We start from the raw sequence: 138,595 nt of genomic DNA, 5'->3' as shown, positions 1-138,595 counted from the left end.
TTAACCCCTCTTACCCACAGAGACAAGGTGGCAGCTCAGTATTAATCCAAATAACATCTGTGTCTGCCACAAGTACCTTCTGGACACATCATTTAAAGGCTTACAGTTACAGAGAGTGAAGGCAGCTCAGGCCACCTGCCCATGTGAAGGTTTGATCACCAGAAATAATCAGCTCACTATGTGTGTGCTTTGCTGCAAACCTGTAAAGAAAGTAGTCCTAAGCTATACTTTACATCCCTTGAATGGGCTTTATTTGCTTGCGTGACAGCAAAAGCATTAATCATTTACCTCACCTGAAAAAACAAACTGTTGACCTGCGCTGTGGTTTATGAGGTTGCGGGGCAACATGATACCCTCCACCTTCCACCTCAGCGCTCTCCTGCTGAGCTCATATCAAATCATATTACAGAAACGTGTAAAACTTTCAAGACACACACGTTCATATTTGTTTAAAAATAACCCGAAGGTCGTCTAAATTCTTAATTTAATTAGATATTGTCTGACTGAGCTCGACGGGAAGGCAAATTATTTTACTTACAATGAATCAGACCCTTTGATGTGTATGAATGTATTAAAGTTCTATTAAATTCATTATTTTTTGTCCATTTGTGATGAAAATCTATGGTTGGCACAAAGTCCCGCACCATTTGGGACCCACTGATCTAGATCTTCTGTTGTGTAACTACAAAGCAGACATAAACGTCAACGTGTACAAAGGGCCACTTACACACAACTGATTAACAGCTCTCAGGAATGTGTTATGGGGCAATATACGAAACTTTATGTTTGTCCAGTCTTTGTTTTATCTAATCATACATGACATTTGAACACGAGGCTGATAGCACATTTGCATCAGCTTCACAGAGAACATAAATTTATCTTTAACAAAGTCAAATTCAGCAGTCAAATAGTCACCCACCTGCAGTATTTGCATCTGATATGGCTGTTCCTAGTTAAAAAAGCAGCCTAGGAACTTTCACCTCGGCGTACTGTAACGACTGCAGGGTACTGACAGATTAGTTAATGACACAGTTATCAGTGACATGTCTGTAAGGATACAAGAGGAGGAGGAATGTGCCTGATGTAGCACAGAGAGGCCTTCAACAGCTCATTTGTTAAGTATGTTTTCGGGAACTGGGATCATGTGATAAAAATAAAATAGAAGGAACAAGGAGCACTGACTCTGAAACAAAGAGTGCTCTAAGGTTAGTACTAGTGACCAGAAATCCCAGGGTTTTTTAATCTATTGTTTGAAACTGTAGTGCTTTCTCTTTCCTGCACAGCAGGATTTATCAAGGTATTATTTTCAGCTCAGGCGATGTTTAGAAGTGATGTCACAATTGCATGTTGTTGAACACATTCCCAGCGTCTCTTCTCATCATCAGTCATCTTAGTCAGGAGAGTCTGACATCACCAGCTGGGAATGGGCCAGACATGACTTATTGGCACATTTGTGTTGAGACACGATTGCAATATGCCCGCAAACATCTTTTTTACCTGCCACACAGACCAGAAAAATGACTGATTATTGGGATTCTAGTGTCCTCTGTCACTGTGAACTCTGATCCTGGACTGCTTGTTTATCATCACCTGTTCAGGTTCTCACATGATGGCATTTCACGCAACAATCAGCTCCTCTGTCCTCTTTAAAATGGACTTAACCTAATTTAACCCATTAATTGGCGCAGCCTGCTGAGTCAGTGGGACAGTGACACCTTTTCACTGCCGCAGGAGCTACAGATGCATAAACTAGGGCTCAGCACTATAATTATCAGCTAATTGTCCAGTAATGGTCTAAGATTAAATGATTAATTGAATAACAATCATCATAGCTTCTCAGCACAGTCCAAAATCCAAAAGTGGGTGTTTAATTTATTCTCTTATGTGACAAAGAAAAGCAGCCTCTCTGGAGGTTTGCAAGCACCAGGTTAGTCACATGAAGAAACCCTGAAATGATAAATAAGTTACCAGTTTAACTGTGCATCAGTCCTATTTTGATTAACTTTGATTCATCTCTGTGGTTTTGTGTAAAACTCCCCGTGCTTGCCAAAGCTGGGTGGAGCAGAATATAAAGGTGGTCATAAAATCCAGTTTCTATTACCGATAAGTTGGTGTTGAATCTTTGAGTCGTAGTTTTGTTTACCTAATCTTTGATCACATAGTTCCCTGTGTTAGTGTTTGCTGTTCAGCCAATCAGTTGTGTCAAGAGAGCACATGATGCAGTAAGAGGTTTATTGGGTTACACCTATTGAAATAAAGGTTTTCTATACAAATGTGTTTATATTCCTGTTTCCTTTATGCAAGCAAGACACTGAAACTCAATAACAGTGTGAACATTGTTACTAAACTACCTGAAATCACACAGGAAGTGCTCGGATTGCACCTGTCGTTTTAAAGGCCGAGGTTTACGATGCAGTTGGACAAAAGATAAAGTGACACCTGTGCAGCGTGTGGGAAAGCAGTGCAAGAGAGGAGGAATGTCATTTAATTCAAAGACGTTTGTTCAAACACACACACATTAGAGGATGTTTCTTTTTGGGGAATGCAGGAAGTACACTTGTAGAGACAAGGGGATGCTTTACCATTAAAGGGCGCGATACCTGCTCCTACCTCCGTTCGGAAATATAAACTCTTTCCTCTTTAAGTGGGATCGATTTCTAAGGGACAAATCCAGAAACTCTGCATGTTTAACAGCAACATTCCTAAACTGCTAGTCAACCCTCAGTTACAGCCTCCTGATGCCAAGGTCTGAGATGAAAAGCATCCTCGTATCCTTTCAGCCTTTCTGCCTGCAGGTACCCCGTGATCTTTTGTGACCATTGTCGTGCACCCAGCTGTGTGGACTCTGTGCGTAAAGCTCAGTGTCATGTTTCTGCCATTATAAAGGCAGTGTGCACTTAACCTCGTATGTGTGTTTTGCTGCGTGTCAGTGGCCATGCGTGGGTAACTGTCTATAAGCTCATCCAACTGGTCCTTTTGTCCGTGTTCCCGGGAAGTGTAGTATTACAGGTTGTTGCTGAAGGTGGAAAGGACCGCATTTTTGTGTGTCCGCGGACATAAAAGAGCAAACCAGCAGAGAGACTGAATAGCTCAGAGCTGGGATTAGTGGAGTCTTTGTTTGGCTGTCTGTGGAAGTCCGGAAAAGTCGTGTAATGATGGATTCCTTCTTAACAACTATCCCACTGTTCCCCTTTCGTCCTCCCCCAGTCGTGCACCCTGTTAGAGCTTACAGACATTTGCAATCTGAGAGGAGAGCATGAAGAAAGAAAGGTGTTTTTTTTTTTTTGTTGTTTTTTTTTGCTTTCATTTCTCTGAGTTTTCTTCATTGTGGTTGGACCTCCATCAAGACTATTACTCTATTTCCTTTTTTACATTCATTTTCTATTATTATGTCTCTTGAATATCAGTCCCACACATCTCGCTGTCTGCCTTTTCCCTTTCACTGCATCCTGAAAAGATAACCAGCTAATCTAGCCCTAGACCTTCTCTAAACACAAAGCTTTTCTTTTACAGCAGCTTTTTATGGTGGCGTTACGCAACACGAGCGAGTTCATTTCCCCTCGTCTGGTCAGAATCGAGACGCACTCTGCACATCAGACAGAGTCTCTGGACAGAAGCTGAGATTAGAAAGATTAGAATTGGTTATTTGTTTGTTTTTATTATCCATCATTGATACATTTTTTTAATTAGTTGCTTGGTAAGTGGCATTTCATCTACATTCAAAAATCACTTGAAGACAGGTGATTTTGCATTTCATTTATCTACACTTCCTTATAATTACGGGGGGAGAACAGGGAAGGTTTTGGCTGAAACTACCAAGCTGAAGATTATGAAGCTTGTTGGGAGGGAAAGACCCATTAAAGTGTCAATCCAGACAAAATGCCTTAAAAAGTGGAGGCTGGGCTCACTGGGTTCTCTTCTAGTTGTTGACCAAAACAGAAGCAGCTGTTGATAAAGGCAATCACACACGAATGTTCATTCTAGCCGCACTTTCACCGAGTTGTATTAAAGGCTCAGAGAACAACATGCATCTATAACTGTCTGACAGCAGGGCGTACTCCATCCGCAGATGAAGATCGTGCGACTTGATCGGTGTTCTGTAACGCCAATTAAACTGACATTTAGGCGAGATTGCTGTGACACCGCCTAAAGCAGTGTCTATGAAAGGAAAAGCAAGGTAACAAAATGTAGGTAGGGCTGTTGTGGTGCATGATGAGCACCAAAAGAACACAAAGGAATAAACTATTAACGTACAAGTGGCTAAACATGACCAGACACTCCCACTCAAACGCACCAGAGAGCAGGCACACACAGATATGTTCATTTTGTTTACGATTTAACCAATCACCAATTAATCTGATTGGAAGTATTACTCGTTCATACATTAGTTTCTGTTTAGAGTTGTTTGGCGGTGACTTGAGGAGGACACAGTGAATACCCACGGGAAAATGAACAGAACAAGTTGTGTTGGCTGGAACGAGTTATATAATGTCTTCGACCTCCTCCCAAACATCCGCATACTTGCATTAGCACAGACGCTGACTGGTCACTGTTTATTAGAGGCCACCGTGTACTGGAAGACACACACGGAGTCCCGTCCTTGGGACTTTTATCCTGTGACTGAAAGAAAATATCTGTGCGTTTTACTCGTTGATTCTGTGCATTGTTTTGCCTCCATATTACTCCGCCCTCTTGTATTGTTAGTGTGCCAGACAGTTTATGGCTACTGTGAGGTTATGTTGCCATGGAAATATTCCGTCTTGCTTGACATTACATTTGCTGAGTACTTTCCCAGAAATCCAGCCACTGTCTCCAGTTGGCTGCGAGCATCTGGAGGGTTTCCGCCTAAGTCCCTCTGACGTCTGTAGCACTTAGTTTAAATCAAACAATCTGTCCCTGTGCAGCAGGGAGAAAACTTTTTCTTTCGTTCTGATGCTCCTATAACACACTTTCTTACTGGATACTCCCCCACCCCTCTGTCCCTCCTTCTCTGTTTCACTCTGTGAGTATGACTCAGTCTCTCCTCCTCTTTTTTCCCCCTCTCCTCCTCAAAATAGTCCCCAATCAGCCTCTCCATCACATAACCGTCTCTTTGTGGCTTCACTTCATCAACCTCTTACTTTCGCTGCCTTTTTCAGGAGGGGTGTAGGCGGCTGCGGCTCACACTTCACGACCAGAACCAGGCGGCGGCTCGGAGCACAGAGCAGCACAGGGACAAGGTAAGCACGTCCTGTACCTGATAACTTCTGACCACCAGAAGGGAGAACAGAGCAGATCCTGGGCATTAGATCAGCAGCAGATGGAGCGTGTTTGGAGTTTAGAGTTTTAAAATGCGAGTCTTTGATATTTGAATAGATTTGTCACCTATTAGACTAGACTGAGAGAATTGATTTTAAAATGTTATCGGATGAGAAAAGAAGTGCTGAAGGTTTGTTCACCCCATTTTTTGGATCTGAAGGTTCAGACAGTTGCTGACAGTTGCTTAATCTTCTCTACGATCCTCAGTAATTAGCTCAGAACAGCTGCGCTTTCAAAAAAGGAAAAAGAAAAGATACCAGCCTCGTATGAAGATGCCATCAGCTTTTCATTAGTGGGGTTCCCACACTCAGAGTGTCTCAAGACAACCATTGTTATACCAATACCAGTGGGACCACCAGAGCAGCACAGTTGCATAACGTGTCTCCACCTTTATCTGCGTGCCCCTGCCCCCCTCGCTCTCTCACTCCCTCTCTGCGTATTGTGGTTTTGGCCAGATGTTTATGGGTTAGTCTCCATAGCGATTAGTGCTCAAAGTCTCTGGCTCCTGATTACAGAGGCTCTCGGTCTTTCACACCCACGCAGAAAGAAATTTTTCATTTTTGCCTGTTAACAGTTTAATTTGACCAAGCACGCAGACGGTCCTGGCAAAAAGTTTTGTATTAATTATCAGTCAGATTCATTCCTGCCAGTTCTCACGAATCCTGTATTGCAGCATTGATTGTAAATATGACCAAACCCTTTCTGGATCATCTGCAATTAGTTTGACATTTTATTTAGAAATTTATCACACCCATCTATTCACGCAAAACCCAATTGTGAACTCCTCTTATGTCTGCTAATCTCCAGCCAATCGGACGAGCTTTTGCACTGGTGCAGCCAGGCAACGAGAGGACTGCTTTGACCTCTGAACCAGTCAAATCCACAGAGGAGCAAGTAGAAATCATCAAGGTAGGCTTCTTCGTATTTTCTTTGTTTGTTTTTTTTTCTTCTGTTGGTTTTAAACCAGTATATACATTCATGTATGTCCTTGTTTCAGGTGTATCTAGAGGCCCGCAAAAAAGAGCAGCAGAAACACCAAGAGAGCCTGAAGATGCTGTCAGATGAAGTTTCACAGATACAGGAGGTCAGTGTCTGGACAGCATCTAACTGGCTGTTTCACTAACACACAAATGCACACAGTAATTCTACAGTCTGTCGTCCCTGTTTTATAGCTTATGTAAGAATTTGCATCTTGTAAAATCATCCTCACTCATACGCCTCTTTTCTCTCGTGATTCCCTTCATCTCCCGACTTTCCTGTGTTGGTTATTTGCTCAAGTAGAAAACATACATGTTCAGATAATATCTTAATTTATAACAATATCTTTTTTGTGTGTTTGTGTCACACAGGTGAGATACTGCCTGAAGACTCTGAGGGAGCAGATGGCAGCCAAAAACAAGGTAAGCCATTGTTAGCCTTGCATCCTGAGCTCTTGATGGCATTTCCTTTAACTCTCCCCTCACTGTCTTTAACATTTTCCATCTGCACTTCCTCCTTTTATCTGTCCAGCCGCACACAAATGGGTGGAAGGTTGGAATCCCCTTCAGAAAGAGCACTTCATCCACTAAACCAGGAGCCAAAGATGACGGGCAGGTGAGCAAACACACGTATGCACATCATAGCTTCAGTCCTGTGGTGTCTTGTTGTTGTTTTTTTCCACGGCCTATCTGCGTCAGTTTGTGTTTTCTATAAGATTCCTGTAAAGCGATCACCTCCCGGAGGCTCACAGATAGAATGTGGTGTAAAGTTAAACAGCGAAGTCATCATGGGGGGGAAAAGAGAGGATTAAAATGGCAGACAAAAAGTAGCTACGTTTACAGCACCCCAGGGTGTAAGAAAATGCGTGGAAGAGCTGTTCCGGCACACTATGTACCGCTGCCTGCGTGTGTTATTGTTTTCAGGCCCCCTTCATTCCACGCATGCTTCATCCTCGCTGACTCTAAGCCAGGCATTTGTCGCATCCTCTTGTTGTGCGTGTCAGCAGTGTTTTGCAGACACACACAACAAAGAAGCTGACACTGTTGTGTTTGGTTTTTACTGTTTTTGCGCCACTTTTAGCAGCATTTGTGACTCACACGACAGCTTACTCGCTCTAGGTGTGGGAGGCACAAATAGGAGGGAAACGCAGGTCAGGTTCCAGCTGCGCCACTGACGCACGTGGACACGCCTGTTTTCTTTATAGCGGCAACGCCCACAGAGCTCTTACGAGACTCGGCCATCATTGTATTGATTACATCATTATAAAAACATCTGAGTACTATTAGGGTAATCCAGCGCTTTATTTTCTGTTAGGACGTGGATGACGAAGCAGAGAGAAGCAAGCTGAGAGAAGTCAGTAAGCGCTTATATGCACAGATGCAGGAAGCAGAAAAGAAACACCTGGAGGAGAAAGAGAGACTGCAGGTAACCTACACTGGCTTTGCATTCATCGTGCATATTACATACAAAGTAAACACATACATATTTATATAATTTGCATGAAAGCGATATTTAGAACAAAACTTTTTGACCAATCCAGGCTGAAGGCAGCAGGCTTAGAGAGCGTCTGAGTGACCAGGAGGAGAAGCTGAGGAGTACAGAAGAAGCCAATGAGAAGAAAGACCAGCGCATTGATGAGCTCCAGAGGCTGCTGGGAGGAATGGAGCAGGAGAGCGCCACGTTGCGGGAGGCCATCCGCAACCGTGAAGATGAACTGTGGGAACTGCGAAAGATCAGAGAGGAGGGCCACAAAGGGGCAGAAAGGTCAGCTAATAAGCACACACACACACATATAAGTGTTAAACTCTCCACTTATCAATTATCTGCCAATAGCGTGTTCAATAGCGTGCTGTAACTTACTGTGTGTGTTTTAGGACTGAGCAGTTGGAGAAGGAGGTGGCCATACTCAAAGAAAAGATCCACCATCTGGATGACATGCTGAAAAGCCAACAGAGGAAAGTCAGACACATGATCGAGCAGGTGGGATGAGCATGTGCGGCTCTATAAAGCAAACACATTGTCTCCGTCTTCTTTGCGTAGGGATCGCTCACTGTCTGTCTCCGTGTTTGCTCGTCTTTAGCTCCAGAACTCTCGCATGGTGATCCAGGAGCGGGACCGCGTGATCAAAGAGCTGGAGGAGAAAGTGGCATTTTTGGAGGCTGAGGTGAGGACAGCTTCTTCTGTGAGAAAATATGTCTGAGGAATTTAAATTGAAGGGTCAGGGTAAAACGTAGACCAGCCTCTGCAATTAGAGAGAAGACGAAAGGAGAAAAGCTGAAGCCAGTGTCTGTTCTGTGATTATAATTTGCACCCTTTGAAATCTCCCTGTGTTTGCAGAACCGAGAAATGCACGACCAGGTGGACTACTTTCTGGGAGGACAAAGGTCAAATTCCTACCTTTCATCAGAACGCAACACCCAGATTGTCTACAGGTGACTTATTTTGCCAGCGCTCTTCCAATATATTACCTATAAACAACACATTTAGGTGCGTTAAATGCTGTTTTCCACCTAAAAAATAATTTATCCTCCTCTCATCACTACAGCAAACCAATCAAGCTGTCCACCTCATCCAACAAACCGCTTCCTTTCATCAAAGTCATCGAGATCAAGTCATGAACCAGCTGGGCAGATGAATTAATCAGTTACTGCTGAGAAGGGCTCAGAAGCACCAACTGCCTGTTCGATGCCGACTGAAGTGAACGGTTTCGATGTGCGTGCTGAACATCAGAGACCACAACTACCAAACCAAACAACATTGAAGGAAAAAAGGGGGTGGGAGGGGATTATCAGCACACATACAAACACACACACACTTGCGTGTCTGCGCATATGCATAAAGAATGTCCGCTTTAATGTAGATGCATTAGAGAGAGCGATGTGTGTCTAAGTTTACGTGTAGTACTGCAAACTGTATGCAAGTGTTTTTGCTTGCCCTGCTTTAAGTTTCTAATGATGATTAACTGTAAGAGCAGGGGGTAATAATTCCTAGCAACATTATAAAATTCACATACAGCAATGCAGCGCCAATAAACTGTAGTTAACGCCACCGTCAGGACACACGATGTGAAGAATCATTAACACGTTTATCTGAATTGGGTCTTTGTCTTCGTTGCTGACTTCTCCGTGACTCCGCTCCCTTTCTGTGTGAGCGGTGTAATGCTTTAGAGTGTAAATACTGACTGTAGCCTCCATAAGGGCGACACCCTGTGATTATTTTTATGGGCTATTTATTTTTTTCTCTGAGCTGTTTGTAAGTAAATATATGTTTGTCAAGCCTCCAACGAAAAGTATGGCACTTTATGAAACTGTGAGGATGCGGAAAGAAAAAGATGTTTGGGAAGTCAGACACATGAGAGGCGTCCTTTTTCTTAATATTTCTTGTAAAGCATTTCAGTCACTGTGCAGACAGTCACCTTCTTGTTGTACATATCAATGTGATTTTGATGTTTTGATTTCTACCTAACAGCTTTTTCCTCTATATTTATTAATGTTAAATGAAATGCCTAGAGAGATTGTTTAATAGAGATGCTTTTGTACGAAGTACCTGTTAATCTGCTATCTGTGTTTGTTTTAGAATAAAATCACTGAAAATCAATGAGTTTCCTTTCAGTTCTTACGCAGAGAGCACAAGTGAAATAAGGTGATGCGGACTCCTTCTGCTGGACGCTAGTTGCATTACAAAATGATATAATGATACACTTTATTAGGTACATCAACTACTCATTAACGCATACATTTAATTTAAATAATTTAGCAATGCAGTACATCTAGGCATGTGAATGCATGGTCAATACAACCTGATGAAATCCAATTGTTTAATCACGACAGCATAACTATTAGTTTTGTGTGTGCAGCCAACAAATCTGCAGCAATTGTGTGATACTATCATGTCAATATGGACACCAGCACCTTGTGGAATTTATGCCACGAAGAATTTAAAGGCAACAGAAGGGGAAAGAGGGTCTAACACAGTACTATCACGGTGTGCCTAATACAGCTAGTTTCAGCTGCCCCCTTTGCCACAAGGGGTCGCCACAGTGGGTAGGTTTGCATGTTTGATTTTGCAGTTTTTCTTGTCAAAGAAAATTCCCAATGACTCAAGAATCAACTGTATGTCACAGTTTTATTTGGATGGTAAATTGTATAGTAGGCACCACATAAAATAAATTATTCAGGCATTAAAATGCCTCCCTGGGAAACCATAAAAGCAGATGAAAATGAAACAGCTCTCATATCAGTATACCATTAAGAGTCAAGGAACAGAGTTCCCATAATGCAATACCCCACATTTAAAATACATCAATACACTGAAATACTGTTAATTCACATTGCACTGAGATAACTGATTTTTAAAAAAATGCACTTATTAATCACAGTTCCTGAAAACAAGTAGCACTATGGCTTCTGTAAAAAAAATGATCAAGACTTAAAAAAACAAATAAACAAAACAAGTTGTCAAATTCACTGCAACAAAAGACAGCAAAGATGTACGTGTAAACATAAGTGACATCAACAGCAGATTTCTTTCTCACTAAGCAACAATTAATGCTGGTTTTCTCTGAAAATGTAACTATTAACATTTTAAAACAGTTGGTTATTTTCAGCAAGTCTGCATAGGTGTTTACATTGTGCAATAAATACTGATTGTCTTATGCTGTTGCATAGCCTAATAGCGCTGGATTTGTTTTGGTCAAATCAAACCTACTTACTATAGTCGGTTAGAGTCGTTCTACCCACGCATATAGCACGCATACATGCAATAATACATACATGCAATAATATGCATAAGCTACACTTAGGTAAAGGGCACTGTAACAGCAATCTGATATGCACTACAGTGTAAACAAGGCAATACATGTTAGAGTATGAAGGCAGTGTTTTTGTCTTTTCACTCTGAGACTTCAGGCTCCGTAATCACTGGCAGCGCTGCCTTGTCCTTGACCTTCTGTTGGACGAGCTCATTTTCAGAGTGTACTGTCTAGAGTGTTGTAGTTGTCTTTGAAGTTCTTCAGCTCCAGGAAGTGTCTGGACCTCTTGCTGTGCTGCTGCATTGTAGATGAGAGGTAGGTGGGTTGAGTCGGAGAGGGAGAGGAGGTGCTTGCAGGTTCTGTGGTGCCGGTCAGGTCTCTGGCTGCAGACTGATGGTGTTGACTTAAAGTGCTGCTGCTCTGAGACTTCACTCTGAAACAATACAAGGAGAACCAATTGTTCCCGCTGCCTTATTAACATTCCATGCTGGGATTAAAGGAAAAGCTGTAAGGGAGCAGCGTGAGGATTGGCTGTGTTTTCTTACATGGAGGCCAGTTTTGTTAGGGCTTCCTGGTACTTCAAGAATTCTGCTTCACCAAAAGCCTGAAGATAAAAGCAGGAAAACATCAAGATCAGTGATTTGATACTGAAACCGGAATAAAATCTTTAAGTGACCTAAAGATTTGTCAAATTTTCACTGCCATGCTGGGAAATACGGAGAAAACTTAAATCATATGGATAATATAGCTTTATACCTTGGGCTACACAGTATGTTACAAAAAGCACTGTTAAAGACCCCATACATTTTTTATTTAAGAAAAAGCACAAGAATTAGCAAACAAAATGACATCAAGTGCATTGGAACTACAACACAAATTGGGAGCCCACTGGAAGGTCAATATGGAACTGTTTGTTCATGTGATGATGATGATGATGATGATGATGATGATGATGATGATGATGATATACACTCACCAGGCAGTTTATTGGGTACATCCATTCAGCTACATGTCAACACAACTCTCATCATCAAATTACATGGCAGAAACTCTAATTATGTACCCACACGACTATCTGTAGGTTTTTACAGAGAATCGTCTGAAAAAGAGAAAATATCTAGAGAGCGGCAGTTCTCTGAGCAAATCATGTCAGAGGAGAACTCAAATAAGCTGTTGTTACAAGCCAACGTATGCAGAGAAGCATCTCTGAAAGCAAAACACGTTGAACTGTCAAGCAGAAAACTGGATTGAGTCTCCCTGCTGTCAGCTAAGAACAGGAAACTGAGACTACAACTCCCACATGCTCATTAATATCGGAAAACAGAACATGAAATGTTGCCTGGTCTGCTAAGTCTCTGTTTGTCCTGTGACATTTGAATGGCAGGGTTAGAACGTGCTGTAACGGATGTGCAGCCAACAAATCTGCAGCAACTCTGTGATGCTATCGTGTCAAACTGGACCAAAGTCTCTGGGGAATGTTTCCAGCACCTTGTTGAATCTGAGCCATAAAGAACTAATGAAGGCTGTTCTGAAGACGAAGGGGGTCCAACCTGGTACTTGAGTCAGTCAGTAAATAAGAGAGGACTGAGCTGTGGACCGTCTGAGAAAATGCTGACCTCTGCCCCATGACGAGCTTTATTGTAGCCATCTAGCACCGTGTCGATGACAGAGCTCTGGTTTTCTCTGAATATGCAGTGGGAATTTCGTAGCTGCAGAAGCCAGGTCCGAAATCTTTTTCCAGTAACAGCGGTGGACGTTCCTCCAAGTTCCCGAAAAGGAAAATCTAATGACAAACAGTTGAAGATGTTGCTGTAGCAGTCAGGAGGATTTAGTCTGGATTCATGGCAAAACAAAACAAACTGTAACAGAAAAGCTTACCGGCATCTCTGATGGCATCAAGTGCTTTCATTCTATACAAATAGTCACAGGAACCTGGAACATGTGCACACACACACAGACTACTTAGTGCACGGGCATGGAAACTATTTATACGAATAGCTTCAGGAGTGGTGCGTGTTATGTGTGTGTTTGTTTGCTCCTCTTACCAGACTGTTCTCTCTGCATTAACCGGTCATCATCTGGAGACAGCAGACGAGGCTCAAAGTGGATTTTCTGGACCAGGTTCAGCTTGGCTTCAATTTCTTGTCTCAGCTCCTGGAACAAAGACACAATTCTTCAGCACAAACACAAAAAACATCAGAACACACTTGCTTTATAATAGTGTGCGTTTCACCTTTGGTGCGTTGTGGCCAAGGGGTACGTGTGGTCCTCTTCGAGACTTCATGGCAAGTCGCATAATTTGTCTTTTGACAAAGATGAACAGCAAGACAAAAATCTGAAAGAAAGTTACATGTTAGATGGATGTCTGAGTTTCCCTTTTTTAAAAAAACATTATTTCCATGGCCAAGCAGCTCCTGTAGGTGGCACTGTTTTTTTGTCCATATAGTGTAAATAAATGCAAGTCCTAGGGTTAAATGTGTCTTTGTTTCATTGTTTTGTTGTGTAGGGGCTAAATTGAGGGGAAATGGCAGCATATTCTTTAGAACTAAACAGAAATGAGACCGAAATATTTGGTTTGGACCAATATCGAGAATATCAATATCAAGAACCAGTTTTCTACGTTCTCGATTAATGACCCAGTAGTCCAACTCCTTGGAATTGTTAGTCTGCCTGCCTATCACTCCCTCTTACCGGTTCCACTTGCACTTGTGCTACAATCAGGTGATTTCATTTCATGTATTTGAAGAGGACAATAATGGCACAGTCTGCAGCGTGGATATGGTTTGTACTGGTTTTTATCTTAGCCTCTACATCAGTGACCTTCTACAAGTGGCTCATGTCAGTAATATGCAAATGTATGCAGATGATACTGTCACATATACACATGTAAAAACTGCAAAGCTTTTGGCGAATAAATTGATAATTGCAATGCTCATGGAGGGGTTTGACAAGTCCTGTCTTACTCTTAATACAAGTAAGAATAAAGGAAGGTCTTTTCAGACCAGAAACTTTCACTAAGGGTTAGAAGACTGAAATTGTGAGTGAGTTTGAATATCTGGGTATGATTTAAATTTCAGTTTTAAGTCTAATATAAAGCAATTGATCAAAACTATTACATATAATCTGATAAAGCCTGAGGGACATTAGAGTCTGCCTCTCAGTAGAAGCTGGTAAGACCTTCATGCATGCCATGATTCTTTGTCATATGTTAGAAACAAGCTTGGGAAACAGTCACTAAACCACTGAAGGGACAGCAGATGCAAATTAGCTTTAAGATATTTCTGGAACAATGCATCACATGGTAACATGTATGTTAATATTGTACATGGTGCCTTTTCAAATAAAATCAGTTAAAAAAAAAGACCTCTCAGGTCATCAGGTGCAGATCTTTTAAATGTTCCCAGAATTAGATCTAAGTGTGCTGAGAACATGAGGGTGCTTTCAGTTACTATCACGCTGTTCTTTGGAACAAGCTGCCTGCTGATCTGAGGTGAATGACATCTGTGCATACAGTCAACAACAGACACAAAATCTTTTTATTCTCAGACGCTTCCACTCAATAGCTGTGTGTGTGTGAGTGTGTGCATGCACATGTACATTAACTTGTATTTTACTTCATTGTAAACGTTTATTTTGCTGTTTTCACTGCCTTAAGACATCTTAAACCGACATATGTTTTTATGTTTAACTTAAACATGCTAAATAAATTAAATTCCATCAACATGAGTCACGCCTGGGCCCTGCAGTATGCTCCATTGGTTAATTGTGGTTTTATAAATAAATTGTTATGTTTGTTTTTTGTTGTCTTCATTTCTTTGCCACAGTCCCTGAGCCAGGTTGTGACACATCCAAAGGGTAAATGTTGTCAGTCATCACTCTAAATCCTTAAATCACACAGTGTAGTGTCGACATTTTTTAAACATTACAATAATTATGAATGTTATTATGATTAAACGCCCAACTACAGGCACCAGAGGAGAAATTGGGCTGCAGTGATATTTATTAAACAGATTTTACACACTATTAGTACCTTTCAGTTGAGTACAACATGGTTGAGGGATCCAGGTGTTCAAACTTGTAATAACAGCTTTATTTGTGTTTAACAGCAGATTATCAAGTAGAAATGAGTCTTTGGATAAAGTATCAACCACTGCAAGCCTCTGATGAGGAATGAGGCACCTGTCCAAGCATCCCGATTACCTCTGTAACCCGGGACTGCGTTCATTGTTTCAGTTTGAATTAAACCAGCACAAACAACGTTAAACAAACTCACCAGACTGCCATAGGCCATCACAAGCACCACGTTAATTCTCGAAGGAAGCGAGTCGTTAAACATTTTGAAGATCTGCCGGTTTTCTTTTTACTTTGTTGTTATTTTAACTGAACTAACTGGATAAATGTCGATTCAAAGTGCGTCCAGTGCCCGGTACGTGTCTCATTTAAGAAGGCGTTTTCAAACCGCAAGCAGCCAACATTAAAGGAACAAAAGACAAAAACGGGGAAGTTGAGCGGACTAAAGTGCTTGTTGCTACATTTCGCTGCCTGATTTGTTGACTTCCGCGGTAGTCACGTGACCGGTACGGACAGGGGTGACGTCAGGTCTGACGTTGCCCCTATTGTGTGTGCATGTATTTATTTATTTTAACTATATATTTACGGATGCTACTTTACTGCAATGACTGTATAACAGAGTCATTGCTTCACACATATAAATAGGAGGAAAAAAACGCCTAAGTTCTTGTTTTATAATAAAGGAAGTTCAGCAATGTGTTTCTATTTTTCTTCCTCAAAAACAAAAACTTATAAGACTGGATATTTAAAGTCTTTATTTTCATCTTCTCCCCTTTTTCTCTGTCCTCTCCTGTTTGAAAAAAAATACCCTCTTCTTTGTTACCCTCATTATTTCTTCACTAAAATTTACTTTTTTGAAAGGAACTCAATATCAGACAAATCATAAAAAATAAAAAAAAAAACCTGAAATGCTTTGTTAATTCAAGTCATCTCCATCTCCAGCTTTCAGCTTCTAGATTTTTCTTCATATTACATTTCTATCTTCCCTGACACTAAACGTCGTATGACCTACTTATAAAATACACTGTCCTTTCCCACAGTGCTTCTGCAACACACAGTCTGTCAGTCCTGCACCCTAAAGAATGAATTTCAAGCACTAGTGTGTGTCTGTGTGAGCTGAACTGTTATTTGCATCCATCCTGCAGAGACAGTGGGTGCTATTCTTCTGTCTGGAACAAGGGTGGGTGTATGTGGAGTTGCATGGGGCTATTTACCCCTACTCACACACTTATCTTTGTCCTGAGAGGCACTATGCAAGCTACCAGCCCTCTGTCCGGAAGGCTGGTAATTGATTGGATCATTATGGTCCTAATTCTTATCCCAGGGTCTGTGTATGTAAGTTATTTATTTCAGCAGGCACACATAAACATCAAGACTTCTCTTATTTAGTTGTGCAGCAAGCTAGCGTGGTAACCACAGTTTCCTCTGTCTCAACGGAAGACAAGTAACAGTCACAGGTGCATGCAAAAAGGCGGCAGTAAGTAGATAGCCTCTTCATGAAAAACAAAACTGTAAGTAGCTGCATTTTTTTTATACATTTATGTGTGCTTCCCTTTGTTTTAAAATTTGTAATAAAAAGGCTTTTTGTTCCCACAAACAGCTTGTTCTGTGAGAACAAAAATTATCAGCAATCGCAAATATTTTTCCCTTTAGTCAGCATTACAAACCCACTGACTCTCAACAAGTGTGTGTGTGTGGAGTGAAGCTCTGTTTTGTTGAACAGATGACATATGAGATGTGTTCTTGTGGCAATATTTATCCCTGCTAGTATTCCTGGCTCTTTGTAATCTCTGGACCCAATTAAAGGTGCTCTGTTATTATGTATTTTGATACCTGCTCAGCCCAGATGATTGGACTCGGGTTTGCCTGAGGTGGGGTGACATTACGGGCCTTGTTTTAGGAAATGTCATGCTTGTACCGTTTCACACAATATCGAAACTGTATCTCATCTCCCTAAAGCTATAAAAGATGTTCATATCAAATGATTAGTGGGGTGTGTGTTTAAACATGGGTAAACGTGTGTGTGTGCATTCCCTATCGAGGCGTTTGAAGGGTGACACATTGAACCTCAGTCAGGAATGTTACCCTGTGAGAATAAGGAAAAGAGGGAGAGAACAACAATAGGAGGGGGAGGAGAGAGAAAGACAGAGAGACACAGGGAGGAAGAAAAGGAGAGAGGACAAACCAGTGTGGCAGGTTTGCGTCACTGTACACACTCTATCATGCAAAGCTGATGGAAAGAGAAGCAGACAAAGAGTGAGAGAAGGGCAGTCAGGAGCGAGGAGCTGATGTCATTACATGGCGATGTCTTCATTACGAATCCGAGTTAACACAATGACCCGGGACGAGTACAGAAAACACACTTAAAGGAGGTAAGGTACCTGTTTTGTGAATATAGGAGCGGACTTTTAGTTGGCTAATTTGTAACTGTGTAATTGAGTAAATGTGTGTATTTTCATTTGATGTGAGGGTGCAATTGTTTCCTTCTTTCGGTTCAAAGGGGAGTTTGAAGTGAATGACTATGTGTTGCCCTGGTTACACAGATGGGGCAAAATATAACAGGTGTTTCTGTAAACTGACTCTCAGGCTCACCTGCACTGGAAAACACCTCCAGTGACTGCCTGGAAGTGCCATGCTTTAGCCTAAACTAAACAAAGCACTGCATACTGTAAATCTACTCTTATGATATATAATTACAGGAAACCATCAGCTTGCAGAATTGATCCTTAATGACATTATGAATGATTAGATCTTCATTCAGACTTGATTAGCGATCAAAGATGGTTATCATTGTTTTCATTGGCTGTACACACAGATAACCATGATGAGTCATTACCCCTCAGTAATGTTATCTGCAGGCTGTATTTAAATCAAAGTAAATCTGTGCTCTTATGACCGTTCGATTTGAACAAGCTGCTGTCTCTCTTTGACCACGAGACCGATACGTGCTGCAGAGATTGGCACTTGATATATTGCTTTTGCTGAGTGGATTGCTGTTAGGTGAGTTTTGCCAGTTTTTGGTTCAGGTTTAGCTGATGCTGACAGGTAACTTCAAGTATGTTGCCTATGTAAACATGGTGTCTCATACGTGTGTACAGCAGAGAACACTATCTGAGTCATACTGTGAGTCAGGGAGAGGACAGCAAGAACATGTTGCAAAATGAGCTTGGTGGCAGAGGTTTTTAAGTGAGTTGTTGTTTAGTTTTGATCTAATTTCTTAACATTTGTTAATGCTTTCTACCCGAATCAGTCTCCACATTTTATGTTTCCTGTCCTCTAACACTGTGAGATATTGTTGACCATTCCAAGTGGCCAAAGTGACCACAATCCACATCTCTACATTCCAGTCCAATCCATTCTGAGAATAAAATTTTGTGCATTTTTATGCTTGGCAGGCAATGGGAGCTGTTCAGTGAGGTCGAGCTGGGGAACTGGAGTCTCCTGTGGTCAAAACAAGAAGAAGAGCCAGTGGAGTCACCACTTCCAGGCCGCAAACCAGAGCACAATTAGGAATATCAAACTACTGCACTGAGGATGTCTGTCTGTGGAAGAATCTAATGAGAGGATTGTAACTGTGACACTATTTGTTTTTTACACGCCCAAAACGTGAGCCTCCTAGATGAACCGCTTCCAGAGTGCAATCTAAAAGACAGTCGCTTGGACTCCCAGAAAATATCAAGTTCACTCTTCCGCTCTTTTTTTGGGATCTGGCATTTGACAGGAGGTCATTAACTTTGTTTACTCTCAGACAATGGACTCGTCTCTGCTGCCCGCTTCACAGAATCAGTATGGCAAGCAGAGGACAGGGGTGAAATTCACCATCCGCTCAGCTAACTCTCCCACATACAGTCTCTCTCGCAGCTCAGGTGTCAGGAAACGGGAGGGCATAGGAGAAGTTGCAGAAAGAGAACGATATAGGACACACACCAACACAAACGGTACAAATAAGGATGACGACACAGTGACTGGATGTGAAACCAGGACTAGGAGTGGCAGCAGTGGCAGCACAAACAGAACGATCCCAGAGTTTGGCACTGACAGAAGAGAAAACCCTGCATTTGAAAGCCAGGGAAGATCGGCGTGGAGGGGATCCAACCTTACAAGCAGAAGTAAGAGTTTAGATTTCAAAACAGGGGCTAGAACACCTGATCCCAATACCATAGCTGACTTTTCTCAGCTGTCCAACAACAATAAGGGGGACACCAGTAAATATGCTGGAGCTTTGGAGGGAAGGAGGACACAAATTGAAGGCAGCGTCATGGACAGGATTTCTTCACTACAGGCCTTTAATTCTGTAGGTGTAAGTAATCTTCAAGAGAGAAGCGAGCTTTTGGAAAGGGGCAGTAGGGGTAAGACTCTCCCTACCAGGTTAAGATCCCTGTCTGGATCTAACTCTAGGTACACAGAGACATCTGCTTCATTGGGGCCCAAAAGTGGCCAAAGTATAATGGAGCGGATAGAGAAACTCTTTGGACCTACTGGTTTTGGTAAAACGGATGACTACAAAAATAGGGATTCCTCTAATAACTCTGAATCATCAACAGAATCCCTCATTTCACAGCAGCAAAAGCCTCATGAGAAGACAGCAGGGGGCACCTTCCCTATGAGTTTCTTCTCGAAGGACAGCGATAGTGCGGTGAAAAGTGGACTTTCACTCTGGACACAAAAAGATGCCAATGCCTCAGGGTTTGAGACTTCATTTTCATCTGGGGCAAGCATAACCAGAGATAGCTCACCAGGAGGGTGGATGCAGGGAAGGTATTCAGAGGAAAGTGGAGTTAATTGGGGCAAGGGTTTTGTGGATACAGGTACAAGGTCCCTGGATAGAGCCAGGAGTAGGTCCAGTATAGCTGCACAGATTAGATCTGCAAGGGCTAACGCACAGCCAAAAACTTTGTTAGAAGAGACACCAGATTCTTTCAGAGAGTCATCTGAATTCAGAGACAAAAGCAAAGACGATAGCTCTGCAAACAACGGAGAAGAAAACAGTGAAACTAATGTAATAAGTGGGATGTTGAGAGACAGGACTAGAAGTGTTGATGGACCAGATCAAATAACGGAATTGAAGGGTGGCAATGCTTATGGGGATGTATTTGAGACGAATCCACAGAAAACCAATGTGAAAACAGCAGAGAGAAAGAAGGCTCTGTCTGTCTCCTCAGCAGCCAGTGTTAGAAAGAAGATCAACCAGTTTGAGGCTCTGACACAGCGAGCTCAGAGTTTTGCAACAGGCCAAGTCCAAATACCCAGACGTACCTTTTCTGTACCAGCACAAGTCAGCAGGGGACATGAAGGAGTGAAGAAGAGCGGGTCTGCAAAAGAAATAAATGAGTTAAGGAAAAAGTGGGCAGGACTCCAAGAAGAAGGGGAGGCACAAGATAAAAGTGAAGACAAAATGATGGGAACAGTAAAGAAGGTTTGGCCTGACAGAAATTTATCAGTGGATGAAATTGGACTAAGAATAGAGAAAGAACAGACAGGACTAAATGACTTGGATCAGAAAAGAAAAATAGACTCTACTGACGATTTAAAATTTTTCGGACTCAAGACTACCCAAGAAATGCCTCACGAAAGTGACAGAGCTGTAAGTGGAAAGCTTGGCACAGACGAGATAGATTTCTCCAAAGCCTCGAGCCCTGAAGAGGCAAGTGAGAGACACATGACAGGCAGCAGTACACCAACCCCACTACCACCCTGTGACCCTTCACACAAGGAAAGGTCACACTCTGATATTACTTCACCAGTTAGTGATGATGAACAGACTCCAACAAACAGCCCTAGCTATTTACTGACTACTTCACCTGTGGCACAGCTGGGGGATGTCACTCCCACAGCCGACAGTGACAACAAAAGCCCTCCCGTCTTCACATGTCCAGCAAAAGATCCAGACTCTTCTCCTCGCGCTCTTCCCACATCTTCTGACAACAACCTTCAAGATCTCATCTCCCCAGACATCCAAACAACACCCCAGAAAGGCAAGAAACGGTTATTGGACCTGAATGCTTGGATAGCTGGTTTGAACCCAGATTTGAAAGTCTTTAGTGATGATGAGGATGTTGATGATGATGAAAGCACCCAAAAAGATGATGATTCAAACTATGATTCAGACTCAGGGGAGTCCTCAGTTACCATCACCAGCAATATGAGTCAGTCAGATCGCAGGAGCTTCTCTGTCACGTGCGTACCGTGCTTGTTTATTTCTGGTTTAATGGAGTTGCTCATTGAAGCAGATAATTAGTTTTACCCCTAAAACATTTTATTTTCCTTCTTGTAGTCTTTCGGACCTGTGTAACTTTGCTGGAGCTGACTACGATTCAGAGAATGACAGCGATGACTGGCAGTCAACAAACCGGCGTACCGCTTCAATGAGCTCAGATATGTCAGCGTTTTCCTGTGTGTCTGTGATGCCCGCTGAGGAGCTCGACAAGCTTGTAGAGGAAGTGAGGAACCTGGGGGATGATGCCCTGCAGGTAAAAACAGCATGAAGTTAAAACCTTTTGAAAGGTTTTAATGATCAGTTGTTTGATATTTTTGCGGCTGTGGTTGCGGTGGTCAGTTCACTGGTCCAGTAACCTCCATCTAGATAAGGCTTTCCCTAGGCACTTTACATGTAATGTTAATATTGCTACAGCTGTTGCAGCTGACCAGGTCATGTACCGACTGAATTGAGTTTAAAAAGGACAAAAAATGTTCAACTCTGAGCACCTGAGGCCCAATATACCAAGAACATTTTGTGTATTTTGACATCCTTTTGTTTCCCTCAGGACTATGATGATGTGCAGGTAGTGGTTCTCCATAAAGACGTGGGAGTCGGACTAGGCTTCAGTTTGGCAGGAGGCGTGGACCAAAACAAGCCCATCACTGTGAGAAAATTCTACTTCCTGCTTCGACTTGGCAAATATTCAAATGTGTGTCTGCAGTATTTTTATGTTTTTTCTTCTTCTTTTCTTTTGTCCTCTGCTCAGGTTCACAAAGTATTTCACTCAGGTGTTGCAGCCAAGCAAGGCTCTATAAAGGAAGGTGACCAGGTTTTATCCATCAATGGCACAGCACTATCTGGGAGTGCCCACTGGGAAGCCTTGAGGGTTTTAAGAAGGGCAAAGGCGAAGGATATGGTGGTTGTGGTGGTGAGGAGGGGGGACATCATAGACAGCTCTAAGAAAGGAGAAGAGGGAAATAGTCGGGGACAAACACCGGAACAGTATGAGACAGGTCAGTATTAGAGGTAATGCTTTAACAAAGATCTGATAATGACGTTCCTAATCTTGAACTGAAAATGAGATACTTTATTTGTGTTTTCCCCTCCTCTTAGGTCAAACAGTGTCTGTGCAACTGCAGAAAAACAGCCGGGATCTGGGCTTCAGTCTGGAGGGAGGTGAAGGCTCCAGTCTGGGGAACAGACCACTCACCGTCCAGAAAATCTTCCAAGGTAAAAACCAAACCTCTGCCCAAAGTCATGCATGAAACTCTGCCCCAAGTCATGCATGTTAGGGTTATTGGCCTTCAAAAATTGATCATAGGTAATGATAGTTATCACTCTCTGTGTGTTAGACTGACTGGCAACCTGTGCAGGGTCTACCCCATCTCTTGCCTTGTGACAGGAGGGAGAAGGTCCAACTCCAGCAGAAGAAAAGCACTCACAATAGAGCATGACCATATATAGGGTTATATTGTTACACAATTTGACTGTTAAAACTTTGGCTGTTCATATTGGAATTAACTAACTAATTTACTGAATTGTCATGTATTTTGTATTTAAAGTCAAAATAATATTTTTTTTACCTTGGCTGTAGTGTAAGAAATGCAGTATTTCCTCTTGACATGAGTTGTAGAATAAATACAATAAATGAAAACAATACAGAAATACTCAAATACCTTAAAGTTATACAGTACTTGGTGATCTGATGTGGTGCATTATTTCTTCATAACTAAAGAAAACAGCATCATAAAGAACCATCTAAGATTCAGTCCTAAATATTATATGTTTACTATATGAACTTTTATGGCAGCATAAAGTTAAAATTTGACATTAATGTAGATTTTCGGCTATTTATTTAATTCAATTCATTTTTATTTATATACGGCCAAATCACAATAACACTCATCTTAAGATCCTTGTTATACATTGTAAGTTAAACATTTTACAATAATACAGAGAAACCGCAGACAATTATAGCAGACGACCTTCTATGAGCAAGTACTTGGGGACAGCCGGAAAGAAAAACTTCCTTTTAACAGGAAGAAACCTCCAGCAGAACAGTTGTCAGGGAGAGGCAGATATCTGCCTGGTTTGGGATGATGGGAGGGAGAATGTTCCCATTCAGAGAAACCATTATTGATTACTTGTTTTCCCTCTTTCCACCCTCAGGAGGTCCTGTTGACATGGTATATCCCGGTGATGAGGTCCTAGAAGTCCAAGGGACAAGCGTGGTGGGGATGAGGCGCTTAGAAGCCTGGACTTTGATCAGAGCACTTCCTCCTGGGCCTGTGGATGTGGTGCTACGTCGCTCCCATAAGCATCCAGAAACATGAAGATTAAGGAAGCAGTTTACTCCTTGTAAGATTAAGGGGATGGACCAAAAACATAAACGCTATCTATGAGAGACCGTATCTCCTTCAGTGGGCAAGAACTTGAAATCTGGACATGATATAGTTAAAAATGTGTTTATGTACAGGCAGTATAATAACTATAATATCCTAAAGAAAAAGAAAAAGAAGCTTGGAGACCAGGTCAAGGGTGTATATTTTTCTTACATGCTCTTTTTTAACAGGATTACATCTACCTCAAGGCCTGGCAAACCTTTTTATCAGCCGAATCATTGAGTAATTGTGGCTCCTACATGCATCAAATCAACCAACATTTGTAACAGATAGATTGATCAGTTCAAAACAGATCATTTGGTACCTGTAAGTGAAAAACTATGTTGTACTATACTGTTAATAGTTAATAACTTTTCCATTGAGACTTTATATTTGTTTTTAATAAAAGCTAACAAATTGATGTTTGTTATTATTACAACCAGCAGAGGGAGTAATTCGTCTTCATTTAGATCGGGGTTAAAGGTATCTTTCCTTTTAAACATTAATAAAAGTGAACACATGTTAATACCTAATCCCTGTGTGACTTTTACAGCCTTCCAGCACAAAGTCAAGGTTTCTGTTTTGGAGAGATTTCTCAGATAATTTGATAAGAAAAAGTTAACACGATAATCTCTCATGGCAGTTATATGTTTTATATCTTATCAAATCCTCATCCCATGTTACTGCCTTGATCATGTGCCACTCTGGATATTATCAGCAATAACACAGCAAATATTTAGCTTATATAATCTGAGAGTCCAGAGTTCAGTGACACAGGTTACAGTGACATGCATCACAGCGATGATGAGAGGGGCTTCTATCGTCAACAATTTGTGCTTTTTTTTTTCTTTCTTTTTTTTTTGCCTGTCCCATTTGGTTCTTTAGCCGTCAGAATTGTTGTCTGAAGACCAACAAGGATACCCAATGGATTTATTTTGCCAAATGGATCCTCGTGGCATTGTCGTATTGGTCCATTTGATCGACCTTTGTTTTTATTATTTATTTTATTTTATTTTCAGTTGTTACAGACGGGACAGACATGAGTGAGGGATAGGAAAGGGAGAAAGAAAGAGGAAGGAAAAGAAAAACAGAAGGGGAGAGGGACAGTGAGAAAGGGAAAAAAAATCTCCTGGATCACCTGTTGAGAGAGAAAGAATAGAAAACAAGCAAAAAAAAACAAAGCAACATACTAAACACAACACCATCGCATTAATCTAGCTAAGTGTAAACAGCAGTAAATACTAAATATTCAATGTTGTTGTGCAGCACGCAGGACAGACAGCACACAATGTGCTTTGAAGTAGCAGCCAAGAAAGGTGTGATTTAAGTCTACGAACAGTGAACACGCGTGTGCACACCTGTGTGGATCAGCGCGCTTGTATTCAAATGGTTTCCACATGTAATGGTCTGCAAGAGGATGTAGAGAGCCATAGCCCCGTCCCCCAGGGCATGAAGCAGGCATGGAGAAGATCCAGGCCCCAGACATCCAGAGGCCCCAGAGTGCGAGAGCCCAAGGAGGACCACCGGAGGGGCATCCGTGCCACCCTCATGGGAAGGGCTGAGGATCCCCAGACGAGGGGTCACCCAGTAGCCACCGAGCAGAAGCCAGAGGGGGCTGCACCGGCGTGCCCACCGGCTCTGCCGGCAGCCAGCTGTGCCAGAGTGAACCGAGCCGCAGGCCCAGAGGCCGGAGGCCTGAGGGCCCCCTGCACCCCGGAGGAGGCCTGACCGAGCAACAGGCGCCAGGCCCCGCCAAGTAGCCACCGGGAGTGAGCTGGTACATACCTGAGCGCCCAGCCCCGGACACCAAGAACCACCAATGCACCGACCCCTGAGTCAGTCAGTCACCGGCAGGGAGTGTGGTGAGGGGAGATAGGCCTCCACACCTTGGAGGGCCTGGGAGTTCCCAGAGAGGTGGAGTCTAAGACCCGACCTGACATATAGACACAGACAAACAGGCACACACAGACACAAACATGCATTCCCACCCTCATGCACACATATACAAACACTCAGCATTCACCCAACGTAAGGATTGACATAAATGGACATGTACACACAATCACACTCCCCAAACATACTCTATACCCCGGGCCCAGGTACCCTTGCCCCCAGAGGGGGAAACAGCACCCAGACCCAAGAGATGTTACCCTTCCCCCCGGGGTGGAGGCAAGCAGACCGTCCCAGGCTCCGCAGCAGCAGGGAGGCCAATCGGACAGCCAACATCTCCTCCCAGCCCCCCCCGCCCCGATGGCTAGTAGAGAACGGGGGTGTGTGAAGACCCCATACCTCCCTCCTCCCGCTCATGTGTAGTGTTGCTGCGTGTTGTTCTAAAGTGCATTTAAAACAAGGGAGAGCATGGTGCTGCTGCCAGAGAGCAGCAGGTGTTAGCACGGCCCCTCCCGAGAACCCTCAATGTCTACATGGATTTAAAATTGAGAGGTGGGCACCGGCGCCAGAGGTAGGTTTGAGTACACAGACCGTCCACTGGACGCCGTTAACGTGCCCACCCTCAAGGCCCTATATACATGTGTGTGTTATGAGAGTGTAAGTAATGTGGATGTCTAAGTTGTGAGATAAAATTGAGGCACAGGTGGCCAGAAAGGGACAGAGGGGGGGGGGCAGCTCCCCCGCTGACCCCAGTAGGCACCCCCGTCCTCTGGTACCCCAAGGCAAGGGAGCCCAGGTCCATCCAGACCGGAGCAGCACTGCCAAGCCAAAAAAAAAAAAACAAAAAAAAAAAAACCCAATTTGTGCTTTTATTGTGGAAATCCGTGATAGAATAATTTAATAGATTTGACAATCCATTCCCAATCCTGCTAAATAACCATTTGACATATTTTGGAGATTGTTCAAAACAAATAAATAAATAAAAATAATTTAGCAGTCATTTCATGCTAACTGATAATGTTCCCTTTAACGATACTTGGTTTTCTTGTATATAAACACACTTAGAAACTTGCTTTAGCTGCATGTAAACACGAAGCTTTCTTCTCCAAAAGAATATTCCTCATTACTTTACGTTCGTGCACAAAGCATATTTATATTTTTTGTATGTTTTTAATTTTTATGGTATTTCTAAAGGTTAAAAGCCAAATTAAAGCAGTGCTTCAGTACACCTACACAGAAGCGACTTTTATTTGCTCCCTTATTCACGTGGAGTCGCCACAGCGGGCAGCTTCGCATGCTTAATTTGGTCGCTTTATTCAGGTTGGATGCCTTTTTATCAACCCCCTAAAAGAGTCGAGCCTCGAGGAGCTTTCCTTTGTTAGGGAAATGCGTAAAACACTATTCACACACACATACACACACATTTTATACACACACACTTTGTCATAAAAATATCTCGGCGGCTTCTTCCGAGTAGTCAACAGGTATCTGTATTAAGTAATATCTCTTGGCTTTATGGTGTCTGTTTATGTATCAGTCTTTACCAGCTGGGCCAATTACGCTCACTGCGCTGGCCAATCGTGAGGTGAGACGACCGAGTAAACGAGTAGTGTTTGTCCAGCTGTGAATAGAGAGCTGTAGGTAGAGGGTAGGGGGGCGGTGGGATACAGAGACAGAAGCACTCAGTTGCCACTGTGCTCAGCGGGGTGAGATAAGAGGAGGCCTTTCATTTCACTCCGGCTATGTTGAAGCTACGTGCAATGAGGGTGAAGTGTCCCCTCGTGCGAGAGTGCATGGCCGAATTTTTGGGAACTTTCGTCTTAATGGTGAGTGACTTTGAGTTGGATTGTAATTTTCAAAAACAAAAGGAGAAAATGAATCAATCAAACGGGGTTTTAAAAAAAAAAATCAAAGCTGGAAAACAGCTTAGAGAAAGAAGAGTTGAAATGTGTATATGCATATCCCAAACCCTGGACAATTTTTCCAGATCCAGTCTAAGAATTATCCTTTAATTTTTCAGATTTATTTATTTTTTTTAATTTTCTAAATTTATGCGTAAAACGTGTAAGTAGCTTGAGTTTGATTTTATACCCTCACACTGACTGAATGTTTACTGAATCAAACAACTCTGGAAAAAATGAAACTACATAATAGCGTCAGATTAAAATTGTTTTTGCCACTGTATCGGATGATTTGGGTTATTTTGCAGGCACAGGACCTGAGCACCTACAGTCATTGAGTAGATCACAAGGTCCTGTGTATACCAAAGTATTCTTGAGTCAAATGTGAGGCCACCTGCTCAACAGTTCAAACAAAAGGGCAATGATCCCAGCACAGCAGCAAATCTACAGCAGAACGACTGAAAATCAAAATGATCAACATGCTGCAATTTCAAGTCAAAGTGCAGACCTCAAGCTGTTGCGAGACCTTAAGAGAGCTGTGCATAAAAAATACCCACAAATCACAATGAGCTGAAGCAATATTTTAAAGGCTGGGGGGAAAAATCCTCCACAATGATGTGGGAGACTCATAAACTGATGACTAATAGTCATGGAAAATTATTACTTCAAGTTATTGCTGATAAAGCTGGCTCACAAGCTACTGAAAGACTGGGAGCTTTCAGTTTTACACAGTACTGCAGAACCTGTTCTGTGAAAACTTGTCACATGACTTTACATCTATCACTAAAACTAAGGCTGAAGCCAAGTGAAGGTAATTTTCTTAAAAATAAAATAAAAAATTGCTTCCTAGAATGGGATTTATAAGGTGTTCTCAGTCTTATCTCTCTCAAGCATGTTTGTTTTCTGTAGGAATCAAAGTCAGCTCTGCAAGACATAAATGAACTAATCTGAAAAATGTAGGCGTATGAAGTTAGATACATAAATTGATGTAATGCATTTAAAGAAAGCACAATCCAAATGAGTTGAAATTAACAATCCATAATTGTGCCACATGTCTAAAACAGCTTTCACCTGACTGCAGAATCTCTACTGAGATTTTATTGGGAACTTTGCCTGGAGTTAGAACAGATTACAATAATTTATGCTTGTATATCAAATATTAAAAAGATTAAAATTAAGAAAAAGATCAAAAAAATATTAAAAAGAAGTTATATTTGCAGCTTACATAATTATCTACATAAATCTTCTCATCTGTGGTGAGATCACAATGTAACAGCCATACTGTCCCTTACATGGTCATTCAGATAACACGGGTCATTACAAAGTCTAAAGAGGAGGGCATTAAATTACACTTTAACAAGAACAAATTTGTCTCTGTTTATCAATACGTTAGTCATGAAAGATATACTGAAATTGACTTCTCATGCACCTTCCACCTTCTCTGTTCTCTTTATCTGCAACAAAGCTCTTTGGCTGCGCTGCTGCTGCGCAAGTAAAAACCAGCAATGAGACTAAAGGCCAGTTTCTATCTGGCAACATGGCCTTCTCTGTGGGTGTTATGTCAGCCATGTATCTCACCAAGGGCATCTCAGGTAAGAATTTAAAGAAATCCATAATGGGCACTAACATTTTTTTTTTACATAGTATTACATTTAAACTCATTACAATATGCTCTGCACAGTCTAAAATCCCTCAGGTAATTATGACTTTTATTGCAGTTATTTAATGAGTACACAAAATTTATCCCCAGAGCTCTCTACAAATAAGCATTATCTACTTTCTTTTGCAAAGTGTTTGCTTTGGCTCATACCTATGACAATCCACTGTTATATGATACTATATGGCACCAATAACACAGATAATCAGAGACACGATCACCTGCCAGTGTGTCTAATTACCTTCATTTTTAACTTTCACCTTCCTGTATCCTTCTCCAAATATGTACCCTACATCCCTGCAGGTGCCCATCTGAACCCAGCGGTGACCCTGAGTTTCTGTGTTTTGGGGAAGGTGTCCTGGTCGAGGCTCGTGCCCTATTCCCTCTCCCAGGTGGTGGGGGCTTTCGTGGCGTCGGGGGTTGTCTATCTCGTCTACTATGGTTTGTCTTTTTAATTTTTGTGACATATAAATAAAAAAATTAGTTTGTTTTGTTTCCTGCAACACCTCTGTTTCGGTCCCAGATGCCTTAATGACTTTTAGTGGAGGAGTGTTGACTGTGTACGGCAGGAATGAGACTGCCTCGATATTTGCCACATACCCCTCTGACTACCTTTCTGTGGGCAGAAGTTTCTTTGACCAAGTGAGTATAATTATTAACAGGATTGGATCTTTTAGCAGCTGCTCCCGTACCCAACGTAATGAGTTGACATTTCATTAGGTAGTGGGCACCGGCATGTTGCTGTTGTGTATCCTGGGTTTGGAGGAAAAGAGGAACACCCCGGCTCCCTCTGAGCTGGTTCCTGTTGTAGTGGCAGCTGTTGTTCTGGGGATCTCCATTTCAATGTCGGCTAACTGTGGTGCTGCCATAAATCCTGCTCGGGACCTGGGGCCTCGCCTCTTTACCCTAGCTGCAGGCTGGGGGACTGAGGTCTTCACGTAAGTATTTTATCTATCTTACAGTACAGAGTGCAGTACGACTGCTTATGTTATTGGTTTCATTTAAACTTTGTGTTTATGTCTTAATTTCACAAAAGTATGTCAAAGATTGTTGGACAATGGAAGAGTTATCCTGAGGGTTTTTCCTTGAAACAGCTGTTTTCTCTTTATAATCTTATGATCCTGTGTGACCTGTGTGGTTCCACAAATGCTCAATGCACAGTGTCTTAAACACTTAAAGCTCCGTTTTAACACTATGGGCAGAAAAACAGCAAAACAGGCCAAGAGAAACACAAATTTAACATAAGATCAACATGTAAAGCTTTTATTAAACAGACATAGAGGAATTCATCTCATCTGAGTTGAGTTAATAGCTTCTTGATTAATTATTATCAGGCCTTTCAGCTGTATCAGAAATAACAGATTGTTTTTGTTACTGATCGCAGTAACGCGATTACCCTTTCAAGTAACGAGTAAAGGAAGGTATTACTATTGCAAAAAAGGAATTAGATTACTGTTACTTTTACTTTCCCATAAGCACGCTGCGTTATTAGACCGTGATTTTTTTTTTTTTTTTTTTTTTTTTTGCGAGAGTGTCTCATGACAATGATGTAAGCGCATGCGATGTTCGTGGTAACGGACGTGTGCAGATCAATGATCAACCATGGATAATATATAGAGGGTGGAAGCACTGACATTACTTTGAGTTTGATTACGTAAAAAGTGACAAAAACATTAGCGTCCGCTGTACAATGCGTAAGAAGAAGAAAAAACAAACCCTAAACTTCTGAGCAAGTACCCTAGCATGCTGCCACGGGAATGTGAAATTCACAGAGAAACCCCCGGATCCTCCCACTGGCATGACCGCTACGGCACTGGGCAAACCTCCGCCTGCTCCACTCCTGCTAAACAGGTGAAAATAGATTTAAGAGCAACAGGACGACTGAGTCTTTGATTTTATTTATTTTCTGCTATGTTTTACTTGCATCTCTTTGAAAGAGTGAGTTTAAACACAAAAAATAGTTTTATTTATATGCTGGAATATGCAGAAAATAGGTTTAAATGTTAAACAAATTTCTTCAAGTCAAAGACTGTTGCATATAATTTAATTTTTGCTAGATGCAATGTGCATAAAGTTAAAAGATTAAAACAATTTTTATAAAGAGACTTTCATTTGATTACATTTTATATGATGGAGTATGCAGAAAAAACTAGAATTGGGCTGAAAGGCCTATTGCTTTATTACTTTTTCAGGTTGTTTATCATGTTTTTTAAAAAGTAACTAATTAATTCTGAAAATAAGTAATCATTAAAGTAACGGGATTACTTTTTTGGAGAAGTAATCCCTAATTACTTTTTTCAAGTAACTTGAACAACACTGCTGATGGCTGCAGATAGATTAATCGGACCTGGTTTTCTATGGAAATGATCTTGATGGAAGGTGTTGACCCTGATCTTAGACTAAAGAACTCTGAGTGAAGTTTAATATTTAAATATTTAATATGCTACTCTCTGGGGGTTTTTCACTGTGATAAATTCTTCTATCGAAGTAAAACCTGTTAAAAATAATGAATCTGCACTCTTTAACCGTGATGTCCTGCTGCTCTTTGTTCTGCAGGTGTTACAACTACTGGTTCTGGGTACCATTGGTGGCTCCACTTGTTGGAGGCGTTTTTGGTAGTTTGATGTATCTCATCTTTATCGACTGGCAGCTGCCTGACCCAGACCAACTTGAGAGGATTTCCACCATCAGTGGAAAAACTTGCAAAAAAGGAGATGAGTTAAAGGCTGTGAATTTTTAAAGTTTAACGCTGAAACTACTTTTCTACTGTTAGAAAAAACAAAAAGGAATATCTTCTTTCAAATGATGTAGCTGTTTGCTCCTTAAACACAGCCAGCAGAGATATGTGTCACTCATAAGATAAAGCTGTTTGTTTACAATGAAATGTGTGTTTAGTATAATAATCACTGTGTGTCCTTTTTTGACTTTGTAGCTGAGAAAACTGCTAGCATGTTCACCTCTTTGTAAATCAGATATAGAGGACTGTGTAGATTTAAACAGTGAAATCCATCTTAGTCCACTGGCTGGTCTATTTTACTCCCCTCTGTTGTTTTAACGCATTCACATTCTGACATTTCAGCCTGCAAATATTTCACTTTTATAGAAAACAATACCAAAAAATCATGCTTAGCTATGACTTAATATTTGTGAAAAGGTTTTACTTTTATTTTTTTTTCTGTTATGTTTTATTCCCGTTTTGTTTTTTTGTTTAACCCGCGTCTTGTTTCCCCTTGATGATAATTATGAATTTTATACATTAGTCTGTCAAGAGATGCATGTAGTATTTGAGGGACACTGTAGATAAGGTTTGTTTTTGTTTTTTTCTCAGTGTTTTTAGGTTTCTGTGCTCTCATAAAGGAGATATCTATCTAGAGAGAGAGAGAGAGAGAGAGAATAAACATATATACATTATTTTATGTAAATTGAACAAATTATTCTCATTTCAAACTACTGAGGGATCTAGGAGGACATTAGAGGAAAAAGCATGACCTTCAAGGTCTGTGCTGCTTCTCCATTTCACTTTGTTCTGTTGTGTATTAATTATGCTACCTCAGTGTTTTTTGCTGATGGCATTAAAAACAACCCTCATTCCTAAAACATGTTGGGATTCTGTGCAAAATGAATAGAGTGCAGTGATTTGTAAATCTTGTAACGAGTGCCACCTGGAAGTTTGCTGCTCTCTGTTGTGTGATTGGCAGAGAAGTCTTGAAAGCACACTGAGGAGGGCGAGGCAGCTCTCATCTGTGGAAGCTCCAAGAGATGATGGACTCGCTCTGGCATGAGTGAGTTTGTGCTACGGTAAAGGACTTTTAGAGCTGGATCAAATGATAAGTGTTTATTTTATTTTATTTATTTTTTTTTTTTTAACATGTGTCTTTGGGCATTTGGGTGGTGAGATTAAGGGTTTGGTTGTTTGTTAAGATTTAAAAAAATTAAACTGATGTCCGTTTCAAATGTTTTTTTTAAACATGTTTTGCGGCGCTCATTGAAGTGACTTGTCTTTTTAATTTTCTTTCTTTCTTTTTTGAGTTGTACTACAAAAAACTTGGATTGCTAATTGTGAGGACAAACCAAATTTTTTTTCTTACACTTGTCTTTCCCTAAATCTGCTACAGGTGACTCATATCTTTAATTCTTGGCAGGACTGACACCCAACTTGCTTGCAGTGTATGTGCCCACATGTGAATGCATTAAACTGACTATTGGCTGCAGTGCGGTGGAATGTTTTAACTTATTTTGGAGGGCGTCGTTTTTCTGTTTTGTTTTTTTTTCTTTCTGGGGGGTGGGATATCATCGGAGTAGATGGTTTGTTTTTTGCGGGCGTTTATTTGAAGTAAATGTCACTTAAAATAATTTGGTTTTAATTTAGTTCAGTGGACTCACAGTAATGCTTACAACCTCATGTAACTAATTGGTTTAAATGGAAAGACGTCAGTAACTTGAGTGATATATAAAAAGAGCATCTTGGAGAATTTCTTAGGAGCAAAGTTGGGCAGAGATTTACCAACCTGCAAAAAAATGAATTTGTGGAACAATTTCAGAATAATACTCCACTTCAGGTTTTTATTTGTAATATCAAAAAATCCAGAGAAACCTCTGCCCAAGAGTGTGACACAGTATGCGGCAGCACACTGTACGAATTTGCGAAGAGGACCCAAAATGCAGACATCAAGGAACGTGGACAAAACTTGAATGTTAACAGAAAGTGAGCCGTTTATTAAGGCTGGTGAAAACTACACAAAACAAAAGGTGGAGATGAAGCTAAAAAATAAACTGGGGAAACTAAAGAAAAACATTAAAAAACAAAACATGAAACCTGACGTGGATACAAAGATACCTGGAATCTGGAGCATGAAACACAATGTGGCACAAAGGACAACAAACAACCTGACAAAGAATGAAGAGAAACACAAAGACTAAATACACACAAGGGTGATTAGGGGAAGTGGAAACACATGGGGAAACAGCTGACACTAATCTGACATAACACAAAGGAAGCAAAGCTGGCTACACTGACATAGGACGCAGACCTTCAAAATAAAACAAGAAACAGAATGGAAAGCAGACATGACAATACAATTTCACAACATGGACAAGAAGACAAGAAACATGACAGACTAACACAGAAGACCTAAGTGAAACATAAACTAAAGGCAACCAAAAGATAATCAAATTTACTCAACATATAAAGGGATAACTTAAGAACTCAAACGGAACACGCTGGGTCAGAGACGCAGGATCGTGACAGTGTGAAGCTCAGTACTAGATGACGGTAATCTTCAGGCCCTTTTGGGTGTGATATTTTTTTTTGTCATGACAATCCCTGCAGGGGCTCAGGAACACTTCCAAAAATCGCTGTCTGTGAACGCAGTTCACCTTCCTGTCCACAAGTGCAGGTTACAGCTCAATAACTGCAAAGAAGCTGTCTGAACATGATCCAGCATGTTCTTTGGGCCAAAGCTCATTTAAAGAGGACTCGGGCAAAGGGTAAAGCTGTTCTGTGATCAGCAGAGAGGGATTCTGGGATCAAACAGCCTCACACCTCTGCAGACTTTGTTCTGTATTATTTCACGCCTTGCAATGATATTAATGGAATATGCTGTTCTTTTCGCCTTTGTGAAGCTCAACTGAGTCGGGCACACATTACAATGTTACCTTCAAAAGTGTCCAAGAATAATTATAATTATAATAGTTATAAGTTCCAATGTAATACACCACTTTTAGGCTGAACCCTTAAATTATTAAAACCGAGGCAAAGTCTCAGTAATGTTGACCAGAGTTTTCCAAAATAAGTTGGAGCAACTTGTAGCAAAGCAGCCACAAATCTTCATCAGTTAAGTTCACTATAAATAATTAATCAGAAAATCCGACTTCCCACACCTGGTAGTATGAAATGAGTGGAGGCTTACAAAGATGTTGGAGGAGATGGCGCTGACAGACCTGTAGAGGGCGATATAACACAGAGACAAAATAAAACGCTTGAAAGGCGATGAGGTGTGTTCAGGCTGCTGAGGGAAGGAGCGACTGTTTATCAAGTTTAAAGTGTTAAAAACGGGTAGCGTGCCGTCAGCACGTGCAAACAGCATGAGCGAAATGCCGCAAGACTGTGCTGCCACATTAAATACAGAAGTAAAACACCTATGGGTTGTCCGGTGTGATGTTGGCTTCCTGATTGCAGGAAGTTCAGAGAGAGGAGAAAGTGAAGGAGGTGCAACCCCTCCTCCTGCTCCTTCTTCTCCTCTCCGGCAGCTGAAGCCAAACCCTCCCTTACCTCTGCACGGTGCCTGTCTCCCCCCTCCCACCTCACTGGCCTTTATCATATATCACATAGCGTCGCCTCTTCATCCCCCAGACCTCATCATGACCTCAGCGACAGGAGCAGCGAGGACGTCTCCAAAACCCTGTTTATAACGCAAAGTTGCCAAGGTAAGATCCCTACGCTGGTCTCTCTTAGCTTTGGGTAGCTGCTCCCTATCATCATCATCTTCTTCTTCTAACATGGTCATGAGGATTTGCTATGGAGTCTCTTTATCCTCTGCAAATATTGACGCGAGTCTCGCTTTGCTTGTGAAGCGTTCAGCTCTTATTGCTGCTCCAGTGTGACCAGGCTCATCCTGTACAGTAGGTACGGCTAGTTTCACCCTCACACCTCTGCAGTAGGCACAGAGTTCCTGTATGTCGGTATTAGTCATAATAACATTTCAAAACTCAAAGTGAAACTCAGTCCCGCCACTGTGGCGAGCATCACTAGACTGAAAGCATTCGCTCTTAAGGTTGCTTAAACCAGGGCCGTGAGCTTTGTGGTACAGTAAGCTTACTTAATAAATGACTACATTCAAGGCAGAGCCTGATGGCTTTTACCTATGATAGCATTATTTTAATGGGATGCTGTGCAGCTATACTTAAAGCTACATCAGTGTTTATTTACATACTTGTGGAGAGGAGCAAATATCCTAAAGCACACAGATAATGTGTTGAGTGCGTAAGCATACAGTGGAGAATATTAAACCAATGCTGTGCTTTTTATTCCTTCTGGAAGTTGCCTCAGTGGCATACAGCAGTGTTGTTGCTTTTTCTTTGAACTGGTTGCATTGTCAGCAGACAGCGCAACATGTTGTTAGCAAGTTAGTATTTATTATGGTATCAAACAGATTAGTCTTGTAATGGTGTTGAATCAGACAGGCATTGTGTAAAAGAAAGTTACAGCCTGCACAGCCTGTTATCAGAACATCAAGTGTATGCTGGTTTAACTCTGAAAGTGTTCCACTTTGTTGGCTTCCTGATGACATTGTTAATAAAAGGCAGTTTTGTGGTGTTTGTAACATTACTGTGATAGAACATAATGCAGATTTCATGTACGTAAGGTGTGCTATAGCAGAGCCAGTGCTTTGCCTGCAGAATGCTTTGATGTGACCGTGTGTAGAGGAGGCACGGGGACTATAGCACATACTGGGAGCAGATCATTTCAAAGCGATGCACCGCCTACAAGACACGAGGAAAAACCAAGTCATTTAATTTTGCCTCAGGAAATATATAGCCTGGTCTGTTAGCAGGCTCATTGCATAATAACCTAACTTTGTTAGTTATCTTTTAATCTTTTGTTGTTTCGGTTTCATGTTCTGTACAAAAGTTGTGACGTGAAAGTGGTGATCTTGAGATTTATTTCAGCAGGCTTGCATGCAGCTATAGAAAAATAAGTGATTGCAATACATTATTGAAAAGAACTGTAAAATCTGTTCTATAGCATGGATCAAATTGAACCTAGCAGGTCCCTTCTGACCATTTCCCTAATTACATCCCAGCAGGCTGAGTTATTATCCTGCTGTATCTCAAGTTTTAGCTTTTTAGGTGATTAACAACACTGTAAAATAGCGTAATAATGAATTTCCAAGCTTCAAATCCTCTAATACATCAGCCTAAATCCAGCAGGAGCAAAGAAAGGAATTCTGCTCAGAGGCCAAGAAAGGTGTTTGGATATTTACTGTGCCCTCACTCCCCTGGCTGCCAGCGTTATTTCATAATGGCATTTCTTGGGTCCTGTGGGTTATAGAAGATGCCACTCACAGATGGAGAGTGCGTGTGTGTGCATGTGTGTGGAGAGATGTGCAAGAACATGGCAAACACTCTCACTCATTAGTACCTGTTAGAATTATAAATGGGTGGTATATATAGGGTGGAAAGTGAGCAGAGGACATGGAAAAAGGGGACTGTACGTCAGGCTGAGAGATAATGTTGGGAACTCTAGCTGAAAACTGATCAGCTCAGCTCACATGGAGAAAAACAAAGCAGCTCTTTCTCAGGAGTATTGATTGGATGCTGGCTCCCAGTCAGCTACCCCTGACTGTCATATTGTATCTTGTAGTATCCACAACAAAGGCAAGGCAAATATTATAATGCCTCACCTGACATGCCTTTTAGCCCATGTACTTAGTTGTGGTAAAAGAGTGAATAAAAGCAGTGAGGTGTGTGATATTAATAGGTCAGCATAAATGATGACAGGAGAGAAGAGAAGATGCTTAACTGTGCTATGCATGCAAAAAATGCTGCTCCATTACTCTCTTTGATCCACTATAGGGAGAGGCTGACAGTGGATCTGGCCCCAGCCACCAGAGACAGTGTGCTACAGAGACAGATGCAGCTCTCTGTTGAATGTCATATCCTCGTTATGGCTCAAAAGAGACCAGAGAGAGCCTGGTGTGTGTGTGCATGTGTCGTGTTGTGCAGTGGTTTTAATGCTTGACTGATTTTCACTGTCTAACTAGGAGGGCAAAGCTGTGAAAAGAAAAAAAAAGAAACATTACAGTAAGTAGGTTGCATCACCTGGCCGTGGTTTGGCTTGAAACTGAAAAAGCTATTTCCCTTCCACGCACAATCACATTTTTATGGCTCTCATTTCACTTTTTTTTCCTGCTCGTGCTCTGTAGACGGTCAGCTCTGTAGTCTCCCCTGTATCCTCCTCAGTCTCACCCACCTCCCTTCTTTCCCTTGGCAGACAGTCCCATGGGCCAGAGCAGAAGGACGCCAGCAGAGCGGAGATGTTCAGAAAGAGGCCTCCCCCAGGTCAGTACATTAATCACATCTGCAGTTAAACCAGTTTCATCCACTGTGGCTTGACAATGAGAAATGCAGTTAACCAAATGACAACGTAGACATGGAAGGTGTGATGCATGCTGCACGGTAGCAAGAATGCGCTCACATATTTATCTACAGGCAGAAACAATATGCTGGAAAACAAACATTCAATACATTTCAGACTATCATAATGTATTAAACAGCACTTATTACTGAAGCTCATCTGCAGATTCCCAGACAGACAATGTAATATGACACCAGTTCTCTGGAGGGGAGGGTGGGGGCTCTAAAACAACCAGATGGAAATGACTGAAAGATAGAAGAAGTTTTCACAAACACTGGCCGAACACAGCTTTAGCCTTCAGTTCAATTCAATTTTATTTATATTTCACCAAATCACAATAACATTTGACTCAAATGACTTTATATTGTAGGGTAAAGACCCTAAAATAATAGAGAGAAACCCCAACAGTCAGACAACCCCTTCTGAGCAAGTACTTGGAGACAGTGGGAAGGAAAAACTCCCTTTAAACAGGAAGAAACTTGCAGCAGAACCAGGCTCAGATTGGGGGATCCATCTGCCACATGGATGAGACACATTACATAGTTTGACAGTATCATTAAATGCTTCTGTGGTTAATAAAACAAAGGCGGTTCCCGAATTATTTCTAAATTAACTATATAAGTTATTTGTAGCTTACTGCTTGCTCTTAAACCCGGTGGGGCAGCACATTGGTTGCTTTGTGTGTGGACTTTGCATGTTATCGCTGTACCAGTGCAGACTCTCTCCTGGTATTTATTGTCTTGTTGTCTAGTAATTTTATTTGTTCTATACGCTGCTGTGAGAAAGACTGCCATCGAAAAGACTTTCATTGTACAAGCTGCACAATGACAATAAAGAATCTATCTATATAGTAGTAATGTTCTTGTTTGGTTACTCTGGGATTATAAATATGGCCGTAGGTGTGAATGGTTGTTAGCCCTGCAATAGACTGGCAACCTGTCCAGGGTATACCTTGCCCTGCATCAGCTGGGATAGGCTCCCAGCCTCTCTGCGACCCTGAACTGGATAGATGTTAAAAAAAAAAAACACTTGGGAATAACATTCTTAAACCTGACTTTTGTGTGTGTTGTATTGATGTATGGTAATGCCTGACTCAGGCTCCAAGCACCGAGAGGCATTTTATAATAATTTATATAGCGCTTTTCAAGGCACCCAAAGAGCTTTACAATGCCACTATTCATTCACTCTCATACACTGGTGGAGGCAAACCACAGTTGTAGCCACAGCTGCCCTGGGGCAGACTGACAGAGGCGAGGCTGCCATATTGCACCATCGGCCCCTCTGGCCAACACCAGTAGGCGGGAGGGTAAGGTGTCTTGCCCAAGGATGCAACAACCAGGACAGAGAGCCCAGGGATCGAACCGGCGACCTTCCGGTTACAGATGCGCTTCCCAACCCCCTGAGCCACGGTCGCCCATTTTAGCCATGAGAAGTCACTTTTCAGACCCCGAAAAAGTAATAGGGAAAAGGCAAAGTGTCTCAGGTATGTGCTAACCAGAGTACTAGTTCAAGCTAGTGAACACTAACAAAGGATCTCCAAACAAGTCATACTGTCCCCTTTCTCATTTCTCATTTCCTGCATTCTCAATTCCTCTCATCTTGGTCTTTCCCATCAGAAAGATGAACAGAGGAGGCGAGGGAGAGAGAGCACTTTAACAAAATGAGACATTCTGGAGCCGTAACCCAATGTGAAAAGATTTTTAATCAAACCCACACAAACTGTGAAGGGCTGAAAGTTTGATCACGCAGTTAAATAACTGAACGGCGTATGGACTGAAAGGACTGTAGAGTTTGTTGCATACATTCCAGCTGTGTGACACTGCTTTTATAAAGTGTTAAATTAAACACGCTCCTGCAAAGGATACATCTTTCCTGGCAAGCCTCCTCTCTCCTCAGTCCTCCAGATGCATTTTAGCAGAGGTGGAAAGTAACGAATTACATTTACTTGCGTTACTGTAATTGAGTAGTTTTTTTGTGTATTTGTACTTTTTAAAGTCATTTTTCAAGTCTGTAATTTTACTTTTACTTAAGTATATTTTTTAAAAAGTATTGTAGTTCGCTACGTTTTCAATCACACCCGTTACTGAGTAAATTAAAAAAAACAAAAAAACATTGCGCTTCGGAAATACTGCAGGGAACAATGGGTAGTAGAACAAATTGGCGCTAAGGTCACGTTAAAGATGGAGTCTGACATCGGTGTTACGGATCCAGTGAAAAAAGAAGCGCCGTCGAATTCTGCTGACCCTGAACTCGAAGAAACGGATGTGAACCACTGGCCGTATTTGAGGGACCATTTCGGCTTCAAGTGCAAGAAAGGCAACAGCTTTATTATGCAGTGTAAGCTGTGTTTGCCCAGAGAGACCGAGTTAGCAGCTTTTAAAAATTCCACATCAAACCTGCGCAAGCATGTAGAGGTAAGTTAAATACAACTCGTACCGTTATGGTAGCAAAAAGGCTGTGTTCAAATTAATCACATTACCTTAAGACATCTGTGAAGAACACAGATAACGTTGGTTGGTACTAGCAACTTGCTGTAACCGGGCACGTTGTTGTCCACGCAACTTACATTTTTTTTACTGGGTTGGTAAATTGCCAAAAGAAAATGTGTTTACCTACGTTTTTCCTGTTTGTTAATAATAATAATTTATTTAAAAAAATAGTTAAATTAAAGACAGAAGCGGCTACTTTCTTACTTAACCCACATATGTTCACACTGCAGGCAAAAGAATAACAGAGCGCTCACTTACCTTAGATTAGTCAAAGACAGCTGACTTCTGTTACTTGTTAATTAGCACTTGCAACCTCCCGTTAACTAGCCTGTTACTGTCCAATAAAAAAAAAAACACGAGGTATATTGGTATAATTTACCAGCGGTAGCTATGTAATGCATTGATGTCTTATTAGGGACGTCAAAAAACTTTCTCTCAAACTTAACACTGGCCTGCCTGCCTCAGCTGCCTTCGAGCGTCTCTTTAGCTGTGCTGGACTACTGTTCACTGCAAAGTGAGCAAGGATGAACTCTACTAACTTTGAAAATCAACTGCTCCTCAAAATTAACAGGAAGTTCAGAGAGTAACACTCTAGGATGGATACAGGAACTTTAATCTAGAGGTACAGTAGGGCAGGGCCAAGTTTAAAAAATTAAAAAACATTTTTAAAGCAGCTGCCGTTCAGTTCAGTACTTGTTCTCTTATTTGACAGTTTAGAACGCATTCTCATGTGAAAGAATGATATGGTTTTGTATTGAAAACACTGTGATACCTGACAGTTTGGTTGATTGGTTTGGTGACCATTATCCATTTTCATGTATATACTTGCAGTTTAACTGCCACTGCACTTTAATTTGTAAAGTTTTTCTTTTCACTAAAAAAGAACTACTTTGAGATTTATATCCCACTGTCTTTTTTGCACTACTCAGAAGCGGCTGTCCTCCTGCTGACAGAAAAGTAACTATGTAACTTTTACTCTGAGTACATTTTAAATGAGCTACTTTTTACTTTTACTTGAGTACATTTTTAGACAGGTAATTTTACTTGTACTTGAGTAAAATTTCAGCAAAGTAATAGTACTTTTACTTGAGTAAAATATTTTAGTACTCTTTCCACCTCTGCATTTTAGGTGCTGAGACGTCTTTCAGTGAGGCGCACTGACATGGATTTCAGGGCCAGAAGCAAGACGACAGAGGAAAGGGGAGACTAGGAGGCACAGATTATAGAAAGTGAGAAATGAGAAAAGTTCTCTGTTCTCACAGTCTGACGGTTTCGTAAACCGGGTGTTTTGACTGCAGTTGATGCTTGTTTGGAGAAGAGGCACTGGTGTAAGCAGAAAATGCTAATTATTAGAATACAAGAAAAGAATAGAGATTAGGTACAGGTGAAACACGAGGTTTATGCACGGTAAAAACCTGACTAATGTTGAATGAATAAATTATTAATGAATTGCCATCATTGATTAGGTGGTAAGTGGACTATGGTATTTATATACTGCCTTTCTATTCAATTTGAGCTCTCAAATCACTTTCTACTGCAGTCTCATTCACCCAGTCACACTCAGAGTCATACAGAAGTATTAGCCGTGCTTTTATCTGTCTATCCCTAAGCCTTCACATGATCTGTGTGCGCTCATCTCTGAAAAGAAAAAGTCAAATCAGAGCTCGTGATCTCTGAATACAAGACGCCTGCAGATGCTGATCAAAGTGAAGTGGTTTCATCAGTGATGCATTGCAGGTCATTAAAGAGACTGCCATAATGTCATTGTTGTACCTTGCCGTCATCAGTCCCCATCCATAATTCCTGCCCCGTCAAATCAGTTCTGATAGGTGTAAACTAACTCTTCATGTGCCAAAACAACCTGCTGTTTGTAGAGGAAGTTGCCTGTTCGCCCCCCGCAGTGCTTTGTTTTGGTTTCTTAGGCGCATGCTTCACATATAGATCAGGGAGAGCCTCAGCCTCAACACGAGGATCCCCGCTCAGCACGTGCCCGGGCACCTGTCTGGCCCTTCCCACTGCGGCACACCTTCTAACGTTAGGATCACGCAGGACACTGAACTCCTGCACCGGACATTTTGGCTCCAAACGACAATTGGACTCCACACACGAAAAAACGACTTTGGATCCAAAATGGCGACCAGTTTCGGCTGTAGGACCCCTGATGCGGCTTCCATGGTAACGCCTCTCGCCTTTGAGATTGCGTCATGCCTACATGAGCATCAGTGTTTATGTTTCGAATGAGGCTGACAGTGAGGATGCAGCCCGTGTGGCTTGATGACGCGGCACTGTTTGACATCGTTCCTGCAAACTTCACATAAAGCACGATGTTCACAGAAAATACAGGTCCGAGCCCTGCGCTTTATTTTCCTAATTAGAAAAAAAGATGACATCACTGATCCCGCGGAAGGAGGAAGACGAATCAGCAAGGGGTGGACATCGCGTGCACGTGTGTATATTTTGGGGGAGGGGATGGAGCAATAAGCAACAGAGGCTGGGACTGGGACTGAGTCTCTAATCTAACTTGACTGAGCTGGGGCCGGAGCTTCGTGCGCGCGTCCTTGCGGAGACGTGACGGTCAGATGTGGCTGTGACTTGTTACTGAAACAGCGCATATCCAACGATTTAAAAAGGAAAAAAAATCACACTGTGACTCAAAGAAAATTAAGATGACAGTGCTCAAAGACATCCCGGAGAAATGGTTTCCAGTCGTTCTTTTCCCCCTGCAAGGAAAGAAAAAGAGAGGACTGGATGGAAGAAAATCGAAAAAGAGACGGACAGGTACGAGTCTGTGCGGGGAAAATTAAGGCTGAAGTTGGGAAGAAGTCTTTACTGTCTTCACCGCCAGGAGGCTGTTCATCGTGCAAACTATTTATTTATTTGTTTCCTAATAAATATCATCTCTCATCTTCATCCCATCTGAGTCCAAGTCTCATTCCTGCTGCTTCATCTCTCTCTCACTCTCTTTTGCATATGTGTCATATTACATCTCTGCATCACAGACCTAGTTGGTTTGTTTGGGGTTTTTTGCACTGTAGCACTTTGTGTCATCAGTGACTGTTCACGTTTTTACACATCAGCATTCTCCTAAGATTTGATAACAGAGAGATATCTGTTGTTCTTCTGATTTCACACTTCAGTCTGTATCTTTTGGAGTTGACCCCAACAGCCTTAAACTAGTTGCTTAATCTCAGCTGTTTTCCGATGTTTTGTGCTGACAGTGAATCTCTGTTACGTCAGTGAATTATGCCAAACACCAGAGTTTTGCTTGGATCCGGTCTAAATATGTGGCTGATGTTCATGTCTCTGCTGCGTGAGTCCCTGATCAATCTTTCAGGCGCCAGCCCTCCTCTGCACTGCTTCATCTGTATTCTTATTCCTTAGGTTAACTATCTCAAATCACCCTGGATGTGCACCTTCATTTGACCTCCACTCCATCATTCTCTGACTGTGTCACTAGCATTGTTTTCCAGCAAATTAGATCACCGTATGCGCGTGCTGGGCTGCACACGACTCCGCTATCCCCTTTTCACCTAATTAGATCAGCCACTGTGAGTGATGCTCACTTCTCCGCAGTCTGATCTGACCCTGACTTAGTTTTAGTCGTGGCAGGGACATTAGTGCTTCCCGTACTGCAATTCACATTGAATGACTGTGGTCGTTATTGTTCTGAATTCAATCTGCACTAAATCTGTTGTGCGAGTGTGTCGCTTGTGGAGACGTAAGGAGATTGTGTCCTCACATGTCCAGCCATGAGTAGAGACAGTGTTAAAGAGACAGGAAGGTAGATGAAACAAAATTAGTGCTTTTGTATTAGGTTACAGTTACTCTTGCTATATGACATTAGTTATTTTAGTTTAAATCAATATACATTAACTCGTTTGTGTCTCAGCCCTTTATGGAAACCTTATGCTGGAAGTAAGGCTGCCACTGAAAGTTTCTCCGTAATGGAGCTTTATAGATTCACGCAGGTTTACTGTATGGTGTGCAGCTTGCGTCAGGGCTTCTAATGCCCTTGAAGTTGTCAGAGACATTAAACACTTACTGAGCAGTTTGTTAAAGATGCTCATGCATTTAGGCTGAGGTGTTCAGCTTGCACAGCAGTGGCTGGGACAGACACAGGCTGGTCCTGACTTCACATTGGTGCTTAGCTGGCACAAGGATCTTGGCTTTTCCCAGCAGGCTTGGCATTGCACGTCAGACAGATCTCTCTGGTGGACATTTGTCTCAGAAAACAACACAATGACCTTCATCTTAGGAGGAGAAATGCCAGAGGGATTGGAAAAGTTTGTGGATTGTGCACAATCACATTCACAAGCCTGATATTGTGCTTGTCAGAGTTTGGGAACATTGGTATCATTAACCCACAGCTTTTTTTGCATGCACCGAGAAATCTCACATCTGTCAGATAGAAACTCCAAGAAAGGGAAGTTGATGCCTAAAACAATTTTTCTTATGTAACTATTTAGAATTTTTTTCTAATAAATCGTGCTACTCAACAACAGCCGCAGTGACAGATAGGAATATTAAAAACAAAAGTAGCTCACTTGCTTTTGGAAACAATGAAAAACAATTTGCCTCTTCCTGGGGGCTTTGTCACACTTACATGCTTTGGATCATACAAACAAATTTTAATAATCAACAAAGTTAAAGACTACAGTTTTGTATTTACTTGCATTAACATCACTGTGGAGGAATTTTGGTCCACTCTTCTTCGTAGAATTGTTTTAATTTAGTCGCACTGGATGGTTTTCTAGCATGGGCAATCTTTTACAAGTCACACAAAAATATCTCAATCTGGTTTTGTGGCTTTGGCTCAGGAGGTAGCGCAGGTTATCTATTAATCAGAAGGGCAGTGGTTCAATCCTGCACTTTTTCCGTCTGCATGCCAGAGTGTCCTTGGGTGAGATACTGAACCCCCAAATTGTTGAATGTTAGATAGACAAATATATTAAAAATGAAATCGGGAAGGGGCAAATACTTTTTCAGGGCACTGTGCAACAAATTTTGACCATGCTTTTGTTTTCTCGGCCTTCTTTTTCCGGTCCTGGCAGATAGTTACTCTTCACTGAGCGTGGTTCTGCTTGAGGTCTCTATGTGGTAACAGGGAGTTGCCAGCCTAACAAGCACTTTACCGGAAATTATTGCATTGTTGGGGTTATTTCTATAATGTTGTATGGTCTTTGCTTTACAGTGTAAAGCATCATGAGGTGACCGTAGTTGTGAACTGACCTCTTTTTAATAAACCGGAGCAAAATACATTTAAATATGCCAATATTTTATCAACATAACAAACAATGATGTAATCATTTCTGCTAGTGTCCCTCTCATTGTCAGTCTCACTCAACACCATCAGCAATAAGTGGACGTAACGTGTTTTTCTAAATTGACTAAAACCACCCTGACAAAGGCGCAGCTGGTCTAAAGCCGACCAGAGCTAATCTGTCACATCAGATCTGTCTTATAACCTGACGGTAAAGTGCAGCTCTAATGGGATCACTTTAAGTGGCCTCTGTCTCTTTTGGTGAAGCTGAACGCAGCAGGGACAAAGATGTAGGTTATGAGCAGTGCGAAAGCTTCACTGTGCTGCAGAAACACAGGAAACCACAGAGTCTTTGTTTATGTGCCGGCATTTGATTATAGCCTATCGGTTTCTGTTGTGTGATGTCCCTTCCTGTGGCACCTCACTGCCTTTCACAAATCTGTCAAAAGTATGCTAAGGACTGTGCTTTTGTGCACAAAACATGTGCTTGGTCTTGGATATTATTACTTTGGTGTGCATGTGTGTGTGTGTGTGTGTGTGTGTGTGTGCAGCCCTGTTCAAAATGACCAGTCATTTCATTTTAAAAGCCATTTCATTAATATTAGAAGAGAAGCGACTGGTGTTGCAGGAAGATGAGGAGGGGAACTCCCAACCTACTTTGCATCAGCATAACAGAAACCTAAAAACAGCAATAGGATAAAGTGCAAGGTCAGGAGGAGGGGTGCACAAGAGATTGAGCACAGGAAAAAGAAACGGTCTTAATTTTACTCTCTGAAACTTGGAGACTATACTATGATCTGCCCATATCGGTGCCTAAACTTTTGCACGCACACTCATGTTTGGTTGCGTGTATCTGGCCACGACTGCACATCTGGATAATAACAAAGAGTAGTAGCAGCTAATGAAACATCAGCGGTGATTGGCCTGCTTATTGGTTTTGCATGCCTCCTGCCTGACACTCTGTATCTATTACACTCAACCAATGCACAGCACAGTCACTGATGTATGAATACATGCTTCAACACTGCCGGCTGTTTTCTTCCATACTGACCTGTACAACTGCAATTGCACACAATATAATACAGTTTTATATAATAACACTCATACATTCTGAATGTCCATTACCATTAGTAAGTAAGATAGCATCCATAAGTATCTTGTACTTTATATTCTAACCACAATCGAGCCTTCTGTACATACTACTTCATTTATCTTATTTGTTTTTCTATGCTTATTACTCTTTTCTTTTCTTTTCTTTTCTTTTAGTGTAGTTATTTATTTTACTGTGAGGGCAACTCACAAAGTAAAACAATCATTGCTCAGTGTAACCACTGTGTTTTGGGGTGTATATGACAATAAACGTCTTAAATGCACTGCTTGATTCCCTCTCTTTTGTTTCCAGGTTTTAGGAAGCTGTGAATAGTGCCGACATTTTTAAACTCTGCAGTTTGCCAAACATGCTAAAAATTCGTTCTTATGCAGACTTACTGCATGTGTTTGTTTTGATGCCTTAATGACTCATCTTGTGTGCTGTGTTTCCGCAGAGGAGGAGAGAAGGGTCAGAGCCAATGACAGAGAGTACAACGAAAAGTTTCAGTATGCCGTAAGAGAGTTTGCTGTTTTCTATTGTACATATTCGAAATCTTTATGCTCGTAAAGCAATTTAACTGAGAGGTATTTTCTTCCCTCCTAATCCTCCAGAGTAACTGCATCATGACATCCAAGTACAACATCATCACATTTCTGCCCGTCAATCTGTTTGAGCAGTTCCAGGAAGTAGCCAACACCTACTTTCTTTTCCTGCTCATACTACAGGTGAGAAATCAAAGACAGACAGGAGGCATAAGGGGCACATGATTTTCTAGTTAACGCCCTTAAAGGACCGTGATCAGTAACTGTTAGTTAAAGTTTGGTGGTACAAAATTAGATGAATATTGGTACATTCAAATTCCAAATGGCTGATCTCATCTGTTGTAGAAATGGAAAATAAGCTATTAATAACAGACTTTCAGGGAAGTAGTGAGCCTCACAGTTTCCTGCGATCAGTTATTTCATAACAAATCATTTCAAACACATTTCACTGGCAACAAATGCCTCTTGATAATGTCATAATGTCTAGTGGATGGAGTAACATGAAAATTCATACACACAGTTAGCTCATTGTGTGAATGAGGCAAACTATATGCTGTAAGGCCAGACCAGAGGCCCAAGGCCACTTGCTGCGCCTCTTCCCCCTGTTCTCTCCTCTAGCTTTCCTGTCATAATAAAGCCAGAAAAACACACACGTGCCAGAGGCTGAACCCCGCTGATCCTTGGAACTTTTTCTGCACACCAGCAGCAAAATTTCATTACGTGCAGTACTTTGGTACTGTACTGTATGATTGTAGTGATGGCATGTTATCAATTATCAATATTTTAAATAATAGTAAATGAGTGTGTAATCAAATGATATGCAGGGAAACCTGCACATCATTAGCACGTGACTGTGGGGCAGTGAGGATGCTGATTTTAAGTCCAGGCTAACAGAGCTGCTGTTAATTCTTTTATGTTTTTGCATTTTTAGAAGCCACTGTAAGTTCTCCTGTTCATTAGGCTAGAGATATTGAGTTAGTTGCAATCTTAAACCTTGCTAGATAAAATGAAATCATACCCCCTCAGCTCCTTTAAACTCATTTCAAAGCCCTAAAATGTTATATTATTTTATAGTTAAACTAAAAGCAAGGTTTGGTTCCTAACACTCTGGTGAAGTTGGGGGTCTATTATTGAACAAATGCTTATTTTAAAACTACCCAAACAAACCAGTGTACTGTAGCTTTGTTGTTTTTGCCTCCTTGGTACTGTCTCACCACGATTTTGTACCATCAGGTACACTCACCATCATAACAAGCTGTCTTTGATGTGGCTGGGGTTAGACGTAGCTATCTCTGTATCTTACACTGCCTTTGTGTTCCTTTTTAAAAGTAATTTGCATAATAAGCTTTGTCTCCCTGTGTTTAGTTGATACCTCAGATCTCCTCCCTCTCCTGGTTCACCACCATCGTGCCTTTAGCTCTGGTGCTGAGCATCACTGCAGTAAAGGATGCCACGGATGACTACGTGAGTATGTTTTCATGCACCACAGGCACAGATACAAGTCTGTATTTCTACTACACGTTGCCTTTTGTCATCTCCAGTTTCGTCACAAGAGCGACAACCAAGTGAACAATCGTCAGTCTCAGGTCCTCATCCGTGGCTCGTGAGTCATTACATCTGACAACTTACCTGTTCAGATTTTACCCATCTCTTGATTTAAGAGGTTTCTTAAAATAGAGCAGCATCCGTTACTTCTTTTTTTTTTTTACTATTTCTCTTCGTTTTGCTCTTCCAGGCTTCAAAATGAAAAGTGGATGAATGTTCGAGTGGGTGATATTATTAAACTGGAAAACAACCAGTTTGTGGCAGTAAGTGTGCACCCAGCACAGAAACAAAAGAAAACATAGTGATCAGTAGTCCGAAAAGGCCCATTTATCTACCATTACAACAGCTTAGTGTTCAGCACCAGCATCTTCTCGTGTTTTTAGACCTCTGTTTGATCATAATAGCTTTCAGTAGACCACAAGCTCTGATGCTAAATGGATTGTAATGCATTATGTGCCTCATTAGAAGTGCTACATTTAATCACTAACATGCTTTCAGTTGCAATTATTCTGCCTAGCTGTAATAGATGCAAACAGCCGTTGCTGTGTCATCAGCGCTTTTCTAGTTCAGTCCATGTTGACCGTGCTGATGCTAATCTCAGCTGTTGTATCCGTTTTCAGGCTGACCTGCTCCTGTTGTCTAGCACTGAACCTCATGGTCTCTGTTACATCGAGACAGCCGAGCTAGATGGGTCAGAAAACACGCTGCACCTCAACATCTGTTCGCGTGACCAAAAAAAAACCTAAAATCTGCAGAAGGAACGCAACACTACATCTAAACTGCTGTGTGTGGTTTTATCTTGCAGAGAGACCAATATGAAGGTGCGTCAGTCTGTGTCAGTGACATCTGAACTTGGAGACCCGAACAACTTGGCTTCATTTGACGGTGAGTTAGGAGGAGAAACTTGTTTTGTCTTTTTGCATTGCAGAATAAGGATTAACGGTCTTCAGCATGCACCAGGAAGCTTGAATCAAATGTTTTCTCAATCATGCTAATGCACAATTCTGATAACAAATGCACACTAAAATTCACACATACACACAAACAGAGACACGCACTTTCTGTACCGCTCCACCACCAGTGAATGGCAGCCTATCACACAGCCACCGCATCACTGTGTCAGCACATCACACCCACACACTCCTCACCTGCTCGGGAAAATGCATTACTGCAGCAAATCTGCTCACGTTTTGCCTCACATCAGCTTACAAAAGGTGTGTGATCCTCCCTCTGTGCACGTGTTCAGGTGCACGACAACAGCGTGATGTCATCCGGGTGATTAATTCAATTCTAAAAACATAGCAGTGACTGGATTCAGATGACTATGAATGAGCATCTAATTTACATTTGTGTGTTTGCTTGTCCACACTCTTCTTTGTGTGAAGGCGAGGTGGTGTGTGAGCCTCCCAACAACAAGCTGGATCGTTTTTCCGGGACTCTGTACTGGAGAGAGAAGAAATACAGCCTGACCAATCAGAACATGCTCCTCCGAGGATGTGTGCTCCGCAACACAGAGGCTTGCTATGGCCTGGTCATCTTTGCAGGTAGGTGTGTGCATGTTTGCACAGAAAAATAATGCATTTGCTGTATGTTGCAAGTCTTACCCTGTTTCTGTTTGCCAGGCCCAGACACCAAGCTAATGCAGAACAGCGGTCGCACCAAGTTTAAGCGTACGAGTATCGATCGATTGATGAACACACTGGTCCTCTGGGTAGGACATCCCACACTTCTCATTTTCATAGCTCATAACTATTTCAGGACATGATCTCACTGGCTTGAATTTAGTTTCATATATCTACACTAGTGATGTATTCTGTTCTAACTTAGGCTTAAATGACTATAGATCTAACTGTAAAATTCATTTATTTACTCTCTACTTTTTCGTCTGTGTCCATTTTCTGTCAGATATTTGGCTTCCTGGTGTGCATGGGTATGATCCTGGCTGTGGGTAATGCAGGGTGGGAGAAAGAGGTGGGGTCCTTGTTCCAGAGCTACCTGGCTTGGGACACTCCTGTGAATAACTTCCTGTTCTCGGCCTTCCTCTCCTTTTGGTCCTACGTCATCATTCTTAATACCGTCGTGCCTATCTCTCTATATGTCAGGTAGGAAGAAAACAATAGTTCTATAAGAATATATAAATGATGCTTACAGACAAAAACCCTGTGTTTGCCCTTCCCACATATAAACTGGTGTTTATAAAGAAAGAATGTATGGACCTCATGGATAGATTACTGTGCAAAAGTCTTAAGCCAACCCTCATTTCCTCATATTTTGCTTACTTCAGGCTTACTTCATACTTTTTTAAAGTGGTCTTGAGCAAAAGTGCTCCAGACTTTCTGAAAATCATTTATAGTGTTTCTTTGGACATTAGCTTCTTTTTCACTCATTTTCAGTCCAGTCCGTGTACCTGACAATGTTCGTAGGAGTGCTTGTTTTTGTGTGTTTGTTAATTATTAAAACATAAAAATGACGACTAACTCAAAACCTAACACCTCAACAACTAAAACGAACTATCTACAACAGATAAATAGCATCTGAAAGTCCTTATGGAATTGGAAAAGACAAAGCAAAGACCTGACGCAGGACCTAAAAGAAGTGTCTGCTGTTCTCTGAAGCTTCATCAGAAATGGCCTCAATAGTAGTGCAGCTGTTAAGAAGCCATTTTTAAGAACTGGCAACAAGTCTGATGGAGTGATGAATCCAAATATGAAATTTTCATAGTGACCGTTGAAATCAAGATGTTCACAGGAGGTAAAGAGAGAGATACAACAGCGTCTACAGCCATCTGTAAAACACAGTCGAGGCTCTGTCTTGGTTTCAGCATTTCAGTGATCCCAGACACACTGCCAAAGCAGTTAAAGCATACCTGGATTTAAACACACACACACATTTAAACATTTATAAACTTTACTTCTTCCTTATATCTTGCAATCTGTGTGTCAATAGATTGCTGTACTTCAAAATATCAAGAAATGATGGGTTGCGCAACAATTTGCATAATACTCGACTTGTGACCATGCGTGTTCCCAACTTTACATAGAAAGTCAACCACAATATTCGGAAGTAGAGATAAAGATTAGACAGCGATTAATATAAAGCAGCAGTTGGAGATAGTGTTTGCCATTTGCAAACATCATTGAAAATTTATCGTGTACTTGGTTTTATCAGTCCTCTTATCACAGTCATTCATTGTTAGTGCTGTAAAAAGCTGGTGCCTAGTGGTACAATGGCCCCAATTATTTTTCATTTACGAGAGTTTTTCTTCTGTTTGTGTCTCCAGAAGTGAGGCAAACAAAACCCACATTTCTTTTTTCTTGTTCTCTTCATTCCTCTGGTCAAGCCAGTTGTGGTCTTTTGTTTTCCAGACAGCTTCAGGTGCAAATAGGAGTGCAAGTATTGAAAGTATTGGTGTCTATATCCAGTCAGAGAAGTGGAAATGAGAGTCGTGCACATGCGAAACGTAAATTTTATAATGACTGAGATTTAGAAAAGAGGAACATGCACACAGCTGTATAAACGTGATTTTAAAAAATCGCTACATGCTTTTCTGTCTTTACATGCACACAATCTTACTGTGTATGCAAAGAGATCTGGTCCTTGGTAATCAGTAAGTCAGTGAACTGCACTGACTGCATGCCAAATGTATTTGGTCAGAAAATCTTTGTATTGTTCTGTTACTTACTTAGTTACATTTATTTTAAACTGTGAACGGCTCGGAGTTTGTAACCTCTCCCCTTCCTCGCCTGCTTCAGTGTGGAGGTGATCAGGCTCGGTCACAGCTACTTCATTAACTGGGACCAACAGATGTTCTGCTCACAATGTAACACAGCAGCTGAGGCCAGGACCACCACTCTGAATGAGGAACTGGGACAAGTAAGTGTCCAGACTCACTCTGTACTCTGCAAATCCATCCATCGTGCTTTGCTTTGAGTAGTTATATACTCCTAAAATGATCTTAGGTTGAATACATCTTCAGTGACAAGACTGGAACGCTCACTCAGAACATCATGACGTTCAATAAGTGCTCGATCAATGGACAGAATTACGGTAAGGACACACACAATACATGTGCATGTAGCAGAGACCGTATGTACGTGTATATCAGAGCTCATACATGTGGTGCCGATGTGTTTGTCAGGTGATCTAACAGACCCACTGGAAACTCAGCCAAAGGTGCGTATGAGTATTTTTTGATAAATCATAGATCACATGCATGTCTGTTATCACCTGTGATTTTATTTATCACTCATTTGTCTTCAGAGGCTGGACTTCAGTCCCTTCAACCCGCTGGCGGACCCAGACTTCTGCTTCTATGATGACAAGCTGCTGGAATCAGTGAAAGTGGGAGACTCGTGCACTCATGAGTTTTTCCGCTTGCTCTCCCTCTGTCACACCGTTATGAGTGAGGAGAAAAGTGAGGGTGAGCTTAAAAAAAGAGAGAAGCTGCAAAACAGCAAATAATGACATCAAAACTCAACATCTGCTCATTCGTTATCGTATAATATTTAACGACTGTTTTACCTGCCTGCACAGGAGAGCTGGTTTATAAGGCTCAGTCTCCAGACGAGGGCGCTTTAGTGACGGCGGCTCGAAACTTTGGCTTTGTGTTTCGCTCCCGAACACCTGGGACGATAACCACCACAGAAATGGGACGCACCGTCACCTACTCGCTGCTCGCCATACTGGACTTCAACAACATACGCAAGCGAATGTCTGTTATAGGTATGCAGCAATCTGTGCTTTTTCTTCTGATTTAACTACAAAAAAATAATAATAATCTGAATATTTTTAGTTTACATTTAAAAATTCAGAAAGAAGCTAAAAAATCACTCAGCAGTGTTGGCTTAAGAAAATAACCACTTGTACTTACTCAGAGCCACGTTATTGAAGAATGCGTGCTTTTTCTTCATGTTTTTAACTTTCCTGGATGACCTGTGTATGGTGGCCCCGAGAGGTCAAATGCACAGCAACATAAGAACATAAGCACACAATGGAAAAGGAAACAATTATGCAAAAACAACACTTATAAATCATTGGCTTCTTTCAAGCGTGTGTCAGTGCAATCCTCCACATATTTTGGTTCCTGTCACTTACGTCACATTATTGTCTTGTTTTGTGAGATTTGGGTTTTTTAACTTTCATTGTGCATTGTGTGCTTTTGCAGCTTTTTCTATTTGTGTTTTCGTAAGTTGCAGTGCATTCGACCTTTCAGGGCCACGTGTATCTGTGCAATGTCACAAGACAATCACTTAACAGCTTGCCATAGCAGAAACTGGTATAGCTGTACAGGATGGCATTGTGGTGCAATCTTTATCTTTGTTGCCACATTGTTGCATAAAAGTTCTGGGTTTTAACCTTTGTTTCTGGGTTTTTTTTGGTCTTTCTGTGTGAAGTGGGTTACTCTGGCTTCCTCCCACAGTCCAAAGACGTGCATGTTAGGTTAACTGGTGATTCTGGACTGCCTGTGAACGTGTATGATTGTCTGTCTCTCTGTGGCAGCCCTGCAATAACCTGGTGACCTGTTTAGGGTGTATCTCACCTCTAGACCCCTTACAGCTGAAATATGCTCCAGCCCAAAACAAGTGAACCTGAATTGGATGAATGGATGAATATGCTGTAAATTTGACCTCTGGTCATAAATTACTTTTACCTCTGCTGCCAGGCTCTGAGGACACACCCATAATTATAAAAACTACCGGTGGCCTTTGTTGAAGAGTTCTTCCGTTATTGTAAAGGTGATGGAAAAATTGTCTGAATTGCTGAGATTTCTTTTTTCTTCATTTCTCTCTTTTTTTATTTTCAGTACGTAACCCAGAGGGCAGGATTCGTCTCTACTGTAAAGGAGCTGACACTGTTCTGTTGGAAAGACTCCACCCTTGTAACCAGGAAGTGATGAGTATTACTTCAGACCACCTCAATGTAAGTCAGCTCTTGGACGGATGGCTTGAGCTGCACTGCCATCTAGAGTCTCCACACTTTAAAACAACTTTTAACAGCACTTCATTTTTATTTACCTTCTCCTAATGAGACAGTCAACCTCATCATGGCATGACACATTTCTTAGATTAAGTATAAGTTAAAAATAATCAAACAACACTACTTAATGCTTAGTCATGTGATTCTTAATATCCCTGCTGTATATTTTTGTTTTTCTACATGTTTATGTGTATATTTTTGGTGCTAGGAGTATGCAGCAGATGGGTTGCGGACCCTGGCTCTGGCCTACAGGGACCTGTCAGAGGATGAATGGGAGGCCTGGTCAGAGAGCCACCGCTTTGCTGATAAGGCCACAGACTGCAGGGAGGATAGACTGGCAGCAGCTTATGAGGAAATAGAACAAAATATGATGGTCAGTGAGTTTATTTTCAGATAATGTATGAATCTGTATCAAGATAATGTGTCTTATTTATTGCAAGTGTGTGTGTGTGTGTATGTAGGCCCGTTTGCCCTTCATGTAAAAAGTTCAAATAAAGTAAAAATGTTGCAATGAGCAAGGGGAACTTGTTGGGATCACTGAAACTTAAGCAGTTTGAGGGAAATTCCTTTCTTTTACTTTCTATATTTGGAGCACACATATGCTTTTGAGTTTGGATTTTCTACTCATAGTGTTAACACAACAATTGCATTTAAGCCCGTCTTAAATTTCCTTAAATATGAAATTTATTTGTTTGTGTTTCTCTCTCTCTTGGCCTGTGTTTCTAGCTTCTGGGTGCCACTGCTATAGAGGACAAGCTGCAGGAAGGCGTTCCAGAGACCATCGCTGTCCTCTCTCTGGCTAACATTAAAATCTGGGTTCTTACTGGAGATAAACAGGGTGAGATGCACACAGTTTTGCACCAGCTTTCAGAACTTAGTGTGCATGTTTAAAACATTTAAACCGTTTAGACAAGGGTTTAAAAAGCAAAAGAATCTGCAAAATTTAAATTAATTATAGAGCAGCATCCTTGTGATGAGGAGGTTGTTGAAACTGAAAACTTTAAGCATCAGTGCATCTATTTGCACCTTGACTGTGTGGGTGTATTGTCATTCATGTAAACATACAGTACTGCTACACTCCTCTTGCTTTTGTAGTCTGAACCTATTTACTGGGCTAGCACTGGAAAAATTAATTTCTGGAAGTTTATCATGTATTCTGTCATCACCAAAGGACCGTAGGCTGTAGGAATGAGTGCAGTGAATGAAAAATAAAGGGACATGTTGACTGACATGCCTGCAGCAGCTATTATAGTTTAAGGCCAGAGGCATGCCTGCAAAGGGAGAAGTAGCCGAAACGACGAGCAGTACATTAGCAAATAGCTTTTAACTGAAGCAGCACTTGTATTTGTTAGATCCTCTCCCATTCCTTCACACAGAAACGGCTGTAAACATAGGCTACTCCTGCAAGATGCTGACAGATGATATGACCGAGGTTTTCATCATCAGTGGCCACACCGTCCAGAGCGTACGGCAAGAACTCAGGTCAGTCTGGTTATGTGCACACTGTACTAGACTGTACACTGTGGGATCGAGATAAATGCCAAACTCCAGATGACGGGCGGGCAGAAACTAAGAAATGTATGCATGATTGAAGTCGGTAGGTGTGGTAGCAAAATGTTCCAACTACTCTGTGAGAATCACTCGACAGTGACCAGAGCTTCTTGACTCATTTCTAGTCAAATCATCCAGCTCACCCTGTGAGGACTGATTCATGACCCTGACATTTTAGATAAAAGCAAAAAGGAATCATTGAAAGAGATTTTTCTCAGACTTCAGTGATCATCATGACATGAACTGACAGCAAAGGGTTCCAGTCATCACTGATTATGGCTGAGAACTCACAAGGTTAAATATGAGCAGCATTGCAACATACCCCATAACTATGAAGTCAGTCTTTTTTTTTTTTTTTAGAAAGTGAGCAAATCCAGTGTAATGGTGCAAAAGAATAAAATTATCTTTCAAAGACAGAAGAACTCTAAATTGGTATTTTGATGTTCTTTGTGCAATGTTCAAATTCACTTGGAAAGTGCAATTATTCAAGTTATAAAGAGCCTATATTGGAATTTCAGGCTCAGGATAAAACCTGCCATTATCACTAATCTTCTTCACATCCATGTTACTTTTCCAACTATCCCCTATGTACTTGCTTTTTTGAGTCTATATTTCTTATCCCACACTCAGATCTCTTTTTTTTTTTTGCTGTGCATGATCATGTTGTCATGTAATTATGTCTCTGTGATGCAGATAGACACTGTTGATGTGGGCTTTGTTTGTCTTCCTCTCTAGAAGAGCGAGGGAAAGGATGATTGAGCTGTCACGTACCAGAGATGGAGTTAAAGAGGAGGGAATGCAGGGATGGAGGGAGCCATGTTTCAATGGAAATGGATTCAAAGAAGGACAAGAAGGAGGTGATATGGCAGGCGGAAGAGGAGGAGGAGTGGGGAAGCAGCTGCATGGCTCTCCCCTTCCTCCTCCTCTGCCTCTCTCTAACTTAATGGACAACATCTCAGGAGAGTTTGCCCTCGTAATCAACGGTCACAGTCTGGTATGAATAACACTCCTGCATGATATCTGTCATGGAAATTTAAGCTTAGTTACATAAAAGCAATTCTTTCTCATTAAGTACTTTTCTTCAAAGCAGCAACTTGGACTCCTTTTACCGCCTGAACGTCTAAAACCTCTCTCCGTTGTCTTGTGGTAGGCCCACGCTCTCGAAGCAGACATGGAAGCAGAGTTTGTGTCGACAGCGTGCGTGTGCAAAGCGGTCATCTGCTGCAGAGTCACGCCACTGCAAAAAGCTCAAGTGGTGGAGCTCATCAAGAAGCACAAGAAGGCCGTCACGCTGGCTATAGGAGACGGTGCTAATGACATCAGCATGATCAAAAGTGAGTTGTGCAAAAGTGTAACTGAAATATTGTTTTCAGAAAAGAAGAGAGAAGTTGGGTTTAGCCATTTGGGTGGCTTGTCTACTTTTAAGCAATGGAAATCCTAAGCAGAAGTGCAGCTGTAGAAGTTGTTTATCTGCACGCTGTTCCTAGTAGTGATGTAGGTCATGTGGAAATCTGTGTTACAGGACTCCTCCTGAGGTAAAGGTTTGGTTGTCAGTGTTCTTTTAGGCCTTATTTACAAATTATTTGTTCACTGCTTATAGATGGATGTGACGCCGACAAACAAAACAAATCGACAGAAGTCACATTTAATTTTAGTGTCACTCCTAAAATCCCAAAACACCAAATATGTCCTGTTAAGCTTTGAAAAGATGTTTAGAAGAAAACGTATTTGTGTTTAATAGAATGGAGGCTTGTGTTTGAACTGTTCACTGTACAAATAATTGTACTAAGACTGAACTATACTGTCAACCATTGCTTCATAATATTTATTTCTAAGCTTAAAGGCAAACTAAAAGAGAAAACTATTAATACCTCAGCGCTCTGTTTCTCTGCATGTCTTGTAATCAGTGTGTTGTAAGTGCATCAGCCTGTGTGTGTTTGTCTGTGGATGTACATCATGTCTACATATCTGCATGCAAGTGCAAAACAGAAATGCAATCAGTGCAGCAGTGAGGAGAAGGATTGGTTCACTTCCTGTAATTTCTGATTTAAAAATCTCGAAACAATCAAATGTTTTTCCCCCTTCTGTGCTCTTTTTGTCCAGCTATTGAAAATGGAACACATACTCTAGTTAAACTGAGAATTATGGTTTTACTGATGGTAATGCTGGTTTCCCAATCAGTTACCAGCAGTTAGTGGGAAGTTTGTGGGAAGTTTGTGGGAACCTTGGGTTCCCAAGTTGTGAAAACGTTTTCTGGCTACCGCTTTCTTCCTCCACATAATGTTATGTGGCATTAGTCTTCTCGACAGGAAGGTAATGAGCATGCTAATGTTGCTAAGTTATTCAACATGGCATTAACTATAGCTCATAACCGAGAGGAAAGGTTCTCCGTTAGAAAATGATAAAGTTTTATTAGCTAGAGTTAGCTTTTGCCACAGTTTTCACTTATTAGATTGTGTAAAATACAGACAGCAGGGCCTAAAGGTAACCTGTTGTGTCCATATGTCCCTGTACTCTATTTCTTTACTCTTGGACTCTGCAAGTAGCTTTATATTATTCACAGTTTATAATAATCCTATTTATTTATTATTATGCTCTGGTCCTTTATGCAACAGTTGTTTTATTTCAGTCTTTCTTCTGACTGTCTGCCCTTGATAAACAGAAGGTTTGAACAGTAGGCGTCTGAGGTGTCAAAGCTGAGTGCACCATTTTGGTTTTCCCCTCTCATTGATATCATACACATCTGAGAAAAAAACAGTGTGAAACTTTTACCATTGTCTACACTGGGGCAAATAAGTGTTTGCCTCATTCTGGTTTCTTAGTTCTTTGCATATTTGTCACACTCATCGTGTTTCAGAGGATCAAAGAAATTTCAATAGGAGACTGCAGGCCTCATTTGCTTCAGTTAAGATCAGAGTTTGTGATTCAACAATAAGAAAGAGATTCAACAAAAATGGCATCAATGGGTGAATTCAAAAGTTAAAAAACCACTAGTGACCAAAAAGAACACAAAGGCTTGTTTCACAAACATCAATTATCAAAAACATCTTGATGATCTCTTTTGTGAAAATATTCTGTGGACTGATGAGACAAAAGTTGAACTTTTTTAAAGGTTTGAGTGCCTTTGGCATAAAACTAACACAGCTTTTCATAAAAAGGACATCATACCAATAATCATACATGGTGGTTGTACTGTGATCTGGGGTTGATTTGCTGCTTCAGGACGACTTGCCATAATTCATGGAAGCATAAATTCTGCTCTCTACTGAAGAAGAACCTCCAGCCATCAGTTCGTGCCCTGAAGCTCAGGCTCACTTGGGTTATGCACCAGGACAATTAACACACAGCAAGTCCACCTCTGAGTGGCTCAAAAAACACACAAAAAAATGAAAGATTTAGAGTTGTCTAGTGAAAATAAAATTGCTTTGATCATCTGAAACGTGTAAGTGTGACAAATATGTATAAAAACTAAGACATCAGGAAGGGGTCAAATCCTTTTTCCCAGCACTGTCTGTATAGAAAACTGGGGGGGAAAAAATCTCTTGAATTTGTCTTTTCATTTCATCTTCACGCTTCCAGGTGCTCATATTGGAGTTGGTATCTCAGGTCAGGAGGGCATCCAGGCTGTGCTAGCCAGTGACTACTCCTTTTCCCAGTTCCGCTTTCTACAGCGCCTCCTGCTGGTCCACGGCCGCTGGTCATACCTGCGTATGTGCCGTTTCCTCTGCTACTTCTTCTACAAGAACTTTGCCTTCACCATGGTGCACTTCTGGTTTGGCTTCTTCTGTGGTTTTTCTGCCCAGGTCAGAGAGTAGAGGTTATGATAAAAGCATACTATAAAGAGTTACAGTCATGATTATAACTCTGTCTGTGTGTGTGTTTTTTTTATAGACCGTATACGATCAGTACTTCATCACACTCTTCAACATTGTCTACACCTCCCTCCCTGTGCTGGCCATGGGGATATTTGACCAGGTCTTTCACATTTATTCCTTTGTATTGAGCTCTCATAAGATTTTATTTTACATTTCGTTTTTATAAAACTCCATGAAGTTTCATGAATCAGAAAATAATTTTCTTTTGCATTTGAAATCTGTCTCATGAATTTAAAAAAAATGTATATAAGACACGTTTTTGGCCAGAGTCTGTTGGACCATGGCTAAAAATACTGCACACATTGTGGGAGAAAACCAGAACAGACACAAAAAGGTCCCAGACAATCAAGTTCAACACCACATCCTTTTAACTGAAGTGACGGTACTCAGGATTAGCATGAAATATGGAACTGTTTTCACATGCTGATGTTAGCATTTTGCTCAGAACACCAAGCCACAAGTTTTGGCTGTAGTTTCTATATAATGTTATTTTAGTAAACGCAGCGTCTCACTTCCTCTATGAATGCAGGATGTTCCTGATCACAGAAGTTTGGAATATCCAAAGTTGTATGAGCCCGGGCAGCTCAACCTCCTCTTCAACAAGAGAGAGTTCTTCATCTGCATTGCCCAGGGCATCTACACATCAGTGGTGCTGTTTTTTGTTCCATATGCTGTCCTGTCCAATGCCACTCAGAGCAACGGAGTACCCCTCGCTGACTACCAGACCTTTGCAGTCACCACAGCGACAGCCCTGGTTATTGTGGTCAGTGTACAGGTGAGTTACTGTAGAGTGCTTTAAGCAGGCGACTGCCTCACAGAGTGCTGTGCAAAAGTGTTGAGCCACCCCTCATTTCTTTATATTTTACTTCAAAGGAGCCAGACTTTCTGTCATTTCTGGTCTTGCAAGATTTTTCTTTAAATTACATTCCCAGTTTCTTCTCATCTAGTCTAGAGAAGGTTCTTTTTTTTTTCATTTGTATTGAAAATAACATCGTGAAGAAATATAGATGCATCTGGCGCTGCAGTTTAGCCATCTACTGTTCATCAAAAGTGGTCTCAGTGGATAAGAAACTCTCTCTTCCTTAAGAAGAAGTATGCCAAATTACATATGAACTGAACTAAAATAATCAGTGGCATCAGGCTTTATGGAAGGATGAATCCAAATGTGAAATTTTTGTTTCAAATCATCATCAATACGTACGGAGAACAGTGAGTCATCTATAAAACACGGTGGAGACTCCGTCATGGTTTATAGCAGCATTTCAGCCAGTGGTGTTGGAGAACTTGTCAAAATTGATGAAACACAGAAAAGTGCCATCAGATTTTGACCCGCCATGCAGTACCATCGGGAAAGCATCTGATTGGCAACAGCTTCCTTTTTCAGCACGACAGTGATCCCAAAGACACTGGGAATGCAGTAAAGGTGCACCTAAATAGAAGAACACATAGTGGAACACTATGAGTCATGGACTGGCCTCCCCAGAGCTCAGATCTCAACATTACTGAAGGATTGTGGGATCATGTCGACAGAGAACAGAACAAAAGGAAGCCAAGATCCAAAGTAGAGCTTTGAGGCTCTACTTGAAGAAGCCTGGAGAAATATTCCTGAAGACTACTTAAAGAAATTACAAGAAAGCTTGTCTAAAAGAGCTCAGGCTGAGATGAAGATTAAAGATGGTCATACACAATATTAATTTTCAAACTCATTAGAATTGTGTATTAATGCTTATATCCTGTATTTCCATGTATATTTGCACAGATTTCAATAAACCGCTGCACCTGTTTCCCATTTTACTAGCAAAATATAACGAAATGCAGGGAAGTGGCAAGCTCAGTGTTGTATAACAATTAATTGTTCAGGAGTGGCATATTAACTGTGAGCATCTGCTGTTTTCTGGGGGTTTATTCTTTTGTTTTGTTTGCATGTCTGTGTTTGTAGATTGTTCTCGATACCGGCTTCTGGACAGTGTTCAACCATGTGTTTGTGTGGGGCTCTCTGGGCTCCTATTTCATCATCATGTTTGCTCTGCACAGTCAGACCCTCTTCAGGATCTTTCCTAATCAGTTCCACTTTGTAGGTTCGTTCCTGCTCCCATTTCTCAGCCACATGTATACCAGCAAATCAGATACTGTAATTCTTCTTAGCCGATATCATTCTGCCAACACCGATTTGTTTTCATCGATAATTTACATACTTCCGTTTTTTGTAATGAAAATCTATTTTGTGAGTCTAAAAACTAAACACAAGTAAGTTTCAGTACTGAGAATAGATTGATTTTGTATAATCTGATATCACTTCATTGCACCACATGCATTACTGTTGGAGATAATAATAATAATAATCATGTGTACACAGTGAAAAGCAAGACATGTCTAAAACACATTTGTCTGTTCTCTGTCTGTTTGTAAGTGCAGGTAGTGCCCAGAGCACATTATTGCAGCCAGTCGTGTGGTTAACGATTGCACTGGCAACAGCAATATGCATAGTTCCAGTTTTGGCGTTCCGCTTCCTCAAGCTGGACCTCAAACCTCAGCTCTCAGACACGGTGAGAAAACACACAAAAACACAGCGTTTCTAACACCGATGTCTCCATCTTCTTCCTTGCAACATGCTTTACAGTCTTTCTAGAACGTCAGTTTGAACTCTGTGCAATGATTAACTGCATGTGTAAAAACATTTTATCTTTGTGTGTCTTTGTGTGGGGTGGTCGGGACTTATTGCTAACTGTCACAGTGCACTTTAATACCCTGCAAATATTGACCTAATCAGTTTCCCCTAATGTCATGACTTGCTTTCAGTAAATTCATCCAACATAAGTGTGTGGCTTTATCAGACGTTATGTCTTGAGCTTAGCCGTGCGTCCAACCGAAGCCGATGTCAAGATGTTGTGAAGAAGTTCCTGCTTTGATTTGCATGTAGTTTCTCAACAGTCACTATTACTGATTTTTTTATGATGAGGTTAATTTTGAGTTAAGTGCAAAATGTTCTGGGTTTCGATGACCTAAAACATGAGTTTAAAAGCAGCAGAAATAGTTTGATGAACTGCTGGATAGATGCAGTGCCTACAAAGACTAAAAATAAGGCAGGATGCATAAAAGTTTGAAAAAACGTGATGGTTTAGAAGTCCTAAAACTGAAAGTTTCACTGAAAGTTTCAGTTTTTATTTTGTTGTCAAATGGCGTAAATATTAGTCTTTGTTTTGTTTTGGGGGAATTTGTTTTTTGTTTTTTGTTTTTGGATGATCTTATTTGTGTGGCTATGGTGAACTAGCCGTGTTCCTACAAGCTGAAACGATGTCCCATTTCCTGTCTCATCGTTCTCCAGGTTCGTTACACTCAGCTGGTGCGGCAGAAGAGACGAAAGCCGCCAGGTCGTAACACTGGAAGCGCTTGGCGTGGTACCGGCAGTGTGTCAGAGGGCCGTCTGGGCGCCCGTGGTGGTTCAAGGAGATCCGGCTATGCCTTCGCCCATCAGGAAGGCTTTGGAGAGCTAATCACATCAGGGAAAAATATGAGGCTCTCGTCTCTGGCCCTGGCATCCTTTGCCTCCAGACATAGCTCCAGCTGGATTGACACGCTCCGCAGGAAGAAGCATACTCACACTCCCCCCAGCACCTCAGGGGAGTGCAGCCCAGCACCCAGTTTCATCTCTGTGTCGGTTCCACCACTTTCAAACTCTTCGTCTGTTCTGGGCGGCTCTCAAGAAACACCGATCGAAGAGGAAACGGTTGCGGCACCAGCTCAGAACACACAGATGATCCCTGCTTCAGTCACACAAACCTTACCGGCTTTGGCACCAGATGCAGAAGCTCCTGCGTCTCAAGTTTCAGCTCAGGCCACCAGTTCTGGCGTTTTAACCCCCACAGCAGCAAAGTCCCAGGGGGGAGACTCGCCTGGAGGCTGGACCCTTTCTCTGGGGACCGTGCAGGTCATTTGAGGTTTTATGATGTAGCAGTAACACAACAGTTATATAACATATGCAACAATACACACTAGCACTTTTATATCTGTGTGATGCAACTCTTCTAACACCAAGCTAAAACATAACCTTTCTTTCTTTGTCCAACAGGAAGCTCTGTTTGGTTGGAAGGGTATTGCATCTCGTGCCAGTTCATCCAACAGTCCGGGCCCAACCTCTATTGCCAAGGAAACCAACCAGATTAAGTGAAACGTAAACATCTGATGGATGAATTCTATATTTACTGCGTGTACCAGACACACAAACTGTACACACTGTGTGCTTTTCTGGAGAGAACACAAAGACTGTTATAAAAAATAAAAAAAAAACTTTACCCGCACAGTGTTCTTGTCTCAAAATGCATCAGTTACATCCGGATCTCTGCAGGAAGCGACATATCGTCTTATGACATGAACTTTCTCAGCCATAAATTAAGATTTACTGGTGAGATATTTGAGCGCACAGTGTGTGGTGGTTATGTTAATGAATGCTTGAGATTTACAGTACATAACTGAGGGACAGAAGCAGGTGCAGAAGCAAATGTCAAAGTAGCCTTTGAAAGATTGTTTCTGCTTATTTCACAAGCCTCACTCACAACTAAGCCACTCAGCACCTCTCAGTAATGAGACGAATGAGCAAGCAGAATCATAACAGTTTTAACCAGTGAAGTGCAAGCTGTATTATCTGCAAAGGTTCTCAATGAGAATGGTATTTTAATTTAAAGTATTCTCCCAAAGGTCTGTTTTGTTTAGTTCTTACTTGTTATACTGTAACTCTTCCCACATTTGCTTTTTTTGCATCACATTGATGTGTTTATGTGTGATTTAAAGCTAGGCCTTTTTTTTGGTCTAACAAAGGCCAGATCATGTTAATGTGCCTCTGATGTAACGCAGACGTAAGAACAGAATGGAAAGACTTCACTTTAGGCCAGTTCTGCAGAAAAGAAAAGGTAGAAGAAAAATACATTTAAAAAAAAAAAGTGATTTGTTAAATTCCTAATCATGATTGTTGTCATTGTGAACAGTAGTGCTTATCCGTACTGTAAACATATACTCCAGTAAAGTGCTTTATATTCATTTTTGTTCATGAATTAAAGAAAGGAAGTTGTTTGTGGACAATCATGCCTTAACAAAGCCAAGATATCGCCCCCTTTTTTCTTTTATTTTTTCCACCCCTCCACTAATCCAAGTGTTGATGCACCTCAGACTTGGATAATCATTAAATAGGGTAACCAAAGGAACACTGACCTGCTCTTGGACATCTCTCTGTACTACGGTCAGCAACAGGCAGTTGAAACACAGTTCACGTGATCTGCAAAATCTGGTCTAAATGAATGTACTGTACAGTTTTAGCAGGAGGCAGGTTTCTGTGGAAGTGTGGATGTGAATGATATTGAATAAAAATCTGATTTGTCTTTCACATGAGGGAAACATGCTGTGTCTGTGCAAATGATTTACGCATCAAACGAAGTTTCAGGTGGAAATGACTCCCAGTATATATATATATATATATATATATATATATATATATATAAAATATGAAATATTAAAAGCTTCAGTCTGTATTGCCACATTTGCCATTTTCCTTTCGTGCGCCATGTGTTAAAAACACTACAGTAAGAAAACAGGATATGTGAAAATATTTTTAAGGAACTTTCTAAGTTAAGAGATTTTTCATAAATGAATATTAATATAGCAGAGCTATATTCAGCTTTCGCTGGGTTGGGGGTCTTATTTTGATGCTGAGGAGGATTTCCTCTGTGTAACGGCGCTGAACAAGGGGAAGAGCGCAGGGATTTCACAATAACGGGTCTCATGGACAGCAGACTGAGCCAACCAGAGAGAGCCGCCTTTAACTTTGCTGCCTGCACAGGGAGTTTTGGTGGTGCATGAGCGGTTTTCGTGGTGTAAATAGCTCGGTCTTGTTTTCACGGTGTAAAAAGTTTGAGTGGGGTCAGTGTACAGTTGCTGCCGTCGGCGATGGTGTGAGGAGCCGCCGCTGGAAGGAGGCTCTCTGGGTAAAAATGGGGATTTTTCTCCTTTTGCTGTTCTTCGCTCCGGTCAGCGGAGCTTTTGAAGGAACATGTCCCAGAAAAGGTAACCTCTCCTCTCATATTGTGTAAATGTAATTTTTTTTTTTCTTCATCTGTTTTCTTTGTTATTAAGAATAACACAAACTTAGGCTAATTTAGTGACAAAGTTAAAGTTATTATAATTTAGGATTTTTTTTGGAGTCTAGTTTTGGAGTTAACTGAAAATCACAGCGTTTAAAAATATTTACTTCATCGAAGTTCACTGTATTATTACAGGATAATATATAAAGTAAGCTTTTTTTTTCTTGCTCTTTCCGCTTTTGTTCTTTCGGGGAAAATGCGTTTTTATCCTGTTGGGAAATGTTATGACGCGTTGTAGCAGCTAATTTTACAAGCTTTTTTTTATTTTGTTGTAAACTTTACATTTTATAAATATTATAGGCACAGAGTCAGGAAAATTCATATAAAAACAAACAAACAAAAATTAATCGGCCACTTCATTAGGTACACCTGTTCAAGTATGCCGGTCTTATCAGCTGAGCGGATTTACGCGTGTAGACGTGGTCAAGACGACCTGCCGAAGTTCAAACTGAGCATCCGAATGTGAGATGATGATGTAGCTGACTTTGAATGTGGCGTGATTCTTGAAAGGTTGATTTGAGTATCTCAGAATCTGCCTGGATTTTCCCACACATCTGTCTATAGGGTAAACAGAGAATGGTTCAAATAAGAGAAGATATCAGGTGAGCGACAGTTCTCTGGGTGAACATGTCTGGTTGATGCCAGAGGTCAGAGGAGGATGACCAGACTGCTTCAGGTTGATTGGAAGGAAACAGCAACTCAAATATTCACTAGTTACAACAGAAGCATGAAGGTGTATAGGTCTCTGAATGCACAACACATTGAACGTTGAAGTATATAGGCTATAGCAGCAGCACACCTGTCAGCTAAAAAGAGGAAAGTGAAGCTATAATTAACAGGGCTCATTAAAACTGGACAGAAAATATTGGCTGCTGTGATGTGTCAATTTCTGCTGCACATGTGGATGGTAGGATCAGACATAAACAGCATGAAAGCTTAGTTTTTATTTGGATCTTATTTTGACCTCTTGTTTTTAATTCAGTTTACTGAAAATGTTTTGTTTTAATTTTATTTTTTTATTAGTTTCAATGTCAGTTTTAGTTTCTTTATTGACTGTTGTCTGGAAACCATATACCAGAGACAGAGAGAGCTTTTTAAAAGTAACAAGTAACAAGTTTAAAAAAAAAAAAAAAAAAGTCAGTCAAAGCCTCATTAGGAAACTTGTGACAACAAATTTTACAAAACTAACAAATGTTAAAAGGATATTTTCTCTCTATTTTTACTTTATTTTAGTTAGTTTTCCAAGTTTACAAAATCATTTAAGCTCATTTCAATTTCTTCAAAGTCTACTTTTTTTTAGTAACTATTTTTTTCACATCTAGTTTTAGCTTTATTTTTAAGTTAGTTTGAATTAAGCATAACTTTCTATAGCGACTGTGTGATGTTATCATGTCAGTATGAACAGAGAAGGACTAACCCAGTACCAGCATATAACATAGTGGCTGTTGACTCTACATCAGGCTCTTATCAGCTTCAGCTTCAGTCTCCATTTTATCAGATTTATCAGGTAAAGTCTTATCAGATGTTTAAAAAGACACAACGGTTAACTGGGCAAGAGCAAAAAGATTTGTTTTACTAAAGACTAAGGGGAATGAAACTATATGACTTCAACCCAGTCAAGTTCAGGCAAGTCATACTAAACCAAAACATGTCAGGTTATAAGTGACTGCGTGAGGTCTGAGCAGAATCAGAAAATCTGAAACATTACGGGGAATGTTAGAAATCTAAATAACTGACAGATGTTACAAAGCACGTATAATACAAGACTGAAAAGAAATGATGAAGATGAGAGACACGTTAAAAGAGGAAGTTGGGGTGGAGGTTATGCAATGTGTCGCTCTGTGTTGTGCCTAGTCAAATACAACCAGTACTGAAAATAATGAGAAGCTAACATTTTATACAAAACACTGTATGAACAATCAAATCACAAACATTCCACACACACACACACACACATCAAAAATGACAGCCACCATGAGCACTGGTTCTTATTAGTTCTACAGATTCTGTGTTTGTGTGTTTTTCTGCAGACCCTCCTCCAGGTGTGTTGGTCTTATCGCCGGGCAGTAAGCTGTTTCTTACCTGTGGCGGTCATGTGAGGGTGGATGGTGTAAAGATCAGTCTGAAGGGAAGCAGCTTAAACATCAACCAAAGGGATGGTTCTTCGAACGGGACACCAGCCGCTCCAAATGATATACAAAACAGTGCAGTTTCAGTTAAAAGTGATGACAGTTCTCTGAAGAATGTAAGTGAGGGCTACAGCCCTCATTTCACGGAGGCAGGAGGAAACAGAAGCCTCATATATTCAGATGCAGGATACACAACTTCTCCTCACATCGTCCAGCCAACCAGGGCCACTCGATCGCTGAAGGATGAATCTCATTGGACCACTGGAGAAACAGATGTTGAGGATGACTATGAGGAGGATGAAGAGGATGAAGTGGGGGAAGGAGTGAACCGGGTAACAAGGGGGATAAAAGTGATGCCTGAGTGGAAGTGGAACACGATGACAGTGGGGACAGAAGACAGGGACTGGGGTGAAATTAAATTTGGGAGGAGTGGGACAACGCTAACTCTGGCCTCAGTGAGAATGGAAGACTCTGGAAAATACAGTTGTCATCACAAAGGCAAAGAAAAGTTTAGCTTAAAGGTGATCGTTGCAGGTGAGTTCTCATAGTGAGGACTTTGTGATGGAGGAGGAAGGTTATCTAATTCCATCCATGCTTTTATTTTCAAATAAAAAGCCTATAGGTGGAAGGCAAATGGCTTTAAAATCCATCTTTTAAATCCAGCTCAGAACTTGTATATCATTGGGTCAGGATTGATGTTGTACACACGACTCACTGATAGATAATCAGTAAACAAACCAGCGGGTGAACTGTGACTTTAAATGTTTTACTCAGAGTAGAAATTATTCCTTTTTTGGGCAAATTTCAAATTTTAAATAGTGACACCAAAAATATTTTGCAGTTTAGCAGTTTTAGGGTCTTTACCTTGCAATGTAAAGCTTGCCTTGAGGCAACTGTTGCCGTGATTTGGCGCTATATAAATAAAATTGATTTGAACTGAACTGTTTATGCACAGCTCTCCTGAAGCCCCATCACAGCATACCAGTCAGGCTGAGGTCGGGACTTTGACTGGGCCATTGTAACACATTGATTCTTTTCTTTTTCAGATATGTTATAGCTTTGCTGCTGTGCTTGCTCGTCGTCCTGTTGCATGAGCCAGTATGGGTCAACATTTGGCTGTAAAACAGAAGGCCTCACATTTGACTCTAGAATACTTTTTTTACATAGAAGTATTCACGGTTGACTCAATATCTGTAAGGCACCCAGGTCCTGTGGCTAAATAACAAGCCCAGATCATCACGCCTCCACTGTTGTGCCAGACTGTTACTGATATGCATCACCAAACGTGGTGTTTTGACTATCGTATGTCCAAAGTTCATTGTTCCCAAATTCTTCCGGTTTGTTTACATGCCACTTTGCAAATCTATGTCATGCTGCCATGATCTTTTTAAGAGAGTAGAGGCTTTCTCCTGGCAGCCCTTAAAACAAGACATAGTTCAGTCTTTTTCTAATCATGCTGTCATGAAGGCTAACAATATAACAAATTACCTGAGGGCTGTAGAGCCTGAGAGGACCCTATTTGGATAATTGATTTTTAAAAATGGATGGGTGAACAGTGTGTTTACATGTCTTCTTTATCTCTTAGATTCTCCTGAGCCTCCCAGTCTGTTCTGCTACAAAAAGTCGCCCAGTAGTAAAATCCGCTGTGAAGGAATGCCTCAGAAAGCCGCCATAAAGCAGCCTAGTTGTTACCTCTTGCTGAGTAAAAAGTAAGTTCATTGCACTTGAAGTCCCCCATGAGTGCTTTGTGTTGTGTTTTAAAAGGATGATCAAGTAATATTTTGCCCCTCTTTTACATACATACAGGAAAACTGATGTGTGCAAGCCATGGATAAAAAAATGTGCATACTGTGGTGTGTTCTCGATCAATATTGGTGTATGTTGTAAAACTTCTGTAATCTTGTGCAGTCAAAATGCTAACATTGCTGTTACATAAATAAATATTATTGCCAGTAAACTACTTGAGATCAAAAATTAAAAAGAAAAAAAAGTATGAAAGTTGTAAATGGGCCTAATGTAGTAGAAATGTTGTTGTAGGCCACTTTCTCTTTTCCTTTACGTGCTATCCATCTTTGTGTGACTGACTGTTCTTTTCCTTTCCTTCTCTCAGTCCAAGAGAGAAATTCAAGCGAGTGTCATGCTCATACTCATCTCGGCTCTCTCGCTGTTGGTGTGCTCTGGACCACATTGAGGATGATCGGAGAACCCCTCACCTGGTCTACATGTGTGTTACAAGCATCACAGGCAATGTCACCAGCCCCCTTAAGTACTTTACACCATTAAAAATTTGTAAGTGCTCAAGTCAAAGTAAATGTGTCCATGACAGGACTGAGTATTGGCCTTCTGAAGTGCTTTAAAGTTGTGCTCACTGTGTTTGTTCCCACTCCTCAGTAAAACCAGACCCTCCGTCAAATGTGTCAGTCCGACAGGAGAAAGGAAAGAAGAACAGGCTGACGGTCTCCTGGAATTTACCGACATCCTGGAAGGTGCAAGATAACTTCTATAAATTGATCTATGAAGTTAAATACAACCCTGTCAAACCGTCAATTGGTAACGAACAGGTCAGTGCTGAGACACCTGTTGTCAAACTACTAAGTGTGTATGTTTTTTTTTTTTTTCAATGTTCATTACACTAGCATGAAACAGAAAACGCAGTTTTGTTTCAGAGATTTTTGTCTTTTATGTATGTTTTCAGGTACTGCCGGTTAATGGCCAGCGGCACGCAACCATCACTGATATAATGCCTGGTGTTGAGTACCTGATACAAGTCAGAGCTAAAGAGGAATTTGATGGACAATGGAGTGAATGGAGTCCATCCACCTATGCTAAGAGCTGGACAGGTAAATTTACACAATCAGAAAAATGATCCATCCTAGACACAGAGTCATGACGAGGTAGTATTTCTGTTTCTGTGCCATATGATTAGACTTTCTCATGAAATACTTTGCATAAACATCCTCTCATGTATATTTATACAGCCTCCAATTTTTCTTCCTCTATGAATGACTTGAATATGTGCAGATTGACACAGCATTCAGGATACCAGTTGATGAAGTGGTTGAAAAAGTTTATGACCTTCCCAGATTAAATACTTCAAATTCCCTTTATAGTCGAAGTTTAGACATGAAAGTGAAACCACTTTGTGGTCTATGTTTTGTTTTGTTCTGTTTTTATCGGTTAATCTTGCCCGTCTGTAAGTTAAGATGCCTTCTGATTGATTTTCACAATTGCTCTACAGACATGAAAGAGGAATACTAGCTAATTTCCCAAGAAGAAAACAAATAAGCGTATTTTCATTTTTAGGAAAGTTTTCTGGTTTATATTAAACACATTAGTAATGATTTAAAGACTTATTATTGTACCTTTGGATAAGTTGTAATGCTCCTAATTGCAAAACATTTAATTGTGAAATATATCTGACTAATATTTCATATTCAAGTAATTTACAGACAAATTCGGCATCTTTTAAACTAGTCATATTATTCCACATACAAGACCTTTACATGTTCGTCCCTGATCCCTCAGTGAAGCCTCAGCCTCCGTCAATCGTGTCAACGACGTTGGAGGAAGGACAGGATATGACGACGATGATGACGGTGTGCTGGAGTTTACCGACAAACTTTGAGGAGCCACACAATTTTAGACTCATCTGTGAGATCAGATACGGGGAAACAAACCTCTCCTTTCACAGCGAAAACGTAAGTAGACAAGGTTTTACTTAGTTGTGAAAAGTTGAACACTTGTGTCAGTAAATGGAGACGTTTGCCTGTATGTGTCCATGTTGGTACAGCAGTTTGAAGGAGAGTGCTCCTACACCATCGTAGTGACTCCTACACCTGACGTTGACTTCCTGATACAGCTGAGGTATAAGGCAGAACATGATGGTCAGTGGAGTGAGTGGAGTATACCTTATCCTGTGAGCCCCCCAACGGGTAAATAAATACGCACACACACCTCTAAAAAATAAAATAAATAAGTATATTTAAGTTTATCAGTAAGTATTCTATATGCTCAATTAAAGCACAGTACAGGAGTGTAAGTTTTCACACAAGTAGCTGAGTGGACTTTATTTGTGCTGATGATGTTTGCTGAATGAAATTAAACTTTAAATCCTGTGACATGTGCTCAGTTTTTGAGATGAAGTGAAACCCAAGTATCAAGATGTTTAAGAAGTTTCTCAGTGGCTTAGGGGTTCAAGATATTGACCGTGTACCATTAGTGCACTTCCCCTCGTTGAGGTGAAAAAAAACTTTTTTTTAAACATCAGTCCAACTCTCTGTTCTCTTTAATGGTCACTTCTTTCCTGCCTGTTTTTAAAATAAGGAAGAAACAGCCCTCCAAAAAAAGAGAGAGAGAAAGAGAGAAACAAGATTCTGCTGGATTCGGCACTATCACGTTGGATTCTTTATAGTCTTTTTTATTTTGAAAGCAAGTGTTAGGCCGTATTGACTTTTAATTGGTAAAGAATTTGTCTGCTAAATTACCCAAAACTTCTTACAACCAAAGAAGCAAGTCTTGCTGCTTGGCAACTATCAACTAACATAGCTATAAACACCTGAAAAGTTTGCAGAATTCAGTTTAGAATAATTTTCTCCCAGGAGTTATTCCTCCCTGCTGTAACACCTCCCTGTCTGCTTATTGGGACCACTTAAACTATGTCTTACTTATTGCAGTCTGACAGATAGTTCTTTAGGAAATGGACAATTTCAGTCTTTTTTAAAATTGCCTTATAAAACTTTGTCTTGTTATCTCAGGTTTATCTTACTATTAAGTTTTTAAAATATGTTATTTACCTCATAGGTTCAGGTGATCAATATCCAGATGATGGTGAGTTGGCATGCAAACTGTAAAATATTACAGTTACTTATGCGTGTGTGTGTGTGTGTGTGTGTGTGTGTGTGTGTGTGTGTGTGTGTGTGTGTGTGTGTGTGTGTGTGTGTGTGTGTGTGCATGTGTGTGCGAGAGAGCCAAAAGAAGAGAGGGAACTCTTAAATGTTGTTAGTGCTGAAAATCCCCTCTGCCCCCTGGGTTTTAACAGGAAACCATGTCATCATAACAACTCAGGCTTGCAACAAAAACAGGCCTCAGGAGTTATGGTTCCTCACACCTACACGCAAACACAGACGTTCAGTTGCACTCAGATGTATTTAGATGGATGCTGTCCTGCTCAGTTAAGATTTATCACAGTCTACCCCTCTTTTTACCACAGATCCCACAAAACCTCCACCAGGACCTGAAGAGTGGCCACATCATTTGCTGTGGATATTTGGTTTATTCGCTATCTTGTCTGTCATTTTGGCCATCTACACTTTCGGGTACTGACATTGGCACTTTCAAATTCAAATTCAAATTCAAATTTTATTTGTCACACACACACAACCAAACACAGTATGACATGGGGGTGAAATGCTTGTAACTGTACAATGCCCGACCATTAAATGGTCGGGCATTTAATGCATCTCTCCAAAAAAGGGCTGATTTATGTCATAACATTAGTCTTTTCTAAGATGTGATGTACGTCGTAGATTTTATGCACGGTCAGCTCCTTCATTTTCATATTTCTTTTTTTTTTAATTGTCATTCAGGCACAAGGACAGATTTATCTCTAAACTGCACAGTCTTTATTTCACCACCCTCTGTGATGACTCATCTCAACCTTCGCCCTCTGTCCCGGTTGCCCCAGAAGGAGTAGCTTTGGTGACCTTTGTCCCTACAAAGAGCAACAAAGAGCACCCACCAAATGATGAAAACGAAAGTGAAGAAAATGAGGAACAAAAGCCTTTGAGAGAGATGACAGATGCCAAGCACTTCAACAACACAAGTTATTTCTTCCTCCAGAGGGAATGAGAGCCGTGCAGAAAGAAGAATTATAGGCAGAAAATGTGGCAACTTATACTGTTGGACTGTTTTCCAGTTCCGTGATGGCACGATGTTCTCCACTGAACTTTAAGAAGTAAAGTCAGAAGCAGCTTTCTGACTTTGCTTCTATCTGTCCTTATCTATCTAACTTTATCTCATACCTAAAATACCTCTTAAACACTTTTTTTGTGTGACTGGTCCAAAGAGTTGCCCTTTACCTTCTCTATCCTACATCATCCATCCAACCAAGAGGCAGGCTACACCTTGCACAGGTGGTCATTGTGTCTCAGAGCTAACACAGAGAGGCAGACAACCTTTGACACCTACGGCCAATTTAGAATCACCACCTAGCCTGCCATGCATGTCAGAGAACACACACAGCATGGTGGTCTGATGGTTAGCACCATCACCTCGTATCAAGAAGGTCCCAGGTTTGAAGCTATGTAGAGTTTACTGTCCTGCATCAGAGCAACTGAAATATGTGTTATGCAGGTCAAATAATTTACAATTTTTGAGCAACCTGACCTGTCTGAATTTTGTATATATTGCTAAAGGTTATCAAATATATCACATTGTTTCCTTTCAGGGTGTTCATAATGTATGCAGGGTTTGCAGAAGTAGTGGTTGAGGTCTTCTAAATACTTCATCTGTTTGCCTGGCATTTTAGACTGGGACAGTCATAGTCCCCAACATGCTTTTGATTTTTGTAGTTATTGCACAGTGAAAAAACAACAACTTATTTTGTATAGTTTTTCAATGACATGGTGGACTTTAAATGGTTCACCTGCTGTTATAAGAATGCAAGGGAACCTTTCAAATAAACAAATGTGAGCTACTTTTGAATAAGCTGTATGTTTCTAGACCAGCATAGATAGATAGATTTTTAAACATGTTAAAATAGTACAAAAATAACAATAAAACATAAGAATAAATAACATTAGTAGCACTTTTTAATAAGTCACACTATTAAGAATTAATAGCAAGTCTAAATGGCATACTAAGGGGGAGTAATGATATATAAATGATAAATCAGGCACTTGCTAATACCTTACTAATGCTTAATAGTGTGACATTTTTATAAAGTGAGGAGGAGGAGGACATGTGTGGATTCGTTTTTGTTTTTTATCCTGTCCAACCACAAATTCTTATTTACATTTTACCACATATATTTGGTTCTGTAACCCCAGTAACATGCCAAGAGATATAAATATTTACATATATATATGTAATATGTAGGCAATGCCAACACATACAGTGCTTAACAAATGTATAAACAGTTGATGAAAACTGTTGCCTGTCAGAAGATGTTGTGAAGGCATAATTGTGAGAATGAGATGGCCAAGGAGCAGTGGGGCAGTTTTGGTGACTTCATATCCAAATGATGGCTGTATAATATGTCAAGCATATCGATCTGTCAAGAATGATACTAACTCGTTTTGAGCCGGAGAAAAAATAGTCGTCACAAGATAGAAGATATAATCGGTTTTCCAGGGGGTTCCAAATAAAAAGTGTCACTGACATTAAAAAAAAGTATTTTTCAAGAGAAATCTGGCCAAGAAGGCAACAGAAATTGCAAGGTATACATACATAGTGTCACTGTTCTGTAACGTGGCCAAAAAGGGCTGGATGGATTGTAATAAAGATGGTTTCAAAGCAGGATATTTCTTCATTTAATATATAACCCCTTTGTAGATCATGTTTACTGCAGCCTATTTAAGCAAATAGATCAAAGATTTCAAAAGCGAGAGAGAGAGAGAGAGAGAGAATTAAATCGTTATTTAGTAGTCAATCACTTTTTTGCACAGCAACGGCTCAAACGTGGTATTGACGTATGCCGCCACCTCGCGGACACTGCCGTTCATTGTGTACGGTACTTCGTTTCCATAGCAACCGTTACTGCCAAACCACTGTGTTAGCAACGGTTGACTCGTGCTTATCGTGACTTCAGGGTTCGCTGTAGATTTGCAGTCAGTGCACACTGCAGGGTTCGCACTTAGACAGAAAAATAGCATTTTCTTAGAGAAATGATGGCTGAGACAGGCGGTGTGACCAAGCTAGACGTCTCTGTACTAAACGCTGAGCAGCAAGAGAAACTGCGACAGTTTAAGGTAACGTGTTGCATTTCTCAATGCTAAAATACCACCTTTATTTGTAAGCTATGTCCTGAAATGCTTTTCGCATTGACCCAGATCAAGACGAAAATCGACAACGAGAGGTATTTGAGGTCGCATCCCGAAGTAGACGTACTCATAGGCGACTTTCTAAGGTCTGCTCAAGTTCACATTAATATCACAAAAATACATGCTGAATGGGGAAAAATGTTTGTGATGTTTTATTGTTGAACTTAACACTGTCTGCTTTAAGTTTAATTTTGTTTGTATTTATTTATCTTACAGCAAATGTTACATTTCTAGGGTAATATGCAAACTTTCATTTTATTTTCACTGTGTATAACATATTATGTTAATAACCTCTGTACATTCAGTGGAACCAGCCACCATTTCAAAGAAATGTATGAAAGATTACAATGTATTTTACAATGTAATAATACAATATATGTATACCCTGAAAAGGATTTACACCAATAAATGTACTGCAATATGGTTTCTGCTATTCAAGCTTAGTCTCTGTATCATATTTTTAACATATGTTACAACATCAGTATTAAAATCTGAGTTTTCCCTGCTTAAATTGATTTTGGAGCTGCCAAAAAAGGTTTCAACAGCCTCAAAAAATAAAAAAATAATTCAATAATTCTGGAATAATTAATCTAATATCTGAGCAATAAATGGGAAATATTAGCAGTGATTTATTTAAACATGCATGTGGATACAGTATGGAGCAAAATACAAACGATTTTACAAAAGTTTTCTTGTAATTTTGTTAAGTAGTATTCAGGAATAGTTCTCAAGGCTTCTTTAAGGACATCCCAGAGCTCTACTTTAGATATTGTCTGCCTTTTGCAACTAACAAACAAACAAACAAACAAACTTAAAATAACCATTCTTTTGATGGACTGACAATGAGCCCAAGTCCAAAGAATAATTTTAAAAGGCCTCCAGACAGCCCAAAGCTTAAAGCACCATCACTCAAGTCTACTTGAGCAATAATTTGTCATTTGCCACCTCTCCTCACAGGGATGTGCTTCATAAACAGCCAGCTGACATCCGTGAGTTTGCTGCAGGTGAGTTGTGTGCAGTGTGCATCAACACCAAAAATGGCCAGTTGGTCACTATTATTTATTTTCACATTCATCCTTTTGCCCAGTGTTTAGTTAGTGAATAAATATAAATACATATTTAAAGTCTGCCACGGTTTTTTACAATTTCTCTCTTTTGTTGGACTTTTTCAGATCACTTCTCAAACCCAAACCTTGAAGAAACTATTCTCCCCAAAATGGAAGGAAACAGCGAGACAAACTAAAACACTTCCAACAACTTCACCTATGTTTTCTCTATATTGATAAAAAAAATGTATGGACTATGTTTTTTGCAACAATGATGCTGCTTCAGTTGCTCCATTGTCCAGTTTGTGGACAAGGGTCCTAAAGGGTTTTATGCTTATTTATTAATCAAAATCCTTAAATGTATAATTACCTTGATATACCTTGAGTGGTATTAAATATTTTGTCACATCACTACAAGTATTTATATAAATTACACAATAAAATGTTTTTTAAAGCCGCGATCCACACTCTAGAAAGCCATACTGACAAGAAAATGCAAATTATTGGTTAGCCTGGCTGATATACAGGAATTATTTATCAGTCTAACCCTTGAAGACAATTTAAGATAAGCTTGTCATATAGTTGTTAGCAGAATACACAGATCTAGCACAACCTGCCTAACAATAACATAATAAAAAATTTCAAAAAATAAGTGTTTAAATATAAGTATCTTTAGATGCCTAACTAACTAAATTTTACAGCATAAGTTTAAATTAGTTTAATTTTAGTTTTTTGGTTGTTTATTAGACTAGAAAGCAGAAAGAAAGCACTAATACCACTAATATAATTAATGTAAACTTTTTTTTGGGGGGGGGGGGGGGGGGGGGTGTAGCAAGTGGTCGTGGATATTAGGAATCAAACGCAGACACCTAAACCATTTTTAAATTTAAAGAATCACTTTTTCCTCCTTCACAGTGTAAGTTCCATGTGCATAGGAGGTGGACATAAACTCTTTCCAGGTAGGCGGGCCAGTTTATGATAATCCTTTTACAGTGAAAATAGGATCGACTTGGCTAAACCACAAAATTACAGAAGGTAAAAAGGTATAGGCCAACTTACTGCATTTATCTGGTGCTTCTTTTCTTTTTGGCAACTATTCTCTGTGATTATTTAAATCTTTATAGACAGATTTTCTATTGTTTGAATGGTACTGCCAGTAACAGTAAGCTAATAAATAAAGGCAATATTAGCTAACTTAAAAAAAACAAGCAAAGTAAAGAATTAATTCGGCAGCCATAAGCAGAAAAAAGTTGGACAGCTGAAGGTAAAAGACATTAAGCAAGAATATTTGCATTATTAACTTTTTTCACCTTCCTATAATCCTTACAGGCATTTTTTAATGTGTAACAATAGGCTAATAAGTAAAAGATAGCTCGTTAGCTTACTTAACTAAGTTAACAGAAATTTGTTTTAACATAGGGCAAGGAGCTGGTGGCACAGAAATAGTGAAGGTAAATGGATCAATGTGAGCTGAAAACACATGAAATAAAAACATCCGTATAAGTTCTTTATTGTTCTTGTAACCATTTCAGTCTTTTTAGGTGTATGTGAAAAACGGCTAATGGTAATAGTAGGCTAATGAGTAAACATTTGCTAACCCGTAACTATTAGCTCATTTAGCTTATGTTATGTTTGGAAATATTAGTAAGTAAATATTTAATATTAGTAAATGTTAAATTAAAAAAATTTGAGCTTAACACTTGACCAGACTTAAACTGACATGAGTGCGATTACATGGTTGGGGTGTGTTTTTATTTTGATGTGTATTTCCGTTTCTAGTTTGGTCTAATTTGAAGAAGAGTTAAGAAGGAATTCAATTTAATTTCTTTATTGATTTTAACATAACAGTTAGGTAATAGTGTAATTATATTTTAACGAGAAAAGGATGCATCCTTTTCTCCATCTGATGTATTATTGTAAAGAGACAAGGATTTAATTGTGCCCCATGTGTGATTTGCTTTAATCCCATTTGAGCTATATAAGCTCAGCCACATGAACTTATTTAAATACTGCTTGTTAGGAACTAGTGAGGCAACTGCACAGTGCTCAGTGCTCTAGATATTATGATGAATTTTAAAAAATATTATTGGTCTAATGTCCTGTCAGATACTTTATTTACTTAATAGTACGATGGGTGAGCTATTGACTGTTTTTTTTTTTTTATAGTAGCCTTACCCACCAGTGGCAGTTGTTTCATATTTATGTGCTTTCGCCCTGGAAAATGTAAATAGTCTTTTTTTGTTTTGACTTCACACTTTTATATGAATAATACTTGGTATACTGGTATGTTTATCTTAAATACAATTTAACTGAGATATTATCATGACATAAACTCTAAATAAATATTGTGCTTCACTGAATTTATTAGAATAACAGCTTCAGAGTTACCAATTATTACTTTTATTAATGATTTGTGAATGATTTTATTCATAACTTTTAGGTGAATTCTGTGAATTAATGTTCTCTTCACCAGACTTTATACGCAATTACAGCACTTAATTTTTGTTGACACTTGCTACTAATGTAGTTTAACTAGTATACGTGCACAGCAGATGAGAATTATATGATATGCATACATGCCCATACATGATATGATCAAAGCTCCTGGACCACTCACACATTAGACTTATTCCAGAGGAGGTTTGGAGGTCTGCAGTTAGGCAATAGGCACGCACTTGTTAGCCCTGCTCTGAAACTTTAAGTCACCTCAGCAGCAACTTTGCTTCTTTATGGTTGAGCTACTGCGGTTCATAAATGCTTCCACTTTGCAATATCACATATCGTTAATCGAGGAGTATCTAGGAGAGAGAAAATTTCACAAAATTTCACAAACTTGTTGTAATGTTGGCATTGTATTATAATGCCAATTCAATGAGCTCTTTTTAATTACCCATTCTTAAACAAATGTTTGTTAAAGCAGAGTGTTTAAATGCTTGATTTTGTCCACATACGGTTTTCTATATAGTTTATGCAAACAAATAACAGAATTTTATAAGACCAGATTTATACGTCACTTCACAATTTACCCATTGAAGTGTCCTCTTTCAAGGTTTTTCTTCTGTAGCACGATGTTTGTTTGATTCATACTTGATAATAACTCTGCAACTCAATATAATGGCAAAGTAAACAATAATAGACACACATGCAAAAGTTGTAGTAAGTTTCAGTAAGCTGCAGTACCAGCAGAGAGAGATATTTTATTTTAAACATGAAAGTATCACAGAAAAGTGTTTAAACAGACATTACCAACAGTTACATGTAAATACATACTAGTAGCCTAGCTTAATTGTTCAAGGACCCTGGATTCATACCTTCCTTGCTCGCCAGCGACTTCTTGGCTTTGAATATAGTGTCTCCCCCTGCTGGTACTGCAATTTCTGCATGTGTGTCCATTTCACACTTAGAATAGGCAAAGCGTGAAATGGACATGGTGGACCAGCATGTCTATTAGATGCTTTGCTGTGATATAGGATTTAATTATGAGATATACCATGTATATATAAAATGTGAAAGTTGATGTTTCTTTTTCTTGTGTGATTGGAGGAACTTAAGAGCTTAATCGCACCAGACATGCTGTAGCACGTTGTAAAATAGTTAGGAGGTAGTAACTGTGGGGTGACAGTTCTAATTTTGCTTAATGTTTTCTTATTTTTTCTAGAACTGCAATACAGACATGATTGATTGGAAAAATCTGAGTTACATGAATGTAATAATGAATGCTCAGCGGTGTTAGCAATGAGTAAAGACAAAACTGTTTTGACTTATTACTGAGGTTTTGCCTGAAGAATCAGAAATTTTGTGAATTCAACGTGAAACTTATTTTGATTGTTAAAAAAGCAAATACTCACACACACACACACACACACACTCCCACTCACAGTGCTGTATTAATGCCATCCGCCTGCTTTGACTGTGTCAGTTACAGGTGGACATCCTCCCAGATCACATTAGTCACGAAGTACAGGTACAGAGGACGAACACTCTTATGCTTATGCATCCTGTTTTTTCTCAGATCTACCAAGGAGAAGACTGGTAATCTGTAAGTAACAACTAATTTATATATTCATAAGTTGCATAAGTTATTTTTTTTCTTTCTCAGTTTTTGTAATACTATTATTTAAATTTAACTGTAAACCTGTACAGATCTGGCACAGATGAACATTTATATTTTAATGTTTTGTTTTTCTCGCTAATAGATGATATAATAGTAAAGAAAAGATATGCTCTAAATCCTGCTCTTACATACACATTGTTGAGACTGCGTGGTTAAAACACTCATTTTTGTTCTAATACTCTTTTCATTCTTTATTATTCATAATCTGCTGAAATATTTAAATGAGAAGCAAAATCTCTGTAAAGTAAACAGTGAATGCAACATAACAGTATCCAAATGTTGGTGAAGGGAAATCCTAATGAATGTGAACCAAATACATTTTTTAAAAAAAAGGTAAAAATGATAGGACAAAAAAAAGAAGAGAAGACAAAAACATGGTGCTAAAATAATTACTGTGTACTGTGGAACAATAATAAAATTGTTCAGTACAGTACATTGTGTGCATTACCAAACCTGTTTTTCACTGCAAGTTATCCTCCAAAGTCCTCAGAGATTCCCAAAGGATGAATAGCTCACACGGTTACTAGGGAAGTGTGATCATAAATCCTCACTGGAGGAAGTATATCACAAAACTGGAGGTGGCTCACATAGAGACAGTTTCAACAACAAGTGAAGACCAATGAGGATTAACTGCATGCAACTAGAAGATCTGTGCCAAACATGTCATTTGTGTTCATGTTAACACATTATGTAATACCATCCTGTCGAACAGACACACAGCCTATCCACATGGCTCCGAAGGGAGGAGCCTGTTTGGTTCTGCTCATCTTGGCCTCTGCAGTTTTCGGTAAGCTCCAAAAACATCACACTCAGTATACCCGTTTTACCCCTTTTTTATACTATATGTTTGTTAATGTAAATATGTGTTCTCATAGGCACATAAACATGCATGTATAAATGCTATTAAAAGTATGTGTTCATTAATACACACCTTTACGTGTCTGCCTAGCACGACTTCCACATATGGGGCCTCAAGAAAAAGCTAAGTTAGAAAAAGTGGCTGAAAAACTGGTAAGGTGTTTTCTGAATTTCACGTCAGTAGAAATTTATTTTTCAGGCTTAAGAGTAGGGCTGCAGCTGTCAATTATTAAATAATTAAGTATTCTCATCAATTTATCAAGTAATCCAATATTGAATATTTATTATAAAGAAAACATTTTCTTAAATCCCAAAATAAATAAATAATCACGGTAAAAAAAATAAGGTATACATGCAGCCAAAACTAAGGTAAAAAAAAAGTGAAAGAGCCTTTACGCTGTCTTCTTAGAGATCTTTCTTACATTAGTAGGAGGCTTCATGTGTATTTTTTTTTGTGCTAATAAATGAATGTTTGTGTGTCTGTAAGCCTTTAAAAGAGCATTAAGAAAAGTGCGCATATCAACATTCTGAGGGCTGAGGTTTGGTCAACCTCCCATCAGCTTTTTCCCAGTAAAGCCTTTAATGGAGCGGGTGAAACACTGGCATTACATAGTGACAATTGAATCATAGAGTCATGCATTAAACAAAGCATCAAAGCGAATAAAATGTGTTCATATTCAGTTTGGGGCCAGTGATTTTAATTTTTTTTTTTTCTTCATCAGATGAAGAAGTGCTACTATAGGGGTAAGAAAACTTTCAATACACTTTTTAAAGAGAAGAATGTGTATGTGTGTAAAGTACATCCTCTTTCACATTTTTATACATCACTGCGTAATAAAAATAATCTGTTCATTAAAGAGTCTTTAAGTTAGGCAAACACAACCTCAAATGTACAGCAACGCATGACACATTAATTACAAAAGTACACCCTTAGTGCTTCCATAGGAATTAAGAGGATAAGTACCAGCCTGGTGCTTCAGCTGCCCTTACTGACGCAACCCCCAAAAAGGGATTCGTGTCTCCGACTGGAATCGAACCAGCAAAACGATCATTCTTCTGTGAAAAACATTGTTCACAAGTGTAATACAGTGGTCCCTCGTTTATCGCGAGATGTACGTTCTAAAAATAACCCGCGATCTGTGAAATCCCAACTTTATTTTTTACATTAAAACCCCTCACTACACACTTTATACAGTTTTCTCAGACAGTCTCGAAGATTTTCACACTTTTCTCTCTTGTTTAAAGAGCCTCACAGTTTAAGCCTTCGTAGAAAAATAAGTCCAGTATTATAGAATGAAACCAAAGATCAAACCCTGTTTTCAGATCCAGAACATGGGAATAGAGCAGCTGTGAGAGAATTCAAGATTAACAAATCAATGATACGGACGTAGAGGAAGCAAGAAGAATGAGCTGAGTAAAGTTTGACTGATCTGACTATTTTGTTGCTTAATGCGTCTCATACTGTGGTGTGCCTTTTGGTCTGAAAAATACGCTAACTTCTACCTTCCTTTAGCATGTCTAGAAGTCTAACCTTTTGTGCGATGGTTAGCATCGTCCTCTGCCTTTTGGGTGCTAGCGCAGGTGCCTTTGATAGTGAAAAAACGTTTCGTCGACATTGTTGTGTTTGTGAGGGAGAAAACTTACAAACATACAGTACAGCACTTCAGAGTCACACTGCTAGAGATAGAAGATTTATATAAATTTGACAAGCTGAACACATTCTGTACTGTACAGGAGACACAGCACGGAGGAGATTGATTGACAATGGTCTACAGCCGACCAGGACGCAGAACACAAAGTGCTGTAAACAACAGCAAAAAAAATCATGCCAAAAAAAGATCCGCGAAAAGTGAATCGCATTATAGCGAGGGACCACTGTACGTTCAAAAACAAAAAATTAACATGTATAAAATCTTGGAACTGACACAGGGTGTACTGAAGCTGAACCTTAAAATGTTTTGTTGGAATAATTGTAATGTAACTCCAGTCACCATGCTGAGTGCGTCAGTGTGAGAGTGTGAGTACCCTGACCACATTCTGTAATATGAGCCACAACTGATATGTGGCAAATGGTTTGATTTTACAGGATACCCAGAGCCTAATTTGATGCAGGTCAACAGTGTCTTCAACTCCAGGTAATTTGTTTTTGTATTTTGTTGCTGTCCTGAAGAATCAAGTGGTCACTTCAGTTATCACACTTATTTGGACTGTTGTGTAATATTTTTCTTTATGCTTATCCACTTTTTGTCGTCACCCCACTGAAACTCTTGTGATTTCCATAACTCAAGAAAAAAGTCACAGTAGATTTTCAAATTGATACCATAGATGCATCTACTAAAAATTGCGGACAAGCTCAAATCTCAGTGACCTCGACTTAAAGGTCAAAGGCCAGAGGTCAAGTGTTCTGAAAATGTTGTGAATGCAATAACTCAAGAACGAGGCAATGTGGGATTTTTAAACTGATACCATAGGTGCATCTACTATAAATCTTGGACAAGTTTGAATCTGAGTGATCTCGACCCTGAGGTCAGAGTAAGTTTTCTGTAAGTCTTTTGAACGTGATAATTGGGAATAATTTGGTTCTCTTGTCTTTTTTGACCCTCAAGTTATTCTTTATCAATTTTTGTGCATAAACAAGGAAAGGAAATGTAACTAACCAACTAGTCTAAAACTTGGAAACATACTCCTTCAATGCTTATCTGCCGTTAAACCTAAAAATGAGGATTTGGTCCCAGCTAGTGAACTTCAGAACAAGGTGACATAAGATTTTAAAATTGGTACCATACATGTGTCTACGAGGAGGCTGAGGGGTAACACTGATGGTTGCCAGTATTTTCATAAATAAGTGTAAAGAAAAGATTTGCTTTTGCTTTTTGCTGCAAAATGTTAGTAAATAAGTTTTTGATAAGCTATGACATTGGTATTTAACTCCATCTTAAGAATATGGTTTTGCCTGGTCAAATGTGTCTAGTTAATCAAAGGATATTTGGTATATTTCATATGTGAAAACATTTATTCTCATCAGCTTTTATTTGCTCTCTCATTAGCCTTAGTGGTTCTGTGCAGAACAGAGACGCTAACCAGTCGAACGCCCTCCTTTCCACTTTTCGTCATCTCCTGACCTCAGTCACTACAGGAACAAACATGAAGTCATTTGGTCAACTCCCCATGGATATTTCGCAAAAAATGGTTTGAAAATATAAACATCCATACACCCATAATCACACATACTGTATAATCTAGCTCCATTTCCTTAAAAAATATAGCCTTTTGAAATCGGATGATTCTTTTTGATGCACTCTGTATTAACTGAAACATGTAATTCATTTTTTTTATAACTATGAGTACCAGGTTAGTCATTAAAGTCACTGGTTATTTAAAGCAGCGCTTATTGTCTTATTAATAGTCGGTATGAATTTTTTGTTGTTGAGTTCTGACCGTTAATGTTTTTTCTGTCTGTCTGTTAATAGACTAACCAGATGTGGAATTGCAGCAATCTTCCAGGCATGATTGAGGTGATGAGAAACTATTCTGGTGGTATATCAAAGGCAAGGGAAACCCTCCCCCCCAAAAATAAATGCAATGGATAAATTGTTACTGTTTTTTAACAGTCTTATCATGTCTGCCATCTATCCTTTTCCCCTAGGAGGATTCTGGATGTTATATGCAAGCGTTTGCAGCCCCTCTTTCCTGGGCAACTTTGACCACACAGGATAAAAACAGCATGGACTCAAATGACTACAGAAAACTGATGTGGGCTGTTACACCTATGGCGGGGCTTATGCCCTTCCTAAAAACAAAACTTCTGATGAACGTAGATATCCCAAAGCTAAAAAACATGTGAGTATGCTTTTTTGCAATAATATTGTCTGGCTTTTTCATAACCTTTCCTATAACTAAACCTGTTGTTGGTTCCAGGATGGACATGTTGAAGAGTATGTATGATCGCATACCTCCTGGTCAAAGGACTCGTGTGGCTCAATGGGCGAAAGATCAGATCACCCAAAACTACTTCAACTGTTCAATAAAGCCATGGGTTTACGCAACATTAAGTAAGAAAAGTCAGAAATCAATTGATAAAATCTATGTACACACATACAGTTTTGTTAGCATAACTTCAGAGGCTATTACAGTTTTTCATGATGGCATTTTTGATGTGAGAAAAACTGTAAATTGACTCATGTTACTTACGTTGGGACTTCCATTATACCCAGAGCCTGCAAAACCCTGACTCTGATCTATGTTAAACCTTAATTTGTAGTTTTATCCCATTTGAACAATTTCTGTTTCAATTTAGTAAAATTTAAATGACCATACAGACAGATTCACCAACACACCACAGTCTCGCAAATACATTTTAAGAGGCAATTAAGATGCTTTGTTTTCTGCCTCATTTCTCTCGTTGCTTTTCTGATAAGTATAAATGTGCATTGTAAAACCTTGATTTATTAATAGAGCATGTGGATATCTGCTCCCCTTCACTGGAATGGCTGAATTTGGAAGCACTGACTATTTTGGGACCCTACCTGTCCTATTTACCACCAAGTGATGTTAATTATTCTTCTAAAGTAGAGGTAAGAGAAGGATAAAGAAGAAATAAGACATGGAAGAGAAAAAAAACAACAAGGTTATAATTTTTTCCTGGTTGGTCTGCTTTGCTTTGTCTTCTAGCTATGCAAGTTTTTCTCTTCAGCTAAGTTCAAATCCATCATGAAGGTAACCACGATGAACCCCACTCTGAGTAAGAAGTTGCTCCATAGAATCCAAGAGTGCTTCAGTTCACAGGAGTTTCCAGAACATGTGGAAAAGTGTGTATACATGCGTATATTGATGTACATTAGCAGGTGCAGGTGTTAACAGTAAAAATATTGATTTGTCACTATGGGGAAAGCCCAGAGTCTTCTTCTTTTTCTGCTCTAACATGTCTGCTGTGAAAGAAGTGATAAGAAGCATTTCAGGAAAAGGATCTAGCTGTACATAACATGTCATGTCATTTTTTAAAAGACTGCCGAGTGGTTTTACTTTACCCGCTACATACCAAAATAACACAACATCACTGAGGTTTCTGATCTTAGATCTTATAGGGACAGAAAGAAACACAAGGTTTCACACAAAAATGTGTGAAGGATTTGAAATAATCACTACGTTGTCTGGTATTTGAATCTCCACAGACTTGGCCCACTGGCTTGCTATTATGATCCCCCAGAGTTGAATGCTAACTTCAGTGGGAAACTCCTCTCTCAACTGGACCAGTGTGACAGCTCCCAAATCAAAGGGGTATTTTTCACTTACACTTACCCAAACTTTCACATTTATCTTCTTTGATCAAAGATTTGAATTGTTTCTTGAATCTCAATAGTGTCATAATTACTCGTTCTCTCTTTTATCCTTCCCCCACACAAGCTGAAGACACGGCTTCTCAGTTCTCTGAGGTCACTGTCAAGCCCTGCTCAAATAATACGAGACTTAAGCAGTACTGTTACTGCATTGTCTGCCAAAGAAATTGCTGCAATCCCTGCCACCAGTCTCATACAGGCTCTCAAAAATCTGGGACCCAACATCCGATGGACAAGGAGCCAGCTGCATGCTCTTATCGAGAAACATTTGGGTGAAAAGAAAGTGGGTGGATTCAGCTGACAGCTTCTGTCAGATAGCTGTCCTCATTGCTTGATACTTACCTCATTCTGCTCCGCCTCAGTGTAAACAGATATCCGGGATGGAGCTGATGAAACTTCAGCCCGTTGCAGAAGGTTTGCCAAACTGTATACTGAAACAGGTAAAAGCTGTAGAGGTCCTGAATGAGCCAGAGGGCCTAAAGAACATCTCCAAACAACTGAGCAGGGGACAGCTAATGGCCATGCTGGCAGGGGTGAGTTCTTCATGTTTCTTCATTTCATCACACCAAATACATTGTGTCTTAAACAAAAAGTATGTATTCTTTCTTTGATTTAATTTCTAAACATATTCTTAAAAGAATTAAATGTTTTCTTGTAGATGCTTAAGGAAATGCATCCTCCTGCGCTGGTGCCAAAGTTGTCTTCCCAGTTACTTAACGTCGTTTCTATTAACATTTTGGCCGATGCAAATGTCACCTCTTTGGACCAAGTGACAAACAAAACTTGGAGTCGGTCACAGGTAGTGATGCTAAGTATGCCTTAGGCAGCTTCATTGTATTATTTTGTTGAGTTTCCTAATGTATTTACTGTTACCATGCATTGCTGTAGTAAGTATATGACTGATTTTGTGATTTTCTTTTTTTACTCAAAAAATGGTGCCACTTGTGGTGTGTTCTTACTCAGGCAGCATACCTGGCAAAGAAGATGGCTGACCTAAAACAGCTTCAATTTAGGTGAGAGAAGTATGCTGCTGACAAAATATCTGAAACTCTGTTTGGCAAAAAAAAAATCCTTCTAATAGAAAAACAGAAAGTGCATCCAAAGAATTTATTCACATAATCGTTTCTACAGTTTTTGCTTAAAGCACTTGACTTTATTACTTGATTCATCAGCAAATCTCAGAAATATTTCTCTATAGCTGGATATTTGCCACAAGTGGTAACATGACTTAACTGTAACAGAAAACATTGTATTCATTTAAGTTTTAGAGCTCTCTGTCTAAACTTGTCCATATAGGTTCTTGCTGAAGCACCTGAATTGGCCCATTGACTCACTGCCACCCTCATGGATCATTTTTATTGGCAGTCCTTTGACCTTTTTGAAGGATTACAAGTACAGAGAGAATACATTACTGCCTTAGAGCAACCTGTCAATGTTATTGCTTTTCACTGAATGCGTAATGCACGTGAACAGATTGCAGAGCTTATAAATAGTACAAATATGCTGCTGAGATTGTCACTGCAAATATAAGAATAGACCCAAGTTTTTATGTTTATGCAAAGTCTGACAAATATTTGTACACAGAAATGGTTCATAGAAAAAAAAATAAATATATATATGTATATATTATATTATATGATATATATATATATTATATATATATAGATAGATAGATAGATAGATAGATAGATAGATAGATAGATAGATAGATAGATAGATAGATATTAGTGCTGCCAGCGTTAATCTCGTTAAAATAACCGCATTATTGCGGCAAATCTCCGTTAACGAGTTATTGCGGATCGCCCTGTGCGTGGGGCTGCACGGCATCAGTGTGTTAGCGCAGTTAGCTCGTTAACGCATTAGTCTACAGCTCTTTGGCACTCACTTTCTGCCATGTAAACGCAAGTGTTTCACTTACATTTGTGACTTATTTGATCATATCTAGGAGCACCTGTGTGAATGCAAAGTACAACCACATTAAGACCAAGAGCCCCCAGTACTGATATGTTTTTTTTTCCTGCAGACTACTATAAAATCAAATTCACTGCACCATAAATTTCCTTACTACTTAATTTTATTCATTTAGTTGTTTCTGTGAAGCTCTTTAAGATTATCGTGTGATCTTTACCAAAGCCTTTAATGCAGGTTTACAATTTTCTTTGGTGCTTAAGTTATTGTCATGTTCTTGTTACTGTGTTTGTTGCTCCTACATCTGAAACATTGTTGTCTAACACAGGAAGATGCGTTCAGTCCTTCAGGGCATAACCTGTAAGATGATTAATGAAGTTCCTGACAGCGGTGTAATGGAAATGGCTTTGGCCATGGCAGAGTATCCAGAGTGGCTCTCCAAAGTTCAGGTAGGTATTTACTCACACATAAACATCTAGTCTTTATATAGTGTGTACAGAATAACTATTATAACAAACATGTTTCCAGGCAGGATGTGCTGCCAAAAAACTTTTCGCAACTTTGGTGAAAAAGAGAGCAGACTATTTCAAAACCATCACTGAACAGGAACTGGATAAGATTCCTTCAGCTTTGCTTCTTCACCTGCTGTAAGCAAATGATGTATTTACTAGTTTAAAGTTTGTTTAGATTTTTTCAAGTTTGTGTTGAAATCTGTTTTCTCATTCCTTTTATCGTAGCCCTTCAGATGTGGACGATTTGCCTAGTTCTGTCTGTCCTATTTTCCTTGACAAGATGGAAGAAGCCAACATCAGCTCTTTGCCTCTTAATTCCCCGTCTCGTCCTGCACTCACCAAGAAAGCCCTGTTCTGCCTAACCAATGTACACTCAAGGATACACATAGTAACAATAAGTATTATCTGATAAATTGATCCGCTTGTTCAACAGCAGTTAGAGATGTCTGCTGTGTTTTTGTAGGGGACAGATTTATCCAGCCTCACCTGTGGTGATCTGCCCAAGCTAGGACCCCTCGTATGTGAGCTGCAGCCTTCCCAGCTGCGTCTAATGAACCCTGATGTCCTCAACTCCGCTTTCCAGGAGATGGCTTCCTGCAAACATATTCCTCAACAATACAGGGCAGATATCATTAAGATGGTTCACCAGACCTTTGGGTAGGACACCCTCCTAATGAGCATTAAAGTTAATACAAAGAAAGACCATAGACTGTATATAAAAGATGCACAAGGCTTCCAAAAAAGTTATGGTTCTTACTGAATATAACATGAAGTTATATATATATACTTTTTTTAAACATCTGTAGAAATTCTTCTGATTGGACCGCGGACACTGTGGAATCAGTCGGTCCCCTTCTTCTTTGTGATAAGGTTGCCACGTCTGCTCTACCCAACAAAGTGCGTATCTGCCTTGTCCATTACATGCAGCTCATCTTGTGTTTGTTTTTGTCATGTTCATTATTAAGTCACTCAGAACTCAGAAGTGACTCTCCTGCTTGTGATAAAAAATAGATATATATTTTCAGTTTTTGTTGATGTTGTCCCTCTCTGTATCTCTGTTAGCCTTGGATGAAGGATGTTCTTCATTACATAAAGTCACTGTCCTCTGATCCTTCAGATGCCCTGAAAAAGAAAATCTTTGCTCTTACCACCACTAGATCAAATGCAACACGTAAAAAGAGGGGTGAGAAGGAGGCACGCTTTATTTGTTTTGCAACAATTCAGTTTTATATTTCTGTTTTTTGTAGTTCTTGTGTCTCTAACAGCAAGAGCAACACTGATCATGGTGATAGCAGCGTAACTTTTTATTTGAATCTCTGCCACTTTAGTTTTTAGTTTAAATTAAAATACATTTTATTTAAAGTGGTTTTTAAAAAGCCTTATGATTATATTGTCTATACCTGTAGAGATCCTGAGAGAACCCACTGAGAATTTGATTCAAGAACTGGGAATGGATAATGTGTACTGGTCAGCAGGAGAGCTGGATAAGATGTCAAACAGCACTTTCCTGGCCACTGTAGAAATACTTGGAGAAATCCCGAACTACAGTGCAGATCAACTGGCTGTGCTCAGCAAAAAAGCTACTGAGGTACAGTGAGACACAGTCATCTTGGTTTCGTTCATTCGCCAGTCTGTTTTTTCTTTCCAGCATTTCTAGTTTGAACAGTTGGCTTTGATTCGGGCACTCACAGTGAGATTGCCACAGTAATAAAAAGTTATTGTATATCAAGGTGGAACATAAAAGTTTTTTTCCACTTTCCCACAATTAATAATAATTAATACAGCTTCGCTAATGAAAGTTAAGGTGTACATTTTGAATTATCAATATTTTAATATTATTGAACCAAGATCCAATTGAGCAGTTATTATCCCTGTTTGTCTTAACTGATAAACTGACCTAGGTATAATTCGCTCCGCAGCTTAATGGAAGTTAGAGAGGAATAACGTCTGTGTAAATATCGAAACAAATAAAACGCTACACTCTTCTGGTGTCAAAATTAAAACGCAATCTGTAACTTCTTAAGGTTGCATTTGCTGGTCTGTATGTAGTGTGAATATTTCTGTATATTTCTTTAGGCCTTTGGCCCCGTGTCACAGATGAACGAGGGCGTGGTCATACAGCTTGAATGTATAAATCAGGGTTTTTCTAATTCTGACCTGGAGAATCTCCCCTTGCCAATGGATATTGTAGAGGGAATTTCCCGCTGTGGGTGGACTCAATCACAGGTGAAGCATAGAAACAGCATTGCATGCTCACCGCTATATCGATTACACACATGACATGACTCATGTGCCAATAGATGGAGTCGTTGTGGAGGGGAATTGCCAAATATAACAATCTGAAAGCGCAGCAGCTGGGAGCTGCAGAGATGGTATCACTGAACCGGCTCATCTGTGGCCTGAGCTCCGGCGAGATCAAACAGCTCAACATCAGCGGCTTCAAGTTTGTCCACCGCACATCTCACTTTTCATTTTATTTATGTCACCCATTTTTCCAGGCTCTTATTTTCACAGATTATTTTTTGTTAATCTAATGATCCATGACTGCCCACAGCCCATCTCCTCCCACCTCTGTAACAGTAGTGAAAGTACTTATTGTACTTTTGAGAAGTGAAAATTCAAGTGATATCCTGTCATATGCAGATAAAAGAAATCTTAACCTCTGCCACCCATTCAAGACTTTTTAAAAGTTTCTTTTTTAAAATTTTTAGCTGTGATGTCTTCTTATTTCTAAAGCAGTGATCATAAATAGTTCATAAATACTTTCTTTCTGGTCAGGTGCATAAACAAACCTTTTTTTAGAGTAGATTTGTTCACAGGTAGTGATGCTAAGATTATTTTAACTTTAAAGAGCTGCACAATGATACAGAGTCACAATTGCACGATGTGTGAAAGTTTGTGTTTGTCACAGGAGGGCTGTGGGCTCGATGGATGGTATTAAGTGCTCCTTTCAGATTTTACAGCAATTAAAAACACTAGCTGTGGCTGCGTTTGGGAAACCCAGCACCTGGACAGAACCACAGGTTGCAGATTTGGGCAACATACTTGGTAAGATAATATCTGTGAACAAAAAAAAAACCATTGGAATATTTCATAGAAATACCTGTAAAGTGTCACTTGGGAGAGAAATTAGCTTTCACTTTTGGTAATGTTTTCATCTGTGTCCCTAAGCTGGGCTGGATGCATCGGAGCTGGCTTCTTTGGACCTATCTGTCTTTCCATTTGTCAGCAGGACGTGTATCCCACTCATCCCTCCAAACAATTTTGCTGTAAGCAGCTTTTTATTTCCTTCTATTGTTTTTAAGCTAGAAGCCAAACCTAGAGACCAGATTTAACAAATACATTAATTCGAGTGTTGGGCCGTGCCGAAATAGGCCTACATACAAAAACCCTTAATTTATATTTTTACCAATATTTTATAAGAGAAAATTTGAGCTCAGGTGGACTGAGCTCAAATGTATACTATGTTTTACTTTTATTAGGCTCACTCCATTTCAAAGCAGATCATAAAAACGTAATTAGTTACAATAAGGCAGATAAAGGTTTTCACAGGGTACAGTGAAAGACAACAAATATTGTCATTATGAAGAGGATAAATGCATCACTAATAACATTGAAATTAAAGTTCGCTTGTTCTACGTGTGTGAATATATGTCAGTACAAATTTTGAATGCAGGACTTTTATTTTATTAAATGTTGTATGCCTGACTGTTTTCCGTGCAGGTACTCTCTGCTGCTCAGCTGGAGGCCCTTGGGCCTGACAATGCAGCAATGGTGACCACTGAACAGCGAAATCTGTTGAATAATGATCAACTTGACACACTTGAAACGGCTCTGACTGGTTTTCGTAAACAGGCACAAGGAGCTGTTCAATCAGGTAAAAACACAAATTTGCACAGCATTTAATTCACACGTTCTTCGTCATCTAAATATTTTTGAAGTATTTGGAACAAGTTAGATTTCATCCTGCCATTAAACCCTGCCATGAAGGCTAGGCTTATTCAGAAAAACCTAATTTCAGAGTGTTTTCAACATAAATATGACTTAAATTGTTTATTAACAATATAATAACAATTATTATGATATATTTATATATCAATATGTAAATATTAGACTTTGGTTTTAATGACCTTTGAATATTATCACTGAGAAATCTTTATATTTCACTGCTATGCCCAGGAGCTCCATCGCTGGGTGCAGAGGGGCTCTCAGCCTTCATGAAGCCCCTTCTCTTGCTTCTCATTGGGTTTCTCCTGCTGTGAGTCATCACATCCATCTGCTTAAGCTAATTATAGACCTAGAATAATAATAATAATAATAATAAACAACAGTTCAGCAATCCTTCAGGTTTATTTAGTGTTGGAAGACGTTTGCACAGATTGATGTTTTATGATAATCTATACGTTTGTGACTGTAGCTCACACGATTAGATGACCTTCTGAGATGTGTTAGACTTCCTTTACTCTGTTATGTGTTAATAAGAAAATATATTTTATTAATTGCAGAGAAATATTTCATGTTTAATTTTCAGATGTTCTCGGTATGAGTCTGTTTTTTGAAAAGTTGATATTTACTGACAAAAACCGAAGAATGATTCAACTTAATAAACGTTATTGTTACGCCAGCAGCCAACAGTGAAGTTTGTTGAAAGAAATGACCAAGTTACAAGTGACTTTTTTCCCCTCTTTCTCTGAAATGATTGGTTTGAAATTGTTTTATCAATGCTAAACACGCACAGGGGAGAGCTAACTTTGACAGTTTTTTTTTAACAAACTGTTAGCTGTCTATTGATATTATTCATGTATGGTGGTGAGAAATATCTCAGAACTTGCAGCCTGTCAGAATGTTAATGCAAAGTTACAACTGAGGCTCACATTATGAAATCACCACATGTAGACGTTCATTCAGCCTTTCTAATTTGAAGACAATTTTGTTTTATGGCTGAACATCTTGGCTTCAACCTTTCCAAAACCAATTAAATTCAGTTATTTGTATTTTTTCGAGAAAATGAAAAAAAATGAAAAACCTAAAACAAAAAATACCCATGTTTTAGAAATAAAAATACCTTTGCAAATGTAAATATGCAAAATAGTCTGCAGTTAAAAGCAAGTGTTTGATCTTTGTGAGCTGCCTGTCAGTCAGCCTCAACAAGAGAGTGGTCAGCTGAAAAAGTATAACAGCTCCTTCAAAAAAAAAAAAAAAAAAGAAATCCAACATTATGGGGTAAAGGTTGTTGGTTGTTCCCAGTCTAACATGCAGAGCAAGTACAAACAAAATGGGAAGGCTGTGAAAGGAAACCATTAGGTCAACAGAAGACACCAAAACATCAGGACAGAAAATATATGGTTTTAATACATGAAAGTTCATAAATCCACCCTACAAAGCTCAGCTGTGAACTCTATTTGATTAAGGTAGGATTAAATTTATTGAGAGTATTCTTCAGTAGTGACAAAACCTGAGGAGGTGCAACATTTGTTGAGCTACCAAATTAATAAATCTACATTACATCTGTACTGAATAAACATCCTCTAAACAGGATAATCAGGTGTCTCGATCAAACTGGCACTTATTCCTCCTTTCAGATTTTTTTTAGAACACTTGTGTTAAACATGTCTGATTTTGCAGTTTCTCCGAACTGATGAGGAAGCTACGTTGACACCTATAGGTGAAAGAACCACGAGAGAACGTGTAGTTGGTTATGGGGAACAATAGTTTTAATCTTTTAGCAGTTCCAAGGACTTTAGACAAAATGCATATATAACAATCTTCCATTTACAGTAATTCCATAAAGCAAGATTTAGGTAAACATATGGCCCGCATACCAAAAAAAATATAACAATTTCACTTTCCACCTCTTGCTCACTGAATAAATTACTCAATCTGATATAAATACATTCAATTTATAAGGAATTAAACGTTGATTTCAATGCATCAGAAAGTTGCACCCCTACAAATAGTGTGTCTGCGAGTCAGATTATTGCTTAACATTTTCCAAAGCATAGTCAAAAGTTCTTAGAAAAATTTCCAGAAATTTTTGGTCCGCATTTATTTCAGTGCAATATGCATCTAAATGTGTAAAGACTTCAAGGTTAATATCAATAACGGTAATATGTGGCCTTTAATTTACATTATTTTAAATTAAGTAAGAGCACCAATGCTTTATTGCACATATGCAGTAAAGCATTGGTGGCTTTAATTATTGCTGCTTTCATTCAGTGATGACACCACCATGATTCCACTATATGCAAGCATATATTGCAAAGTTAAGCGAAAGCTAATGAAAAGCTTTCAGCAGTGTGACTCAAAGCAAAATTCAGGGGGAATCTTCTAAAAGTACAAACGTGTACTTTTCCATTTCAGCTCAGTGCAGAAATAGTCAGTGAAAATAGTCAAGAAAAGCGAAATTTAAGTATCTGTAAATTGAAACTAAAATGTAGAGAAGCCAGCGGCTGCAGTTTAAGCTGGGAATGAACTGAAAGAGACAGCATGCTTTGAAAAATGACTGGCAATAAATTCAAAGAAACGCATCAAAATCACTGCAACAATTTGCTAAAAAAAAAAAAAAAAAAAAAAAGCATTACAAAGAAAAAAAAAGATTTTACAGAAGAAGAAAAACCTCCAAAGTAGGAGGAAAGTATTGAAATTTAAAAAAGCAGATTCATTAAACGGCCATCGTTATCACAGCACGGTTAGAACAGTGTTCACCGGCCTCTGCAGGCACATGATTGTGAGGGAAACAGACTAAACTCTAATTTCATTACATTAACTAAACACAGAAGCACAGCATTAGATCCTGAGTGTCACAAAAGCTCATCTGGAACAATGAGAATCGCATCTGAACATTTCACGTTTTCAGACTATATTGGTAATCTTTGGTAAAATCAGAGCAGAACTCGCACTTTAACCGGTACTCGATAACAGAAAGGCACTTGTGAGTACTCTTAATCATGACATATTCTTCATGTTTGCCATCTCAGATCGTTTTTCCTGCGTTCCTCGCATTGATAAAAGCCATACCGTGAGTTCTGAAGTGTGTATTCAGATCTGTGACCTTGTCAAAGTGTTTACCACACACCTTACAGGCCAGTGCTCCCTCCTCCTCTTTCCCCTCTCCTGTGGAGGGCTGAGTGGAGGGTGATGCTGGTGCAGAGCCATTCAGAGAACTCTTATCCTCGTGGTGCCTACTATTTCCAACTGAGGGTGACAGGTGCACACTGGGTGCTTGTTGGTTGTCATTGACCACATCTCTCACTTTGTGGGTGATGAAGCGATGGCGTGACAGTGAGAAGGTGGATGCAAAGCAGGCGCCACACTGGAGACACTGCAGGCCGCCGTCGTCCGTGCCTCCGCGCCTGTGCTGGCTGATGTGCTCCAGGAACGCCACCTGCTCCTCTGAGGTGAAGCCGCAGACGGCACACCGAAACCCAGACTCGGGAAGAGAGGACGGAGCGAGAGCTGAGGAGGAAGAGGACCGTAGCTTCTTCCCCGGACTAACTCTGTCTGTGGACTCTTCATTCTGCTCCACCTTCACGGCTCCTCTCCGTCTCTTGCGAGCCCCCAAACTGCTGTCCTGTTCCGATGAACTGTCAGCTTCATCTTCACCACTCTGAGATATCGAGATACAAACTTTAGTAAAAAATACTTACTGTTTGACTTCTTGTGTGATCGGATTACCGCTGGCTTACCATTGTGGTTTTCTGGCTTGCAGTTTCTGTGCTGTGCCTCAGCTGAAGGTGCCTCTCCAACATTGTTCTGCTGCTGAAGGTTTTCTTACCTTCAGTGCAAAACCTGCGCGCGCGCACGCACGCACGCACACACACACACACACACACACACACCAAATTACAGTCATAACTGTCCTCTGTTATGACTTCATACATTTGAGAGTTTTTAAAGTTAGTATTCAGGAGTTTACAACGAGCTTCCCAAACCTTGCACTGGGGACCAGGGTCTGACAAAAGTATATGAGGTGCCCAGAAACATGAAAGCTTACAGGCTTGTAAGCTTTCATAATTGTGGAACAATTAAACCTTCTGCTCAACAATTTTTGTGTCACCACATGAAATCAGTGAAGTCTCACATTGCTTCATACACATACCACCTTTAGATTCAACATCTGGAAAAAGTACAATGGCAACATTATTTGAAATGAGTCTGTGTTCATGCTTATCCAATTCCTGGTGAACTCTGCTGTTCACCTGCTTCCTTCCCCATTGCAGCCTACTTCAACAAGTCAGCCTTATTCACATCAAGCAGGATGCAGTTGGGAATTTGGGAGTCTGCGGGGAAGCACACTTGCCTTTGCAAATACGTACACTAATGGACACAACTGCGGTACCATAAATTAAACATTAAGCAGTGTAGAGTTTACAGTTAGGATGAACCTACAGTGGACATTATATAAGTATATAAATCCCACATTAGGGAGTAATGGCTATGGTGAATCTTTATAAAGCCTACAACATAACCAACACTGTTACCAGCTAGTGGGGGTGTGTTTGATGTGCACCACAATAGAAATCAATAAAATGCTAGTTAATCCTTCAAAAAAAAAAAAAAAAAAAAAAAAAAAAAAAAAAAAAAGAAAACATTGTGGGGTAAAAGTTGTTGGTTGTTCCCAGTCTAACATGCAGAACAAGTACAAACAAAATAGGAAGGCTATGGCAAACAAATTTTCTGATATCTGTGAGTCCTTATTTTGAGGTTGTGATTATTATTCCTTATACTGAGGTGATGATTGTTATTCTTTCACTAATAAATTCAAAAGCTGTGGTCAAAAAATTACCAGAAATGCATAGGATTCACTGGTACTGAACAGCAGGGTTTTCCATACCTATAATGTACATTTAACACAAAAGAAAAAATTCCCTGTAAGTAGAGGTTGGGTGGGGAAGTTACTCACTGGCAGCGAAAGCTGCGGTTCATGGCTTTGTGCTTATCTCTGATGTGACGCCTCAGACTGGAGGTGGTTGTGAAGGAGCTCTCACATTTGTTGCAGGGAAACTTCTTCAAAATCTACACAAAAAGATTAAAGGATTTGATTAAATCAGACATTTTAAACCAGTGATTCACAGCCAGGGGTGCAGAAACAGAGAGAATGCAGAAATGTTTTAAATAAATGAGTAATGGCCATGCACAGAGGCGTGCTGATCGATTCAAATATCGATCGTATTAATGTCAACGCTGGTTCAGTATGTATCCCACTGAACTGTGTTAATTATGTTTTTTTCTTCCTTTCAAAAAAAATGAACTGTGAAAAACCTCTGGGTCAGCTTCTATTGTTGAAATGTGCTATAGATAAAATAGATGTGACAGTCAACACAGAAAGGTTCAAGGTCTCCAAAAACCCAGTTTGAAAATACATGAAAAGCTGAAAGGTTTTATTATGTCAATCAAGTACATATGTAAAACCAAAAACTGTCAAAATAATGTGCTCATGTATGAATCAGTACTTTGTATCCAGGAGTGTGGATAAACAAATTAGGGGTTCAGACACACTCTCACGTTCACACTTATGGCCAGTTTAGATTAACCTAACATACATATCTTTGGACTGCTGGAGGAAAGCATAGCACCCACACCCTCAGTCCCCCAGCAGCTTTCAAGCCACAACCTTCCCGCTGTGAGGCAAGAGCGGTAACCACTGCACCACAAAGCTAACAACAACTTATAAATGCTTAACTGATGTTGAATCTGTAACCATTTCAGATGTGATTAAAAATGAACTCATCTGCACATTTATCAGCACACTGTGCTGTGATTTTTGAGGCTTCCAAACCTTGCCGTGCAGTTCACCCATATGGGTAATATAGTCCTCCCGGTCCGTGTAGCGCGTGTTACAAGATGAACACCTCCACCCTGAAGGGGTCTTCATCTTTTCTGGCTTCACCTTCTCTTCTTTGTCTTTACGCATCCATTCATCTCCATCAGAGCTCTCTAATTTCAGAGAAGCACCACCTGGAAGCAAAGGTAGCTCTCCTTTTGATTTGGGAGTCTTGTGGGTCTGATGGAAACAAGAATAAAGTTTAATTTTAAAAAGATTTTTTTTTTAAATGAGTAAGTAGAGGACGAGATTTTAGCACTACCTCAACTATAACAGTTATACCTTGAAATGGTCCAGCAGTGAGTTCCTCTGAGAAAACAGCTTGGTGCACGCGGGACATTTAAACACGTGGACCTTTTGATTGGTTAAATGAGTGTCAAAGTGGGCATGCAACAGGGGTTTGTGGGTAAACACTGTGTCACACATGACACACTTATAGATCAGCCTGTGAAGGAAGAAATTCGGGGTAAAGAAACAGAAAGTGATGCAATAAATCCGAGCGTGAACACTCAGACTGTGTGCTGCACATACATTGGCTGTCCTTCAGGGAGCCCCGGATGCTGGGCAGTGATGTGGTTCTGAATGCTGGGGGCAGATTTGAAAGCCATGGGGCAGCTGGGACACTTATGGAACATGTCGCAGTGAGCCTGCTGGATGTGAGACTTCACCGAGTTCAGACCTCCAAACACCACCAGGCAGCTAGAACATCTGGAGAAGAGAAAAGTTAAAAAAAAATCAGCAGAGTGGAATCATGACTGGTGTAGCAGTGGTTTAATAAACCAATCACATGGGGAGACGTCACACCTGTAGCCAATACGGCGGGAAAAGTGCAAGCAGGTCTCGTCCACATGTGTTCTGAACTGTGCCTGCTTGGCTGTGCCCCCACACTCTGGACACACATGTGGAGAGGAGCCTTGATGGATGCGCTGATGAGCTGCTGCACTGCAGCTGTTGGGTAGCAGCATGGGAGGCGAGCACTCGGAGCACGACTGGAAACAGGAGAAGCCAAAAAGGAAAGAATTAAGTTTGAGTCCATTTAGCAAGTCAGAGAAATTTAAATTCAATTACTTGACCGTCTTCCATACACGATGGAGACTTACGGTGCTCTGTGCTGGCTTGATTTCCTGGAAATGTTCGGCTACCTCTTCTTTGCTGCAGAACTGAGCCTGACACTCAGGACATTTGTTACCTGTGTACTGCACTGCTTCTGCTTTCTTAGCTACTGCTTGATGTGCCTGGGGTGCTGCCTTTGGGTTGGTCTGGCCTAAAAGCATGGTGTTGAAAGGATGGAAGAGGCAGTTAAAGCACATCCAAAAATCAAAACAGTGGAGTGGAGACAAAAAAGAAAAACATTCCCATACCAGCTGCTGTTGGTTCCTGCTGGCTGATCATCTGATCCACAGGCACTGGTTTCATGACCAAGTGTGAACACTGCATGATCAGGCCTCTGTCCTTGTGCTCTCTGGCGTGTAACAGCAAGCTGCACTTGTTGAAGAAGGCCAGCCGTTTGGCGCAGTGATTGCAGGTCACCTCGATTCTGAGCGAGCGCCGGTCGTAGTGCTGTGCTAAACTCTGCTCCAGGGCAAAGGCGTCACCGCACTCCAGACACCGGTAACCCTGCAGGGGATCAAACATCCTCTTTCTCAAACTGACATAGAGCTATAATATTAAACAATGCTACAGCTTTGTTCTAATGAAAAAATACTCACTTTGCATTACATGTCAGAGCATGAAAAATAACCCATTGCGAGATATACTGCCCACATTTTCTGTCCTTTTTTTCTTTCTTTTATATAAACACGCTCCTAATGTCAGGATTCCTGCTTTAATCAAGCTTATCTTCATTTTCAGCCGTGTTAACCTGATAACGTGCCTCTTTACATAACATGACTAAAAGAACTACTTTCAACCCTTGATTAGCAGTCTGTGATTGAACGGTGAAACAATCATGATTTTCTTAATTTAATCTAATTGCTTAGCGCTATAGACTGTATATAAATGATGGATATAGTCACTGTGATGTCACCCGTTGTTTTGTGAAGTCTTGTTTTCAAGCCTGAACTTTAGCATTTAGCTGCCTTGTTTTTGTATTGAAACCAGACGTCACAAGCATCACGTTTTACACATCTAGGGAACATTCAAGACCAGCTTTTTGAATTCTGACAAAACTGTAAAGAAGTGAAACTGGTATTTTCTCACCATGTTATACACCAGGTGGTGTTGTGTAAGTGAGTGACAAAAATTAACCATGTTGCTGATTAGTAACTAAAGTTGGTAACTTCTTCAGGGTAAACCACTGAATAAGAGTTTGCTACACTTCTGATTAACTGCTGGCAGAGCACTCTAGGTCAATGTCCCTGCTGGATTTTTAGTCTTCCCTCACAGAGAAGAACTTTCCACATCCTCAGAAGATCTACTCTCATATGTGAACAGTCAGTGACGACATTTAACTCCAGATCCTCTATCAATGACAATCACCTCTCTGTTGTTGTTTGCATTTCCACCTCAGACATTTAATCTGACTTTAATGCACTTCAATGAGAAAAATCTAATCTGTTTTGGGCTTGAACAAGAAAAAGAAGCTGAAAAACTGCAGATGTAGTGATTCAACTACAAGCAAACAGCATTACTACTTTGTGAATAAAATGTTCATGTTTTTGCAAAATTTCAAAAACCTTCAGTTGTTTGTTGAATGTTGAATTTCCACTTTTTTGACACTTTCATTGCTTAATTGTAACATCTACTCTTACCAGTAGCTGTTTATAAAAGAGATCAAATTAATACTGTGCAGAACTGAGTTCCGCTTTTAGGCTTAGCTTATTGACCTCAAATGATTTACAAAAATATCAAATGCTTCATTTAGCTGCTGACCAACTAATTCTTTAATTTCTAAGAGAGCTTACCTGCGCAGGTAGAGAAATGCCCCACTCTGCAGGAAGAGGGGCGCTCAGATTTGGTTTATAACTGGGCAGCAGGTTCTTGTTATTCAGGATTTTGTTGAAGGCTTCCACTAAGTTGGTCTGGCTCTTTGATATGATGGCCCCAGTGCTGTTGACTATAGATGCTGGCCTGCTGCTGCTTTGAGGGGGCAGCAGAGGTAAAGAAGCAGGTAGTGTCACCCCACTGTTGAGAGTTTTTTGGCCCAGGGTGCGCAGGTTGCCTGTACTCGCACTGACTCTGGAGGAGGAGGTAGTAATAGAGGGCAGAGCTGCAGTTTTTGTGATGTTCACTGCTGTGGGGGAAACTTTAGGCCTGGCGTCAGCAGGGGTTTTCTCTCTAACTGTACTCACACCTTCTAGTGTGGCAGCGCAGGCATCCTGCAGCATCTCCACTGCAGTCAGCTGACTTTCTTGCGGTAACTCCCTTTTGGCTCTTGTGTTATGACGCTGTGGTGATGGTTTTGGAGCAGTCACACCCTTACTGGTGGCTCTTCCGCTTCTTTTAGGCGCCACACCAGTGACAGTCCTTGTGATGCTGCCTGTGGGCATTTTGATTTTAACTTTGAGTGGTCGCAGTGGAGGTGAAACCGTCTCTGTGGCGCTTGCAGCATCCTCAGTGTCAGCATCACACTTCTCCGTGTCTAAATTTTCCCCATCTCCATCCACCTTTTCACCCATTCCTTCACTGTTACCCGGCTTGTCTTGCTGACAGTCCTCACTCTCCATGTGCTCCTCCTGATGGTGGAATTCGTCATGGTTTGCAGTTAGAGCTGCTGTTGAGCCGGGATCAGGGCTGCTGCTTCTATTTTGGAGTAAAAACCCTGTCTCACTGGGTGGTGGGCTCTCAGGCGACTCCCTCTCATCAATCACATGTTCTGGGTATTTTTCCTCTTGGACTGATGCAGAGCTGGTGCTAACATCTGGGATGCGGTCCTGGGAACTTTGAGGTGAGGGTGGAGAGCTTGGTGTGGTAGGCAGCCCATCCTCCTCCTGTTGGAGTTTTGGTTTTCTGGAAAAAGTGAGCTTAGGAGGATCAGAAGGTCTCGTTTCAGGAGACCCAAGAAAAGTAGGTGGTAATTTTGCTCTGTATTTAAACTTAGGAGGTGGGGCCATTACAGATTCTGGGCTCTCCTGGATCACCAGCTCTGGTTCTGAGTCATCTTCATCTGAGTGCATAACATGCTTGATTCCGGTTTCCATGCTGTCATTTTGTAGTGACGGTGATGATAGTGTATTATCTCTGAGACAGGTTTCATCCTGCTGAGGGGAGTGAGGAGAAAGGTGATCACTGACAGAGGCTGGGGAAGGAGGAGATAATGGGGTGGGAACACCAGTGGTTGGCGACTTGAGGTGGAGAAGGGGCCTTAAACTGTTCATAACATCAACCGCATGCTGGGAAGATCCAGGCTCAGGCCTTTTATCGGTTTCACTGTCACTTTCACTCAGTGTGGACCTCAGAGGTGAAGCCTGGTGCCATGCTTCTGTGCTAGACTGTCCCTGCCGGCTGGAGGGAGATTCCTCAAAGCCATTAGTCGTCTCGCCCTCCACAGCAGACTCGGAGGGGAGTCTGGGACAAAGCTGTGAAGTGATGTCATCCAACTTAACGTGCACAGGAGAGGCTAAGGCACTGCTTGAAGGATTGTCTGTTTTATCCCTGGCAGACTTCTCTTCCTCTTCAAAAGACTCTGACCGCACTGTGTTCTTAACAATAACACTGACCACGGGAGGCTCACTTTGAGGGGCAGGAGGGTCGGCAAACCTTGAAGGAGATCCACTCTCTCTCCCATGCACGTTAGTCCGGGCCTCATCCCGTTCCTCGTCTGGACTGGACTGAATGGCCTCTTTGGCGTCAATGTCAGGAATGTCAAACGCTGCCAGCAAATCATCAAAGTCTGGGGTCTTCATATCCCCCATTGCCACTGCAAGCAAAACCAATTAAAGCAACAAATGAGTTGGAACAACTGATTAATTTAGTCAGGACAAGCTGACACAGATAAACTACAAAGGTTACACATTTATGAAGATGAATATATATTAATATACAATATTAATATACACTGATAAAGCTGCTCCTTATAAAATTCCAATAAACTACATGTTCTTTATTTACTAATCAGAAGAGAATCCCTTAGTGTTTGTTAGATTACACATATAACCCTAACCCACATTAAACTGTAACTATAATGCTGGTAAAATGAAAGTTCAAAGCATTTAAACGTAGCATTCAGCTGAAAAAACTAATACAGCTTGTTTTTTTTAATACTGAAGGTTTCTTTGTTTTTTGTACCCTTTTTGAACAATTAAGCAGAATTCTTTACCAAAAAAGGAGAAAAACAGGAAATTGGTTGTTGGCAGTGCTTCGATGCCTCTAAGGTCTTTCTGTTGGTTGTATAATGTCCATGTAAAAGCTACAGATTATGTGTAATACTCTCTGGAATTTTTATTGTTTTTAAATCTCAGCCACCAAATGCACTGCCACCAGAATAATCCCATATGTGATATTTGTTTCACCAGTTACCCCCAGTAAAGTAAAAAAATAAAATAAAAGAAAATAAAAGAAATCTGCTGCACATCCATGATGTGAATCTCCTGTTCCACCACATCCCAAAGTTGCTTTATTAGATTGAGATTGCTCAAGTGACCTCCACAGCCACAGTGAACTCCCCATCCTGCTCAATAACCAGTTTGAGATTATCTGAGTGGTTGTCCTACTGGAGGCAGCCATCAACAGATGGGCATAAAGAAAATATCCCCCATAACGTTAAACCACTACCAGTAGCTTGAATTACTGATACAGGACAGGATGGATCCATGCTTTCATGTTGTTTAGCTCAAATTCTGACCTAACCAACTAAATATCGAGGCAGACAGCATTTTTCTAATGTGTTGTCCATTTTTGGTGCTCGATTTTAGCCTCAGTTTCCTGTTCTTAGCCGACAGAGTAGCACTCAGAGTGGTCTTCTGCTGCTGTAGCCTACCTGCTTCAAGGTTCAGTTTGTTGTGCACTCAGAGATGCTCTTCTGCATACCTTCGTTGTATTAACCAGTTATTTTTGGTTACTGTGTCCTACCTATCAGCTCAAAGCAGTCTGGCCATTCTCCTCTGACATCAACAAGACATTTTCACACAGAAAACTGCTGCTCACTGATTATGTTCTCTTTTCTGGAACATTCTCTAAACCCTAGAGATGGTGGCGTGGAAAAATCCTAGCAAATCAGATCATCTAAAATACTCAGAACATGCTGTCTAACACCATCAACCACGCTACATGCTAGGTCACTTATTAAATCAATTCATTCTGATGCTCAGTTTGAATTTCAGCAGGTCGTACTGAACATGCCCGCGTGCCTCTATGTGCTGAGTGCTGTCACGTGAGAAGCTAGATGGCTATTTGCATAAAAGAGCAGTAGAACGGATGTACCTAATGAAGTGGTCGAAGTGTATGCGCTTAAAGTATTGACCAAAGTTTGATTGCAATTTTTAATGAATGAATTATTTGCTCTTCTAGACAATAAAACGCGTATAAACACTTACCTGTACTTCACATATCTCAATATCACCATGTCCAAATTACACATTTATATGAATGCATGGTTTGACTGTACGTATTCACTTCAGACTCTCAAAAGTATAAAGCAATTAAATCCAAAACAGCGTTAAACTTTAGGTTAAAGATTTGGGATACTATTTCTACTTGCTTTAAACACGCAAACTTCTGTTTTTGTCCATAACAGCTTGCAGGTTTACGCTGACTAAAATCGAAAACAGTTGGCATGAAAAGGGGTTAGTCAAAGCAAAACTCCAAGAGGAGAGACTCTACCGGTGCAGAACAGCACATTTAAAAAAGAAAAACACGGAAACTACTGCACAATTCTCACACCATCAAGTCAAACTTCACAGTCGTTTTTGCAACAAGTGTGTGCTACTGCTAACAGCTAGCTACTTTAGCAGTTACCTGCTAGCTGGCCTTCCTAATGAAAACACACCAACTCTCCTTAAGCAGTCCAAATAACTGGAGCAGTGCAGCACTCGGGTATGCGGGCTCTAATCCATCTTATCCGCTGCGTATTAAGTATGCTAGCATTAAAGAGGACACGAGAACTGTAATTTAATTATGTTACCTGCAAGTTAGCGAAGTTGGTTCCTCACTTTGCACTTGGTCTCATACGTGTTTGCGTCATCAAATGCGACGGTGAGCTACTGAACCAAATAAAACTCAGACGTCAGAAAGTGCCCTCCGTTATCTCCACGTACCTTTACCTGCGCACATGTGTGACTTAATCGATTTATAAACTATCGTATCTCCCACAAAAGAAAACAACTAAAAAATAATTCGGTTATCGACTTCGTCTTATTTACACACTATGATGTGATTCACAGCATTTTAACATACAATATCATCAGTCCATTAGGTGCTTGTTCAGGTAATTGTTATCGTAAATATCGAATCAGCTAATCATATGGCAGTGGCTAAATGCATGTAGGCACGTAGACAGGTTCAAGACGACCCGCTGGAGTTCGACCCCACCATGTTATTTCAGAAACTGCTGACCTACTAAGATTTACCGCACAATCATAGGGGTCACAGCGGGCCGCTGTTCTGAGTGAAAATGTCTTGTTGATGTCAGAGTGCCCAGACTTCTTTGGGATTGTAGGAAAGCAACAACACCAGAAATGATCAATCCTTAGAACTAAGATATGTAGAAGAGTACCTCTAAAGACAGAACATGCCAAAGCTTAAAGCAGATGGGCAACAGCAGCAACACTGGGCGCCACTCCTGTCCGCTAAGAGCAAAAAACTGAGGCTTCAATTCATACAGGTTCACTAAAATTGAAGAACAGATTCAAAAACGTTGCCTGGTCTGATGAGCTGGATATTTTCTTTATGACCCCAACATTTCCATTCTGACGACTGCTTCCAGCAGGGCAATGCACCGATGCGAAATTGAGATCATGGATGTGAAGCTGACAAGTCTGCAGCAATTGTGTGATCATTTTGATATGGACCAAAATCTCTGAGGAATGTTTCCTGAAAAAGGGAATCCAACCTGTACTAATAAGTTGTACAATAAATAAATAAGTATTTCAATTATATTTTTAAATGGAAGTGTATGCAAGTATCAGGCCAACATTTATTTCTAGTTTGTGCAAGGAAATTAAAAACTGTAAATAAACTTTTGAATTCTGGAAATTTATTGAGGAAATCTGTCCATGTAACCATGTAACTTAGTTACATTACAAACAAAAAATCAAGATAACACAAGTCCTGAACACAGAAGGGTTAACATCAGAAGAGTACATAAAAAAGGCAAATGTTTAGAGTTTACACAGCTATATAAACAAAAGGTGAACAAACTGTTTCCTGTTCTGAGGAGAATAATGACGCTATGGTGAATAACACACACAGAGCAATTCTCATCCTTTATTTATAACACTGTGCATTATGCTCATTTCTTTTTCTCCTCGTCCTTCTTGGCGTCGGGTTTAGAGCCCGTTTGGGAAGCTAGAGAGCCCATGGCATTACGAATGGCCTCGTTGTTGGGGTCGACCCCAGGAAGGTTTTCTAAAACACTCTGGAGGAACTCCGGATCCTGCATAACATCATAATCCTCTTCATCCTGAGCAGAGGTTTTTAAATAAATAAATATATAAGGTTTTTGTTTTTAGTGTGATGAAAACTTTGATTTCAAACCACAGTTGCTTATATTCACCTTAGCTTCACTGGAGTCGATGTCAGCACCTGTATCCATGTCCTCAGCACCAAACTCTGCAGAACAAATGAAAGCAGTGATGTCTGTGCATAACAAAAAGGGGACTGAAAGTAATTGTAGTTGTTTTAACCTGAAATTTTTAATAGGAAAAAACAATTTTTTAAAAAGGTCTAAAATTTGAATTTTTTTCCCCCAGTTAGCTCAAGTTATACCCAAGTTGTACATTAACACTACCTTCATAAATATCTAACTAAAAGTCTTTGGGGACTTGATAACCTACAAGCCAAATCTGGTATTTTGGTATTTTGGTACAGTAATCCAGCGCTGTAGTCATTTTTTCACCCCAAATTTACAGGTGAACTCTAGATACAAGTTAATACAAATTATGCACGTAACATATACAGAGCACTTATAAGTTATGAACCCTCTATAATAATTTGCTGACTGGCTGTAGTAAAAGAAGAAGAAAAAAAATGTAGGTAAACCTGCTCCTGCTCCCTGCATGGACATCTGCAGAGCATAGGCGATCTGCTCATCCTCTGTCATACGGCTAAAGTCTGGTAGGGCAGGTGTGGCTGAGTCTGTATGTGGAACAGACATCTTCAGCAAGGCATCCTCAGACTCTGAAGCAGACAAAAAAAGAATATGTTGCATGTATACACTCAGATCACTCGTCTCTGAGGGAAAACGGGCAGCAATGGGCATCTATGAATGCAATGTTTTCTCACCATCTGCAGCTGGGGAGGAAATGCCAGCTTCAGCAGCTGATGCAACAGCGGCTCTGCGAGCTTCATCCTCCTGTCGCTGTCTCTGCTCCTCCATGGACACACGCAGAGCCTAGTGAGAAGAGCAGGAGACAAAACAAAAATTACTTCCTAATGAAACACGTTGAGTCTTACAACTGTGCAGAAAAAAGCAAAGAAAAGGCAGAAAATATAATGAAGAAAGACTAAAATAGATTATTTGAAGAACTTTTAATGTAGTCACAAAAAGTTGTGGCTATATTAAACTGCACAAACTATACAAACAAAAACAAAAATGATATCCTGTGCTCACTCACCAAAGCCAGCTCAGGGTCTGCACTGGGATCTACTCCAAACTCAAAGTCACTGGCACCCAGACCCAACATGGCACCACCCTCTCCTGCCAGAATGGGTGAGGACAGCAGGGCATCGGCAAGACTGGGACCCGGGGGTACTGTGACCAAATGGGAACCTGCTCCCTCTTTGCCATTCAGCGTGTTGATGAAGGCTGTCAGCTTCTCTGTGTTCATCGCCTGCGGGCAGAGCAGAAGTTAAGGGGTGCATGTGGTTCTGACGACAATATATACACTAAAAAAATGTTTGAGTGGGTTATAAGCTCAGAAGGTTAAAAAAAAAAATAAAATACCTCCTCTCCAAAGTTAATGACATCAACATTGACCTTTTCTTTCTTCAAACGCTTTGCCATTTTGATCAACTACAAAAAGAGAGAAACACTTGAGTTAAAACAAACACTAATTTATCAGGCGCGTCATACATTTATAAGTTCAACATTGACATCAGAGACCACTTAGCTAACAAACTGGTGTCTGTTTAAGGAAACAGCAACACTAAAGAAGCTGTTGAAGCAGCTTCAGCTCCCAGGCCAAGATTTGAAGACTTTATGTTCTTTAAAGCAACAGAATCGCTCTGTGAGGTACATTTCCTTTGTAAACAATTCAACCGATGCTGTAACGTTGAGATTGTGGCCTGCATGCTGTGAGATAGTAATGTTTGATGTCAAGTTTGTCACGTCGTTCGTAACCTTAAGATACGATACTGCCGTCCAACTAGTGATTTCAGAGTAAACTCAGCGTAACATAAACTGATTGCTTTCCAGATGCTAGTCTGAAACAGCTGCAAGTCTTCTCACTGGTTATCTTAACCAAGGTGGGGGAAAGCAACACTTTTTGAGCAATACATGAACCCTAATAAGATAATAATAACTAATAACAAGAGTTTGGCTTACTTCTTTTTCGTTGTCACACACTGGGCTGCCAACAAACGCAATTATACGCATCTTGTGGTTTTTGCCCTGTCTGTGCTTCAGCGCCAACTACAGACAGAAAGACAGAACATTAAAAAAGAGAAACGAACACATAAAAAATAAAATGCATCTGTGTGATTTTCTGTGTGTGAACATAAAAACAGAAATGGCAGAATAGCATTTACCAACATCAATACAATCACTACCACTGATAACAACTGCATGAACTTTTAGCGATACAGCCAAGTGTTTAAAAAAAACAACCAAACACACAAAAAAACCTTTTGAAATATCCAAATTGCTTTCGTTAAATTTAGGGAACAATTTCAAGTTGCAAACTACACTGAAAGTATCAAATGGAATTTCAAGGAAACCTGTGGAAAGCTGCCCTTTTTCACAAGTCTGTAACACTTATGCTGGATTCAGACTTCAGCACTGAGTCAGGTGAGGTTTGTGGCATAACCTAAATAAGTGGCCCACGTTTTTGCTGATACTTACACTGATGCTATGATTATTATTCCTTATATTGAGACGATTATCGTTATTCTCTCACTAATAAGTTCAAAGACTGTGACCAAAAGCAGCCATAAATGCACAGGAGGAATCGAGAATGCTGAACAGACTAATCACAATAATTGTGTGTGGGCTGGAATTTCTAGGGAGCTGCACATCAGGGTTTCAGGAGGGTTTGTCATTATGACGTAGCTACGACGTAGATTAACACAAATCCCCAGTTTGTTTGTTTTGCTCCTCTCACAATCTTCTTGTTACTTTTAGCCTTTCCAACTCAAGCTCTTGTACTGCAGTTGAGCTCACTCCTTACGTCCGTTCTTCCTGATTGCTTTCTTGCTCGTACAAATTAAATAACAGAGTACAACTTAGCCTTTCGTGCACCGTCGAACCCACAACGTCTTCTGCAATGGCCACATCCTCCTCCTTTTTTTGAAACACTAGGCTCTGTTTTGTCTAATATTTACTACACTAACTGGGCTTAAGAACCTTTACTTCAAAATATTCTGCAATTCTGCAAACCCAGCAGCTCCTCGCTTAGACAACAAAATTTGCTACTGTATCCATTAATTTAAAAGGACCTCACTAAAGCTGCAGAGAGCAACAACAACACCATTAGTCCAGAGTTTTTAATCAAACTCTGGACTAATGATCCATCCACATGTCTTAAAACTTCACTGCATTCAAGCATTTCTACTTGTCTATTGTGTGTCCAGCAATAAGACCAAGATAGCAGTTGTTGTATGATAAAAATCAAACTCACATGAGCCACCCTGATACCGGTGCAGAAGCTAATGTTTCCACATGGCTGCACAGCATGCAGCTTTGACAGTATCCTCCCCGTATCCGGAGTCAGCGTGGTCAGCACCTCACAGTTGCTGCAGAGCGAATCACAACACTTGTGTTATCATAGGTTTTATCCCATCTTAAACCTCAGTATACTGAAGTGGATTGCTGCTTACTTTGCCATGGAGATGAGGCCCACGTTGTTTTCAGGGTTGCTTCGAGTCTTTGAGTGACATACGATGTTAACAGCATCCTGCTGAGCCTGCAGCCGAGTGGGTAGAAAGTCTCCATTTCGCATGTACTCACTGTTGTCCACACTAAGGAAATTCAAAGTAGATTATTTAAAATAAAAGCACTTGTTCAATGTAAATGAATGATATAAGTCAAATAACATAAATATTGCTTGTGAAAAGAGGCCAAAAACAATATTATCAGAATTTTTCCTGCTCAAAATTGGCATTTAAAGGTTGATTATGCAAATAAACGAATCTAAACCACTCAAATTCTTTAAAAATAAATGCCTTAAAAAAATAAAAACAAAATTTTTAGGCAGCTTCTTGGACATAGCAGCTACTATATAAATGTTTACAATTTGGGCTTTGTAAAAATAGGATTTTACCGACTTCAATAGAAATAAATACAATGTTTTAATAACAATGTTTGAAAGCCTTTTATTGTCTCAAAGGATGAGTTATGTTACGTTAAATGATAGTTAAAGGTCTAATTTAAGGCAAGCGATAGCATTCATCTTTGTTTACTGCGTTGGTGAAATGTATGTTTTCATATTGACAGTAGCCTTTTGATTTGTTAGCGGGCTAATGCTAACGTATCAAACTGCTTTTAATCTACCGCCAGAAGCAACCTAAAAATTGCAGCTAGATTAAATTCAAGTTGGGTAGAAACGATATGAATTAAACTACAAATATACAAGCAGTAGCATGACCAGGTCCTGATTAAAGAGCTGCTGTTCAGCTAACGATGATTGCTTTGAGCTGCTGGCTAACGTTAGGTTGTGCAGTGACTCAGGGAATAGACGGAGTTCATTAATTCCTAAACAAAGCGAGAAAAACACGTCCAAAATAATTTATATAAACAGCGCCAAAATGAAACACACTCAGCTTTTCATGTCACGGGTTCATTTAAACAAAGCTAGCACTCAAAAGTGTTAATTTTCAACATAATTCAAATTCCTTACCAGACCATAGTGCTTTCAAGCACCATCTTGGCGTCTGCCGTTTACTACGTCATCGTGATGCTTTGTGGGTAATGAAGTTAAGTCGAAATTTCTCCGATAAAGCCAAATCTTTAAATTTTATATTTCTTGCTGTGTAAAATCTACGGATTCCATAGCGTATAGGAGCTTGTTTTCGATTCTGAAAAATAAATACATAAAATTGCCAGTCAGAAAGAAATTTTAAGCTATTATCTCAAAATTTCAATTTCAATTGCTAGTACAGTGAGCTGGAATGCCTGACTGTTATAAGCTGTTATAAACTAAAGGAAAACAGGTTAAATTATACCGAAATAATTAAAATCTTTACATTGCATATAATTTAGAAAATATGTAAGAAGAAATAATGGCTTTACATTGTTCATATTTCATTGTACATGCTGCAACAGCTTGCTGTGGTTTTCTTAATTGCACTTAATATGTAATAGGAAAAAAATCTCACACACACACACACACACACACACACACACACTCACACATCAAAGCCCCCATTAGTTCATATTTCCAGTTTAAAAAAAGAAAAAGAAACCGTCCACAGTCCAGTGGAAAGAAAGCAGGTCAACTGATGTTGGCCTTGCAAATAAAAGTGGGTTAAACATCCTAAAGTGGGGGCCAAATCATCCAGAGGCAGAAGATTTCACAAATGGGATGCAAGGTATGAGATATGCATTTCTCTGTGAAAAACTTAGAAGCTCGAAACCTTGACATTATTCACCTGACAGTGACTGAATGACCATGAAATGTTATCAAAAGAACTCACTATCTTCACTGATACTAAACGGTTCAACCTTTAGGTGAAAATAACTGTACTCTTAATGTCTGCAACATGCTACACACACACACTTGTGACTTATTTCATCTTCCACTTGTGCAGATCTCTAAGGGAAAGCTTTGGTCTTCCCAAAAAAGACCAACACAGGTCATGTGAAACTCCTTACATCTAAAAACAGTTGCAATTCTCTGAGTTCCTGTCTGCGGTAATTGATCAGACAGTGCAAACAAAGTTTGTTCATTTCAGTGTTTCAAGAAGTTTGTCCCAGTTTCTAGCATCTGGAACATCTGTTTAGATCCCTCACTGATATTACCAGGAACAATGTGCTCTTGGCCCAATTTGGAGCAAAACAATAAATGAACTTTTGGTCTTTAACATCAAGTCAGTTGACGTCATCCAGGTGCAAACTGGAAAGATAAAGCCAGTTCCTGTTGCTGTCATTACCTCCAAACACTTGTTACTCTGTAAGCATCACCTGGAGCTCTGACAGCAGGTTATTTCACCTGAGGATGGATGGCAAGCTAATTTTAATGAGATTCACCTACCGTCAGGATCCACTCAAGGAGCATCCCGCACCCCACCAGTAAGACTTTCAGTCATATGAATTCCCAAAAACAGATTAAATCTTCACTTCACAAACCATTTTGGGATAAACTGTAACATGGCAAAAAGTGGAAAAAGTGAAGTTAATCCTTTCCAGCTCAGTATGAAACCAAAGTGCATGTTTTCATGCAGGAAGTGATATAATAGGGTGCAAAACAAGAAATCAATTTTAGTAACTGCAGCATTCACTGCGATGCTCAGATTTAAAAACAACAACAACAACAACAACCAACCAAAATGAAGACTTACAAAATGTGTTTATTCATTTAAAATCAGACATGAAAACATCACCACCACCACCACATAACTGAAACATGGCCGGAGGGACAGGCAGCACATATCGCATGAGAAGGCATTTCCGTGACTCATATGTACATATACACATTTTGTACACAGTAAAAATATAGTAATCGAAGCATATAGGACAACCAGCAACGGAGGCTCAGGAGCCGTATAACACATTCATGTAGAAAAAAGCATGGAGAAAATCATCATGGAGAGAATATATCTATCGTATCACAATCCAAACATGAAATATAAAAAGTGAAATTGTCAAACAGTCTCCCTTTATAGGCAACACATGCTATAAAGTTTCAGACATCCTTCTGTCAGTATACACTTTACTTACAATCATTTAAAAAGGTACATAACACATCACTTCAACCTACAGCAATCAGTCGTATCAATAAATATGCTTCTTAGAGCTGAAAAGTGGCAGATTGTGGTTCATATTGCATTACTTCAAATTCATTGTAGTGTCTACTACTGAGTGTACTGCCTTAGAAGCACCAAAGGAGGTTTTTCCTTTTGTCACGGTGTAGTACATTACTCCAGCAAAACTGGTGTGCAGCCAGCAATTAACCAGTGCAACCAATTTAAAGAACTCCTCACATAAAAACATCAAAATGCAGCTCTCGCAAAATCAAACCCGGACTCGTTCTGATCTGAAGACACTGTCAGAGTGTTTACTCTGTTGGCTGTGGCATTTCATTTTTGTATTATAACTGTGATTAGTTTACATTTCAGCAAACTACCAGAACTATTTCATTTCAAGTACAACTAGAAGGTTCTAAACGCTACCACAAATGAATGAATTTCGCAGGAATGTGGAGATAAATCTTGAAATGAAGAAATAATTGACAAAGAAATGTTATCAGGCTCTGGATTTTACGTCAGATAAAACTTTCAACGTCAGGAAAAACAAAATACATCCAGTTTAATAATAAATCCTTAAAACACAGGTCAGCCCAGTGTTATTACCATACAGAAACCATCAGTCCATGCAGTAATCTAAAGCCCTCGCCCTCAGCCTCACGTTAACTGCCCTAAATCTTCAGTCTACTCTGCTCTTCTCTTTGGTGACTTGCTTATAATACAAAAAGACTTAAATCGTCATCTGTGCATTGATGAACATGAGTAATTTTCCTTCTTTCTCTATTCACAGCTCATATTTCTTCCCAAGCCTCTCTGCTGCATAGACCACATGTGCTCAACAAACATAAATAACGATTCTTTAAATGAGATGTCTCAAGTTTTCCTTCAGTCACTTTGTAGTGGTTTCTCTATCAGAAATATCTCTTGGGGTTAGAAAAAAAATCACTTAGGTAGAATAAACACAGCCACATTGAAGCTGAGCAAGACTTCATAAAAACACGATACAAAAATTACTTATCGTTAATAATATTGGTCTGAGTGGATGTGAGCGAGTGTCATTTCTGTAACCAGCAGAAATGAGGAGGCCGGTATATCCTTCAATGTATGATGTGACAGGGAGCGATGTGATTGGCTGAGATGAAAAACCGCAGTGACCGACGTAACCAAAAAAAAGGAGATTGTAGTAGAGTTTAAAACTGAAAGTCTGAAAACTGACTCACTGGTTGGTCCAGACGTATAAATGGCAGTTTGAGGACTTCAGCTGTAGTGATAAGGCAGGTTTCTGTGTAACCAGTGCACTCACCTGTAAAAAGTGTCAGTTTTCATCACATGTAAGGGGAGGGAGCAAACACGGAAAGGCACAGACATGATGCACGGCAACTTTAAATTAAATTCAACAGCATCTACTGGTTAGCAATGCTGTTACACTTATACTTCAGCACATACGGCCATAAACAGAGAGGGGAGATGTTCAGGTTAGTATAAATGTGATCTGCCATGGTAATAAGACTAGGGATGGGTATCGAAACCCGGTTCTTGTTGAGAACCGGTTCCCACTGTTTCAATTCCTTGGAATCGTTTGCCATTTTTGCAAACGATTCCCTCATCGATTCCAGTCGCCCCGAATGACGTCACCACGTTGCGGAGCGTCATTTACCTGGCACGAAACATGGCGGCTCAAACGCTCAAAAGTTTGGTTATACTTTACGAGAACGGATGACAACAGGGCAACTTGCAATACTTGCAAAGTAGATATTTCATTTAAGGGAGGAAACACTACGAATACGCAAAAGCATTTGCTCACAAAACACGCGATAACCTTAAATGAATGTCGTGTTTTTAATTCCGCTCCGGATTCGTGAATTTCAACCCAGCAGCAGCGGTAACGTTTGCACGTCCTCTCCCGTTAATGCGGCAGGTAAATAATCAACTAACAATGCATATTATGTTAGCGCGATCTGCCTTATTACAAAACCTGCCATTACTGTGCATTTAGGTGACCATGATGAGAGAGACAGACAGAGTCTGGCTGGCGCTCGCTGGCAGTTGTCGCTGCAGTCTACCGGTAGCGTCTCTTTTCAGGCCAGGATAGACGAATGTCACCGAGCAGTGACTAAGTTTGTGGTCAAAGGCTTGCACCCATTTGCCACAGCAGATGCCCCCGATTTTCGGTAAGTGAATGTGTTTAATTGTAGGCAGGGACATTACTGGATATTCTTGTGTAATTGCTACAGAATAATTTATGTTATACTTTGTTATTGCTACAGAAGAATATTTATTTTATTATTTTACATTTACAATTTCTTTTCCTGGGGACCCTGTGACACCCCATTGAGGAGCCGTAGGCTTGATCTCTTAAGATCTCACTGTTGGGTTTGTAAGGCCATGTTACTCCTAAATTTCTATCTTATTCAAAGAGAAGATATAAAACAAAGTTCTAAGCTAATCGATCTTAGTGTTCTCCTTTTTTAAAAAAAGAATCGATAAACAATCGAATCGTTAAACAGAATCGAAACTGGAATCTGAATCGTGAAAATCTTATCAATACCCATCCCTAAATAAGACACTTTTTTTATGCGGAAAAACACTACAATGTACATTCAGCAGTGGGAAGATCTATGTGCCACCACTGAGGCTTCCAGAAAAATAATTTAAAAGAAAAAAATGACCATATAGGTCAGGTTAAAACCCCATCCCTCTGCTGTTTTAAATGAATACTGTACAATCAGTAAAGAAAAACGCAAACACGACTACAGAGTCGACAGCAGCAGGTGTTGATTTGAAGGATTTCTATCGATGGCGGTGAGAGAGCCATGGATAGCTTAGAGTGCTGAGGGGAGATGGATGTGCAATAACAGGTACCCCGGAGTGGGAGTCACGGAAATGTGAACCCACCTAGACTGTGCACGAACGCACAGTAACATTCATTCCTCCTATGTAGGCTATGCCCTTCATGTGCTTTTGTGTGTGTGTTCCTGCTGAACCGTCCCTGCCCACTCCTACCTACATCTCCTCATGCTGTGGATAGTGGGCAGGATGACTGGCTCTTCAAGGGATAATTTGACTGCCTTCCACGATCAACTGGTGATAGTGAAGATGACCTCTTTTTTTGTTATTTTTCTTTCAATACAATATACAACTCATTATATTGTTTATTATATCATCGCTGCAGACGGACATGAAGGGAAATCTTCAATTTAGGGCCGAAAGCCTTTTTCTGAGTGTGTATCGGACAGTTTTGGATAGGTGTGGACAAATATGTACACACAGTGACAGTGCTGATGGCTGGGGAAGTCTGGAGCCTACCGCACAACATGGTCCAAATCACTGCTTTCCTCACGGTCGCAAACCATGCTGTTTTATTCGGTGGCTACTGTATAAACTGCAGAGGAGCGATGGAGGGTCTGCGGTGGATGACTGACTCCAGTTCATTTTGCCTTTCTTCTACCCACCTCGCCGTTTCCAGAAGTCTCTCATTGCTGGGAGTGTTTTTACTGCAAAGAAAAAATGTAATTAAGATTGTTTTGTATTTCTGACACCATGCATAAACACTAGCGAATGAACACACTTACGAAACAGATGTTGGTCTCAGGGACGATGTCCGACAGAGAAACTACATCTTCATTTCCAGACAGGTTGCCTGAATTATCTGCAGCCCCTTCTACTCCCAAACTGCAAAGCGGAAAAAGCAATCAATGAGACACAATGACTAACATAAGGAGTTAAAAAAAAAACATATTTATTGATTTTGTTTTTTTAAACAGACTTATCATTGGCTGTACTCTGTACCTGTGGGAAACAGCCTGGTCACAGTCCGTGTTTGCCGATTTGTGCACTTCCACGCCTACAGAGCTGCAGAGGAAAGTCAGAGTCAGACCAGAAGAGATGAAAAAACACAGCGTGAGCACGAGAAGGAAGATGAGAGGTTTTACCGCAGGGGAGGAGAGGTGGAGACAACTCCTGTGCTGCCTTGTGATGAGGTGGACAGATTGGCCTCGCAGTCTGCAGGGTTGTCTACCAGCGGAGGAGTCCTAGGAACCAGATCCGGCCTTCCTGACTGCACACCTGAGGAAAAAAAAGATCTTAATATGGCAATTACAGAGAATTTAACAATCTTATCCAAAGCTGAGTGCAGTTTAGAATAAAATTAAGCCTGTGGGGAATGCAAGGAGCTGCTGCAGATACAGTATAGGGATGAGCGCAACTAGTTGACTAGTCTTTTCAAGGCTGACGCTGCGCACTGCCTTTCTTTTGCCTTCTATGATGGGAAGTTGTAATCAGGTGAAAAGTAAGCACACGACAGCTGTGTGCTTCTGCAGGACTCTGTGACTGTACATTGGCTCAGTCAGAGTTAACAAATCACATTCTGCACAGACACATGGACACTCACTGCTCACGTTAACTACAACTAACAGGTCTGACTTTGCACGTGTGTGTGCGTGACATCAGATGACACAAAGCGCCAAACATTTCAGTGACATTTGAAACATAATTTTAGTGATTCAAATGTCACTGAGTGTCACTACAATGTGTAGTTTGCTGATGCTATCTGCTGAACTTTATCTCAATTTTTTCCCCACCAATTTCATTTTTAATGCTTGATAAAAATTTGGGGCCTGAACTTGTTCCCACATCAGCGACCACTCCAGTTAAACACAGATCTACTTAATGTGACCTCATCTTCTTGGCTCTTACCGCTGTCCACCTCGGACTCTGTGCTTTTAAAATGGGAGTGGTAAACTAGTCTGGAATCCACAGATGACTGTCCTGTCGCGTGGGAGAGCGGTGTGGGTGCTCCAAGAGTGGGCGCCCTCCTAAGCCCTGCCTGACCTCCACCACGGCTTTTCTTCGATGGTGATGGTTTAACTGAAGAGGACAACAGGAAATGATCAGTGCAATCATCAGGACTTTTCACACCTCTGCTCTCAATGCAGTAAAATTACAAAGACAGACGTACGTGGAATTTTCTTGAACACTGTGTTGCACATGAATTGTTGGAAGCGCTCTGCATAGAAGCCAGGTCTGTGAACTGAAACTGTGTCCTAAGTACCAGGAAAAGGATCATTAAAACCTGACAGACCTTATAAAGCAGCATTTCTGTTTATATTCACCAACTCTTAAAAGTGAAAAAAAGCAGTCATAATTCTTTGTAGTCCAAGCTAATCAGTTAATATGCAAGCTACAATTACAATCAAAGTCTATTAATACATATTGTGATGTATAGTGTACGACTTACCCCATCATGGACCAGCGCCTTCCAGGAGTGCTCCAACTTCTTAATAAACCTAAATAATATCACATAATGAAACTATTTAGTGCAACTTACATAAGTGGTGTGAATCTTGCTTATGAATTAGCATCAAATGCATATATAAAGAGTGGATTTTGCTGCTCTGACACACATACCTGTAAGATTGGAGAATATCGATGATGCCGATGTAGATCAGCAACCTCTCTCCTTTGCTATTGCGAGCAGGAATACCACCCATGCTGCAAGGTCACAGAAAGAACAACTGCTTCATTCACCATTATTTCACAGCTACAATTTCCCCAGCAAGCAAATACAGGCTGATACAGGTGTGCTGATGGTCACACTCACTGATCTTCTGAATCCAAAGCTCCCTTCCCTCGAGCCTCCCCCTGGATGGACTCCATGGCGGTGCAATACAGACTTTTCTGGGCTTGTGGTCGGCGCTGATCTGGGGTCACTGCTCCTTCAGACCCCGTATTGTCGACCAAACTGCCTCCACTACGCTCCTTTTCTCTGCTGGCCTGGTCCATGTTGTGGATGCCCATCAACAGACTGTAATCCATGATCTTGAAACTTTGCAGGAGCTGCAACAAAGAAACAGGTGCAATGAGAATCTGCTGGCAACGACTGGAACAACCAACTGTAAATCAACGTAAAGACACACTGTTTCACAACAGGCGCCAAAGACTTTGGCAACACTACAATAAAACATGATACGAGTGTACAATAATAAATGTAACATGCTGTCATATATATTATGCTCATTTAAAAACCCTGCTGCTGTTTCCTTACGCTACAGCAGCAGGGTTTTAAAATATGACAAAACAGGTCTAAATGTTCAATCCAGCAACAGTTAAGAACAAAAATATTTGTAATGTGACCACTGATTCTGATTTAATCTTGATCCTGGAAACAAAGTTTGAGCCCAAAGTTGAAATACATCCCATCTACACAGGGATCAAAGTGAGATTTTTCAAGGCGCCAGTTGCCTAGGTAACCCTCTAATACAGTTATTTCCAAAGTAAGGACCACAAGAGGAAATTTCTTACATAAAAAAAATATTTAAAAATTATTTTGGAATCCTTAAAAGTCTTGAGTTGGGTTTTGTGATTTACTTTCAAACTGCATTCAAATATTTAGATGTTAGTCACAGTCATTAGGTGAAAAGATATAACTCAAATAATCTGCTTTACATGACACAACAAAAAAGTCATCTGATCAGAAAATCAATTTTAAACTTAACTAAATAACACACCCAAATCAAAAAAGCAAAAAACAAACAAACAAAAAATACAAATGACAGTCCTAATGATTTTTCTTTGGTGGAAAGCTAGAACCTCTGGTGGCTGAAAACCCCGGAACAATGAGGTAATGGAAATGGATCGAATCAATAAACCATGTGCAGCTGCTGATTAAAAGGAAAAAATGATACAGAACATTCTGGTATTCTGTGCAGATTGGCACCAGTCTACTCCCATCATTTCAAAAGATACCATCCCTCAAAGTAAATAAGGTATTTGTTTGCAGTGTCATGCAAGCTTGAGTCATCTTTCCAGCACTACACACATCTGTTGATGATCCTGGAGCTTGACAGCAAACAACAACCAATGCCAACTATCAACAACCACTAATCGACTTTGGAGAAATTGGAAATTATAGTAGTCTCTGTAAAATGTAAAGTTTAATGAAGTGCCAGTGCGCTACATGTCGACATTACATGTACTGTACAATCTCTCAAGCCATTTACAATGTAAGGACTTTTCATTATATGGAAAAATAGCCTAAAATAACTAAATGAATCTAAAAAGTCTTTGATATTTCTTCACATTTATGCTGTATGTAGAGAAATATCATTTTTTGTATCTTTTATGCAAGAGGATAACAACAATATAAAGTGGTGGTGTACTATTTGAGCTTGCCAAGCCATTCTCCATACACTTTAGTGCTCAGTACTTCAATAAACAATCTATACAAAACCGCCACATCTCTGTAACTCACCAGGCAGTCCCTCTGTATAGTCTTGCACAGAGCATTGTAGTTTTCTGCTTCCAGCAGCAGGCCATCAGGCATGTCCTGGATGAAGTCCAGGTCTTTGTGAGTGGGGACGGCCTTCTCTCTCTCCTTAGGGGAAGCCCGTCTCTTATAGGTGGAGCCTTTCAGGTCATACTTGAGGTGCATGGGGATGATTCTGGGCAGGAGATTGTTCATCACAACAATACGGATATTCTTACCGCCTGCCTGAACGCAATACAGTCCATAAAACTTAGGCAGCAGGGTGCGCTTGTTTTGGTTTATATTCTGAAAGGGAGAGGGAACAGACAAAAAAAAATTAGACACTTAAATTAGAAGAAAAACCTCCCCTTACCTGAGAATTGTTGCAGTAATAGTCACTCATTCTAAACAAACTCCTACCTCCCACTCTATCCAGACTCACCATGAAGTATCCAGGCAGCAGTTTCTGGAGAAACTCTGCCTCTTTGTGTTGGACAGTCTTGATGATAAACTCATCATCACTGGAGACGTAGAAGAGGGAACCGCTGGCTCCGGGGTTCGACAGCTCGATCAGCGGCTCATTACACAGAGAATACTTCCAGAAAGAGACAGATGAACCCGCATTAATATGAAATGCAAAAAAACAAAAAAGATTTTGTGTTTCTGAAGTAAGATATATGGGTCACTGGCTCCTGATTGCACAATTGATCAATTTAAACTACAGAGACATGATTATCAGCATTTCTAGTGCTGACTGTAAAAACAGACAGCAGAGAAAGAGTCAGGAGGAAAATAAAACAGAGCCAAAAAGCACTTGGACCACGGCTTATCATTCTGTCTGAGATGGCGCCGCTCCATGCCCACTGTGTCAGCAAATGTGGTGATGATGCAGACAAAAGCATCATCATTTTTGAGAGAAAAAAAAAAAAAGGAGAAAACCTTCAGCTATTGTTCATTATTTCTCCAAAAGGGGATCATGTTTGCTTAAACCACTGAATATATATGCAGCATGTAGAGATTCACACACAGCTGTGGTGAACATGGCAGAATAAGCCTTGGGGTTAATACTGACCAGGTAGTCATCTGGCCGAATGCCAAACAGTTCCCTGAAGTAACGAAAGGCGATAGGAGCATAGGTCTTAAAGCGAAAGTCACTGTAGTGATGAGCAGGGGTCAGGTTACTGCCTTCGCTGGAAAGAGCAAGAAACAGATAAACCATTAAACTATGCAAAATGGAAAAATAACAGTTCACCTCATGCATTCAAACAACTCGTATCACAAACCTCGGGAAGAAGATGCTTTCAACAACTACAAAGTCCTGCATGAGAACATCCCTCTCCGCCTTTTGACTTAAGCTGCCAACTGTGTGAGCGATGCCCAATTGGATTGCTCCCTTTAGGGCAGATGACGTAGTCTAGGGAGGTCAGCGAGGAAAAGAGAGTAAGCACTGGAACAAACAGCATTTTACCCCTGTGACTTCTGCTGTTTCACTCACTATTCTTGGGTTTCCAGCAAGAGGAACTTCCAAACTAATTTTAGAATACAGACACCAAAACATGCAGGCCAACCCACTGAACTGTAAACACCTTGGATCACTCCGGCTCAGTGCTGCGGGTGTCAATAAATCACTGTTGTCACTGACCCCGACCCCTGCCCTTACTTTTTTGTAAGTAGTTTCTCCTGTGGTAGTCTCAACACCCCGGTGTCCAATGGTCTTCTTCATACTCATGCCTGAAGAGCCGGGCATCTGAGGAGAGAGGCAGAAAGCTGTCAAAGGAAAATCAAACACAGTTTGATGTGTGTTTGTGCTGGTAAACGCAGAAAACAATGAGCTAGCTGTTGTAGTATGCAAGCTTTAGGCCAGATGGATAAACAGCTTCACATGACAGCCTTAACCAAGCGATCAACTGGACTCACAAGTTACTGAACTAGCAGAGGAAGGTCAAATTGTAAGGCAGGAAACTAATCAAACAGCAATCAGCCTGATGTTACTATTCCTGACCAAAAAGCTACCTCTGCACTTCCTCCTTTTATTGATATTGGCGCTAAAAAAAAATGTCATAATTGTTTCTGAACCTACAGTATTATTATGAGTAACTATTCATATTTAAAAGTAAGAAAACTTATAAACATTAATCTATGTAGAGCTTTGAGGAACAACAATGTGGCTCTCCTGCGTTACAAGAGCCACTCTCTCACTTCCATAATAAACTTTTAGTGACCGATGCCTCAAGCTGCAAATGTCTGGATGAAAAAAAGTTCAGCCCTATAAGCCTGCTCTGCTCTCCTTTTCCCCTTAGAGCTGAGAGTAGTTACATTTACAGTATCTGGTGCTGTAAATGTACTCTAAGGCAATTCCTGCCATAGTTACCTCGGCGGGGGCCATTTTTCGAATGCTGCTGGTCCCTAAAAAGAAAACAGAAAAAGTTAAATTGAGAGGAAGATAAGTGCTCGAAAACCTGCAAGGAAAATCCTACATAGAGTAAGCACTCGGTATAGTTCCTTTGTTGAGACTTTGAAACCCAACCCATGCAGTCAGTACTCAAAGTCAAGGCTTGAAATAAATTTGAAGGGTTTGAGTTGGAAAGGCTTTGACCAATGACGAATTTGTTAGGGAGTGTTTATGAATCCCTGTGCTGGTTAATTAGGCTATTTCCAGCACTGGCGGATGACTATAAGACCGATGATGAACCCAAACCTAAATGTGGCCACAGTTACTACCGGCTGCACCCAGTATGTGAACTGGAACTACTTCTCCCATGAGCTAGCTGCTCCACATTCATCTGTTCCCCCAGGATATGTGTCAACATCACCACCTCCTTTCAAAAAATGGTGCAATTTCTAGCTGTTGCTGTCCCAGCCTACTTTAAGCCTCAGACTAACTTTGATTTTATAACTGAGATCCACTCCAGCATGCTCATGAATGCTTCCTAAAGGCAACCTAACAACTCTTTAAATGCTTTGTTTCGAACAGTGATGGACTGAGGGGCTGCACAAAGGCCTGGTATAAGATAAATAGGGATTTTTTTTGAACAGTGAATCATGCAAAGCTACTCTTGTAGCCCAAGAATGAAATATGAAGCAGGAAATGAGGTAACAGGTCCCCTTTAAATTAGGCCATTTAGTAAACTCTGTTATCCGACTAGAGATCTATGAGACTTATATTCTGTTCAATTCTGTGTAATTCAATGTTTATTTCACCATGTGACAAGCTAATGCAGCATGGAGATATGAAGGAACACTGGAAGGTTTTCATGCCTGCATGAAACCCCAAACCCTGTAAAATAATAATGCAAACACCAAGCCAAGACCTTTGCTTAATTGCTAAACAAAGATAAGTCATTAAACCCCAGCATACAGATGTTTGGTAAGAAAGGCACTCAAATGCAACAAAATAAATACAGCGAATGAGTTCCTGTGTCCTGTCCTTATATAAACTTGGTGTATACACTTACTACATCGCCCACTCTGCAATCACCTCTAGCCTGTAACCAATGGCAACATCTCCTCCACTGCAGTACCATAGGTCAATATACACACAAAAAAAAGCCTGAAGGCTACAAAGATTTTACACCTGTAGTAACAAGTGTGAGTCTGAAAATTTGTCTTTCTACCCCCATCAAATCTAAACCTGGCAATGCACAAAAAATGAACATTTTCAACCAAAGAAATGCAGGAGTATGTATAATTACACAGACTCACTGAATGCCATGCATCTCTCCTGAGTTAGCAGGGACACACTGCAATCTGCTGGGAAACAATGAGCATCGCTCTGCCCACATTCCCTCTCATTATGTAAAACAACACACTATATCATCACTACTCATGCAGTTGCTGCTCACAGTCACAAACACAGCACACCCATGCGAATACCTCGCTGCAACGCTCTCCTCCAGAACTGAGTCCTGATATCTGCGGAGCAGGACAAGGTCAGGCTAACTGGCTTAACCGAGTACATGCGCCACACTAAACTCATTTAAAGTAGGTGTGCACAGAAGTAAAGGAAGCATGGCCTAAATAATTAAGTCAGTTAAGCAACTGCTACTTTTCTTTTATTGTAAAAGGAAAACCATCAGGACCGTTTACAAAACAAACATGATTAAATGTGCTCAACATGTAAAATAGAATATTGTTTACCAAAAATAACTTAAAAATGGACAATTTTGTTTAAGGTAGATAACACAGACTGTTACTAAATTTGGATCATGCGTACTTGCATGTGTAGTAACCCCAGATGGCCCGGTTTTAGCTATGATTGTTATTATTACTACCATCTGTATTTATTAAGGCCAATATACAACCAGTTAATGGCATATATTGTGCAGCAGACTATGGATAGTAATTAGACTAAGTCAGTTCCCTAACAATGACTTTAGCTCATCAGCGGCAGGCCTCACTACAATAGGCAAACCATCTGTTCCTTTCTGTGTACCAAACAAGTCCCTGCGAGCCTTGTTTACGCACAGCCCACAGCCTGCACGGCAATACCATGACCCATGGACACACTCTTTAAGGTCATTTCTGAAGAGTCCACAAATATACTGTTTCTTGACCTGATTTGGAAACGACGCTGATAAAAGCTATTAGGAAAACCACAGTGAGTTACTGTCACTCAAGTGTCTGTGAGCGTGAATGCTACATCTTGTGCTTGTGCTGTCCCTGGATTTCAGCCATCTGGGAGCCACAGGAGTGCTTTAAAAAGCAACTATTTTTATTCACTGATTCAGACTGGGTGGTTACCAGGAGAAGAGCAACTCAAACATATACAGGGAAGCTAATGAGTGATGCACAACTAACTGGATTAGAGAGATGCATCTTCCCCATTGCGTGCACTATCTTGGGGAAAAAGAAGTCTCTGAAAGCACATGATCAATCTATATCTGTGAAGCAAGTGGAACCAGTTCATGTGCAGTGCACAGGTCTGATATCGGTGATCCTAAACAAAGGTGGTTAAATAAATTAAGGCTGCTTTATTGACTTAGATAAGCGTGACAAAGGAATGCAGAAAATCAATACACAGACAATACACCACCTAAACTGAAAATATTTGTACAGTAACAGTTGGGAGGTGTTTAATGAAGCCCTTAGGTAAGTGAAAGCTGTTTTTTTTTATCCATGTACATCACAAAACGTCCAGAGGAAGAGGAAACGGGATGTAACAGGCGAGGACGACGTGAGTGAGAGCAGTTACCGGTAACTTCCCATAGATGCTTGATTTTTTTTTTTTTTTTTTTTTGGGGGGGGGGGTTCAACACCAGCAGTATTACACACGTCCCATTCATTTACCAAGCAACGGCGATCTTTATTTATAAAATCTCACCTGGCCTTCACCTGCTTCGTTTGCGTGTAAACACCATAAAGCGTCAACAGGACAGCCGGCTTGATAACAAAACAGTTTGGTCAACGTGGTGTCGGGAATTACTTTATAGCACGCTATAAAATCAACAGATTGTTCCTCATATTTACAAGTGGCCTGCACACAAAATCTTCTTGTGTTTTAACACGAGAAGACCAGGATTTATTAAAGAGCCAGCTAAATAAGCGAACCACAGATTGGTTCATTTCTTTGGTGGAAAACCTCGATGCTAATTAGCTAACGGCTAACGAAGGCTCAATTACAGCCAGAGCTCCAGCGTTGCATCATTTTCAATGCTTTAAAACACTGTAGATATCACTTTTTACGCTAGTTTTGAGACGAGAAAGGAATGAGATTTGATAGCTAGATACCTGTCGGGGCTGCTGATCCCATGTCTGCTGTTCCAGCAGTCGCCATTACGATCTGACTGTTAACATCATAGACAGAGCCGACACTTGAATTTTGATGCTCGTGTTGCTGCTGCAGCAGCACCACAGCGCCTCCAGTGGAAGGACGTGGGACGGTTTCAGTTTGCTGTAGTGCGACAGAAAGGCGCCCGCAATTGAATATATACACTACTCTTGTTGTTAAAATAAAACAATTCAGCCCCGTGGTACAAGTCAAAACTTCTTGGGGAGCTAATAGGTTTAATTTCCACCGGTTTATGACCTCTGCTTCCCTTTTCCTGCCTCCTCTTGCTCTGTTTGTTCGCTGTAGCTCTGCAGGTGGAGGACTGCGATTTGGAGTGATGTTTCCAAAGATGCCCTGATTCAGTCTGCTTCCTTTTTGTATTTACTTGACTTTCATGTAAGTCAGGTGGTGACACTGATAGACTTTGAGGTGCCATCTGTACCTGTTCGAAGGCTTCTTTTATCGGCATCCTGTGGACCACCACTTTTAGATGGATTACCAGACTGGTCGGGTGAATCTGGCTTGTGTGATGACAGAGAGGACATGCCTTTGTCCTCATCCTTAAAATAAAGAGCGGATGCCAAAGCTGGTGGTTTGCTGCTTCAATGTCTGCAAATTTTCTGTTGATAAGAAGAAAAATGAATGAAACAATGAATCGGGACAACATTGGAAGATCATTTCATGCTATTTTGGCTGTGCTAAATGAATATATCCCATATTTGCCAGAGAATTTCTTTTAAATTTAAAATTCTTCTATAAAGGGTTAAAATCCAAAATCTGTAATTAATATTTTAAACTTATAATTCAGGCTGAAGTAGTTTTAAAGGACTGTGTCAGTGGGAAAAAAATATTACTATATAATAGTTTTTGGGAAGGTGGCATTTTTTGTTGTTAGGACCTGGAGTATCGGTTTTTGTAAAACAAAAATCTGACACTGCAGAAAAAATAGAAATGCATGAAAATGAATGTGGCTGCTAATCATTGGCCCATCTCAGGGCCTAATAAAAACAATGATCAAATGCATCTTGAAATGTTTTTTATGGAAATTGTTTTTGTTTGGCTGGGGGGATTCAATAAAAATCAATGGAGATATGTAAACATACTGGCCTTTAAAGGGTTAAAATCCCCAAACTGTAATTAATATTTAATATATACGGTTCAGGCTGAAGTATTTTTTAAAAGACTGAGTGATTTAAAGTGGAAAAAAACATTATTACATAGTTTTTTTTTACAGCAGTTTTTGGGAATCTGCCATTTCTTGTTCTTAGGTTAAAAAAAACTTTTTAATCATCTAAGGCTTAGATGATTTTGGCTGTGTCTCTGTGTTAAATAACGAGCTGACATTTTCCTCAGGACACCAGCGATCAGCTCAACAGGCCCTCGAGTTACCTGCATACATCCTGCTCACCTGTCAGCTGTTTAACACCTGCTGCTAATTCAAGAAACACGCCCACGTTACCTGGTGATAGTCACAGTTTAACTGGACAGCCGGTGCTCGATATAATGCAATGTCAGCGCATTATTCTGCACAAGATAAGTAAATATAGTTTGTTTCCTGAGCGCAGAGCTGCTGGAGCTTGTTTCCCTACAGAGCACTTTGTAGGTGAACCCACTTTATCAGCGGCTGATGTCCAATCCCCGGCACACAGCTGAAATCTCAGCTGAGTTTTAGCTTGGAAAACTAACACTGCACATCACTCTAAACACACCATCCCCACTGTCAAATATGGTGGTGGCAGCATCATGCTCTGGGGGTGCTTCTCTTCAGCAGGGACAGGGAAGCTGGTCAGAGTTGATGGGAAGATGGATGGAGCCAAATACAGGGCAATCTTGGAAGAAAACCTCTTGGAGTCTGCAAAAGACTTGAGACTGGGGCGGAGGTTCACCTTCCAGCAGGACAACGACCCTAAACATAAAGCCAGGGCAACAATGGGATGGTTTAAAACAAAACATATCCATGTGTTAGAATGGCCCAGTCAAAGTCCAGATCTAAATCCAATCGAGAATCTGTGGCAAGATCTGAAAACTGCTGTTCACAAACGCTGTCCATCTAATCTGACTGAGCTGGAGCTGTTTTGCAAAGAAGAAGGGGCAAGAATTTCAGTCTCTAGATGTGCAAAGCTGGTAGAGACATACCCTAAAAGACTGGCAGCTGTGATTGCAGCAAAAGGTGGTTCTACAAAGTATTGACTCAGGGGGCTGAATAATTACACACACCCCACTTTTCAGTCATTTATTTGTAAAAACTGTTTGGAATCATGTATGATTTTTGTTCCACTTCTCACGTGTACACCACTTTGTGTTGGTCTTTCACATGGAATTCCAATCAAATTGATTTATGTTTGTGGCTGTAATGTGACAAAATGTGGAAAAGTTCAAGGGGCCGAATACTTTTGCAAGCCACTGTATTGAGGAAATAACCATGGGAATCTACATCATAAAGTCAAGAGATGCCAGTGGCAGCCCCGAGGACATCCGGATAGTCTTTGAAGGCCAGAGAGTCTTGCAGGACTTGGATAACTATGCTTTAGCAGCTGCTATGCTGTTTGGACTTATGTACACTTTGAACCTAACCTACCCACTGGAACTGAAGTATACCTTCGACGGAGTTTAAAGGTGTTAAATTGTTCCTCTTCTGTGTATGCACTTTGTCTCAGGGTCACTGAGCTCCTGTGGTTACCCTGGAAGTGGTCTGAGGTCAGACCACTTCCCAGATAACTCTGGGGAGAAGGAGGGGGAGATGTCCACATTTTGGCCAAGCTGAAAGAAGTCATTTGTAGTTGACTCTGTTATTCAGAAAGTAGCATCATCAAGTGAGTTAAAGTTTTAGATGCTCTGGTGTCAATTAAATTAACACCAGGTGCACAAGAGAGACAACAGTGAGACAACCCCCAAAACAGGAATGGTTTTTACAGGTGGAGGCCTGTAAAAACATTTGTCCCTCATCATCTTTTTGGACTTTTTTTTTCTAGGTGTTTTTTTGGGGGGGGGCTGTAATTGCTGATAACATGAGGTGATGTCCTTTACTGGTCCCTGAACTCACTGCCAGGTACTGTGGAGTCCAGTTGGCATTTAACTCCTCAGGCTGGGGGACAGCACCTTTTCTGCCATTATGTATCAGGATGAAATCCTTGGACCAACTGTCAGACCCTACAGTTGGTGCAGGGAGTCCTGGGATCAGCCATACAAACTACTGAGCACCATTTTGAGCTGCTGAGATAAAACTTCAGCAAACTGGACTAGCCTGCAGTATTTCTGGGGAGTCTTTAAATTAGCTGTTTAAAGCTTGACAATTTTCATGAAACAATGTGGCATCTTTTCACTAACATATGATCCAGTCTATGTATTTAATTTTTTCAAGCAGTTTATGAACCTCGTGGTCAGCTGGGGCCTTTCTGCATGAACCCTGTGATGGACTGGCAACCTGTCCAGAAGACAGCTGGCATAGTGATTTGCTCTTTTATAGGGAAAGATTAACTGCAAATGAAACCAGAGCACCCATCTCTGTCCTATGAAAAATAATTGTTCCTGAGGGGAGGGGTCTATTCTAGGGAACAAGACCCCTATTCACAGGACAGGTTTTTTTTTCACCTTCATTTAGAAGGAGAAGGCAGGGCAGGCTTCATCCTCAGGCCAGGCGGTTTTTTGTTGTTGTTGTAAACCATTTGTCTTTTGTCTATTTTTTATTGTTTTCTAATACATCCCTAATTTATCCTTTCAACTTCTACCTTGTGCTGCTGTAACAAGGGAATTTTCACAGTGTGGGATAAATAAAGTCTGTGGTTAAAGCAGCATGGACTTGTATCCAAGGTGTCACACAGTAAACCACACAGAAAGGAAGATTTTAAAAATGTGTTTATTATCACTTTTTCAGAGAAGATCTTAACTAGAAACCATATAAAAGAGAAAAAAAAAGATCTTGAATTTCCAAAAGAATTAAGAAATTAATAATCAAGTATGCAAAGAGCAGCCTCTAAAAATAGTGGTACAGTGTCCTAGACAATAGTCTGTTTTAGCAACTATGCATGTAACAGTATGCTTGTTTAAGTATGTGTAGTATAAATGGTAGAAATGCTCATTTGGTCTCAGAACGCCGGCAGTAGTTGAAGCTAGAAAACTCGGTCAACATTTTACATTTCATTTTGTCTTACAAACATTTAAGTGTCGCATGAATCGTTTCTGTTCAGTGACCGAATGCCACGTCTGCTGCTATCTCACCAATATCCTGAACATCCCAGCGACAGTGGGGTCAGCAGCGAAAGGCCATACAAGCTTAGGAGATAGGGCACCTTTTCCTCTTCTTCTGGCTTGAGAAGTTGGTTGCTTTGGTGATGGCACTCATGATAATTTTGGAGATGCACTGTGGAGTCTCTTGTGAGGACGATTTGCAGCAGCGGCGGACAGTAGTGGGAACAGCCCTCTTTGATGCGCACAGCTTCTGTGACATTTCTTCAAGCTGATGTCATGGAGAGATCAAAGGCAGAACAGCAGCGGGAAATCAGAACTCTCTGTTCAAATTTTAAATGTTGCCAGGCCAAACTTTTTTTTGCAATTTGTCTTATTTTTGCAGACAAACTTCCCCTTTTAATGGCTTTTAATGGGACTTACCAGTCGCGCAGAGCAAGCGGTCTTCTCTTCTTCCTGCAGGGGGCAGCATTGTGTCACAAAGTCCTTCAGAGGAAACCCAACAGGGAATCTAAAACACAGTCACATTGATGCCAATGCATCTCATGTTAGACTGCCCACAGATTATATACTTAAACAAATGTGTTGACATTTCACAGAGAAAAATGAATAGAAAAAATGGAAAAAACATAAAAAGAAACAAAAAGAAATTATAGGAAGATCAGATCAAAGAAAAAATGCAATAAATAGTGTCTTACTTCTTCTTGATGGTTTTGTGAGTGTCACATATCTTGTTCAGCGACACTTCCTCATGAGCAGAAGTCACATTATAATACGGGTCTGGAGACATCTGCTGGAAACAGTTGTATTTATCGCTTTGGTTCAAACAGCAGGGGTAATTCACCCGTCCTCCGTTCTCACGCAAGCAGAACTTGTTCAGTTCCTCACTCCACTGAAATGAAGAGCAAGAATGAAGTGTCACGACATGTAAAACTAATCAGTTAAGCAAAAATTTGTATTTTTAGCTGCTATTCCTTTACCTTCTGGTCAGCACAGTTGAGTTTAGTCTTCTTATATTTGCAGCAATGTTTGAATCCCTTCTCTATAAGATTAATGGTCTTCGCCTGAAGAGCCACCATTTCATAGCCTGAACGTGGGAGGCACTTGATGCTGTAGATGGGGCGAAGCCTCTGGTTGTGACACACGGATTCAATGGTATCTGCGGTGGGTCGTCCAGGAGGAAAGCTGATGTCAGCAGCTTGGGGAGTAGATAGTTTCTTGGGCTTCCCTCCTATGAGGGCTATGGGAACAGGGCTGTGTGTCCTGCAATGCATGAGGCATAAGGTCAGACACAGACATGCCTCCTACGGCTCAGGATGCATTCAGCATAACGGAAATGTGTTTTGCAATATGAAGCTACTTTTTCTCTTTGTCTTAAATGATAACCCTGACTTTACTTCTTCTACAGGACTCTTCTCTTCATTGCAATTGAACTTTTGAACTTGACAGATGATGCGCGCCCAACAAAATCAATATAAGCAAGTGCACAATAACATCTTTCCACAGTAATAAAATCATTAGTACTATCATGTGCTGTAAAGTGTATTGTTATATTAATACATAAACATAAATGCAATGTAGTGATAACCATCTCAGCTACTGTATTAAAAATGGTGCCTGCTGCTATGCATTTTTAATGGATTCATTCTAAGTTTATAAGAATTATTAATTTGTTGAAAGGCATAATTACACACGAATCAATATACATTTATGAGTACAATATTTTCTTTCTATTAAATGATCTAAAAAATTACTTAATGTACCTTTAAAGTACTGCCTTTAGTGGCTGAGGCAGCAAAGTATTTATGGTTTAACCTTGGTACTGTTTATTGAGACTGACAGAGAACAAATATATTATCCTCTTTAATCCCAGTGAGCAAAAATATTGATAATCATTTTTGTTGCTTTTCTACGCACCTCTGGCAAGTGTTCGGGTTAAAGGTGAATTCAGCGGTAGAGGGAAGAGGTTCCACTGGCAGCTCCTGTGTCGGCCCGTAGTTTGGGTTTGGAGCATCATTGCTGAAGCAGTTGAGCCTTTTGTTGTTGTCGTTTATTTTACAGCAGTGATACCAAGGATGCTTTATTGAAAGGTCCTCCTCACAGTACTTTTCAACTGACAGCTCCCACTTGAGTAAGCACAAAACAGATTAACACAGACAGTCAGGGTGCACAGTGTGAATGAAATTCTTCAATAATAACATGAAGTCTGTACCTTGTCTGCTACTTATTGAGTAAATTCACCACCTGAAGTTATGTTGTCAAGAGACAAATTAGAAAACAAACAAGAAGCTGCTAAGGTAACGCTCACTGAGGAATTCAACATAGTTTTGATGCTCGTGCCAAGGCCTGCCCGCCTGTTATGTCTGCCTGGGCTGATTAAATAGGCTTATCGACTGAAAGCGCTCAAGGTTTTCAACTTTGTTTTTTAAAAAACAAAACCCAAGTACCATCACCTCTGCGATGTGAAGAATGTTTCATGCTCCAATTATGTTCAGGTCCAATTCATAAAGTGGTTGAAAAAAAAAATGCTGCTTTTTCTACATTTACAGACTCAAAAATGAAAAGAATATGAGTGCAATAAAAAACTGTATATGTTACTGTATATTATTAGTGCATTGTTCCTAAACAGCACAAATTGTGTTTTTTATTACATGGAAGTAGAGAAAACACTACTTCCCTATTCTGAAAAAATGAATCATCAGCAAAAGTAAGAGAAGAGGAACTTGAGCAACAAACACAGGTCACCATGACATCACTTTATATTTACGCAGAGCTAAAAAAGTATTGATGAATCAGCTATAAGAGCTGTTGTGAAAACATACAGCCTGTGTGGCGCAACACAGGGTCACTTCTCTCTCCCATGTCTGGTTGTCTTTGCAGCATGTGCTCAGCCAGGCCTCTGCTTTATTCACAGCAGAGGCCCTCAACTTGTCAACTCCGTAGCCTGACTCAGGAAAGTAGGATGATGGGTAGCGTGGACGAAGGTCGCTATAGTCACAGATGGCTTGGAGATTCTCTGACGTTGGCCGACCGAGAGGAAACTGAACGTTACAAGTTGTCGGAAGAGGACCGCTGTAAGAACGGGGACCAACGGTTGGTGGGCCTGCAGGGGAAAGACCACAGTCGGCACTTTTAGCAGTAGAACGTAGTACAGAAGGAGCAAGTTTTAAAAAAAATGTAAGTAAAGTAGATGCATACGTCCTCTTGGTCTTGGTCTGAAACCTAAGAAAAACAAATAACATTTTTTTAAAAATCAAACAAGAGAAGGCAAGAAAGATTCCCTGACCCAGGTGGTACTTATGAGTAGGTAAGTACAGTACTGTGCAAAAGTTTTGAGCCACTTGAAAAATAAATTGCAGACCTTCTGAAGTTTTTCTTAGGACCATAGCTGCCTTTTTCGCTCAATTACAATCCAGTCTTTTTTTTATTTTAAATTATGCCACTAATCATTGACCTGGGAATCATTCAAGTATAAACAGGCTCTACAAAAAATGACAAAGATTACAAAGTTCAAAAGGCATAAAATTGTATTTTTACATTAATAAGCTGATTCACAAAGAGCTATTAGCTGAAAACTGGAGACATATCTCAGCATGGTGTGCGGTGTGTCCTTAAAGAATTGGAAGAAACTCTTAACAGAGAATGGACCAAAGGCAGCCAAAATACAAAGAAAAGCTTTGAGTGTGCTTTTAAGAAGCCTGGAAAAGTATTCCTGAAGACTATTTAAAGACATTCCATGGTATTGCACACTACTGTGAATATCTGCTCACCTCTCTGTCTTGGTTGAGGCTGCACTGGCCGCTGTGGATCTGGGAAAACAGAAAAAAAACACAAAATATATTAATTTAATTGGGGGGGGGGTATGTAGTGCATTTATGCCAAAACATCATAACTAGAGGTAAGAAGATAAACGGTGCCCATACCAAAGTAATCTCTCAAGTCCATCTCTTTCTGCATCTCTAAAGATACAAAACATAATACCAGATTTTTATATACATTATTTTAAATGAAGTAAAACACCAAAACAGACAGAAAGACACAGCTTTATATATTTTTTAATTATATTTTAGTTCTGTACTCAAACTGGGCCACAACTAACTCAACCTGGCTACAAATAACCTTAAAACAAGAGTGGTGGGCTCTTTCAGGGTTTAGAATGTCTCTAAAAAGAGAGAAGAAAAACAAGACTATCAGTACATTTTCTAACCTTCTAACCGCAGAAGACATTTCACTGCAATCATAAAACAAACCGGTTAAAAAAAGACTTTCATCTCAAAGTCCTAACATTCCTCTTGAAGTGAGAGCTGGCCAAATACAAGTATGAGCATGTGACGTTATAATTGGTAGCTGTGGAGATGCTGCACTAATATGTGAATGCGCGCGCGCACACACCTTGCATCAGTTGGGGAATGTCAAAGGTGACCTCGCGCTGCTCAAAAAGGCGCTCATCTATAATGTTGCAGGCGGCACACAAAGGAGAGACAGAGAGAGAGAAAAAAGAGTGAGACAAAGTTACATAACCATAACTACGCATGTTTTTGTTGTTGTTGTTGTTGTTGTTGTTGTTGTTGTTGTTTCTTTGTTTATTACTACTGAGAGCGAAAAATGATGGAAGTATTGAAGAAGTCAGATCCTTCATCGGAAAAAAACTGTAAAGTACTGTAAAAGGTAGAGTGGGACAAAATAAGAGAAGTTTTGGAAGTTTTATGAACAAACAAACAAATAAAAATGTTATTGTATACGTGCATCTGTGTGTAATCTATAAAAATACACGTGAGACATGTCTGAAATGAAGAACTTGAATCAAAGTGCTCAGAGCAGACTGCTTTGTATAAAAGTCTACCTGGCACCAGATCACTGCAAAATAGACGCTCCCACTGCAGCAGGAGCGATCAAACATGGAGCTGGGCAATCGGCCATGAAGCAAACAAGAATTCCCTGCGTGGATTTCTAGTTGGAAGCAACAAAAAAGTAGTGTACCAACCTTCGGATGCTGAGCTCAGTAAAACCAAGAGCAAAGCGGTGGAACAGATTAGCGCCCAAGTCGGACCCATTTTGGACCTGATCGTGTCCGTTCCGTGCCGTGCCGTGCTATGCGTGCTTTATGTTCTGCAGCTGCAGCTGACTGTCCTGGCAGAGTGCGCAGAGGCCGCCCAGGAAAGCACACTCCGCGGGGCAGCGCACAGACGGGCCCGTTAATTGGTCCAACAGAAGCCGCTGCGCTGTCTGTCTGAGGAGCAAAAGCCCGCAACAGGACAAACACTTTTTACGGTTGTTGTGGGATTTAAGGGAGCGGAAAAAAAGGTGGGAGGGAAGGAAGTTTTTTGACATGACTCATTGGTGATGCGTTCAAATTCCTGGTGCTGTTTAATGGGAATGTATGGAACCCTTATGTGGAAAAGCTCAGCTTTAACATTTTTTCCTGCTTAAAAACTTAACATGGAGAGGAAAAGAGAAAACTTTTCAACGAAAATAAACCAAACAAAAACATAGGCAATCTTGGAATAACAATACAAATATGTCTTGTAAAATAACGTATAAAATACAGTTTGTTAATTAGAAAGTGTTAAAACAAAGTATGTTTATGCTTTCCTATTTCTCAAGGCTACCGAGAACTTAATGCAACACATTGTTTTTCTTAAGGATCAGAAGCTTGTCCTTATCATGTATCAGATGTTTACTTGGTCTTGATGTTATCTTGA

General features: G+C 40.3%; 11 protein-coding genes across 19 annotated transcripts in view; 6 read left to right on the top strand and 5 right to left on the bottom strand.

Annotated features, from left to right (window-relative positions):
• The window catches only part of tuft1a (tuftelin 1a), a 10,325-nt gene extending 452 nt beyond the window's left edge, over positions 1–9,873 (top strand). The window contains exons 2-12 of the mRNA XM_084943685.1: positions 5,139–5,219; positions 6,106–6,207; positions 6,296–6,382; positions 6,648–6,698; positions 6,808–6,891; positions 7,591–7,701; positions 7,817–8,040; positions 8,151–8,256; positions 8,357–8,440; positions 8,614–8,708; positions 8,822–9,873. Of these exons, the coding sequence (XP_084799811.1) occupies positions 5,139–5,219; positions 6,106–6,207; positions 6,296–6,382; positions 6,648–6,698; positions 6,808–6,891; positions 7,591–7,701; positions 7,817–8,040; positions 8,151–8,256; positions 8,357–8,440; positions 8,614–8,708; positions 8,822–8,894 (1,098 nt within the window). The 3' untranslated portion in view covers positions 8,895–9,873. The remainder of the gene's footprint in view (positions 1–5,138; positions 5,220–6,105; positions 6,208–6,295; positions 6,383–6,647; positions 6,699–6,807; positions 6,892–7,590; positions 7,702–7,816; positions 8,041–8,150; positions 8,257–8,356; positions 8,441–8,613; positions 8,709–8,821) is intronic.
• A 509-nt stretch (positions 9,874–10,382) lies between these two features.
• On the bottom strand, positions 10,383–15,596 carry ltap1 (lipid transport auxiliary protein 1). Its single transcript, XM_084943686.1, has 7 exons — positions 15,300–15,596; positions 13,260–13,361; positions 13,072–13,180; positions 12,905–12,958; positions 12,643–12,809; positions 11,572–11,630; positions 10,383–11,459 (listed from the first exon to the last, which is right to left on the bottom strand). Exons 1-7 carry the CDS (start codon positions 15,360–15,362, stop codon positions 11,243–11,245), a joined length of 771 nt encoding a protein of 256 aa, XP_084799812.1. The 5' UTR covers positions 15,363–15,596; the 3' UTR covers positions 10,383–11,242.
• Positions 15,597–16,342: 746 nt separating this feature from the next.
• On the top strand, positions 16,343–24,354 carry LOC146377730 (uncharacterized). Of its 3 annotated transcripts, none has more exons than XM_084944595.1 (7): positions 16,343–16,608; positions 18,493–21,274; positions 21,372–21,567; positions 21,862–21,960; positions 22,063–22,309; positions 22,410–22,526; positions 23,466–24,354. In XM_084944595.1, the coding sequence occupies exons 2-7, from the start codon at positions 18,849–18,851 to the stop codon at positions 23,627–23,629; spliced, it is 3,249 nt and encodes a 1,082-aa protein (XP_084800721.1). In that variant the 5' UTR covers positions 16,343–16,608; positions 18,493–18,848; the 3' UTR covers positions 23,630–24,354. The 3 variants fall into 3 exon arrangements, with proteins under 3 accessions (XP_084800721.1, XP_084800720.1, XP_084800722.1); XM_084944594.1 differs by lacking the exon at positions 16,343–16,608 and adding an exon at positions 16,618–17,469; XM_084944596.1 differs by lacking the exons at positions 16,343–16,608; positions 23,466–24,354 and adding exons at positions 16,618–17,469; positions 22,649–23,459.
• Positions 24,355–27,222: 2,868 nt separating this feature from the next.
• Positions 27,223–32,142, top strand: aqp10a (aquaporin 10a). Its single transcript, XM_084943135.1, has 6 exons — positions 27,223–27,393; positions 28,934–29,060; positions 29,429–29,566; positions 29,649–29,767; positions 29,846–30,063; positions 31,682–32,142. The coding sequence occupies exons 1-6, from the start codon at positions 27,310–27,312 to the stop codon at positions 31,863–31,865; spliced, it is 870 nt and encodes a 289-aa protein (XP_084799261.1). The 5' UTR covers positions 27,223–27,309; the 3' UTR covers positions 31,866–32,142.
• Positions 32,143–35,400: 3,258 nt separating this feature from the next.
• Positions 35,401–65,977, top strand: atp8b2 (ATPase phospholipid transporting 8B2). Of its 3 annotated transcripts, XM_084943133.1 has the most exons (30): positions 35,401–35,551; positions 38,118–38,185; positions 47,555–47,613; positions 47,712–47,825; positions 49,008–49,106; positions 49,184–49,245; positions 49,378–49,450; positions 49,808–49,878; positions 49,993–50,072; positions 50,573–50,731; positions 50,810–50,898; positions 51,093–51,289; positions 52,940–53,060; positions 53,147–53,234; positions 53,326–53,360; positions 53,448–53,607; positions 53,721–53,909; positions 54,991–55,106; positions 55,372–55,536; positions 55,890–56,001; positions 56,540–56,645; positions 57,450–57,708; positions 57,865–58,048; positions 60,294–60,517; positions 60,606–60,689; positions 61,119–61,364; positions 62,529–62,667; positions 63,005–63,135; positions 63,915–64,517; positions 64,659–65,977. In XM_084943133.1, exons 2-30 carry the CDS (start codon positions 38,161–38,163, stop codon positions 64,755–64,757), a joined length of 4,089 nt encoding a protein of 1,362 aa, XP_084799259.1. In that variant the 5' UTR covers positions 35,401–35,551; positions 38,118–38,160; the 3' UTR covers positions 64,758–65,977. The 3 variants fall into 3 exon arrangements, with proteins under 3 accessions (XP_084799259.1, XP_084799260.1, XP_084799258.1); XM_084943134.1 differs by lacking the exon at positions 35,401–35,551 and having other exon boundaries at positions 37,946–38,185; XM_084943132.1 differs by lacking the exons at positions 35,401–35,551; positions 38,118–38,185 and adding an exon at positions 42,200–43,528.
• A 358-nt stretch (positions 65,978–66,335) lies between these two features.
• On the top strand, positions 66,336–75,291 carry il6r (interleukin 6 receptor). 3 transcript variants are annotated; one of them, XM_084943128.1, is made up of 11 exons: positions 66,336–66,643; positions 68,751–69,383; positions 70,435–70,558; positions 70,960–71,138; positions 71,241–71,410; positions 71,545–71,689; positions 72,375–72,547; positions 72,643–72,781; positions 73,650–73,676; positions 74,059–74,164; positions 74,435–75,291. In XM_084943128.1, exons 1-11 carry the CDS (start codon positions 66,436–66,438, stop codon positions 74,694–74,696), a joined length of 2,166 nt encoding a protein of 721 aa, XP_084799254.1. In that variant the 5' UTR covers positions 66,336–66,435; the 3' UTR covers positions 74,697–75,291. The 3 variants fall into 3 exon arrangements, with proteins under 3 accessions (XP_084799254.1, XP_084799253.1, XP_084799255.1); XM_084943127.1 differs by having other exon boundaries at positions 66,337–66,643; positions 72,640–72,781; XM_084943129.1 differs by lacking the exon at positions 73,650–73,676 and having other exon boundaries at positions 66,337–66,643; positions 72,640–72,781.
• Positions 75,292–76,477: 1,186 nt separating this feature from the next.
• On the top strand, positions 76,478–95,871 carry riiad1 (regulatory subunit of type II PKA R-subunit domain containing 1). Of its 3 annotated transcripts, none has more exons than XM_084943124.1 (32): positions 76,478–76,816; positions 76,898–76,974; positions 77,846–77,877; positions 81,947–81,973; positions 82,761–82,835; positions 82,998–83,059; positions 83,629–83,650; positions 84,993–85,041; positions 85,954–86,095; positions 86,377–86,454; positions 86,553–86,746; positions 86,825–86,958; positions 87,362–87,480; positions 87,578–87,714; positions 88,078–88,183; positions 88,310–88,525; positions 88,605–88,775; positions 88,901–89,041; positions 89,206–89,255; positions 90,479–90,599; positions 90,679–90,797; positions 90,888–91,029; positions 91,126–91,319; positions 91,469–91,559; positions 91,725–91,845; positions 92,069–92,250; positions 92,739–92,888; positions 92,963–93,105; positions 93,574–93,710; positions 93,834–93,931; positions 94,386–94,539; positions 94,842–95,871. In XM_084943124.1, exons 1-32 carry the CDS (start codon positions 76,733–76,735, stop codon positions 94,922–94,924), a joined length of 3,651 nt encoding a protein of 1,216 aa, XP_084799250.1. In that variant the 5' UTR covers positions 76,478–76,732; the 3' UTR covers positions 94,925–95,871. The 3 variants fall into 3 exon arrangements, with proteins under 3 accessions (XP_084799250.1, XP_084799249.1, XP_084799251.1); XM_084943123.1 differs by having other exon boundaries at positions 91,725–91,947; XM_084943125.1 differs by lacking the exons at positions 81,947–81,973; positions 82,761–82,835; positions 82,998–83,059; ... (24 more) ...; positions 94,386–94,539; positions 94,842–95,871 and adding an exon at positions 78,061–78,755 and having other exon boundaries at positions 77,846–77,892.
• Positions 95,872–95,899: 28 nt separating this feature from the next.
• On the bottom strand, positions 95,900–107,779 carry znf687a (zinc finger protein 687a). Its single transcript, XM_084943122.1, has 11 exons — positions 107,546–107,779; positions 103,389–105,343; positions 101,847–102,102; positions 101,586–101,749; positions 101,290–101,474; positions 101,017–101,193; positions 100,768–100,930; positions 100,441–100,665; positions 99,565–99,677; positions 98,348–98,450; positions 95,900–98,268 (listed from the first exon to the last, which is right to left on the bottom strand). The coding sequence occupies exons 2-11, from the start codon at positions 105,336–105,338 to the stop codon at positions 97,636–97,638; spliced, it is 3,969 nt and encodes a 1,322-aa protein (XP_084799248.1). The 5' UTR covers positions 105,339–105,343; positions 107,546–107,779; the 3' UTR covers positions 95,900–97,635.
• An 815-nt stretch (positions 107,780–108,594) lies between these two features.
• On the bottom strand, positions 108,595–113,767 carry LOC146377724 (26S proteasome non-ATPase regulatory subunit 4-like). The gene is made up of 10 exons (XM_084943131.1): positions 113,634–113,767; positions 112,615–112,755; positions 112,416–112,530; positions 111,125–111,211; positions 110,525–110,593; positions 110,196–110,411; positions 109,864–109,972; positions 109,621–109,758; positions 109,136–109,191; positions 108,595–109,042 (listed from the first exon to the last, which is right to left on the bottom strand). The coding sequence occupies exons 1-10, from the start codon at positions 113,657–113,659 to the stop codon at positions 108,872–108,874; spliced, it is 1,128 nt and encodes a 375-aa protein (XP_084799257.1). The 5' UTR covers positions 113,660–113,767; the 3' UTR covers positions 108,595–108,871.
• Positions 113,768–115,282: 1,515 nt separating this feature from the next.
• On the bottom strand, positions 115,283–128,729 carry pip5k1ab (phosphatidylinositol-4-phosphate 5-kinase, type I, alpha, b). The gene is made up of 16 exons (XM_084943130.1): positions 128,669–128,729; positions 125,313–125,347; positions 124,602–124,688; positions 124,225–124,355; positions 124,014–124,131; positions 123,384–123,536; positions 122,948–123,247; positions 121,298–121,533; positions 121,105–121,188; positions 120,935–120,983; positions 120,656–120,740; positions 120,394–120,564; positions 119,631–119,763; positions 119,488–119,550; positions 119,271–119,370; positions 115,283–119,192 (listed from the first exon to the last, which is right to left on the bottom strand). The coding sequence occupies exons 1-16, from the start codon at positions 128,712–128,714 to the stop codon at positions 119,190–119,192; spliced, it is 1,794 nt and encodes a 597-aa protein (XP_084799256.1). The 5' UTR covers positions 128,715–128,729; the 3' UTR covers positions 115,283–119,189.
• Positions 128,730–132,545: 3,816 nt separating this feature from the next.
• ecm1b (extracellular matrix protein 1b) lies at positions 132,546–138,149 on the bottom strand. The gene is made up of 11 exons (XM_084944809.1): positions 137,878–138,149; positions 137,286–137,342; positions 136,817–136,852; positions 136,664–136,702; positions 136,092–136,115; positions 135,716–135,996; positions 134,811–135,019; positions 133,874–134,156; positions 133,592–133,785; positions 133,317–133,404; positions 132,546–133,164 (listed from the first exon to the last, which is right to left on the bottom strand). The coding sequence occupies exons 1-11, from the start codon at positions 137,945–137,947 to the stop codon at positions 132,982–132,984; spliced, it is 1,464 nt and encodes a 487-aa protein (XP_084800935.1). The 5' UTR covers positions 137,948–138,149; the 3' UTR covers positions 132,546–132,981.
• Between the last annotated feature and the right edge of the window lie 446 nt (positions 138,150–138,595).

Source organism: Perissodus microlepis, chromosome 11, assembly GCF_051167445.1.
Source record: "Perissodus microlepis isolate ML-2025 ecotype Zambia chromosome 11, ASM5116744v1, whole genome shotgun sequence".
In the NCBI taxonomy this organism is placed as follows: domain Eukaryota; kingdom Metazoa; phylum Chordata; class Actinopteri; order Cichliformes; family Cichlidae; genus Perissodus; species Perissodus microlepis.
The sequence above is the reverse complement of the archived record's forward strand: the minus strand, read 5'-3'. Positions and strand labels throughout refer to the sequence as shown.

What these genes read in the sequence shown, in the direction of transcription:
- LOC146377730 (XM_084944595.1), top strand. Translation starts at nt 18,849, where the DNA reads ATGGACTCGTCTCTGCTGCCCGCTTCACAGAATCAGTATGGCAAGCAG. An exon ending in CGCAGGAGCTTCTCTGTCAC is followed by an intron (nt 21,275 to 21,371) that starts GTGCGTACCGTG and finishes TCCTTCTTGTAG; the next exon opens with TCTTTCGGACCTGTGTAACT. An exon ending in ACCGGAACAGTATGAGACAG is followed by an intron (nt 22,310 to 22,409) that starts GTCAGTATTAGA and finishes CCCTCCTCTTAG; the next exon opens with GTCAAACAGTGTCTGTGCAA.
- znf687a (XM_084943122.1), bottom strand. Translation starts at nt 105,338, where the DNA reads ATGGGGGATATGAAGACCCCAGACTTTGATGATTTGCTGGCAGCGTTT. An exon ending in GCAGGAACCAACAGCAGCTG is followed by an intron (nt 101,750 to 101,846) that starts GTATGGGAATGT and finishes CCATGCTTTTAG; the next exon opens with GCCAGACCAACCCAAAGGCA. An exon ending in CACTGCTGGACCATTTCAAG is followed by an intron (nt 100,666 to 100,767) that starts GTATAACTGTTA and finishes TGTTTCCATCAG; the next exon opens with ACCCACAAGACTCCCAAATC.
- ltap1 (XM_084943686.1), bottom strand. Translation starts at nt 15,362, where the DNA reads ATGTTTAACGACTCGCTTCCTTCGAGAATTAACGTGGTGCTTGTGATG. An exon ending in TGATGGCCTATGGCAGTCTG is followed by an intron (nt 13,362 to 15,299) that starts GTGAGTTTGTTT and finishes ACTTTCTTTCAG; the next exon opens with ATTTTTGTCTTGCTGTTCAT. An exon ending in TGATGCCATCAGAGATGCCG is followed by an intron (nt 12,810 to 12,904) that starts GTAAGCTTTTCT and finishes GTTTGTCATTAG; the next exon opens with ATTTTCCTTTTCGGGAACTT.
- riiad1 (XM_084943123.1), top strand. Translation starts at nt 76,733, where the DNA reads ATGATGGCTGAGACAGGCGGTGTGACCAAGCTAGACGTCTCTGTACTA. An exon ending in AAAAAGTGGCTGAAAAACTG is followed by an intron (nt 83,060 to 83,628) that starts GTAAGGTGTTTT and finishes TTTCTTCATCAG; the next exon opens with ATGAAGAAGTGCTACTATAG. An exon ending in CCCTGTTCTGCCTAACCAAT is followed by an intron (nt 91,030 to 91,125) that starts GTACACTCAAGG and finishes GTGTTTTTGTAG; the next exon opens with GGGACAGATTTATCCAGCCT.
- aqp10a (XM_084943135.1), top strand. Translation starts at nt 27,310, where the DNA reads ATGTTGAAGCTACGTGCAATGAGGGTGAAGTGTCCCCTCGTGCGAGAG. An exon ending in TGGGAACTTTCGTCTTAATG is followed by an intron (nt 27,394 to 28,933) that starts GTGAGTGACTTT and finishes TCTGCAACAAAG; the next exon opens with CTCTTTGGCTGCGCTGCTGC. An exon ending in TGTCTATCTCGTCTACTATG is followed by an intron (nt 29,567 to 29,648) that starts GTTTGTCTTTTT and finishes TTTCGGTCCCAG; the next exon opens with ATGCCTTAATGACTTTTAGT.
- ecm1b (XM_084944809.1), bottom strand. Translation starts at nt 137,947, where the DNA reads ATGGGTCCGACTTGGGCGCTAATCTGTTCCACCGCTTTGCTCTTGGTT. An exon ending in GGACTTGAGAGATTACTTTG is followed by an intron (nt 136,703 to 136,816) that starts GTATGGGCACCG and finishes CTGTTTTCCCAG; the next exon opens with ATCCACAGCGGCCAGTGCAG. An exon ending in CAGACCAAGACCAAGAGGAC is followed by an intron (nt 135,997 to 136,091) that starts GTATGCATCTAC and finishes TTTCCCCTGCAG; the next exon opens with GCCCACCAACCGTTGGTCCC.
- LOC146377724 (XM_084943131.1), bottom strand. Translation starts at nt 113,659, where the DNA reads ATGGTGCTTGAAAGCACTATGGTCTG. An exon ending in TCATTAACTTTGGAGAGGAG is followed by an intron (nt 110,412 to 110,524) that starts GTATTTTATTTT and finishes CTCTGCCCGCAG; the next exon opens with GCGATGAACACAGAGAAGCT. An exon ending in TTCCTCCCCAGCTGCAGATG is followed by an intron (nt 109,759 to 109,863) that starts GTGAGAAAACAT and finishes TGTCTGCTTCAG; the next exon opens with AGTCTGAGGATGCCTTGCTG.
- pip5k1ab (XM_084943130.1), bottom strand. Translation starts at nt 128,714, where the DNA reads ATGGCGACTGCTGGAACAGCAGACATGGGATCAGCAGCCCCGACAG. An exon ending in CTATACAGAGGGACTGCCTG is followed by an intron (nt 121,534 to 122,947) that starts GTGAGTTACAGA and finishes TCTTTGTTGCAG; the next exon opens with CTCCTGCAAAGTTTCAAGAT. An exon ending in GACCAGGCTGTTTCCCACAG is followed by an intron (nt 119,371 to 119,487) that starts GTACAGAGTACA and finishes TCCGCTTTGCAG; the next exon opens with TTTGGGAGTAGAAGGGGCTG.
- atp8b2 (XM_084943132.1), top strand. Translation starts at nt 43,417, where the DNA reads ATGACAGTGCTCAAAGACATCCCGGAGAAATGGTTTCCAGTCGTTCTT. An exon ending in GAGACAGCCGAGCTAGATGG is followed by an intron (nt 49,879 to 49,992) that starts GTCAGAAAACAC and finishes TTTATCTTGCAG; the next exon opens with AGAGACCAATATGAAGGTGC. An exon ending in CCTATCTCTCTATATGTCAG is followed by an intron (nt 51,290 to 52,939) that starts GTAGGAAGAAAA and finishes CGCCTGCTTCAG; the next exon opens with TGTGGAGGTGATCAGGCTCG.
- il6r (XM_084943127.1), top strand. Translation starts at nt 66,436, where the DNA reads ATGAGCGGTTTTCGTGGTGTAAATAGCTCGGTCTTGTTTTCACGGTGT. An exon ending in CTTTACACCATTAAAAATTT is followed by an intron (nt 71,139 to 71,240) that starts GTAAGTGCTCAA and finishes CCCACTCCTCAG; the next exon opens with TAAAACCAGACCCTCCGTCA. An exon ending in TCCTGTGAGCCCCCCAACGG is followed by an intron (nt 72,782 to 73,649) that starts GTAAATAAATAC and finishes TTTACCTCATAG; the next exon opens with GTTCAGGTGATCAATATCCA.